The 144,179-nt window shown below is 43.1% G+C and overlaps 1 protein-coding gene and 1 long non-coding RNA gene across 4 annotated transcripts; one reads left to right on the top strand and one right to left on the bottom strand.

The window, feature by feature from the left end:
• Positions 1–25,595: 25,595 nt before the first annotated feature.
• Positions 25,596–123,935, top strand: LOC139413359 (leucine zipper putative tumor suppressor 2 homolog). Of its 3 annotated transcripts, XM_071160641.1 has the most exons (9): positions 25,596–26,026; positions 71,160–71,286; positions 110,693–110,923; positions 111,299–111,713; positions 114,798–115,544; positions 116,499–116,621; positions 117,521–117,667; positions 117,787–118,317; positions 118,660–123,935. In XM_071160641.1, the coding sequence occupies exons 3-9, from the start codon at positions 110,730–110,732 to the stop codon at positions 118,945–118,947; spliced, it is 2,445 nt and encodes an 814-aa protein (XP_071016742.1). In that variant the 5' UTR covers positions 25,596–26,026; positions 71,160–71,286; positions 110,693–110,729; the 3' UTR covers positions 118,948–123,935. The 3 variants fall into 3 exon arrangements, with proteins under 3 accessions (XP_071016742.1, XP_071016751.1, XP_071016732.1); XM_071160650.1 differs by lacking the exons at positions 25,596–26,026; positions 71,160–71,286 and adding an exon at positions 79,614–79,674; XM_071160631.1 differs by lacking the exons at positions 25,596–26,026; positions 71,160–71,286 and adding an exon at positions 86,968–87,299.
• A 2,884-nt stretch (positions 123,936–126,819) lies between these two features.
• LOC139413369 (uncharacterized) lies at positions 126,820–136,407 on the bottom strand. Its single transcript, XR_011634793.1, has 3 exons — positions 136,236–136,407; positions 132,462–132,636; positions 126,820–127,547 (listed from the first exon to the last, which is right to left on the bottom strand). It is a non-coding gene; the product is annotated as an uncharacterized lncRNA (long non-coding RNA).
• Positions 136,408–144,179: the final 7,772 nt, after the last annotated feature.

Genomic DNA, 144,179 nt, shown 5'->3' with positions numbered 1-144,179 from the left:
AGTCGTGATAAGCCCAGTCATTCTGGTAGGATTCTAACGACTGTTTAGTGTAAATTACACTAGCTAAAGTGTCCTGGAAATGCGACTTTGCCATCATAGCCTGGTGATAAGATACCAATGAGATTATCCCAGGGCCAACAATTCTCCTGTGGCCTCTCCCAGGGCACACAGCTTGGTCTCACGTCAATGGCGCATTAGAGGCTACCCTATCCAACTCCAGGGCCTTAGTGGATGGCCTGAACCTAGAAACATATGTGACACTTCCACCATACAGCAGGACCTCAACCAACTAGCCGTCTGGTCAGAACAAAACAACATCAACCTCAGCCCAACCAGGGTTGGGTAGGTTACTAAATCTAAGGAAGTCTCTAGATTTTGCTCGCCTGAAGTATATTGTGATAAATTGCCGGACACACTACTTGCCTAGAGAGTTTTCAGCTATACTTTTCGTGGCTGTTTATATTTACCACCACATACAGATGCTGGCACTAAGACCTCACTTAGTCAGCTGTATAAGGAAATAAGCAAACAGGAAACCACTCACACGGAGGTGGCGCTCCTACTGGCCAGTGTCTTTAATGCAGGAAAACTTAAATCAGTTCTACCAAATTTCTATCATCATGTTAAATGTGCAACCAGAGGGAAAAAAATTCTAGATCACCTGTACTCCACACACAGAGACGCGTACAAAGCTCTCCCTCACCCTTCATTTGGTAAATCCGAACACAACTTTATCCTCCTGATTCCTGCTTACAAGCAAAAATTAAAGCAGGAAGCACCAGTGACCCAGTGAGCTCCAGTGGTCTATAAAAAAAGTGGTCAGATGAAGCAGGTGCTAAACTACAAGACTGTTTTGCTATCACAGACTGGAACATGATTCTTCCAATAGCATTGAGGAGTACACCACATCAGTCACTGGCTTTATCAATAAGTGCATCTAGGACGTCGTCCCCACAGTACCTGTACGTACATACCCCAACCAGAAGCCACGTATTACAGGCAACATTCGCACTGAGCTAAAGGGTAGAGCTGCCACTTTCAAGGTGCGGGACTCTAACCTGGAAGCTTACAAGAAATCCTGCTATGCCCTGCGACGAACCATCAAACGGGCAAAGCGTCAATACAGGGCTAAGATGGAATCATACAACACCGGCTCCGACGCTCGTCTTATGTGGCAGGGCTTACAAACTATTACAGACTACAAAGGGAAGCACAGCCGCGAGCTGCCCAGTGACACGAGCCAACCCGACGAACTATATCACTTCTATGCTCGCTTCGAGGCAAGCAACACTGAGGCATACATGAGAGTACTAGCTGTTCCGGACGACTGTGTGATCATGCTCTCGGTAGCCGACGTGAGTAAGACCTTTAAACAGGTCAAGGCTGCGGGTCCAGACGGATTACGAGGACGTGTGCTCCGGGCATGTGCTGACCAACTGGCAGGTGTCTTCACTGATATTTTCAACATGTCCCTGATTGAGTCTGTAATACCAACATGTTTCAAGCAGACCACCATAGTACCTGTGCCCAAGAACACAAAGGAAACCTGCCTAAATGACTACAGACCCGTAGCACTCATGTCCGTAGCCATGAAGTGCTTTGAAAGGTTGGTAATGGCTCACATCAACACCATTATCCCAGAAACCCTAGACCTACTTCAATTTGCATATCGCCCAAACAGATCCACAGATGAGGCAATCTTTATAGCACTCCACACTGCCCTTTCACACTTGGACAAAAATAACACTTATGTGAGAATGCTATTCATTGGCTACAGCTCAGGGTTCAACAACATAGTACCCTCAAAGCTCATCACTAAACTAAGCATCCTGGGATTAAACACCTCCCTCTGCAACTGGATCCTAAACTTCCCGACGGGCCGCCCCCAGGTGGTGAGGGTAGGTAGCAACACATCTGCCACGCTGATCCTCAACACTGGAGCTCCCCAGGGGTGCGTGTGCAGTCCCCTCCTGTACTCCCTGTTCACCCATGACTGCATGGCCAGGCACGACTCCAACACCATCATTAAGTTTGCAGACGACACAACAGTGGTAGGCCTGATCACCGACAATGACGAGACAGCCTATAGAGAGGAGGTCAGAGACCTGCCCGGGTGGTGCCAGAATAACAACCTCTCCCTCAACGTAACCAAGACTACGGAGATGATTGTGGACTACAGGAAAAGGAGTACAGAGCACGCCCCATTCTCATCATCAGGGCTGTAGTGGAGCAGGTTGAGAGCTAGAATGGTCCAAACACACCAAGGCAGTCATGCAGAGGGCACGACAAAGCCTATTCCCCCTCAGGAAACTAAAAAGATTTGTCAATGGTCCTGAGATCCTCAAAAGGATACAGCTGCAACATCGAGAGCATCCTGACTGGTTGCATCACTGACTGGTACGGCAATTGCTCTGCCTCTGACCACAAGGCACTACAGAGGGTAGTGCGTATGGCCCAGTACATCACTGGGGCTAAGCTGCCTGCCATCCAGGACCTCTACACCAGGCGGTGTCAGAGAAAGGCCCTAAGAATTGTCAAAGACCCCAGCCACCCCGCAAGCGGTACCGGAGTGCCAAGTCTAGGACAAAAAGGCTTCTCAACAGTTTTTACCCCCAAGCCATAAGACTCCTGAACAGGTAATCAAATGGCTACCCGGACTATTTGCATTGTGTGCCCCCCCACAACCCCCACAACCTCTCTTTTATGCTGCTGCTACTCTCTGTTTATCATATATGCATAGTCACTTTAACTATACATTCATGTACATACTACCTCAATTGGCCTGACCAACCAGTGCTCCCGCACAGGGCTATCTCCATTGTGTCCCCCAACCCACCACCCGCCAACCCCTCTTTTACACTACTGCTTCTCTCTGTTCATCATATATGTATGGTCACTTTAACCATATCTACATGTACATACTACCTCAATCAGCATGACCTCGCTACGTTTAAAAGTAATCCTCAAAGTAAGGTTAACATTATACTGCATCTAAAGTCAATCTTGTGGTGTCTATATTTTAGCTAGCTAGCTGACGTTATACTGCATCTAAAGTCAATCTGGTGGTGTCTATATTTAAGCTAGCTAGCTGACGTTATACTGCATCTAAAGTCAATCTGGTGGTGTCTATATTTTAGCTAGCTAGCTGACTTTATACTGCATCTAAAGTCAATCTGGTGGTGTCTATATTTTAGCTAGCTAGCTGACTTTATACTCAATCAATCAATCAAATTTATTTTATATAGCCCTTCGTACATCAGCTGATATCTCAAAGTGCTGTACAGAAACCCAGCCTAAAACCCCAAACAGCAAGCAATGCAGGTGAAGAAGCACGGTGGCTAGGAAAAACTCCCTAGAAAGGCCAAAACCTAGGAAGAAACCTAGAGAGGAACCAGGCTATGTGGGGTGGCCAGTCCTCTTCTGGCTGTGCCGGGTGGAGATTATAACAAAACATGGTCAAGATGTTCAAATGTTCATAAATGACCAGCATGGTCGAATAATAATAAGGCAGAATAGTTGAAACTGGAGCAGCAGCACAGTCAGGTGGACTGGGGACAGCAAGGAGTCATCATGTCAGGTATTCCTGGGGCATGGTCCTAGGGCTCAGGTCCTCCGAGAGAGAGAAAGAAAGAGAGAATTAGAGAGAGCATATGTGGGATGGCCAGTCCTCTTCTGGCTGTGCCGGGTGGAGATTATAACAGAACATGGCCAAGATGTTCAAATGTTCATAAATGATCAGCATGGTCGAATAATAATAAGGCAGAACAGTTGAAACTGGAGCAGCAGCACAGCCAGGTGGACTGGGGACAGCAAGGAGTCATCATGTCAGGTAGTCCTGGGGCATGGTCCTAGGGCTCAGGTCCTCCGAGAGAGAGAAAGAGAGAAGGAGAGAATTAGAGAACGCACACTTAGATTCACACAGGACACCGAATAGGACAGGAGAAGTACTCCAGATATAACAAACTGACCCTAGCCCCCCGACACATAAACTACTGCAGCATAAATACTGGAGGCTGAGACAGGAGGGGTCAGGAGACACTATACTGCATCTAAAGTCAATCTGGTGGTGTCTATATCTTAGCTAGCTAGCTGACATTATACTGCATCTAAAGTCAATCTGGTGGTGTCTATATTTTAGCTAGCTAGCTGACGTTATACTGCATCTAAAGTCAAGCTGGTGGTGTCTATATTTTAGCTAGCTAGCTGACTTTATACTGCATCTAAAGTCAATCTGGTGATGTCTATATTTTAGCTAGCTCGCTGACTTTATACTGCATATAAAGTCAATCTGGTGGTGTCTATATTTTAGCTAGCTAGCTGACTTTATACTGCACCTAAAGTCAATCTGGTGGTGTCTATATTTTAGCTAGCTAGCTGACGTTATACTGTATCTAAAGTCAATCTGGTGGTGTCTATATTTTAGCTAGCTAGCTGACGTTATACTGCATCTAAAGTCAAGCTGGTGGTGTCTATATTTTAGCTAGCTAGCTGACTTTATACTGCATCTAAAGTCAATCTGGTGGTGTCTATATTTTAGCTAGCTAGCTGACATTATACTGCATCTAAAGTCAATCTGGTGGTGTCTATATTTTAGCTAGCTAGCTGACGTTATACTGCATCTAAAGTCAATCTGGTGGTGTCTATATTTAAGCTAGCTAGCTGACGGTATACTGCATCAAAAGTCAATCTGGTGGTGTCTATATTTTAGCTAGCTAGCTGACTTTATACTGCATCTAAAGTCAATCTGGTGGTGTCTATATTTTAGCTAGCTAGCTAACGTTATACTGCATCTAAAGTCAATCTGGTGGTGTCTATATTTTAGCTAGCTAGCTGACGTTATACTGCATCTAAATTCAAGCTGGTGGTGTCTATATTTTAGCTAGCTCGCTGACTTTATACTGCATCTAAAGTCAATCTGGTGGTGTCTATATTTTAGCTAGCTAGCTGACGTTATACTGCATCTAAAGTCAAGCTGGTGGTGTCTATATTTTAGCTAGCTAGCTGACTTTATACTGCATCTAAAGTCAATCTGGTGGTGTCTATATTTTAGCTAGCTAGCTGACGTTATAATGCATCTAAAGACATTCTGGCGAAAACAAAATAATGACAAAAAGGTTTTCCTACTAATTATTTGCCTCTCACTGTATTTCCAAGCCACTGTAATACACTTTTGATTAAATCTTCATCAGCGCTCATTGACAACGCATTGAGTAGAATGCTCATTCGGGCAATATTCTGACGAAACATGCAACCCATGGATAAACCCAGAGGGAGAGGGAGAAATGATCAGGAAAACAAATTGATTGACAAAAAGTGTACACACATAGGCACACACACACACGCCCTCACATACATAAGGACCACAGATTGAATCAGGTTGCTTGTTTCTCTGGGTGTGAAACACAACCAGCAGCGAGAAGGGAAGTCAATTTCAGACTCCAGTGGAGAGAACATTTGTCTGTTTTTAACTGTGTGTGTAGTATGCGTGGGTGCGTGCGTTCGCATGTGTGTTTTCACTGTGTTTTCTGTCCATTCAACCCTGAATCAGAGTCCCAGGCTGGAAACAGACAACATTGTGTATCATCACATAAAATACAATACAGAAACAAAGAGTGACAGATGACAGGCATATTTTTTGCATGTTTTTCTCTGAGTAGTGTGTCTGGGGGAGGTGTTTTGTGTGTGTGTTTTCGTGTTTGTGAGTGCCTGCATGTGTTTAACTGAGTAAGAGGATCCTGTTTCAATCCAGGATTAGAGACGATCTCTCTGAGTGTTTATATCCCACTGGACTCTGAGGCTCCACAGAGGTTTAACCCAGTTATACACACACACACACACACACACACACACACACACACACACATGTGTGTGCGTGTGTGTGTCCTGAGGGACAGAGTTTTTGTGTCCATTTGTTACCTTTGCTGTAGACTCAACGATGAGTGGCCCAGTGAGATATATGTACAGTGGGGCAAAAAAGTATTTAGTCAGCCACCAATTGTGCAAGTTCTCCCACTTAAAAAGATGAGAGGCCTGTAATTTTCATCATAGACAAACAAACATGACAGACAAAATGAGGAAAACAAATCCAGAAAATCACATTGTAAGATTTTTAATGAATTTATTTGCAAATTATGGTGTATCATAAGGCATACACCCCCGCCCTTCTTCTTACCAGAGATGTTTGTTTCTGTCGGAGCGATGTGTGAAGAAACCGGGTGGCTGTACTGACTCTGATAACGTATCCCGAGTGAGCCATGTTTCCATGAAACAGAGAATGTTACAATCTCTGATGTCTCTCTGGAAGGCAACCCTTGCTCGAATTTTGTCTACCTTGTTGTCAAGAAACTGGACATTGGCGAGTAGTATACCCAAGAGCAGTAAGCGATGTGCCCATCTACGGAACCTGACCAGAAGACCGCTCCATCTGCCCCTTCTGTGGCGTCGTTGTTTTGGGTCGCCTACTGGGATCCGATCCATTATCCTGGGTGATGGTCCAAACAGAGGATCCGCTTCGGGAAAGTCATAATCCTGGTCGTAATGTTGGTAAGTTGACGTTTCTCTTATATCCAATAGTTCTTCCCGGCTGTATGTAATAAGACTTCATATTTCCTGGGGTAACAATGTAAGAAATAATACATTTAAAAACATTAAATACTGCATAGTCTCTTAATCTTAAAAACTCAAAGCGAGCCGACCATCTCTGTTGGCGCCATCTCTTGTGGTGTAAATCAAATGATACAAACCCCCAAAAATCTATTTTAATTCCAGGTTGTAAGGCAACAAATAGGGAAAAATGCCACTGTATATTACAAAGTGAATTCTTTTGCAAGCCACTGTATATTACAAAGCAGCAAAGAGACGCAAAATAAAGAAATTGTGATCATAATTTTGGGGGCCCTAAGCGAGATTTGTTTGCCATGACTTATGCCATGTTAATCATTTCTGAGTGAGAATGACTAACAAAATCAATGGGGCCCCCAGGAGGTCAGGGCTCCTGGGAATGTGCCCTGTGTTCCTCTTTATTGCACTGAGGCTTGTATGAACTCGAACTCACTCGCATAGAAACATATCAAGCAGAGGTAAGGGTAAATCCAGATATTTACTAAAGTCTTGATAGACAACAAGGCATCAGCAACAGAGTGCACTAAACAAAACATAAGACCTAAGCACAGATGCAGGCCAACAGAGGAACCTAAATAGCCAGGCAACCAGGTGAACAGAGAGGGCAATCAAACACAGGTGAAACCAATGAGAACAATCAGGGTAACCTGGGAACTAGAAAACAAGGCAAGGGTGCCCTCCAGCAGCAACCCAAAGAAACACACTCAAAATAAAACAAGAACTGTGACACTCTTGCCCTGCGTGCCTGGTCGGTATTCGGCCATGATTACTACAAGTTCAGATAGCTTTTTTTGTGTGTGGGGGTTGGGGACCGCTTATGTCGCTTATGCCTGTAGCCGGCCTTGGTACTAGCACAAAGTAAGACTCCCCTTTAGCAAACATGCCACTCATACTGTGAACAGAAGAATTCTGGAGTGTGTCCAAATACATGACGCAACGCCAAATATGGGAAGGAGGGCGGGTCAGAGCGTTGGGCCAGTAACCGAAAAGTCGCTGATTTGAATCCCCGCCCCAACTAGGTGAAACATCTGTATATGTGCTCTTGAGCAAGGCAAGAGCCATTTGTGTGCTGTTGGACTATAGCAGGAGTGCTCAACTACTATTGGAGATGATCGGGTCACACACATTTCCTTGGTGGCAAAGGTCCGGATGCATATTGTCATTTATCGGCTTAAACTTCTTAGGGGTCAAATCCTGTTAGCGGGATCGATTTGACAACATCCTGTGAAATGGCAGAGCGCCAAATTCAAATTAAATTACTATAAATATTTAACTTTCATGAAATCACAAGTGTAATACATAAAAATAAAGCTTACCTTCTTGTTAATCCAGCCACCATGTCAGATTTCAAAAAGGCTTTACGGCGAAAGCTAACCATGCTATTATCTGAAGACAGCACCCCGCATACAAACGCATGACAAACATTTTTCAATCAGGGAGGTGCGACACGAACGTCAGAAATAACGATATAATTCATGCCTTACCTTTGAAGATCTTCTTCTGTTGGCACTCCAATATGTCCCAGAAACATCACAAATGTTCCTTTTGTTCAATAAACTGTGCATTTATTTGGCGCGTTTGATTCAGAAAAACATTTCAAACAACTTTCCTAATCCATCCTTAGGTATCCTAAAACGTAAATAATCGATACAATTTAAGACGGAATATACTGTGTTCAATGGCGGATTAAATCAAAGTGGAGCGAGCTCCAGGTCCCGCACCCCAAACAAAAGAGTACACTTGGTTTGACACTCATTCTGAATAGCAGTACTTCCCTCATTTCTCAAAGGAAAAACATCAATCAATTTCTAAAGACTGTTGACATCTAGTGGAAGCCGTAGGAAATGCAAGTATATTTCTATTAAAAGGGATTGCCATAGAAAACTAATGGAAAACAGATTGAGCTCAAAACATTTTTTTCATGGATGGATTGTGCTCGGGGTTTGCCCTGCCAAATCAGTTCTGTTATACGCACAGACATTATTCAAACAGTTTTAGAAACTTCAGAGTGTTTTCTATCCAAATCTAATATTATGCATATCCTAGCTTCTGGGCCTGAGTAGCAGGCAGTTCACTTTGGGCACGATTTTCATCCGGACGTCAAAATGCCGTCCCCTATCCCAAAGACGTTTTTAATAACAAATACCCACCTTGCAACCCATGTGATACCAAACTGTTCAAACTGTTCACATACTTCTTGTAGGCATAGAGAAATATTTGCCATTTTAAAGCTAATTTCTCCAATTCTATACATTATTCCATCGAGTGAAGAGAATTTTGCTCTTTTCATTCTAATTTCTTACAATTCTACACATTTTCCACATCTTACATGTGTTCATATTTGACCAGGACTTGAATCCTGACCGAATTCCAAAACTAAAATAATATCTGTGTCACCTTATCATGAAATTGCTTGTGGTGCTGTTCAGATGAACTGTGAGGTTGGTTGTGTTTTTCCCTTTTACCTCTCTGACCACTGCTAGTGTTGCTGCCGCCATTGTTCACGCCTATGGTTCACGCTCATGCTCTGTGCTCGCCCTAGAATGTCTTCCCTGTTAGCTGCTGATAGCTAGTCAGAGTGATGCACAAGCTAGGCCTATTTGAAAGTTTTCCTTCTAGTGGCAGCACTTACCGGCCAGATTCAGAAGCTTGAACACCTCATAGAAAGCAAGATTGAAAACGCCATTTGTTTCTTGCCCAAAGTTAAAATAAAAAATAAACATATTTATGATGAATTTGATGTGTTAGTTTTGCAGTTGTCACGTTCTGACCTTAGTTCCTTTGTTTTGTCTTTTGTTTTAGTATGGTCAGGGCGTGAGTTGGGTGGGTTGTCAATGTTAGTTTGTCTATGATTTTCTATTTCTGTGTTTGGCCTGGTATGGTTCTCAATCAGAGGCAGCTGTCAATCGCTGTCCCTGATTGAGAACCATATTTAGGTAGCCTGTTTTCCATTGTGTTTTGTGGGTGGTTGTTTGCTGTTTAGTGTTTTTGTTTCACCTTTCAGGACTGTTTGTTTGTAGTGTTTGTTGTTTTGTCTAGTGTTGCATATTTCATTAAATAATATGAACACTTACCACGCTGCACCTTGGTCCTCCTCTCCTTCCCCAGACGACAAGCGTTACAGCAGTCAAAGAACAGTTTCAGTTTTAGTCTTTCAAATATTTGTCTTATCATTTTATTTACGTTTACTACATAGTTTTTCCTGTTTTTGTTTTTACATTTTTTTCATTTACTATAATAACCTTGAAGTGCACATTTCTGATTGTGGGTAATTAGTCAACAACCCACTTTATTTGAGTTTGAGCTCTGCAAATCACCTTCAGATTTTCCTTTTATGATGATTGGACGAAGATCAGTACAAAGGAATGTACACTGTGCATGCATGCGTGCTTGCTTGTGTCCTCCCCCACTTTCCTCCTCTCGAGCCCCTCGTTTCCTCTCTCTCTCCTTCCTCCTTCCCTTCGCTACCCTTTACTGAGTTTCTAATGTAAGGAGCTGGATCTCAGTTTCAGGATCCCTGCCACAGGGACAACACACTCCCTCTTTTTACATGGAGGAGAGAGGAGGAGAGAGGAGGAGGAGAGGTGGAGGAGGAGAGAGGAGGAGGAGGAGAGAGGAGGAGGAGAGGTGGAGGAGGAGAGAGGAGGAGGAGGAGAGAGGAGGAGGCGGGAGGAGAAAGGAGGAGGAGAGAGGAGGAGGAGGAGAGAGGAGGAGGAGAGAGGAGGAGGAGAGGTGGAGGAGGAGAGAGGAGGAGGCGGGAGGAGAAAGGAGGAGGTGAGAGGAGGAGGAGGAGAGAGGAGGAGGAGAGGTGGAGCAGGAGAGAGGAGGAGGCGGGAGGAGAAAGGAGGAGGCAGGAGGGGGAGGAGGAGAGAGGAGGAGGAGAGGTGGAGGAGGAGAGAGGAGGAGGCGGGAGGAGAAAGGAGGAGGCGGGAGGGGGAGGAGGAGAGAGGAGGAGGAGAGGTGCAGAAGGAGAGAGGAGGAGGCGGGAGGAGAGAGGAGGAGGCGGGAGGGGGAGGAGGAGAGAGGAGGAGGAGGAGGAGAGAGGAAAGAGGAGGAGGAGGTGGAGGAGGAAAGAGGAGGAGGAGGAAGAGGAAAGAGGAGGAGGAGAGCAGGAGGAGGAGGAGGAAGAGGAGGAGGAGGAGAGAGGAAAGAGGAGGAGGAGAGCAGGAGGAGGAGGAGGAGGAGGAAGAGGAAAGAGGAGGAAAGAGGAGGAAAGAGGAGGAGGAGGAGGAGAGAGGAGGAGGAGGAGAGAGGAGGATGAGGAGGAGGACAGAGGAGGAGGGGGAGGAGAGAGGAGGAGGGGGAGAGAGGAGGAGGCGGGAGGATGGAGGAGGAAAGAATAGGAGGAGGAGAGAGGAGGAGGAGGGGGAAAGAGGAGGAAACTATCATCCAAACTATCAAGTTAGTTGCTTTAGTGGTGCCTGTGTGTGTGAGCACACGTAGGCATGTTAATGTGTACTTTCACATTGTATTATTCTATGTGTGTGTGTGTTCATACATCTGTTCAATGTCTTGAGGGTTTTCAGTGGTACCATCGTCTCAGCCAACCATAACATTTCCACAGCTGCTGTTTTAACTCAGACCACACGATTCAGTGTGTGGGGGTGTCTTTCCGTATGTAACATGTGGACTCTTAGTGGGCCAAAAAGTTGTGTTTATCACCGTTTCTTATATTGCATCATCTAATTACATGTGTCCACTCATGTAATTTATCTAAAGCCATGACTAGGATTCAATCAAATGTGGGTTGTCAACAAGCTCACTGCATTGTTGACAAGGCACCTTTTAACTAAAGTCCATATCCCAGATGTTTATAGTCAATGATGATGAATTGGAACGCAGACTGAGAGCCAATGCCTGACCTCACTAATGCTCTTATGGCTGAATGGAAGCAAGTCCACACAGCAATGTTCCAACGTCTATTGGAGGCTGTTAAAGCAACAAAGGGGGGATCAACTCCATGATTTTGCAAGGAGATATTTGGCCATTTAGTGTATGTTGGCTCAAGTGTAAATTACCTTTAACAGTGGAATGTGGTTGTTGACAGCACCTTGGATTGAACCTTGACCCATGTCTCAAACCAGTGACTTGTACTGTAACCTGAAACACCATGACATGAGTGCATTTTGGGATATATAAATACAATTTGATTGATTGATGTTGTGTTTGATGTTTGTATGTAGAGGACAGTGAGCTGATTTAGGAGAGTTGAGTGTACGGTACCTCATGGGCTCCTTGAGCTGTTCTGAAGTTAGCTACAGTACAGTAATACTACAAGCCTGTAAGACACATCGTTTAAATCACATGACCTCTCTCGCCCTCTAATACACACACTCATTACTGAACATGCCCACATACGCACGCACAGTAAGCACCATGCTAATGTAACAGTATAGACTTTACGTCCGTCCCCTCGTCCCGACCTGGGCGCGAACCAGGGACGCTCTACACATGTCAACAGTCACCCTCGAAGCATCGTTACCCATCGCTCCACAAAAGCCGCTACCCTTGCAGAGCAAGGGGAACCACTACTTCAAGGTCTCAGAGCAAGTGATGTCACCGATTGAAACACTATTTAGCGCGCACCGCTAACTAAGATAGCCGTTTCACATCCGTTACACTAATCTAGGTCATTACCCTCCCTTCTCAGTTTTTAAATGTGTGTGGATTAATCTAATGCAACATGGAGCGCTCTTCTTTCACACGAGAGCAAATAATGATTACATCCCAGTGTGTGGTGGGGGGGGGGGTGTCTGTCTTTCTGTCTGTGCACCATTGTGGCACTGCTCGCCATTTGTAACCCCCATAGGGATGTGATGTTGTTTACAGTATTTCTCTATCATGTCTGCCATCATACCGTCACATTTACTGTGGACACCTGGGAGGAACATACAGGCATACGCCCGGAATGGCACCGTACTCAGGACTCGCACACAGGTTGCATGTATATATGTAACGTGACCATGGGGTGTTTGTGTGGTGATTAGTGTCAACCTGAGTGGGATGTTGTTATTTTTGACCTTATCATCCATACTGATGTTCTCTGTTACATCATGTACTGTTGTTAAGATTAAAGTTGGTTGAATTATCAGCAAGGTCATATACTTTTTCATACTTTACATTTTCTGTCCTCTCATCTGGACCCATGTTGTGTGCGTGTGTGTGTGTGTGTGCGTGCGTGTGTGTGTGTGTGTGTGTGCGTGTGTGTGTGTGTGTGTGTGTGTGTGTGTGTGTGTGTGTGTGTGTGTGTGTGTGTGTGTGAATAAAGAGATCAAAAGAAGACTTAATGAGGCTCCAGTCTAACAACTCTCTTAATCCTGTGGATGAGATGACTTTTGTCACACACCCAGATGCAGACGCACACACACACACACACACACACACACACACACACACACACACACACACACACACACACACACACACACACACACACACACACAGGAACGCATAGATTAGATGCAAATACACACCCACTCACACCCACAGACCCAGGATGGTAGGACAGGTGCTTTGTGGTACAGTGAATGTTAAGCCCAGACCAGACTGAGGACAGTATTAAGCAGCCAAGTACCTAAATTATGCCCACAATGCCCCTCTCATTCCACAAAGAGCCCAACCAAGACTAATCTACTGGCTCAGTTGGTAGAGCATGGTACTTGCAATGCCAGGATTGTGGGTTCAAATCCCAGGGGCTGCCCACATGACTGTATGTCACTTTGGATAAAAGTGTCTGCTGAATGGCATACAGTATATTATATATGACTAAACACTCACTGTGGCCCCACTACTAGTTTTAAGTGTGTGTGTCCATGCATGTGCTCACGCATGTGGTGTGTTCAATACTGAGGCACTATCAATCTAAGCCTATTTAGCACACAGGATACTGTCACTAGAAGTGGTGGGAGCCATAAGATCCTCTTTATAGCCTAATGTTTTAAAAATGTTATTTAACTAACATAGCAAAAAAAAATGACTGTTAGTGTCGGTTTAGCATACAGAGTTTGTTAAATCCTTTGTGACGTTGCCATAGTCCCTTATCGCGCTCCTTTCTTACTAATTACTGCCACATTTACTCACCCAACTTTCCCGTATCAATAATAAAGGATTATAATGAGGAGCTTTTGAAGTTGTGGTTTCAGTAATCCTCTGTGCTTCGTTTTAAGCTCTGGGAGCGGAAAATGAAGGTGCGAAAGAAATTAAGATTCTACAAATTACAGGTTGAGAGTTATTTGGTGCTAATCACTTGTGACAGTTTAGTGAGTGCTTATTGGTTATGAAGTGATTCAGATTCTGAGAAATGTAAAGATACATACAGTAGAATGACTTCTGTTTTAATTGAACTTTACTTAGCAGAGAGAGAGAGAGAGAGAGAGAGAGAGAGAGAGAGAGAGACAGAGAGAGAGAGAGAGAGAGAGAGAGAGAGAGAGAGCGAGAGAGAGAGAGAGAGAGAGAGAGAGAGAGAGAGAGAGAGAGAGAGAGACAGAGACAGAGAGACAGAGAGAGAGAGAGAGAGAGAGAGAGAGAGATATCAACATTTATATCAATTAATTAGCAGACATGTTGGACCAATCTCCAGCCCCAGGACTCACACTATTTGACACAGAGGTGAAATACCTGCTATATGCTGATGACTTGGTACTTATATCACCAACCAAAGAAGGTCTTCAACAAAACATTAATATTCTGGAGCAATATTGCCATAATTGGGCCCTGGCAGTAAATTTCCAAAAAACTAAAATCATGATTTTCCAAAAAAAAAACAGATGTCAGAAACACAAATGTAAATTCACCCTGAACAACACCTTAATTGAACACACAAAAAATTACACCTACCTTGGTCTGACCATATCTGCATCGGGAAACTTTAATATGGCAGTGAAGGCACTCAAAGAAAAAGCCCGCAGAGCAATGTATGCAATAAAAATGAAATTATTCAAAATCAACATCCCAATTAGAATTTGGACTAAAATATTTGACAGTGTAATCCTACCAATAGCACTTGATGGAAGTGAGGTTTGGGGGCCACTCAATAAACTGGATTTTAAAATGTGGGACAAACATCCAATTGAAGCCCTACATGCAGAATTCTGTCGGAAAATTCTACAAGTCCAGAGAAATACACCAACTAATGCATGTAGGGCAGAATTGGGGCGTTTTCCAGTAATAATGAAAATACAGAAAAGATCATTAAAATGTTGGCTACATCTAAATTCAAGTCCAAATTCGAGTCTGCAATTTAAAGCACTTCAAGCCCAAGAGCTGAGCCCAGAAACGAGCCCTCTCAGTCAGCTGGTGTTGGACCTCACCAACAAAGCTGACACCAGCACTGCTTCAAAAGAAAGAATTCCAATAAACAAAATCATGAACCAATCAAAGGAATCATATTTACAATACTGGAAAAACGAAACAAAATCCCAAAGCCGACTAAATTGCTATCTGACCCTAAACAGAGAATATGAATTGGCTGATTATCTCTACTCTGTCAGAGATACGAAGCAGAGACAGATCCTTACCAAGTACAGGCTGAGTGACCACCGATTGGCAATAGAAACCGGCAGACATAAAAAGACATGGCTACCCAAAGAGGAGCGTGTATGTGGTCACTGCATGACAGGGGAGGTAGAGACAGAGATGCACTTTCTCCTTTACTGTGATAAATATTCCTCACAAAGAGATTCATTATTCACAGAAATGACTACATATATTCCACATTTTTACAAATTGAACCCAGAGGAAAAACTAAGAATACTCATGGACGAAGGAGCAATGGCTCCTCTTGCAGCCAAATATGTATTTTCCTGCCATAGCCTGAGGGACACTGAATAATAACATCTGCATAGTAAACAGTAACTTACTTATTATTACCATTATTGTTATTACTATAATTATTAATGTTTACTGTAGACTGTTACCATTTTATTGTTATTATTTTTGTATTTAATTTTGTATTATTATTTAGTACCATTTTATATTATTATTTGCTATCATTTACAATTTTGTTACAATGTATATTGTATACATTGTTGCTTTGGCAATATTGACACAATGTTTTTCATGCCAATAAAGCAGCTTGAATTTGAATTTGAATTTGAGAGAGAGAGAGAGAGAGAGACAGAGAGAGAGAGAGAGAGAGAGAGAGAGAGAGAGAGAGAGAGAGAGAGAGAGAGAGAGAGAGAGAGAGAGAGAGAGAGAGAGAGAGAGAGAGAGAGAGAGAGAGAGAGAGACAGAGAGAGAGAGAGAGAGAGAGAGAGAGAGAGAGAGAGAGAGAGAGAGAGAGAGAGAGAGAATTTGTGTGAAGAAAAGTGCAGCAAAGCTGATGGGGCACCTCCCTTTATGATTATAATTATAGTTTTGTGTTTTTGAAATTCACAACAAACCACATTGTTCACACATCAAATGCTGTTTAGGTCTTCATAAGAAAAACTTTTTTTTTTTAAGAGAAACCCCTAACCCCTAGCCTAGCTAACGTTAGCCACAACAAATTGGAATTTGTAGCATATCATATGTTTAGCAGATTCATAACATATTGTATGAATTGCAATTTGTAACATGTCGTACGAATTATAATTCGTAATATATCATACAAAATTAATACATACCATATGAAACATAACATATCATAGTAATTGGAGTGCCCGGACTTACATTCCCTGTGTTATGTCTACCCCTGAGTCCAGGTTGCAGCATCTTAAACTAAGAGTGAAGGCAGGTGATTGATGCACTCCATTTCTTAAATCAATGTACTGCAGGATGCTGTCTGCACATTGTAAAACACTTCTCTAGATCCAAAACTCCATCAAAATAGTATATTCATGATCAAGTGCAGTGGCGCATATTCAGTTGAAGTCAGAAGTGTACATACACTTAGGTTGGAGTCATTAAAACTAGTTATTCAACCACTCCACAAATTTCTTGTTAACAAACTATAGTTTTGGCAAGTCGCTTAGGACATCTACTTTGTGCATGACACAATAAGTTTTTCCAACAATTATTTACAGAAAGATTGTTTAACTTATAACTCACTGTATCACAATTCCAGTGGGTCAGAAGATTACATACACTAAGTTGACTGTGCATTTAAACAGCTTGGAAAATTTCTGATAGGCTAATTGACATCATTTGAGTCAATTGGAGGTGTACCTGTGGATGTATTTCAAGGCCTACCTTCAAACTCAGTGCCTCAAAAGAAGACCTAAAAAAATATATTGTAGACCTCCACAAGTCTGGTTCATCCTTGGGAGCAATTTCCAAACGCCTGAAGGTACCACGTTCACCTGTACAAAAAATAGTACGCAAATATAAACACCATGGGACCACGCAGCCAACATACCGCTCAGGAAGGAGACGCGTTCTGTCTCCAAGAGATGAACGTACTTTGGTGCGAAAAGTGCAAATCAATCCCAGAACAACAGAGGACATTGTGAAATGCTGGAGGAAACAGGTACAAAAGTATCGATATCCACAGTAAAACAAGTCCTATATCGACATAACCTGAAAGGCGCTCAGCAAGGAAAAAGCCACTGCTCCAAACCCGCCATTAAAAAGACAGACTACGGTTTGCAACTGCACATGGGGATAAAGATCGTACTTTTTGGAGAAATGTCCTCTGGTCTGATGAAACAAAAATATAACTGTTTAGCCATAATGACCATCGTTGTGTGTGGAGGAAAAAGGGGGAGGCTTGCAAGCAGCCGAAGAACACCATCCCAACCGTGAAGCACGGGGGTGGCAGCATCATGTTGTGGGGGTGCTTTATTGAAGCAACATCTCAAGACATCAGTCAGGAAGTTAAAACGGTAAAGGTAAAGCTTGGTCGCAAATGGGTCTTCCAAATGGACAATGACCCCAAGCATACTTCCAAAGTTGTGGCAAAATGGCTTAAGGACAACAAAGTCAAGGTATTGGAGTGGCCATCACAAAGCCACAAAGCCCCATCACAAAGCCCCTTTGTCCCATAGAAAACTGAAAAAGCGTGTGCAAGCAAGGAGGCCGACAAACCTGATTCAGTTACACCAGCTCTGCCAGGAAGAATGGGACAAAATTCACCCAACTTATTGTGGGAAGCTTGTGGAAGGCTACCTGAAACGTTTGACCCAAGTTAAACAATTTAAAGGCAATGCTACCGAATACTAATTGAGTGTATGTAAACTTCCGACTTCAACTGTAGTTCCCAAGCCATCCAGATCTCACTCATAGGTTGTTCATTTCTCTGGATCAGGGATGGGCAACTATGGTGAGGTTGGGTGCCACAAAATAATTAGGGGCCGCAGTGGCTTGCAGGTCTGTGTACCCACAACCATACCTGTAAGGGTCGGCGCTGGTAGAGACGAGAAGCAGGTACAGGGAGTGAACATTTAATGGCAACGGACATGGAACAGGACAGGACAGCGTCTGGACATGAACACATAACGACGTCAATGCTGACACAGGGAACAAACGGGGAAGCAGACATAAATTGGGAAGGAGTTCAGGTGAGTCCAATGAGCTCTGCTGCGCATAATGATGGTGACAGGTGTGCGTAAGAAGGGTAGCCTGGCACCCTTTAGCGCCAGAGAGGGAGAGCAATACCCACACATGCAGTCAGGCTTTTGAGGGCCCTAGGGGAAAAAAATTGTTAACAGTCAGTGACTGGCAAAACAAACTGCTGATGCACAATAAAACATTTAAATTAAGTTGAGACCCTGACTGATTTCCTAAAAAATATATATATATTTTTTTGCATTTTTGGAAATTGATCCGCGACCCGGCCGTCAGTTGCCCATCACTGCTCTGAATCCTTGATGATTCTCTTTCAGAGAACAATAACAGTATATTTCACAGGATTAGGACATACTGTACAGTATGATCCACACACACTGGCTCTTTACAAAACAGACGTCATTATCCAAATTAAAGAGTAGTGAACATCTATGAACAAACAGGACAACAGAACAGCAGTGTTCTAGAATAGAACTCCGGAATGGAGTTAAGAGTTTTCTGCCCCAGTTCTCTCCCTTCTATTCTATTCCCAGCCATGCAGAGAGTCTGCAGTGGACAAAAGATTCAATATTGTATGAGCCCAGTGCTGCATGAGGCTGAGAATGCTTGTTTCACGCTGTGATGCTCCCCAATTATCTGAAATATGCAAATAACTGCCCGACACACACATGGAAGGTTCTCCCATCTCCACAGTGGAACTCTGGAGCTCTGTCAGAGTGACCATTGGATTCTTGGTCACCTCCCTGACCAAGGCGCTCCTCCCACGATTTCTCCATTTGGCCGGGAGGCCAGCTCTAGGGAGAGTCTTGGTGGTTCCAATCTTCTTCCATTTAAAAACGATGGAGGCCACTGTGTTTTTGGGGACCTTCAATGCTGCAGTAATGTTTTGGTACCCTTCCCCAGATCTGTGCCTTGACACAATCCTGACTCTGAGCTCTAAGGACAATTCCTTCGACCTCATGTGTTGTTTTTTTCTCTGATATGAACTGCTCTCTGATGTGACCTTATATAGACAGGTGTGTGCCTTTCTGCATTTCAATCAATTGACTTTACCACAGGTGGACTCCAATCAAGTTGTAGAAACATCTCAAGAATGATCAATGGAATCAATTTTGGGTCTCATAGCAAAGGGTCTGAACACACACACTACGCATGCACACACACACAAACACACACACATATTTACACACATGTATGGACACACACACACACACACCACTCCGACCAGGAACTGTCAAGAGAAGAACTGACCGTCTAATTGGATACATGACGATGACGTCTGTCCGGGTTAATGAGCCTATAGGACGATAACATAGTTTATTTTTTCTTTGTTATGTTTTTGGGGTTGTTTTGATGTGTAGCGACCACATTCCAGTCATTGTTTAGGTTATGTAATAATGTCATTTTCCCATGGTGAATTAAACATACATTAAACAGCATGAAGTACTGTATACTCAAGTTATGTAACAGTGTAGCTTGTGACTTATACTTGAATAAAATAACACTTGACTTGGGAAGAAGGCATTTGGCACATCTACTACATGTTTTCAGTGGTTCATTTGAGTTAATCTTGTGAATGTTGGACTGAAAACTCTTGGGAATTTCAGAATCTCTCTGTAATTCAGGAACTTGTTTACCGTTGTGGACAGAAGAGCTACAGTAACAGGGTCAAAGGTCAGGTGACGAGCAGATCTAGACCCAGGTCAAATGGATGAAGAGCCGTATGCTAGGCATACACTACACGACTTATAAAATGTTAACAACATTTCCCGATTTCCTTGTCCATCCTCAACCTCAGAACATGGGTGCTCACATTACACTTGTTCTTCTCTAGTTTATCCTGCTCTGCGTTTCTCAGTTGTCGCATTAGTTATTATGTTCAGAAACCTCACAAAAGAGACTGAGTGTCACGTTCTGACCATAGTTCTGTTGTTTTAGTATGGTCAGGGCGTGAGTTGGGTGGGCAGTCTATGTTTGTTTTTCTATGTTGATTTTTGAGTTCGGCCTAGGATGGTTCTCAATCAGAGGCAGCTGTCAATTGTTGTCTCTGATTGAGAATCATACTTAGGTAGCCTGGGTTTCAGTTTTGGGTTGTGGGTGTTTGTCTTCCGTGTCAGTCGCCACACGGGACTGTTTCGTTCATTTCACGTTTATTGTTTTGTATTTCGTAGTGTTCAGTTTATGTTTTAAAATAAACATTATGGACACTTACCACACTGCGTTTTGGTCCTCCGATCCTTCTCTCTTCTCCTCCTCAGAAGAGGAGGACAGGTTCCCTTACACTGAGGCATAGAATGTGGATTATAGGAAATTATATTTTTGGTTTCTGTCATGGTAGGAGGCAGTGGAGTTCATTTTGCATGGCCAGGTGCCCCGGGTGGGTGGCGATGATGCTTAAGGATCAATGGAATGGTTTATAATGAGAAAACTCCGCCCATCGCGGCACCAGGCCATGTAAAATGAACTCCACCAATCAGCATTCCTTACCAAATCACTTCGTAGCACTGCTCATACTACAAGATGCACAACCAAAATGTCTGACATGTCAGAGAATTAAAGGGACATCCGACAAGGGGTCTGGACAACAGAACAGCCATCATCGGTGTGACCTTGAGCCGGTCAAACTACGCGAGTCCCGGCTTACTAATCCTAGCCCAAGTTCATAGGATTTCCCCCAGATCATGAAAATGCGTTTGGGATGGCAATAATGTGTAGTGTATGCCCTGCATTAAGGCAGAGAACGTGTGGATCATACGATATGAGAGGCCCATTTCATCTGGCTCGGTCCCTTGTTCCTTCCACTAGAGGATATATGACATGTGTGTTCACAGATCTGAAAGAAGTGGATAAATGAAGGTCCGGAACATACTGGAGGTTTAGCTACAGGTATCACCATATTATATGAAAATGGAACAATATTCTCACAACATTATCGTTCATTACCAGGATTTGTTTGGTCTTTAAATATGTCCAATCTCTCTCTCTTGTTTTAGTCACTATTAAAAGAGTCTCTCAGCTGTGACTTTTAGTTTGTCCCTCAGTGTACCCCCTATGCAGACCCCCACGCCTGTTCTCCATACACATCACATACTGTACACACACACACACACACACACACACACACACACACACACACACACACACACACACACACACACACACACACACACACACACACACACACACACAGACCCCCATGCCTGTTCACAAAACTGCCACAGGGGAATACACAGCACATACTGTAGATGTGCACACACACACACACACACACACAGCCAGTCCATACGGTACAGCAGCTACAGCCGCCGGCCAGGCAGTCATTGGGATAGAGTACGTCTCCAGTCACTGGAGAAAATATGCAAATTGTGCATACCACATTTATAATTCGTTCAACATAATCTATTCAGTGTATTGTCACAGTCCCATTACAACCACTGAACAACATACAGCCTCAGCAGCAGAGGATTGAGTATAGGTCAAAATGAGACACTGCCCCACTAAGTGCTGTATGGAACTGAGTCCCAAGCTATATGATCAAATATACGCACTCTTACACAAGTCCAAGTGACTGCCCAAGGTAATAACTTTTTTTAGTTGGTGCACATGCACAAACACACACACACACACACACACACACACACACACACACACACACACACACACACACACACACACACACACACTCTGTAACTGCAAATGCAGCAGAAAATATATGCTATGCGCATTGGCAGAATCACAGATGAATAAATGAACAGTTTTAAAACCATAACTGCTGAGGTTCAAAACGGAACGAGAGTCCTGCTCATAACCCTCATCGTCAGTCCTGTGAATATGCACTTAGACTGCTTCCCAAATGACAACCTAGTCCCTATTTAGTGCACTACTTTTGACCAAAGTCATATGGGCCCTGGTCAAATGTAGTGCACTACATAAGGAATAGGGTGTAATTTGGACTCAGGCAGGATCTCAGTCTGTCTGCCCTGGCCTCATCACCCTAGCCTAATGAAGTAGAATGCACGGAGACGCCATTGGGGAGAATGCAGCGGCTGCACTCCATCTGCTGTGAATTCTATGAGCAGTACTGTGATTAAAACCCTGGATGAAATGACCCATGGGAATGATGGGAGGGTGGAGGAGGAGAGAAACGAGACAGGTGGGAGATGAGAGGGTAAGAGAGGTGCATGGAGAGGAGAGGGGAAAGGGGGAGATAGAGAGAGGTGAGGATTATAATGAGGTGGTGGGTGAGGAAGGGGAGCAGAGGACAGGGGAGAAGAGGAGGAGGGGTGAGGAAGGAAAGAAGAGGAGGAGGGGTGAGGGTGATCAGAGAGGTGTATAAATGAGAGAGAGAAATATACTATGGAAAAAGAAGGAACAGCGTGTCAGAAATCAGCTCAATGTAATTGAAGAATCCATAGACTCTAACCACTTCTGGGAAAATTGGAAAACACTAAACAAGCAACAAAATTAAGAGTTACCTATCCGAAACAGAGATGTGTGGATAAACCACTTCTCCAATCTTTGTGGCTCTATAACAAAGAACAAACAGCAAAAACATGATCAAATACAAATCTTAGAATCAACTATTAAAGACTTCCAGAACCCACTGGATTCTCCAATTACATTGAATGAGTTACAGGACAAAATAAAAACCCTCCAACTTAAAAAGGCCTTTGGTGTTGATGGTATCCTCAATGAAATGATAAAATATACAGACAACAAATTCCAATTGGCTATACTAAAACTCTTTAACATCATCCTTAGCTCAGGCATCTTCCCCAATATTTGGAACAAATAACTGAATTCCCCAATCCACAAAAGAGGAGACAAATTTGACCCCAATAATTACTGTGGGATAAAGGTCGTATTCGTCAGAGATTGTTTGTTATTTAGTGTTGTGTTGTTTGTATTGGTGCACGACGGGTCCTCGTACCCACTTTGTTTTATTGTTACATTTAGTGTTGGAGTTATGTTTCGTTTATTGTTATTAAATAACTCCATTACATTCAGTTTGATTCTCATGCGCCTGACTTCCATGCCACCTATACACACGACCCTGACATTGACAAACAAACAAACCAAAACAAAGGTTCAGGCTTTGTTCATTTAAAAAAATCCTTTGACTCTATTTGGCATGAGGGTCTGCTATACAAATTGATGGAAAGTGGTGTCGGGGGACAAACATACAACATTATAAAAATCCATGTACACAAACAACAAGTGTGCGGTTGAAATAGGCAAAAAAACAGACACATTTCTTCCCACAGGGCCGTGGGGTGAGACAGGGATGCAGCTTAAGCCCCACCCTTTTCAACATATATATCAACAAATTGGCAAGGAAACTAGAAACGTCTGCAGCACCCAGCCTCACCCTACTAGAATCTGAAGTCAAATGTCTACTGTTTGCTGATGATCTGGTGCTTCGGTCACCTACCAAGGAGGGCCTACAGCAGCACCTAGATCTTCTGCTCAGATTCTGCCAGACCTGGGCCCTGACAGTAAATCTCAGTAAAACCAAAATAATGTTTTTCCAAAAGTTCCAGTCGCCAGGACCACAAATACATATTTTATCTAGACACCATTGCCCTAGAGCACACAAACTATACATACCTTGGCCTAAACATCAGCACCACAGGTAACTTCCACAAATATGTGAACTATCTGAGAGACAAGGGAAGAAGGGCCTTCTATGGCATCAAATGGAACATAAAATTTGACATACCAATTAGGATCTGGCTAAAAAATCTTGAATCAGCTAAAGAAACCATTGCCATTTATGGTTGTAAGGTCTGGGGTCCGCTCACCAACCAATAAATCACAAAATGGGACAAACACCAAATTGAGACTCTGCATGCAGAATTCAGCAAAAATATCCTCAGTGTACAATGTAAAACACCAAATAATGCATGCAGAGCAGAATTTGCCCAATACCTGCTAATTATCAAAATCCAGAAAAGAGCCGTTAAATTCTACAACCACCTAAAAGAAAGTGATTCCCAAACCTTCCATAGCAAAGCCATCACCAACAGAGAGAATAGTCCCCTAAGCAAGCTGGTCCTGGGGCTCTTTTCACAAACACAAACAGACCCCACAGAGCCCCAGGACAACAACACAATAAGACCCAACCAAATTATGAGAAAACAAAAAGAGAATTACTTGACACATTGGAAAGAATTACAAAAAACAGAGCAAACTAGAATGCTGTTTGGCCCTAAACAGAGAGTACACAGAGGCAGAATACCTGACCATTGTGATTGACCCAAAATTAAGAAACGCTTTGACTACGTTCAGACTCAGTGAGCATGGCCTTGCTATTGAGAGAGGCAGACTTGGCTCTCAAGACAAAACAGGCTATATGCACACTGCCCACAAAATGAGGTGGAAACTGAGCTGCACTTCCTAACCTCCTGCCCAATGTGTGACCATATTAGAGAGACATATTTCCCTCAGATTACACAGACCAACAAAGAATTAGAAAACATATCCAATTTTGATTAACTCCCATATCCATTGGGTGAAATACACAGTGTGCCATCACAGCAGCAAGATTTGTGACCTGTTGCCACAAGAAAAGGGCAACCAGTGAAGAACAAACACCATTGTAAATACAACCCATATTTATGTTTATTTATTTCCCCTTGTGTTCCCTTTTTGAACTATTTGCACATCAGTATAACACTGTACATAGCCATAATATTACATGTCTATTCCTTTGAAACTTGTGAGTGTAATGTTTACTGTTCATTTCTGATAGATTATGTCACTTTTGTTTATTATCTATTTCACTTGCTTTGGTAATGTAAACATATGTTTCCCATGCAAATAAAGCCCTTTGAATTGACATGAATTGAGAGAGAGTTATATTTATTTTTTATTTTGTATTTGAACTATTTCATTACACTCTGTATAGACATAATATGACATTTAAAATGCCAATGAAGCCCCTTAAATTGAATTGAAATTGAAGTGAGTCAGAGTTAGAGTTCAACAGTGACCAGGGTCTCAGGTATCAGTCATGTTATATTCTTGACACATCCCTGACAATGAACCCATTCAAACACAATAACATGTCCCGTTTCAAAGCTGTCAGACAGGTAGTGCTTAGAGGAATGAAAATTTGAGTTTCTACAGGTTAGTTCGTGAGGGGATAGGATGTCCCTTGGAATATCCTGTGTGACTCAAAGGGTTTCTCCCCCAGTTAGGATCCTCTGACTCAAGTGTCTGACTAAAGAGATCTCAGACAGTGAGAGACCAGCCAAGTGGGACATTTTACACACCACAATTTGATCTATGTTGCATTGTAGGTTAACACAAGCGCTAGATTAAACACTATTTATATGACAAAGGACACATGAACTTTGAAGCAAAGCGCTCGACAGTAAAATTATGTAAAAACGGGATACCGGCCGTCGGAATACCCCCTACGAACGCTCTCTAGTCCCCTCCTCCCCTCACTGGTCATAAACCTTGTCGCTTCAGATAAGCGGTCGAGCCCCGACAAGAGGAGAAAGTTCACCCGCGATGCTCCGTTCGTTTCCCTCTGTCTGCGGGTGGTGCTGAACGTTTGCACGCACGCGGACCGGGCGGTGGGGGCTGGGATACAGAGAGAACATAGAGAGAGAACAGGACTTGACGAGCCTGTTTATTTTCCAAGCGGAAATTTCCACGTGTTTGCGACAGACACAAGAGGAAGAGTGAGAAGGATGAGGGGGGAAGCCTGAGTTTCTTCTCGTGAAAGAAGGAAAAATGTATAGGAAATAGGCCTGTCAACGAACAGAGACTGGATTTGTACGGTTTTAAGCTATATCAAGGAAATAACTTACTTATTTCAACCAAGACACATCTGGAAATAGTCGTTCCTCGGACGTTCTCTGCCAGAATTAGATTGAGAGGTGAGTTTCTTGAATGGAACTAAACTGTCAACAAGGTTTTCAAATTGTGTTCATGGAATCGATTGATCCTGTTCTGCATAAAATGTTGTTTATCCATGAAGTTTCTAAATAGGCTTATAGAGTCCTACATATAAGTCCTCTATACAGTGGGCTCCAAAATTACTGGCACTGCACAAACAATATTTAAAAAATATAAACAATATAATTATAGAGATAAACTCAAAATACCAACATGTGAAAAATACTGTACTTTATTAATGTTTCAATGGATCCCAACAAAATCATTTATTGATTTAATTAAAAATCTATGTCCTCCAAATCAAGGCTTCACAATTAATTGAACCCTTAAATATTATTGTTAAAATCTACCAAAATTAAACCAGGAATTAAATTCCACTTATTTTAGTTTATCTAAGTGTTAAGGAACTATATTGAGCCATTACATCACTTCCTTTTTCACTAGGGTATAAAAATGAGGTAACACGCATGCAATATGCCTTTGTCATCCAACACCATGAAGAAAAGAAAAGAACTGGCAGTTTAAAAGAGACAGATGTTCGTAGACCTTCATAAATCTGGTAATGCTACAAGAAGATCCACAAACGATTGAATATACCGCTGAGCACTGCCAGGTCAATTATTAAAACATTTAAAAGATATGGAACAGTTGAAAACCTCACGGGTAGAGAACACAAATGCATTTTGCCCCCCAGGATCGGGAGGAGGATCGTGAGAGAAGCAACAAAATCCCCAAGAATCACTGTGATAGAATTGCAGGCCTTGGTGGCGTCTTGGGGTCACCAGGTTTCAAAAAGCACCATCAGACGCCACCTCCACAACCACAGGCTCTTTGGAAGGGTTGCCAGAAGAAAGCCCTTAATGACCCCAAGACACAGACGCAAGCGCTTGGAGTTTTCCAAACGTCATTTAAATTATGATTGGAAAAAGGTGCTTTGGTCAGATGAGACAAAAATGTAACGTTATAGTCACATACAGCATCGGCATGTTTGGCGTCGAAACAGAGATGCATACAAGGAGAAGCACCTCATACCCACGGTGAAATATGGAGGGGGGTCAGTGATGTTTTGGGGCTGTTTTAATTCCAGAGGTCCAGGGGCACTGGTTAAGATTGATGGCATAATGAATTCTACCAAGTATCAGGCAATTTTGGCTCACAGTCTGGTTGCCTCTGCCAGAAGGCTGGGCCGTATGTGGACTTTCCAACAAAACAATGACCCAAAACATACCTCAAGATCCACACAGAAATGGTTCTGTGACAACAAAATAAATGCTCTGCCTTGGCCATCTAGTCGCCGGACCTCAATCCAATGGAAAACCTGTGGGCTGAGTGGAAGAGGGCAGTTGTTAAGCGCAAACCCAAGAACGTGAAGGATCTTCAAAGCATCTGCATAGAGGAATGGTCCAAAATCCCTCCAAATGTGTTCCTTAACCTTGTCAAACATCACAGGAAAAGACCATGCTGTTATTCTTGCCAGAGGTGGTGGCACTAAGTACTAAATGAGGAGTGCCAATAATTATGAAACCTTGATTTTGGTAAAATGTATTTTGTATTAAATAATTGTATGATTTTGGTTGGTTCCATTGAAACATTAATAAAGTACAGTATTTCTCACATGTTGGTATTTTGAGTTTCTCTATAATTATATTGTTTATATTTTTTTTAATATTGTTTGTGCAGTGCCAGTAATTTAGGAGCCCACTGTATATATATTATAATTATTTTTATAAGTCTTTTTAGTTTGTAGTTTTTGTTGAAGAAACACCAGTATACATACAATAAGTATACAAACAGACAATGAGGGGATAGGGGGTGCAACAAATTATAGATTATACAAATTCCTTAAAAGACACAGGTATTGATTGTTTTAACAGCTTTCTTATTAGAAAAGTGTAGAATGGTCTTAATGTACTGCTCGAATTCCTTATAGAAAACATGTGTGTTTTTTTATTAGTGAATTTACATTCATGAGTATGACATTTTTCCATTAGCACAATTAGATTGATGAGGTCAAATTATTTTTCTTTGTCCTTATTATAGTTAAGGAAACCGAGCAGCACATTCTCCCATAATTTTTTTTTTTTTTTAAGTCATGAAGACTATTAACAATTATAAAACTATTAATATCTTGCCTTAATTTCTTTACATGTAGACAATGCCAAAATACATGCAAAACTGTTTCTGGATGCTCAACACAAAAAGCACAGTTAATGTTAATGTATTTTTTTGAGTTTCTTCAGGTAATGATTTGCAGGGTCATACTTATGGATCATTCTGAAAGAGTAGGTATTTGCGTAGTTATAACCAGACTTTTTTTAAACAGATATTCTTGACAAATGTATTCCAGTAAGTTGTGACATAAGGAATAGATACAATATCCTTTTGAAATAAAGCATGTATAGATCTCATGTTCTGAGGGAGCAAGGATGAACACATTTTCCTATTGGAGAGTCAAATCAAATCAAATGTTATTTGTCACATACATGTGTTTAGCCAATGTTATTGGTTTGTTGTTGTTTCTAACTCCAACAGTGCAGTAATATCTAACAAGTAATATCTAATAATTTCACAACAATACACACATCTAAAGTAAAGCAATGGAATGAAGAATATATCAATATTTGGGTGAGCAATGTCAGAGCGGCATAGACTAAGATACAGTGGAATAGGATAGAATACAGTATATACATATGGGGGGTGACCTAGAATACCTCACAATCAAATGCCGACGTGGCCGACATGAGTAAGACATTTAAACATGTTAACCCTTGCAAGGCTGCTGGCCCAGACAGCATCCATAGTGTCACGTTCTGACCTTAGTTCCTTTGTTTTTGTCTTTGTTTAGGATGGTCAGGGTGTGTGTTGGGGTGGGCAGTCTATGTTAGTTTTTCTATGATTTTCTATTTCTGTGTTTGGCCTGATGTGGTTCTCAATCAGAGGCAGCTGTCAATCGTTGTCCCTGATTGAGAACCATATTTAGGTAGCCTGTTTTCGAATGTGTTTTGTGGGTGGTTATTTTCAGTCTTTGTGTGTCTGCACCAGACAGAACTGTTTCGGTTGTTTCTTTGTTGTTTGTTATTCAGTGTTCAGTTTTTTTCCATTAAATACGATGAACACTTACCACGCCACGCTTTGGTCCTCTCCTTCTTCCACCGACGACAGCCGTTACACATAGGCAATTCCTCAGAGCATGCGCAGACCAGCTAGCTGGTGTGTTTATGGACATATTAAATCGCTCCCTATCCCAGTCCTCTGTCCCCGCATGCTTCAAGATGCCCACCATTGTTGCTGTACCCAAGAAGGAAAGATAACTGAGCTAAATTACTACTGCCCCATAGCACTCACTTCTGTCATCATGAAGTGCTTAGAGATACTAGTCAAGTATCATATAACCTCCACCTTACCTGCCACACTAGACCCACTTCAGTTTGCATACCGCCCCAACAGGTCCACAGACGATGCAATCGCCATCACACTGCCCACTGCCCTATCCCATCTGAACAAGAGGAATACCTATGTAAGAACCCTGTTCATTGACTACAGCTCAGCATTCAACACCATAGTACCCTCCAAGCTCATCATTAAGCTCAAGGCCCTGGGTCTCAACCCCACCGTGTGCAATTGGCTCCTGGACTTTCTGGCAGGCCGCCCCCAGATGGTGAAAGTAGGAAACAACATCTCCACTTCGCTGACCATCAACACTGGGGCCCCACAAGGGTGCGTGCTCAGCCCCCTACTGTACTCCCTGTTTACCCATGACTGCTTGGACATGCACACCTCCAACTCAATCATCAAGTTTGCAGACAACACAACAGTAGTAGGCTTGATTACCAACAACCACGAGACAGCCTACAGGGAAAATGTGAGGTCACTTGGAGTGTGGTGTCAGGAAAACAACCTCTCACTCAATGTCAACAAAACAAAGGACATGATCGTGGACTTCAGGAAACAACAGAAGGAGCACCCCCCTATCCACATCGAAGGGACAGTAGTGGAGAAGGTGGACATTTTTAAGTTCCTCGGCGTACACATCACAGACAAACTGAAAAGGTCCATCCACACGGACAGTGTGGTGAAGAAGGTGCAACTGCACCTCTTCAACCTCAGGAGGCTGAAGAAATTTGGCTTGTCACCTAAAACTCTGACAAACTTTTACAGATGCACAATTGAGAGCATCCTGTTGAGCTGTATCACCGCCTTGTACGGCCACTGCACCGCCCTCAACCACAAGGCTCTCTAGAGGGAGGGTCTGCACAAACCATCACCAGGGGCAAACTACCTGCCCTCCTGGACACCTACACCACCCGATGTTACAGGAAGGCCAAAAAGATCATAAAGGACAAGAACCACCCGAGCCACTGCCTGTTCACCCCGCTATCATCCAGAAGGCGAGGTCAGTACAGGTGCATCAAAGCAGGGACCGAGAGACTGAAAACAGCTTCTATCTCAAGGCCATCAGACTGCTAAACAGCCATCACTAACTCAGAGAGGCTGCTGCCTACATAGAGACTCGTATCACTGTCCACTTTAATAAATGGATCCCTAGTCACTTTAAACAATGGCACTATAATAATGTTAACATATCTTATATTACTCGTCTCATATGTATATACTTTACCTTATACCATTTATTGCACCTAGCCAATGCCACTCGGCCATCTCTCATCCATATATTTATATGTACATATTCTTATTCCATCCCTTTAGATTTGTGTTTATTAGGTAGTTGTTGGGGAATTGTTAGATTACTTGTTAGATATTTACTGCACTGTCAGAACTAGAAGCACAAGCATTTCGCTACACTCGCATGAACAGTTGAAGTCGGAAGTTTACGTACACCTTAGCCAAATACATTTAAACTCAGTTTTTCACAATTCCTGACATTTAATCCTAGTAAAAACTCCCTGTCTGAGGTCCGTTAGGATCACTGCTTTATTTTAAGAATGCAAAATGTCAGAATAATAGTAGAGAGAATGATTCATTTCAGATTTGATTTCTTTCATCACATTCCCAGTGGATCAGAAGTTTACATACACTGAATTAGTATTTGATAGCATTTAACTTGGGTCAAACATTTCGGGTAGCCTTCCACAAGCTTCCCACAATAAGTTGGGTGAATTTTGGCCCATTCCTCCTGACAAAGCTGGTGTAACTGAGTCAGGTTTGTAGGTTTCCTTGCTCGCACACGTTTTTTCAGTTCTGCCCACACATTTTCTATGGGATTGAGGTCAGGACTTTGTGATGGCCACTACAATACCTTGAATTTGTTGTCCTTAAGCCATTTTGCCACAACTTTGGAAGTATGCTTGGGGTCATTGTCCATTTGGAAGACCCATTTGCGACCAAGCTTTAACTTCCTGACTGATGTCTTGAGATGTTGCTTCAATATATCCACATCATTTTCTACCCTCATGATGACATCTATTTTGTGAAGTGAACCATTTCCTGCTGCTGCAAAGCACACCCACATCATGATGCTGCCTCCCCCGTGCTTCACGGTTGGGATGGTGTTCTTCGGCTTGCAAGATTCCCCTTTTTCCTCCAAACATAACAATGGTCATTATGGCCAAACAATAGTGTTTTTGTTTCATCAGACCAGAGTACATTTCTCAAAAAGTATGATCTTTGTCCCCATGTGCAGTGGCTTTTTTATGGCGGTTTTGAGCAGTGGGTTCTTCCTTGCTGAGAGGCCTTTCAGGTTATGTTGATATAGGACTCATTGTACTGTGGATATAGATAATTTTGTACATGTTTCCTCCAGCATCAGGTCCTTTGCTGTTGTTCTGGGATTGATTTGCACTTTTCGCACTAAAATACATTCATGTCTGGTAGACAGAATGCATCTCCTTCATAGAGCGGAATGACGGCTGCGTGGTCCCATGGTGTTTATACTTGCGTACTATTGTTTGTACAGATGAATGTGGTACCTTCAGGCGTCCAAGCTGTTTAAAGGCACAGTCAACTTAGTGTATGTAAATGTCTGACCCACTGGAATTGTGATACAGTGAATTATAAGTGAAATAATCTCTCTGTAAACAATTGTTGGAAAAATTACTTGTATCATGCACAAAGTAGATGTCCTAACCGACATGCCAAAACTATAGCTTGTTAACAAGACATTTGTGGAGTGGTTGAAAAATGAGTTTGAATGACTACAACCTAAGTGTATGTAAACTTCCCACTTCAACTGTGACCAATAAAATTTGATTTGATTTGATATGTCTATTCCTCATGAACATGAAGCCAGATTGGGTCTCTTCTATAGTTCAGTCCAATACTGCCTTCAATCTTTTTGCAAATATTGAGGCTAATATTTTGTAGTTATTATTGAGCAGATAGATTGGACGGCAATTATCGAGGAGAACAAGTCTTTCTTGAGACCTTGAGTCAAACTGGGAGGGAGAGCATTATTTGCAATGCTTCAGAAAAGACATCCAACAGACATGGGGTTAACTGTTGAGAAAGAGTTTTGTCAACCTCAGCAGATATACCATCAGTCCCAGGAGACACATTATGTTTAAGGTGTTGAATAGAATCAATTACATATTCAACTATAATAGGATCATCACACAGTTCCCTCTCAGCGTCCCCAACTGATTTCATATCCCCCAGAGTCAAAAAAAGTGTTGAGGACACCTTCAATTCCTGTTGAAGTTGCAACTAACGATAGAGATTCATTTGGGAGCATCTGTGATGAGACCATTCATATTTAATTGTTGAATTGTATTATTTTTAAAGTGGTATTTTTCTAACTTGAAAAAATAAGATACATTTTGTTCACCCCCCTCTAGCCACTTCTTCCTAGATCTGCCAAAGGCTTCCTCTGCTTTCAGTTTATACATATATACAACTTGTGTTGTAGCTCAAACAGAACAGATTTGTCCTCTTCTGAGAGACTTTCAACAGGCTTTTGAACAAGGGAGGTGATCTTTGTAATTACACTTTCTTCTTCAGCTCCGTTTTACCTCCTAAGAGAATAATAATCGTAATAATTGGCAAAAATACTCCCATATATTTAAAAATATTTTCCAACCTCATATTGCATGGACATAGATCCCGGTTATTACTGTATGAATTGTAATTTATAGCTTTGTTCCCAAAGCTATATTGTAACGTTGGGAGAGTGATGGGTGTGGAGTCAGACGCAGAGAGCAGAAGGTAGACGGGACAAACCCTTTAATGTCCTCAAGCACAGTAACAGGTACAAACATGGGTGAAGCCCAAAACACAGGCGCAACAACCCCAAAACCACTGTTACCAAAATACCGGACAGCGAAAACCCAAAAGTCCACAAACACCACTAACGTAAAATAACCACAAGCCCGCACAAACACCAGCGGGCAAAACAAACTTAAATAACACCCATCCCAAAACCCCAACAAGGAACAGGTGAAAACAATTAGACCAAAACAAACTTAAATAACACCCGTCCCAAAACCCCAACAAGGAACAGGTGAAAACAATTAGACCAAAACAAACTTAAATAACACCCGTCCCAAAACCCCAACAAGGAACAGGTGAAAACAATTAGACCAAAACAAACTAAAATAACACCCATCCCAAAACCCCAACAAGGAACAGGTGAAAACAATTAGACCAAAACAAACTAAAATAACACCCGTCCCAAAACCCCAACAAGGAACAGGTGAAAACAATTAGACCAAAACAAACTAAAATAACACCCATCCCAAAACCCCAACAAGGAACAGGTGAAAACAATTAGACCAAAACAAACTAAAATAACACCCGTCCCAAAACCCCAACAAGGAACAGGTGAAAACAATTAGACCAAAACAAACTAAAATAACACCCATCCCAAAACCCCAACAAGGAACAGGTGAAAACAATTAGACCAAAACAAACTAAAATAACACCCATCCCAAAACCCCAACAAGGAACAGGTGAAAACAATTAGACCAAAACAAACTAAAATAACACCCGTCCCAAAACCCCAACAAGGAACAGGTGAAAACAATTAGACCAAAACAAACTAAAATAACACCCATCCCAAAACCCCAACAAGGAACAGGTGGAAACAATTAGACCAAAACAAACGAAAAGGAAAAATGGATCGGTGGCAGCTAGTAGACCGGCGACGACGACCGCCGAGCGCCACCCGAACAGGAAGGGGAGCCACCTTCAGTGGTATTCATGACATAATCAAGTAAAGTTAGGAATGAAACCCATAAAGGTTGGTAATAATAATAAAGATGTTGATAACAAGACGAAGAAAGTGACCCAGTCGGAGTGCAAAATACTTCAGTTGAAATGATTCTTAGAGTGATATCTCCAGCAGAGCATTCAAAACCATGAGAGAGCCATGAATCATTTCCCCATTGAGATCTCCAGAAAGTACTACGAGCTAAACAAATTGAGTAAAAATGAAAAGACACCAGCCTTGCACACCATATCGATTTAAACGATTGAGTGAGAATAGTTTAAGCATAACAAAGATAACTTCCAGACCAAGAAACAACAAAGAGCTCACTGCCTGTACTGCCGGTAAAAATAGCAAAGGTGAGAGAGAAATATAATAATAAATATCCATTACTACAGTAGCCCGGTGCAGTTAGAATGAAAGTTAAATCACCTTAGAGCCGGGAGTGAGATCTGCTCACATCAGAGGCTGCTTATCTAAGTAGCCTTTGTGACCATCAGGCACAGTCTATGATAGTCCTCAAGGGGGAAGGCTGATTTCGGATGCGTTGATGAAAGCCCTCCGATGAAGTAAGCCGCTTTCCCCTCTTTTCCTGCTTTTTCCACAACTGGCCACAGTTTCTCTCTCCTTTCTCTGTCTGCTTTCGAGAGGTCTTCAGCAAACCACAGGTTGTTGTCGTGTAGGAAGGTAGATTTCTGTGCTGCTTTCCATGTGGCATGCCTGTAAATCCGTGATGTGAACTGGAGAATGACACCTCTGGGATTGGAGTCACCCTGCCTTCTCGTACCGAGGCAATATACAGTGTCGACAACATCTGCTATCTTAGCCTTCTCCTCAGGTAGGACAGCTTGGTAGACTTTGAGGGTCTCTTGCCGCACGTTCCCCCCATCTGCCTCGGGAACGACATACAGTCTCAGATTCCACCGTCTGGAGTAGTTTTCAAGTTTGGCAAATCTTCTTTGACACAAGTCCATGTTTCCCTCCTCTATTCCGACACAATTTTAATTGTGGGCAACCTTCTTAACATCGTTGATTTTCATTCATGCAAAGTCAACTGTTTTTTTAAGCCCTCAATTTTCATTGCGTTGTCGCCGACCATTTACTCTATGACATCAGACCTGGTATTGATGAAGCTGGAAAGAGTGGCGATAACATTGTTATTGGCAGTGGCATCAGGGCCCAGTTCAAACATGCGTTTCTTGGAAGCTGGAGGTTTGCTTGGGGTTACAGGCAAAGAAGGAAAATTCTTGTCTGACACCCTAAGTGTCATAGAGTCTGTCAGCCAGTATAGTATAAGGACATTGGATGACGCATGAGCATTTCTAGCTGAGGAGGTAGCGATAAGATTTCTCTGTCAGTGCGCTGTGACATTTTTGAAAAATATCATCTTAAATCATCCATTCATTTGGTAGTTCAAAATAATACACTTTTCACTATCTTTCAAAAGTTGGTATGCAGAGCTGGGATTAGCATGGGCTCAAGGTGCCATCTTGGAGCCTCCCTGTCACTCTGCTACAAACCAAAGCTAGTGGGAGAGAAAAATTGTCTCCAACTACAGTCCCACATCCGAAGCTCAGCTCACATGACTCATCAACCTGGTCTAAGAGCATTTCCTTTTCTGTATGTATATAAATCCGAGACACTTAATTTAGTATAATATGTTACGTTTCAGCCATATCTGAACCCTGTTGTTGACAAATCATCCATACTGGAAACATGCAGAACCTGAGGCTATTTTTACCCTGTTTCAAAGGCTTTCATCTCTTAGGAAATAATGTCAATTTCATGGCCTACTCAGTCAAGTCTGTTCTGTTTATATCAGTGGGAAAGTGTCTGTCTACCCACTGGGCACCCACTGGTTTAATCAACGTTGTTGAACCAACGTGGAATAGAGATTGAATTGACGTCTGTGCCCAGTGGGAATAAGATGATTTACTTGACATTCCTTCTTTTTGAGATTTGCTACAAAGTGTTTATTGTCTTTAATCATTGACAAAAAACTATGGACAAATCTCCCATATTTCTCATCATATTTCCAGGATTATGTCGCCATTTCAGCTGTCTTCCCTCAGACTGCTGTGAGCCTCTGGAGCGGGAATGCTGTCTTCCCTCAGACTGTTGTGAGTCTCTGGAGCGGGAATGCTGTCTTCCCTCAGACTGCTATGAGTCTCTGGAGCGGGAATGCTGTCTTCCCTCAGACTGCTGTGAGTCTCTGGAGCGGGAATGCTGGGTAATAGTGTGTTGAGCTGCTGTCTGCCTCTGACTGCACAGCTGTTTCAGTGTGGAGTTTCTGAATCCCCCAACCAACCCCACTGGCATCACCCTGTTTGGAAACACACACACACACACTCACTCACGCACACATGAATAGGAATGCACGAGCACACACACATACACACACACTCATTCTAGGGTGTCCACCCACTCTGCCCACAGTTGATGAAAACGTGCTTTGGGGATGACATTTCACTTTCTGTTATAGAATACATTTTACCAAGACAAATATCTGTTCTGAATCGTTCAGTGGGGTCGTTCTCTGACATCATTAATATTATATCCTAGAAGTCATATTTCATAACCTAATACATCTGATAAAAATAACTGAGCTCTGTTGACAGAGCGGTGTAGCTTCCTCGTCTAAACTTTTGGGGATTTTACATTTTGTGGTTGTCGTCTTCCAAGTTGTTTCCGTGGGTTGCAAATAGATAAGTTAGCATGACACGAGCTGAATTAAATGTAAAAGGCTTTGAAAAGAAAAAGCTCTGTTTACATTTCACAGAGATACGCCTGTTTTTGTGAGAAATCTTTGTGGGGGAAAAACAGGAACTTCGCATCAATTTGGACAGCATAGAATAAAATATGAAAATACTAAATGTCATGTCTCAAAATCGATATCTATCTTACCTCTATATTGTTTTATGTCCTCTGGATTTGAGAAGAAAGATGACGAGTTCAATGATAACCCACTGGGTACAGTTCAACTTCTAGTTTTGATTTGCATTTAGTTGAGTTGTCAACGAATGTAAATTCAACGTAAAATCACCACTTGTTTTTTCAGGCCTTCATTGATTTAGTCGCCCTAATTTTGATAATCCTACAAAGGTAAAAACTGCAATAAGTTTGGAACGGATGATGATAGAGACATGAGCTGTAGACCATGGGGTTTCTTAGAGGAGTGTCTACACAATTAACAGATTATTTTACACATTGGTCAAAAGATGCGTTTTGATTCGACACCCTACTCATTCCCGCTCATACCCAGAGTCTTGGCAGGAAACTCTCGGTCTGTTTCTCATGCCATCCCCAGTTGTTTTAGTGTCTCACCGTCCAAGGAAAAATCATGTCTAACACACACAGAGGGAGAGGAAGAGAGAGGGGGGGGAGAAGAGGCAGAGCAAAAGAGAGAGCGAATGAGGGAGAAGGGGCAGAGAGAAAGAGAGAGAGAAGGGCAGAGAGAAGAGGAGGCATGGAAAGTGACAGAGGATACAGTACATCAGTGAAAGCTGCTGGCAGAGAGAGCAAGTGAGAGAGATGACACAGGATGAGAGAAAGATTGAGAGTTAATGGGAGAGTGAGAGGGATGAGATAGGGTTAAGTTGTGACACTGTAAAAATATATTTGTTTTATGTTCTAAAGTCTCAAGGCCTGTTTTAATGTTTTAATCCAGTGTATGGATCAGAGTTGGTAACGCTGCTGGTCTGATTGAACCATAAATAATCCTCACACAGAGAGATAAAGAAATGGAATCTTTCTCTCTCTTCTCAGTTCAATTCAATTCAAGGGGCTTTATTGGCATGGGAAACATATGCTATCATTAACAAAGCAAGTGAAGTAGATAATAAAGTGAAACAAACAATAAAAATGAACTCTAAATTAAATTAGCTATATTGACATGACATAACAATGTACAAATTGCCAAAGCTTACTTTGGATATTTACAATATGAAAATAATAAGAATCAAAATTGTCAACGGGAACAACAATAACCTAGGGTCAAAATAACCATACATTGAACAATAACAATAAGCATACAGTAGAGGACATGTGCAGGTTGATTGGTCTGTCAGACACTGTGCCTCATCTCTCTCTCTCTCTGTCTCTTTCTGTCTCTCAGTCTCTGTCTCTCTGTCTCTCTCTCTCTCTGTCTCTCTCTTTCTCCCTCCATCTCTCTCTCTCTCTGGCTCTCTCTTCCTCTCTCTCACCCCCTCTGTCTTTCTCTCCATTCATCCCACTCTCCAAGGTATTTTTCACATTGTCTAAAGAAGTAATCTTGTTGATGTTTATTTGTATTTTTATATGGCAGGAGAGTAAAAATTCCAGCCGGAATAACCTACTGTTTTTTGGTGAACTCCAACGTCTGATAGCAATAGTCCCGTGCGAATCAACATACCTGTGTTTTGAGAGAAATGTCTGAGATTGGCAGGTGTTGCTCGCTGTTTGCGCAAGAAAACAATAACTGATTCGATAAATTGAGCATTATGTCACGACTCCTACCGAAGGTGGCTCCCCTTCCTGTTCGGGTGGTGCTCGGCGGTCGTCGTCACCGGCCTACTAGCTGCCACCGATCCCTTTTTCTCTCTTCTGTTGGTTTGGTTGTTCCACCTGTTTCTTGTTTAGACTTTAAGTTTGGCTATTTAAGTCGGTAGGCCGCCTGCTCTTCGTGCGGGCTTGTTTATTCCCACTTTGTATGTGTGGTAGTGCGATCTTGGTTCGGTTCCTGTTTTGGGCATTTGTTTTATGATGCTCAGTTTCGTTGTATAGACTGTTTTGTCCGGTGCTGAATAAAGAGCTATTCAGAACTTTCTGCCTCCTGCACCTGACTCCTCACCCACTACGCACAAGATTGTTACACATTAGCTATATATGAATGGCCTACATGTAGCCTATCAACTTTCACAGTGAATGCTTTTGTTTATGTGTTTTGTGCAAATTAATTGTATATTGCCAAATGCATCAGTAAAAAATATTGAGCCTATTTAATGCAACCCATGCTGCTAGTAGATGCATACACCTGACCTACACGTTTGGATATTACAAGCTCACATTCTCATCCATAGCCTTAAAAGGCATCTCAAGTGCAATTGCACTGTTTAGCTCACATCTGAAGGCTGGAGGGGTGGGGGCATTTAGGACGTGCTGCGGATCGCTAAAATATCCTACTGATTATGATCACACTTCCTCAATTGAATCACTTTGGCCACACTATTGGAAATATGGTTTGGTAGGGTTTAGAAACTTGATAACCAAGTTTGAGTTGTGGCCCTATCACCTGGACATGTTGAAATACTGTATCTTCACGCCTAGAATAAAAAACAACAACACCGAGTTACACATGGGATAAGCAAACGTACAGTCAGTAACACAATAGAAAAATCTATATACAGTGTGTACAAATTTAGTAAGATTAGGGAGGTAAGGCAATAAATAGGACATAGTGGCAAAATAATTACAATTTAGCATTAACACTGGAGTGATAGATGTGCAGATGATGATGTGCAAGTTGAGATACTGGGGTGCAAAAGAGCAACAAAAAAAAACAATATGGGGATGAGGTAGTTGGGTGGGCTATTTACAGATGGGCTGTGTACAGGTGCAGTGATCGTTAAACTGCTCTGACAGCTGATGCTTATAGTTAGTGAGGGAGATATAAAGTCTCCAGCTTCAGTGACTTTTGCAATTCGTTCCAGTCATTGGCAGCAGAGAACTGGAAGGAAAGGCAGCCAAAGCAGGTGTTGGCTTTGGGGATGACCAGTGAAATATACCTGCTGGAGCGCGTGCAACGGGTGGGTGTTGCTATGGTGACCAGTGAGCTGAGAAAAGGCTGGGCTTTACCTAGCATAGACTTATAGATGACCTGGAGGCAGTGGGTTTGGCGACGGATATGAAGCGAGGACCAGCCAACGAGAGCATACAGGTCACAGTGGTGGGTAGTATATGGGGCTTTAGTGACAAAATGGATGGCACTGTGTTAGACTACATCCAGTTTGCTGAGTAGAGTGTTGGAGGCTATTTTGTAAATGACATCGCCGAAGTCAAGGATCGGTAAGATAGTCCGTTTTACGAGGGTATGTTTGGCAGCATGTGTGAAGGAGGCTTTGTTGTGGATTAGGAAGCCAATTCTAGATTTCATTTTGGATTGGAGATGCTTAATGTGAGTCTGGAAGGAGAGTTTACAGTCTAACCAGACACCTAGGTATTTTTTAGTTGTCCACATATTCTAAGTCAGAACCGTCCAGAGTAGTGATGCTAGTCGGGCGGGCGGGTGCGAGCAGCGATCGGTTGAAGAGCATGCATTTCGTTTTACTAGCATTTAAGAGCAGTTGGAGGCCGCGGAAGGAGTATTGTATGGCATTGAAACTCGTCTGGAGGTTTGTTAACACAGTGTCCAAAGAGGGACCAGATGTATACAGAATGGTGTTGTCTTGGCCAGGTTGATGAAGACGGCTGCACAGTACTGTCTTTATGTCAGTTATGATATCGTTTAGGACCTTGAGCGTGGCTGAGGTGCACCCATGACCAGCTCGGAAACCAGATTGCATAGCGGAGAAGGTACGGTGGGATTCGAAATTGTCTGTGATTTGTTTGTTAACTTGGCTTTCGAAGACTTCAGAAAGGCAGGGCAGGATGGATATTGGTCTGTAACAGTTTGGGTCTAGAGTGTACCCCTTTGAAGAGGGGGATGACCGCGGCAGATTTCCAATCTTTAGGGATCTCAGATGATACGAAAGAGAGGTTGAACAGGCTAGTAATAGGGGTTGCAACAATTGTGGCGGATAATTTTAGAAAGAGAGGGTCCAGATTGTCTAGCCCAGCTGATTTGTAGGGGTCCAGATTTTGCAGCTCTTTCAGAACATCAGCTATCTGGATTTGGGTGAAGGAGAAGCGGTGGGGGGGCTTGTACATGTTGCTGCGGGGGGTGCATGGCCGGGTGGAAAGCATGGCCAGCCGTAGAAAAATGCTTATTCTCGGTGGTGACATTGTTTCCTAGGTGAGCAGCTGGCTGGAGGTGCTATTATTCTCCATGGACTTTACAGTGTCCCAAAACTTTTTGGAATTAGTGCTACAGGATGCAAATTTCTGTTTGAAAAAGCTAGCCTTTGCTTTCCTAACTGACTGGGAATATTGGTTCCTGACTTCCCTGAAAAGTTGCATGTCGCAGGGGCTATTCAATGCTAATGCAGTACGCCACAGGATGTTTTTGTGCTGGTCAAGGTCAGTCAAGTCAGGAGTGAACCAAGGCTATATCTGTTCTTAGTTCTACATTTTTTGAATGGGGCATGCTTATTTAAGATGGTGAGCAAAGCACTATTAAAGAACAACCAGGCATCCTCTACTGATGGGATGAGGTCAATATCTTTCCAGGATTCCCGGGCCAGGTCGATTAGAAAGGCCTGCTCGCTGAAGTATTTTAGACTGTGATGAGGTGTGGTCGTTTGACCGCGGACCCATTACGGACACAGGCAATGAGGCAGTGATCGCTGAGATCCTGGTTGAAGACAGCAGAGGTGTATTTGGAGGGCATGTTGGTCAGGATGATATCTATGAGGGTGCCCATGTTTACGGATTTAGGGTTGTACCTGGTAGGTTCCTAAATAATTTGTGTGAGATTGAGGGCATCTAGCTTAGATTGTAGGATGGCCGGGGTGTTAAGCATATCCCAGTTTAGGTCACCTAACAGTACGAACTCTGAAGATAGATGGAGGGCAATCAATTCACATATGGTGTCCAGGGCACAGCTGTTGGCTGAGGGGAGTCTATAACAAGCGGCAACAGTGAGGGACTTATTTCTGGAAAGGTGGATTTTTAAAAGTAGAAGGTTGAACTGTTTGGGCACAGACCTGGATAGTAAGACAGAACTCTGCAAGCTATCTCTGCAGTAGATTGCAACTCTGTCTCCTTTGGCAGTTCTATATTGACGGAAAATGTTGTAGTTGGGGATGGAAATTTCTGAATTTTTGGTGGCCTTACAAGGCTAGGACATCAGGGTTGGCGGGGTGTGCTGAAGCAGTGAATAAACAAACTTAGGGAGGAGGCTTCTGATGTTAACATGCATGAAACCAAGGCTCTTACGGTTACAGAAGTCAACAAATGAAAGCGCCTGGGGAATAGGTGTAGTACTGGGAGATACAGGGCCTGGGTTAACCTCTACATCACCAGAGGAGCAGAGGAGGAGTAGGATAAGGGTACACCTAAAGGCTATAAAAACTGGTTGTCTATTGCGTTGGGGACAGAGATTTAAAGGAGCAGATTTCTTGGCGTGGTAGAATAGATTCAGGGCATAATGTACAGACAAGGGTATGGTAGGATGTGAGTACAATGGAGGTAAACATAGGCATTGAGTGACAATGAGGGAGGTTGCATCTCTGGAGGTGAGGTCTCTGCATGCATGGGGGGTGGTACAAAAGAGCTATCTAACACATGTTGAGCGGTACTGGGGGCTCTACAGTGAAATAAAACAATAATAACTAAGTGAAACAGCAGTAGACTAGGCATATTGACATTAGAGAGAGGCATAAAGCAATCACAGGTGTTGGTCAGGAGAGCTAAGACAATAACGGGTAAATGGCGATGAATGGCCAGAGAGGGTCAGGACCTGAGTTTGAGGCTGGGGCCGACAGATAAACAAAGTTAGGTACAGTGTTAATGAACAGACCAGCAGGCATCAGCTGTGTAGTCGCTACTACGCTAGGCGAGCGGGAAACACAGAGTTCATAAAGCTAGCAGGCCGGGGCTAGCAGATGGGTCTTCGGCGACATGGCAACGGAAAAGCTTGTTGAAACCACATCGGCCGATTACGTCGGCAGACCAGTCGTGATGGATCGGCGTGGCTCCATGTCGACAATAAAGGGTCCAGGCCACTTGGCAAAAGAGGTATTCTAGCCCAAGAATTATCTGGTATACGCCGTCTGCTGGCCGGGAGATGGGCCTAGGTTGAGGCTAGCTCAAGGCTAACTGGTTCTCGCTTCGGGACAGAGACGTTAGCCAACAGTAGCCACTCGGTTGCAGCTAGCTAGCTGCGATGATCCAGTGTAATGGTCCAAAGCTTGTGGCAGGAATCCGGTGATGTGGTGGAGAAAAGAGGTCCTATATGCTCTGGGTTGATATCGCGCTGTGCAATCTGGCAGGTAATTGTCCGAGCTAAAGGTGAAGACTGCTAGCAGTGGCAAACAATGACGGGTAGCTAGTAGCTAGTATGCTGGCTAGCTGCTGATGGAGGTTCCAGTTATAAGGTATAAAAAAAATGCAGATCTGTACCTCATTGGGTGAGGCGGGTTGCAGGAAAGTATGTTTAGTTCCTAGATGGAAAGTGAGATTAAAATATATATGAAAAAAAAAACGAAAAACAGACTATTTAGAAACTAATTAACACGGGACAAGACAAGCACACGTCCGACTGCGACGCCATCTTGGATATGTGATGCATGTGTCACGTAAAGAGAGCAAGGTTTAAGGGAATAGGGAATGTTTACCTAAACAAATGAGGGATTTCTGTAACAGAACTTTTCAGTCAGAAATGGCTGTACATTTATTGCAGCTTCAACAAACATGGAAAGTGCGATTAAAACTTTGATGTTCTGTGGTGGTCGCTGCAGCAGGGAGGAGAGAGCGACATTGGGTGCTAGTCAGTCACTCGCTGTCTTTTTCTTTAACACAGTGCAGCAAGTCTGAGCCTGGCCCGGCACAATCAAATCAATTGCTGGTCGGACACCCTCTAGTCATTTGTGTGTCTTAATTATTTAATCAACCGTGTGCTTAAAGCATCAGACAAGTTCAGTGAATATAGTTGATTTGATTAAAACACATAGATTGTGTCAATATATGGGGAAAAAATGAGTGAGAGACTTGAGAACTCTCAGAACAATAAGAGTGAAGAGTTTGTAGGGCTGTCCCCGGCTAAAAAAAAACCTTGGTCGACCAAGAGTCGTCTGAGAGTTCTCAAGTCTCTCACTCAAGGTCAGCTTTATTGGATTTAGGATTTACAGTCAAACAGCCATCTCTCTTTGGCTTCGTTTACTATGGCTCAACTCCATGCACAAACCTTGTAAGATCATGTAAGAGTATTACAAAGTGCTCACAGATGTAAAAAAATTTTGTCCTCTGGCTCCCAGGATCTATAATTGGGGATTGGGAATTCTCACACATTCGCCATCCTACCCCTGGCCCGTCCTGTTGTGTGCTTCTGGTTGAGTAACCCTGGTAACCCTGGTGGCATCACTCCCAGACAGGGACCACAGTGAATTAGGTCAAAGGACACTGGAGCGTCCTGTCTGTGTCGGGCTGGGGACCTGGAGAGGGGGTTAGAGGGTGTTTGGAGGAGAAGAATTATGCTGTCTGGGAGTTTTGGCAACGGGTGTGGAGGCCTGTTTGGGGGATATAACGCAAGCTAATATTATCTTGTTTGTTAGCAAAAATGTACTTGACTGGAACTTGTTACATTTTTTGGCCTAGTTTGTTCCTCTTATATAAAGAGGCAATGGGAAATCACAACTAATTGTGGTAAGATCTTGATGATTCAGTTATTTGACTTGAGAAAAGAGACAAAGAGAGAGAGAGAGAGAATCACAAGAGACACCTGTCTTCTAGTCCTTTACCAGGGTAAAAAGAGAGCAAAGGAGAGAAAGAGGAAGAAAGAGAGGGGGAGATGGAAGTAGCATGTCATCTCTTATTTTCTCACTGCAGCGCTGTAAAGAGATTTGTTTCAATTACATAACCCCTTACCCCCCTCTCTCCTTCCCCCTCTCTTTCCCTCCTTCCTATTTCCCAACAAATTCTCTCCCTCTTCTAGAGAGAGGATAGATTGCTATTCAGACATATTTTATGCTGTATTTGTTTGTTTGTTGGGATGAGAGAGTGAGACAGAGAGAGAGAGAGAGAGAGAGAGAGAGTCTGAATGAAGGGAGAGGAAGACAGAGAGAGAGAGAGAGAGAGAGAGATAATCAGAATGAAGGGAGAGGAAGACAGAGAGAGAGAATCAGAATGAAGGGAGAGGAAGACAGAGAGAGAGAGAGAGAATCAGAATGAAGGGAGAGGAAGACAGAGAGAGAGAGATAATCAGAATGAAGGGAGAGGAAGACAGAGAGAGAGAGAGAATCAGAATGAAGGGAGAGGAAGACAGAGAGAGAGAGAGAGAATCAGAATGAAGGGAGAGGAAGACAGAGAGAGAGAGAATCAGAATGAAGGGAGAGGAAGACAGAGAGAGAGAATCAGAATGAAGGGAGAGGAAGACAGAGAGAGAGAGAGAGAGAGAGAGAGAGAGAGAGAATCAGAATGAAGGGAGAGGAAGACAGAGAGAGAGAGAATCAGAATGAAGGGAGAGGAAGACAGAGAGAGAGAGAATCAGAATGAAGGGAGAGGAAGACAGAGAGAGAGAGAATCAGAATGAAGGGAGAGGAAGACAGAGAGAGAGAGAGAGAGAGAGAGAGAGAGAGAGAGAGAGAAGGGTAGATGAAAGAGAGAGAATGATGGAATTGGAGGAGAGAAGAGAAGGAGAGGGGGACATATTTATAGTTCAGCCTGCTGTTGGTCTGGAGTGCATGGCCTAGCAACCATGTCAGTCCTCATCAGCTACACACACACACACACACTCCCTCCCTGGGGCAGTAAATACAGGTTGTCACGCAAACCTGGGAATGATGACATCCTGTCAGAGAGAGCCTTATCTGAGATTGTGTGTGTGTGTGTGTGTGTGTGTGTGTGTGTGTGTGTGTGTGTGTGTGTGTGTGTGTGTGTGTGTGTGTGTGTGTGTGTGTGTGTGTGTGTGTGTGTCTGTGTATAATACAGACTGTGCCTGTCTTCTGCCTTTTTGTCTCAAGCAAACAGCTAGCCATTCAGCTTAGGTCTTCAATCAACTCTTCTCTCTCTGTTTTTCTATCTGTGTCTCTGTGTCTCTCTGTCTCTCCATTCTGTAGGTGTAACTAAAAGGGCTCCCAGAGGGTTCGCTCTAATGACATCAATACCTTTGTTCATTGTCCCTGCTTTAGGCGGAGTGACTGCAACTGACCACACACACACACACACACACACACATTACTACATTGATCATCTCTCTTAGATCAGTGTGTACAGTAAGTACTGACCTGTCTGTCAGGCAGTAACCTGGCCAGCTGTAAGGACTGACCTGTCTGTCAGGCAGTAACCTGGCCAGCTGTAAGTACTGACCTGTCTGTCAGGCAGTAACCTGGCCAGCTGTAAGTACTGACCTGTCTGTCAGGCAGTAACCTGGCCAGCTGTAAGTACTGACCTGTCTGTCAGGCAGTAACCTGGCCAGCTGTAAGTACTGACCTGTCTGTCAGGCAGTAACCTGGCCAGCTGTAAGTACTGACCTGTCTGTCAGGCAGTAACCTGGCCAGCTGTAAGTACTGACCTGTCTGTCAGGCAGTAAACTGGCCAGCTGTAAGTACTGACCTGTCTGTCTGGCAGTAACCTGGCCAGCTGTAAGTACTGACCTGTCTGTCAGGCAGTAACCTGGCCAGCTGTACTGAGTACAGCTGAGGTGAGTAGATGACTCATGTTTCTATCTGTACCATCATCTGTGACAGCACGGGCCATTGAGGCCAACTCCATTTTGAAGAAGTCAATTGTCTTCTTCTTTTGTTTGCATAATGCATTCAGCTTATATTGGTGATTTACCGCCACCTGCAGTGCAGGAGTCCTGAAGCAAATCCCCTTATTGTTTGGGATACCTTTAAATGTACCTTCAGGGGCCATTCAATTCAATATTCATCAATAATAAAAAAGCAGTTTCTGGCTAAAGAAACAAGACTAACAAGGGAAATCCATGAACTAATAGTACAGGTAGATAGCAATAAAAACAACACTAAGACGCAAAATAAGTTAGAGGAAAAACATTAAGTACTTAAGGAACTTATTCAAGCACGATCTAATGTAATCTATTACAAAAATACAGCAAATATGGAGAAAAATGCACAAACTTCTTCCTGAATCCCCGCTAACAAAAATAATTTGCAGAAACTCGTTACTAAAGAATGAGTCATCTATGATTCTCAGAATGATATTTTAAAAGAGGAAGATAAATATTTTAGGCACATGTTCTCTTTTTTCGTCTCCCACTGAATGAAGATTATGTTAAGGAATTCGTTAAGGAACCTGTCTATTTATGGAAAAATTGCCCTGATTAACTCCTTAGTCATATCTCAGTTTACTCACGTACTTATGGCGCTGCCTACTCCTGCTGATTCGTTTTCAAATCATATGAGCAAAGAAAATGTTGCTTTATCTGGGACGCTAAACCAGACAAAATAAAACGTGCCTATCTATATAACAAATATGAATTGGGTGGGTTGAGATGATTAAATATAAAAGCACTAAACCTCTCTCTAAAAGCTTCACTCATTCAAAAGTTCATTTCAACCCTAAATGGTCCTCAAGTAGATTAATAAGAAAAGCTCATCCATTGTTTAGAAATGGCCTTTTTGCCTTTGTGCAGATTGTCATGTCTCATTTTTGATTAATTGAACATGATACTTTTTTCAAAGTATCTCTCTTTTTCAAACAAGCATTGCAGAGCTGGCTACAATTTCAAATTCATCCCCCTGAAAAGATACAACAAATATTACGGCTGAACTCAAAAGTACTGGTTGATAAAATACCTGTATTTATGGGAAAGATGTTTAAAAATTGTATTTTGTTCTTAACTGATATTGTAAATTGGAATGGGAGAGTTATGTCCTTCATGGAGTTATCAGAATTGAATGGGAAGTTCTGCTCAATCCAAGAGTACAACCAATTGATTACAGCATTACCCCAAAAATGGAGGAGACAGGTGGCAGCGGGAGGAGGTAGGGAACTGGTCTGTCTGCCCAATATAAAGGATCATAACTTATGGAGGAATAAAAATAGCATACATAGGAAAGTATACCAGTTTCATTTGAGGACCAGGATGTTGACAATTGTGCCATACAGATTGCAAAATAGTTGGGAAGAGATTTGATGGTACAGGGTGGTGTATGAGTTGATATATAAAACAACCCAAAATTCAAGACTTTGTGCATTTCAGCTAAAATTATTATATAGAATTCTTGCCACCAACAAAATGTTGAATATTTGGGGCATCAAATCATTTAAGCTCTGCAGAGTTTGTTGTGAGGATACAGAATCAATAGACCATTTATTTTGGTATTGCCCTCAGGTAGCCTGTTTCTTGTCTCAGGTTCAGGAATGGCTGAAAATGCATAGCATTGATCTAAAATATACCCTAGTACTGTTAGGAGATATTTTTATTTTTATTCTTTGGGGGACTGATCTCGAATGGTTGAGGGACAGCTTTTGGGGAACTGTGGGGGGATCTTGGAGGGTTGGGGTTCACGTTTTTTGGCCTGGTGGGAGATCTGTCAACGAGCCCTTGAGCAGGGCATTGACCCTGGATGCTTCTGTGTGTCGCTCTGAATGAGATCTGTTGGATGACTTGTATGATGTAGTTGTTGAGCGGCTTCACTGCAAGTATATTGCATGTTTCGGATATTCAATAAAAATATATATATATATTTTGTCACTAGATGGCGGTCATATAGCTTAATGCCATTTACAAACCACGTAAGCCAATTTGAAAAAGAAGAAGACAACGCTCTGATCATTGGTTGATCCCTACCAACCCATAGGAATACCCACCCAGTTGACTACTTTAAAATGGTGGAAGCCTTCAATGGCAATGTCTGTGCTAAAACACGTTATATCCAGCTAGAGGTCTGTAACTAGCTCAATTGTCTAGTAATGGAACAGGACCTGAAGTTCTACAGGACCCTGTTTGTTCCTGCGCCTGTCTCGCCATACTGAAATAACAAACTGTACTGTAGCCACAGCGCACACACACACACACACACCCTGGCCGCAGCACACAGGGTTGATGGAGAGGGCTGTAAACCCAGCAAAGAGCCTTAACACAACATGGAAATCATCCCTTGTTTATTTCTCTCTTTCCAAGGCCTCATTTCCCTGGCAAATATTAATGTCTCTCTCTCTCTCTCTCTCTCTCTCTCTCTCATATATATATAGTCTCTCTCTGTCAGTCTCACTCTCTCGCTTCTTGCTCTCTCTCTGTCTTTCTCTTCTCACTCTTTCCCCCTCTCTCTCTTTCTCTACTTTCTTCCACTTTCCTCCCCTCCCTTCTCTAGTTGTTTAGATAAGGATCTGGTTCAGTGTAAGTACTCCCAGGTTAAATTTTTCTCTTTGTCATCTCTCCTCTTGTGACCTTTAGTCTCGTCTCAGTCTTATTTCAGACTAAATTTGATCTGAGGTCAGGGCTTGGTATCCAAGAAACGTTACATTGTAGGAGTGCTGATCATGGATCAATTTAGCATTTTATATCATAATGAATAAAACTAATGGACAGGGGGAACTGATCAGAGGTCTTCTAGGGTTCTAATGACCTGACCTGAAACTAATGGACAAAACAGCACTCCTCCTCTGAGACGTATCACAGAGGTCTAGGGTTTTAATGACCTGACCTGAAACCAGGGCTGGGACGATACCAGTATCGCGATACTCGTTAGTATCGTGGCAAGGAAACAAAACAGAAAGTGGATTTAACTTCTTCAGGAAAACAGCCCTAATGTTGGAAACAGACATCATGATGTTGTCATCCAGTGTCACGTTCTGACCATAGTTCTGTTATTATATCTTTGTTTTAGTATGGTCAGGGCGTGAGCTGGGTGGGCAGTCTATGTTTGTTTTTCTATGTTTGTTTTTGAGTTCGGCCTGGTATGGTTCTCAATCAGAGGCAGCTGTCAATTGTTGTCCCTGATTGAGAATCATACCTAGGTATCCTGGGTTTCACTTTTGGGTTGTGAGTGTTTGGTCCACACGGCACTGTTTTCGGTTTTGCATATTCACGGCATCGTTTGTTGTTTTGTTCGAGTGTTCTTTTGTCTTTATTAAAAAACATTATGGACACTAACCACGCTGCACATTGGTCCTCCGAGCCTTCATACTACTCCTCTTCGTCAGAAACTATTTTTCTGTATATTTTACATTCAGCAGGTTTTTAAAGGACCAACGAGTTTGGTGTGCTTCGTGTTTTCATATTAGCAATTTTTGTCAATATCGTGATACTGTTACCATCCCGACACTACCTGAGACACTACTATAGAATAATAACTTTCCCTCCAAGACTGACTGCAACAAAACTGAGACATTATTTATTAATATCAAAAACACAGTTGATTCCTCCCTGAACTGGGCTTGAACCAAGGACCCGCTGCACAACAACACAAAGTGTATGTCCAAGAAGAGCACAATGTGAGGCTTATATCAGCGATATGATGCAATACTGAAGTCTTAGTTCAGCAGTTTTTAATTTTGACAAGCTGTATAATCTCTTTTCCTCACTATCACAGATCAAAGTCAAGTCAAAGCAGCGATGCAGTGGATGACAGATGACAGTTTTCTGTGTTCTTTAGTGATGCCTGCTCACTAGATCTGTGCTCTACGGTGATGCCTGTTCAGTCGTGTTCTACAGTAGATCTGTGCAGAATATGCTGACAGGTTTGCACCCATGGCAACACCAACAGGCAAGCTCTACTCTCTGTTTAGAGCAATAGAGATGGAGTAGAAAGTGTCCTATTATCTGTGAGAGAGAGGAATGTAGGGTTGAAGTGAATCAGTGAAGGCAGAGGAAGTCAGGGAGGTAGGGTTGAAGTGAATCAGAGTAAAGTCAGAGAGGTAGGGTTGTAGGGTTGAAGTGAATCAGAGTGAAGGCAGAGGAAGTCAGAGGGGTAGGGATGTAGGGTTGTAGGGTTGAATTGAGTCAGTGAAGGCAGAGGAAGTCAGAGAGGTAGGGTTCTAGGGTTGTAGGGTTGAATTGAGTCAGTGAAGGCAGAGGAAGTCAGAGAGGTAGGGTTGTAGGGTTGAATTGAGTCAGTGAAGGCAGAGGGAGTCAGAGAGGTAGGGTTGTAGGGTTGAATTGAGTCAGTGAAGGCAAAGAGAGAGCCAGACGCCACAGGAGTTCTCACTGATGACGAAATTATGAAAATTGGAGGCTAGTGTGATAAAGAGGAGAAAGCGAGACAGAAAAAAAAGAGAGTAACACACAGTATACCCTCAGGGAGAGAGAGAGAGAGAGAGACAGAGAGTTAGCTGGTCTCATAGCGTCTCAAACACTCCTACAGTATACCCTCAGGGAGAGAGACAGAGAGAGAGAGAGAGTTAGCTGGTCTCAGAGCGTCTCAAACACTCCTACAGTATACCCTCAGGGAGAGAGAGAGAGAGAGAGAGAGAGAGAGAGAGAGAGAGAGAGAGAGAGAGAGAGAGAGAGAGAGTTAGCTGGTCTCAGAGCGTCTCAAACACTCCTACAGTATACCCTCAGGGAGAGAGACAGAGAGAGAGGGAGAGAGAGAGAGTTAGCTGGTCTCATAGCGTCTCAAACACTCCTACAGTAAACACTCAGAGAGAGAGACAGAGAGAGAGACAGAGAGAGAGACACAGAGAGAGAGAGAGACATAGAGAGAGAGAGAGAGAGAGAGACAGAGAGAGAGAGAGAGAGAGGAGTTAGCTGGTCTCATAGCGTCTCAAACATTCCTACAGTATACCCTCAGGGAGAGAGAGAGAGAGTTAGCTGGTCTCATAGCGTCTCAAACACTCCTACAGTATACCCTCAGAGAGAGAGACAGAGAGAGAGACATAGAGAGAGAGAGAGAGAGAGAGACAGAGAGAGAGAGAGAGGAGTTAGCTGGTCTCATAGCGTCTCAAACATTCTTACAGTATACCCTCAGGGAGAGAGAGACAGAGAGAGAGAGAGATGGGGAGAGAGAGAGAGAGAGAGAGAGAGACAGAGCCAGAGAGAGAGAGAGAGTGGCCTGTGGTGTTGATGGTATCCTCAATGAAATGATCAAATATACAGACAACAAATTCCAATTGGCTATACTAAAACTCTTTAACATCATCCTTAACTCTGGCATCTTCCCCAATATTTTGAACCAAGGACTGATCACTCTAATCCTCAAAAGTGGAGACAAATTTGACCCCAATAACTACCGTGGAATATGCGTCAACAGTAACCTTGGGAAAATCCTCTGCATTATCATTAACAGCAGACTCGTACATTTCCTCAATGAAAACAATGTACTGAGCAAATGTCAAATTGGCTTTTTACCAAATTACCGTACAACAGACCATGTATTCACCCTGCACACCCTAATTGACAACCAAACAAACCAAAACAAAGGCAAAGTCTTCTCATGCTTTGTTGATTTCAAAAAAGCCTTCGACTCAATTTGGCATGAGGGTCTGCTATACAAACTGATGGAAAGTGGTGTTGGGGTTAAAACATACGACATTATAAAATCCATGTACACAAACAACAAGTGTGCGGTTAAAATTGGCAAAAAAACACACACAGGGGTCGTGGGGTTAGACAGGGATGCAGCTTAAGCCCCACCCTCTTCAACATATATATCAACAAATTGGCGCGGGCACTAGAAAAGTCTGCAGCACCCGGCCTCACCCTACTAGAATCCGAAGTCAAATGTCTGCTGTTTGCTGATGATCTGGTGCTTCTGTCACCAACCAAGGAGGGCCTACAGCAGCACCTAGATCTTATGCACAGATTCTGTCAGACCTGGGCCCTGACAGTAAATCTCAGTAAGACCAAAATAATGGTGTTCCAAAAAAGGTCCAGTCACCAGGACCACAAATACAAATTCCATCTAGACACTGTTGTCCTAGAGCACACAAAAAACTAAACATACCTTGGCCTAAACATCAGCACCACAGGTAACTTCCACAAAGCTGTGAACGATCTGAGAGACAAGGCAAGAAGGGCATTCTATGCCATCAAAAGGAACTTAAAAAATACTTGAATCAGTCATAGAGCCCATTGCCCTTTATGGTTGTGAGGTCTGGGGTCCGCTCACCAACCAAGACTTCACAAAATGGGACAAACACCAAATTGAGACTCTGCACACAGAATATCCTCAGTGTACAACGTAGAACACCAAATAATGCATACAGAGCAGAGTTAGGCCGATACCCACGAATTATCAAAATCCAGAAAAGAGACGTTAAATTCTATAACCACCTAAAAGGAAGCGATTCCCAAACCTTCCACAACAAAGCCATCACCTACAGAGAGATGAACCTGGAGAAGAGTCCCCTAAGCAAGCTGGTCCTGGGGCTCTGTTCACAAACACAAACACACCCTACAGAGCCCCAGGACAGCAGCACAATTAGACCCAACCAAATAATGAGAAAACAAAAAGATAATTACTTGACACATTGGAAAGAATTAACAAAAAAACAGAGCAAACTAGAATGCTATTTGGTCCTACACAGAGAGTACACAGCGGCAGAATACCTGACCACTGTGACTGACCCAAAATTAAGGAAAGCTTTGACTATGTACAGACTCAGTGAGCATAGCCTTGCTATTGAGAAAGGCCGCCGTAGGCAGACATGGCTCTCAAGAGAAGACAGGCTATGTGCTCACTGCCCACAAAATGAGGTGGAAACTGAGCTGCACTTCCTAACCTCCTGCCCAATGTATGACCATATTAGAGAGACATATTTCCCTCAGATTACACAGATCCACAAAGAATTCAAAAACAAATCCAATTTTGAAAAACTCCCATATCTACTGGGTGAAATTCCACAGTGTGCCATCACAGCAGCAAGATTTGTGACCTGTTGCCACGAGAAAAGGGCAACCAGTGAAGAACACACACCATTGTAAATACAACCCATATTTATGCTTATTTATTTTATCTTGTGTCCTTTACCATTTGTACATTGTTAAAACACTGTATATATATATAATATGACATTTGTAATGTCTTTATTGTTTTTAAACTTCTGTATGTGTAATGTTTACTCTTAATTTTTATTGTTTATTTCACTTTATATATTCACTTTATATATTATCTACCTCACTTGCTTTGGCAATGTTAACACATGTTTCCCCTGCCAATAAAGCCCTTGAATTGAATTGAAATTGAGTGTTAGCTGGTCTCATAGCATCTCAAACATTCCTACAGTATACCCTCAGAGAGAGAGAGAGAGAGAGAGAGAGAGAGAGAGAGAGAGAGAGAGAGAGAGAGAGAGAGAGAGAGAGAGAGAGAGAGAGAGAGAGAGAGAGAGAGAGAGAGAGAGAGAGAGAGAGAGAGAGAGAGAGAGAGAGAGAGAGAGAGAGAGAGAGAGAGAGAGAGAGAGAGAGAGAGAGAGAGAGAGAGAGAGAGAGAGAAGAGTCCCCTTAGCCAGCTGGTTCTGAGGCTCAGTTCACCAACCCAAACCAACCCCATAGAGCCTCAGGACAGCACTGGCCCAACCAAGTTCTCACTGATGACGAAATTATGAAAATAGGAGGCTAGTGTGATAAAGAAAATCTGGCCCAACCAAATCGTCACAAAACAAAAATAAAAATATATCACCTATTGGAAAGACACCACAAAAAATCTAAGTAAACTTCAGTGCTATTTGGCTCTAAACAGACAGTACATGGTGGCAGACTATCTGACCACTGTGACTGATAGAAAACTGAGGAAAACATTGACTAGGTACAGACTCAGTGAGCACAGCCTGGCTATAGAGACCGGTCGTCACAGACAAACCTGGCTGCCCAGAGAGGACAGGCTGTGCTCACTCTGCTCCAGGGGAGAGGTAGAGACAGAGCTGCATTTCCTATTACACTGTGACAAATACTCAGACATAAGAGAATATTCCTTTCCCAGAATTATAACTCCATACAAACAATTTGAAACTATAAAAGATGAAGAAAAAAATCTAATATTTATTGGGTGAAAAGCCCAAATGTGCAATTTTGGCAGCCAAATATGTGTCCTCCTGCCACAACCTGAGGGATAGCCAGTGAAAAGTGCAAAGTAATGTCGATAATATTTCCCATCTTGTTTTGTTTTATCTTTCATACCATGTCATGTGTCTTCTCAGTCATGAGAGAGAGACTGTCTTCTCAGTCATGTTGTCACTAGTCCACTACCATTGCTTTAATGTATTGTTGTTGTAGTTGTTGTTAATGGTAATCCCATGTCCACTACTACTATTATTATTGCTGTTGGTCCCACCATTTGGTTATATATAAATATATTTTATATATAACTATATATTTTCATTTTATTTATATTTTTCGATATGTATACTTTGACAATGTAAGTAATAATGAACTTGCCATGTCAATAAAGTCAATTGAATTGAATTGAGAGAGAGAGAGAGAGAGAGAGAGAGAGAGAGAGTTAGCTGGTCTCATAACGTCTCAAACATTCATACAGTATACCCTCAGAGAGAGAGAGAGAAAGAGAGAGAGAGAGATAGAGAGAGAGAGAGTTAGCTGGTCTCATAGCGTCTCAAACATTCCTACAGTATACCCACAGGGAGAGAGAGAGAGTTAGCTGGTCTCATAGCGTCTCAAACATTCCTACAGTATACCCACAGGGAGAGAAAGAGAGTTAGCTGGTCTCATAGCGTCTCAAACATTCCTACCGTATACCCTCAGGGAGAGAGAGAGAGAGAGAGAGAGAGAGAGAGAGAGCTAAAGAGAGAGAGAGAGAGTTTGCTGGTCTCATAGTGTCTCAAACATTCCTACAGTATACCCTCAGGGAGAGAGAGAGAGAAAGAGAGATAGAGAGCGAGACAGAGAGTTAGCTGGTCTCATAGCGTCTCAAACATTCCTACAGTATACCCTCAGGGAGAGAGAGAGAGTTAGCTGGTCTCATAGCGTCTCAAACATTCCTACAGTATACCCTCAGAGAGGGAGAGAGAGAGAGAGAGAAAGAGAGAGAGAGTTAGCTGGTCTCATAGCGTCTCAAACATTCCTACAGTATACCCTCAGGGAGAGAGAGAGAGAGTTAGCTGGTCTCATAGCATCTCAAACATTCCTACAGTATACCCTCAGAGAGAGAGAAAGAGATTAAGCTGGTCTCATAGCATCTCAAACATCCCTCCACACAGCACAGTATACCCTCAGAGAGAGAGAGAGTTAGCTGATCTCATAGCATCTCAAACATCCCTCCACACAGCACAGTATACCCTCAGAGAGAGAGAGAGAGAGTTAGCTGGTCTCATAGCATCTCAAACATCCCTCCACACAGCACAGTATACCCTCAGAGAGAGAGAGAGTTAGCTGGTCTCATAGCATCTCAAACATCCCTCCACACAGCACAGTATACCCTCAGAGAGAGAGAGAGAGAGTTAGCTGGTCTCATAGCATCTCAAACATCCCTCCACACAGCACAGTATACCCTCAGAGAGAGAGAGAGTTAGCTGGTCTCATAGCATCTCAAACATCCCTCCACACAGCACAGTATACCCTCAGAGAGAGAGAGAGAGAGTTAGCTGGTCTCATAGCATCTCAAACATCCCTCCACACAGCACAGTATACCCTCAGAGAGAGAGAAGAAGAAGAAAAGTATTTATAACAGAAAGGAAATGATTCCCACCCTCCAGACTGAATTCCCTGAGACATGGACTGTACCAGGAAGTTTGAGAAACTCTGAGAAAGGCCTTGGGGTACTGGACGTGGATGCAGTGTAGTTTTGAGAGGAGGAGGGGAAGGAGGAGGAGGAGATGAGAAGAAAAAGAGAAGAGAAGAAAATAAAAGAATAGAAAATAGAAAAGTTGTTAACAGCAGACCATTAGATCACTATGGGGATGATGTCCAGGTTACCGTGGAAATTAGATACTTTCTCAAGGGACCTCCGGGTTAAATAAAGGAGAGGTAAAACATTTGTGAATTGAATTAGTAAATCAACAGCTACCAGGCTGTGATGGTGTGTGGAAAGCCTAAGGCCTGGAAGCACAACTGAATTGGGGTTTCAAATGTTGTTGAAATGTCATTTTGGGATTTATTTATTATCCGGAGTAGACTTTTCTTTGGTCTATTTGAGTCGTTCATCACAATATCAGATGTCATTCCACTGTAGAACGATTCTAGATTATGAGGAACGTGTGTTTGAGTGTGTTGTTTCATTAGGCAGAGTCTGAGAGTCTTCCAGAAAGCTCTGAATGATCTGAGAGACAAGGCAAGAAGGGCCTTCTATGCCATCAAAAGGAACATAAAATTCGACATACCAATTAGGATTTGGCTAAAAACATTTGAATCAGTTATATAACTCATTGCCCTTTGTGGTGGTGAGGTCTGGGGTCCGCTCACTAACCAAGAATTCACAAAATAGGATGAACACCAAATTGAGACTCTCAAAAAAGAAATTGAGAATTCTGCAAAAATATCCTTAGTGTACAACGTAAAACACCAAATAATGCATGCAGAGCAGAATTAGGCCGATACCCGCTAATTATCCAAATCTAGAAAAGAGCCGTTGAATTATACACCCATATGAAAGGAGGCGATTCCCAAACCTTCCATAACAAAGCCATCACCCACAGAGAGATGAACCTAAGCAAACTGGTCCCGGGGCTCTGTTCACAAACACAAGCAGACCCCAGGACAGCAACACAATTAAACTCAACCAAATCATGAGAAAACAAAAAGATAATTACTTGACACATTGGAAAGTATTTACAAAAAAAAACAGAACAAACTAGAATGCTATTTGGCCCTAAACAGAGAGTACACAGTGGCAGAATACCTGACCACTGTGACTGACCCAAACTTAAAGAAAGCTTTGACTATGTAAAGACTCAGTGAGCATAGCCTTGCTATTGAGAAAGGCCGCCGTAGGAAGACATGGCTCTCAAGAGAAGACAGGCTATGTGCACACTGCCCACAAAATGAGGTGGAAACTGAGCTACACTTCCTAACCTCCTGCCCAATGTATGACCATATTAGAGACACATATTTCCCTCAGATTACACAGACCCACAAAGAATTTGAAAACAAATCCAATTTTGATAAATTCCCATATCTACTGGGTGAAATACCAGAGTGTGCAAACATAGCAGCAATAATTGTGACCTGTTGCCACAAGTTTAGGGCAACCAGTGAAGAACAAACACCATTGTAAATACAACCCATATTTATGTTTATTTATTTTCCCTTTTGTACTTTAACTATTTGCACATCGTTACAACACTGTATAAGGACATAATTGTCACGACTTCCGCTGAAGTTGGTGCCTCTCCTTGTTCGGGCGGCATTCGGCGGTGGACGTCACCGGTTTTCTAGCCGCCACCGATCTACGTCTCATTGTCCATTAGTTTTGTCTTTATTGTACACACCTGGTTTCCATGACATTATTATTCATTCCCTATTTAACCCTCTGGTTCCCACCTAGTTTCCATGACATTATTAGTTAGTCCCTATTTAAGCCTCTGGTTCCCACCTGGTTTGCATGACATTATTAGTTAGTCCCTATTTAAGCCTCTGGTTCCCACCTGGTTTGCATGACATTATTAGTTAGTCCCTATTTAACCCTCTGGTTCCCACCTGGTTTCCATTACATTATTAGTTAGTCCCTATTTAAGCCTCTGGTTCCCACCTGGTTTCCATTATTATTATTAATTATGGTTTACATAATATGACATTTGAAATATCACATATCATTATTGTTTTGAAACTTGTGTAAGTGTAATATTTACTGTTTATTGTTTATTTCACTTTTGTTTATTAATTTCACATGCTTTGTCAATGTAAACATAAACTCAGCAAAAAAAGAAACATCCTCTCACTGTTGACTGCGTTTATTTTCAGCAAACTTGACATGTCTAAATATTTGTATGAACATAACAAGATTCAACAACTGAGACATAAACTGAACAAGTTCCACAGACATGTGACTAACATAAATGGAATAACGTCCCTGAACAAAAGGGGGGGTGTCAAAATCAGAAGTAACAGTCAGTATCTGGTGTGGCCACCAGCTGCTTTGAGTACTGCAGTGCATCTCCTCCTTATGGACTGCACCAGATTTCCCAGTTCTTGCTGTGAGATGTTACCCCACTCTTCCACCAAGGCACATGCAAGTTCCCGGACATTTCTGTGGGGAATGGCCCTAGCCCTCACCCTCCGATCCAACAGTTCCCAGACGTGCTCAATGGGATTGAGATCTGGGCTCTTCACTGGCCATGGCAGAACACTGACATTCCTGTCTTGCAGGAAATCATGCACTGAATGAGCAGTATGGCTGGTGGCATTGTCATGCTGGAGGGTCATGTCAGGATGAGCCTGCAGGAAGGGTACCACATGAGGGAGGAGGATGTCTTCCCTGTAACGCACAGCGTTGAGATTGCCTGCAATGACAACATGCTCAGTCCGATGATGCTGTGACACACTGCCCCAGACCTTGATGGACCCTCCACCTCCAAATCGATCCCACTTCAGAGTACAGGCCTCAGAGTAACGCTCATTCCTTCGACCGGTCATAACTGTGACCTTAATTGCCTACAGTTTGAAGGCTGTTTTTGTCTTAACGACCGTTCCACAGGTGCATGTTCATGAATTGTTTATGCTTCATTGAACAAGCATGGGACACAGTGTTTAAACCCTTTACAATGAAGATCTGTGAAGTTATTTGAATTTTTACAAATTATCTTTGAAAGACAGGGTCCTGCTTCTTTTTTTTGCTGAGTTTATGTTCCCATGCCAATAAAGCCCCTTGAACTGAATTGAATTGAGTTGAGTTGAGTCTACCCTCTGCTGGTTGGTTGTAGTACAACACTGTCACTTCAGAGCCACTGATATCACAGCAAGCTTGATCCAGCCTGATGCCCTCTACAACTCTGTTATGATAATATATGACTGTAATGGTGAAAACAATGTAGTAGACAATAGATCTGAAACAAAGTCAAGGAAGGAAGGAAGGAAAATAAGTAAAGGAAAGGAAGGAAGTCTAGATTGTCAAAGTACTGCTCCACCAGGGTTAATGTAGAGTAGTGTCCACTGGCCTTAGGGGATCCATTCACTGAGTTTAATGAACAGTATAGATCTATCTTCAGGGCAGTACAGACAAACACAGTCTCTTTTTACTTCATCTTAACTGGACGATAAATGGTGTTCATTAATCATCACAGTTATTTGTCGTGTACATTATCTGGAGGTCATCACCTGTATTCTCTCTCTCTCTCTCTCTCTCTCTCCCTCTCTCTCTCCCTCTCTCTCTCTCTCTCTCTCTCTCTCTCTCTCTCTCTCTCTCTCTCTCTCAGATCAGAAGACGACTGTTTAGCTCTAGTGTAGTCTGCCACCAAATCCCCCTTTGAATAAAAGTCTGAAATTGAAGCGGGCAAATCATGTTTTATGTATGTGTGCTTACACAATGAAAGCAGAGGGAAAGTGGGGCAAGCTTGGCGTATTATAGCAACAAAGCTGCTTTCCCACGTTTCTTAGAAAACGACAGCAGCAGAGAGAGAGAGAGGGGACTTTAGCTAATGACTAGCAAAGCTGAAGGAACACTACATAAAAATAGCATTAGCTTGCTACTGTACGTGTTCTATCTGTGCCACTAACTCCTGGGTTTGATTGAGTTGTAGGCGACAGTGAGACTGGCTGGGTTCAGATGGAAACTAGTGTACTACTGCAGTGGGCTAAATCAGGGTCACACAGGGTGATTATTGGTAGTCTTAAACAAATCTACTTTGAAACAAAGGTATCCACCTCACACACAACGTTATGGGCTTAAAAAAAGATTTTGAGTTTGCATCCCAATATTACACTTTATAAAGTTGAAGTCGGAAGTTTATATACACTTAGGTTGCAGTCATTAAAACTCGTTTTTCAACCACTCCACAAATTTCTTGTTAAACCTCTTGGAACTACCCATCCCGGATCCGGGAGAATTGTCATCAAGTACACTAATTAGCATAGCGCAACGGTCAAAATATATTACTAGAAAATATTCATATTCATGAAATCACAAGTGAAATATAGTGAAACACAGCTTGGCCTTTTGTTAATCACCCTGTCATCTCAGATTTTGAAATTATGCTTTACAGCCAAAGCAAGACAAGCGTGTGTAAGTTTATCGATAGCCTAGCAGAGCATTATGTCCAGCTAGCAGCAGGAAGCTTGGTCACGAAAATCAGAAAAGCAATCAAATTAACCGTTTACCTTTGATGATCTTTGGATGTTTTCACTCACGAGACTCCCAGTTAGACAGCAAATGTTCCTTTTGTTCCATAAAGATTATTTTTATAGCCAAAATACCTCAGTTTGTTGGTCACGTTATGTTGAGAAATCCACCGGAAATAGCGGTCACGACAACGGCAAAAAAAAATCCAATAAAATGCAAATTAATTACTTAAAAATCATACAATGTGATTTTCTGGATTTTTGTTTTAGATTCCGTCTCTCACAGTTGAAGTGTACCTATGATAAAAATTACAGACCTCTACGTGCTTTGTAAGTAGGAAAACCTGCAAAATCGGCAGTGTATCAAATACTTGTTCTCCCCACTGTATATCCACAGTAAAACGAGTCCTATATCGACATAACCTGAAAGGCCGCTCAGCAAGGAAGAAGCCACTGCTCTAAAACCGCCATGAAAAAGCCAGACTATGGTTTGCAACTGCCCATGCGGACAAACATCGTACTTTTTGGGGAAATGTCCTCTGGTCTGAGGAAACAAAAATAGAACTGTTTGGTCGTAATGACCATTGTTATGTTTGGAGGAAAACGGGGGAGGCTTGCAAGCCGAAGAACACCATCTCAACCGTGAAGCACGGAGGTGGCATGTTGTGGGGGTGCTTTGCTGCAGGAGGGACTGGTGCACTTCACAAAATAGATGGCATCATGAGGATAGAAAATAGTGTGGATATATTGAAGCAACATCTGAAGACATCCGTCGGGACATTAAAGCTTGGTCGCAAATGGGTCTTCCAAATGGACAATGACCCCAAGCATACTTCCAAAGTTGTGGCAAAATGGCTTAAGGACAACAAAGTCAAGGTATTGGAGTGGCCATCACAAAGCCCTGACCTCAATCGTATAGAAAATGTGTGGGCACAACTGAAGAACCTGAAGAACCTGATTCAGTTACACCAGCTCTGTCAGGAGGAATGGGCCCAAAATTCACCCATCTTATTGTGGGAAGCTTGTGGAAGGCTACCTGAAATATTTGACCCAAGTTAAACAATTTAAATGCAATGCTACCAAATACTAATTGAGTGTATGTAAACTTCTGAGCCACTGGGAATGTGATGAAAGAATTAAAACCTGAAATAAATAATTCTCTCTACTATTATTCTGACATTTCACATTCTTAAAATAAAGTGGTGATCCTATCTGACCTAAGTCAGGGAATTTTTACTATGATTAAATGTCAAGAATTGTGAAAAACTAACTTGGCTAAGGTGTATGAAAACTTTCGACTTCAACTGCATGAAAACCAGGCCTGGTGTCCTCAATATTTCATAGTATTCTATTGTTTCCAGTACTTATCTTATATTATCTCCAATGTATCGTCCATGTATAAAACCTGTCTGATTAGGATTTATAATATCTGACAAAACCTTTTTAATTCTATGCGCCAAGCATTTAGCTAGAATTTTTGCATCACAACACTGAAGTGTAAGAGGCCTCCAATTTATTAATGGACTGGATCATTATATTTACCATTTGGATCCTGTTTCAGTAATAATGATATCAGACCTTCTTGTAGCGTGTCTGATAATCTACCGTTTATATAGGAGTGGTTAAAACAAGCCAATAATGGTCCTCTGAGTATATTAAAAAAAGTTTTGTATACTTCCACTGGTATGCCATCCAGCCCTGGAGTTTCCTTTGTATACTTCCACTGGTATGCCATCCAGCCCTGGAGTTTCCTTTGTATACTTCCACTGGTATGCCATCCAGCCCTGGAGTTCCCTTTGTATACTTCCACTGGTATGTCATCCAGCCCTGGAGTTTCCTTTGTATACTTCCACTGGTATGTCATCTAGCCCTGGAGTTTCCTTTGTATACTTCCACTGGTATGTCATCTAGCCCTGGAGTTTCCTTTGTATACTTCCACTGGTATGCCATCCAGCCCTGGAGTTTCCTTTGTATACTTCCACTGGTATGCCATCCAGCCCTGGAGTTTCCTTTGTATACTTCCACTGGTATGCCATCCAGCCCTGGAGTTTTCTTTGTATACTTCCACTGGTATGTCATCCAGCCCTGGAGTTTCCTTTGTATACTTCCACTGGTATGTCATCTAGCCCTGGAGTTTCCTTTGTATACTTCCACTGGTATGTCATCTAGCCCTGGAGTTTCCTTTGTATACTTCCACTGGTATGCCATCCAGCCCTGGAGTTTCCTTTGTATACTTCCACTGGTATGTCATCCAGCCCTGGAGTTTCCTTTGTATACTTCCACTGGTATGTCATCCAGCCCTGGAGTTTCCTTTGTATACTTCCACTGGTATGCCATCCAGCCCTGGAGTTTCCTTTGTATACTTCCACTGGTATGCCATCCAGCCCTGGAGTTTCCTTTGTATACTTCCACTGGTATGTCATCCAGCCCTGGAGTTTCCTTTGTCAGTAGGTGAATCATGCGTGACTCCATCATTTGTAACAAGTTTCAATAAAATACATTGGTAGCATTCTGTTTAAGATTTTAAAAGTATTTGGTGTGTTTTCCCCACATTACGTCCAGTTTGCTTTATTTGTTATAATATATTACACTGGATCTTTCTTGAATAAGTTCCTCCATGTCTTTTTGTTTTTCCTCTAACTTACTCTGAGCCCATATGGTACAGTTTGTATTGCCATCTATCTGTTCTGTTAGAACTTATTTCCTTTGTTAATATGGACTCTTTTGATCTAAATGTCTTTTGTTTTAGAGATGATAACTGAATTGCATTCTAGTGCCCTCACCATTTCGTTGATATATATGTTGAAGAGGGTGGGGCTTAAGCTGCATCCCTGTCTCAACCCCCGGCCCTGTGGAAATAAATGTGTGTATTTTTTGGCAATTTTAACGGGACGCTTGTTGTTTGTGTACATGGATTTTATATTATTGTGTTTTTCCCCATACACCACTTTCCATCCATTTGTATAGCAGACACTCGTGCCAAATTGAGTGGAAATCTTTTTTTAAATCAACAAAGCATAAGAAGACTTTGCCTTTGTTTTGGTTTGTTTGTCAATTAGGGTGAATACGTGGTCTGTCGTATGGTCATTTGATAAAAAGCCAATTTGACATTTGCTCAGTACATTGTTTTCACTGAGGAAATGTATGAATCTATTGAGTTTAAGTACAGCCAATTGGAATTTGTGGTCTGTATATTTTATCATTTAATTTAGGATACCACCAACCCCACAGGCCTTTTTGGGTTGGAGGGTTTGTATTTCTCCTGTAGTTCATGCAATGTAATTGGAGAATCCAGTGGGTTCTGGAAGTCTTTAACAGTTGATTCTAAGATTTGTATTTGATCATGTATATGTTTTTGCTGTTTGTTCTTTGTTATAGAACCAAAAAGATTGGAGAAGTGGTTTACCCATACATCCTGTTTGTTTAGTGTTTTCCAATTTTCCCAGAAGTGGTTAAAGTCTATGGATTCTTCAATGACATTGAGCTGATTTTTGACACGCTGTTCCTTCTTTTCCCTCAGTGTATTGCTGTATTGTTTTAGTGATTCACCATAGTGAAGGCGTTGGTTTTCGGGGTCTCTATGTTTTTGGTTGGACAGGTTTCTAAATTTCTTTCTTAGGTTTTTGCATTCTTCATCGAGCCATTTGTCATTGTTGTTAATTTTCTTAGGTTGTCTGCTTGACATTTTTATATTTGATAGGGAAGCTGAGAGGACAAATTTACTGTTTAGGTTTTCTACTGCCAAGTTTACACCTTCACTATTACAGTAAAACATTTTGTACAGGACCTTTTCTAGAAGGGATTGAATTTGTTGTTGACTAATTGTTTTTTGGTAGGTTTCCACACTATTTTCCTTCTATCTATAGTATTTCTTAATATTATTTAGTTACTTTGGCTTTGATGCATCATGATTTGAGCATAGCTCTGTTCATGCGGAGTGTGATTTTGCTGTGGTCTGATAGGGGTCTCAGTGGACTGACTGCGAACGCTCTAAGAGACTCTGGGTTGAGGTCAGTGGTCTACGGTACCACTGCCAAGAGATGACCTATAGATGTACCTACCTTAGGAGTCTCCTCGAAGCCTACCACTACCATGTACATACCCAGCGTCTGACAGGCCTGCAGGAGTTGTGACCCATTTTTGTTGGTTATGTTGTCATAGTTGTGTCTAGGGAGGCATATGGGGGAGGGAACATGGTCACCTCCAGGTAGGTGTTTGTCCCCCTGTGTTCTGAGGGTGTCAGGTTCTTGTCGAGTTCTGGCATTTAGTCCGCTTCAGACTAGTACACATCCCTGAGATTGGAAATTGTTGATCTCCCCCTCTAGGATGGAGAAGCTGTCATCGTTAAAGCATGGGGATTCTATTGGGGGGATATAGGTAGCACACATGAGGACATGCTTCTCTGTTGAGATCATTTCATTATTAGTTTCTAGCCAGATTTAAAATGTTAATGTTTTGACTAATTTAATTGAGTGGGTTAGGTTTGCTCTATACCAAATTAGCATACAGGGGGTATGGGGGAGTCTCTTCCCTGTTTCACACCTGGTAGTTTAGTGGATGGGACTACCAGCTCTCTGTAATCTAGAGGCCAACCAGTTTTTCCGTCTCCCTTCTGCCTCTGCTCCCCTCCTCTCCTCTCCTCTCTCTTCCCTACCTCTCCTAATATCTCTATCCCCTCTTCCCTCCTCTCCTAATATCTCTATCCCCTCTTCCCTCCTCTCTCTTCCCTACCTCTCCTAATATCTCTATCCCCTCTTCCCTACCTCTCCTAATATCTCTATCCCCTCTTCCCTCCTCTTTCTTCCCTACCTCTCCTAATATCTCTATCCCCTCTTCCCTCCTCTCCTAATATCTCTATCCCCTCTTCCCTACCTCTCCTAATATCTCTATCCCCTCTTCCCTCTCCTAATATCTCTATCCCCTCTTCCATCCTCTCCTAATATCTCTATCCCCTCTTCCCTCCTCTCTATCTTCTCTTCTCTCTTCTGTACCTCCTTCTCTCACCTCCATCACAAGGTGGGTAGTGGTAATTACCTAGCTGGTCACCAACGTGGGGGATGGACAAAAACAGGGTGACAAATGGACATGCCCCTCCCCCTCAGTGTCCCTCAGGACAGGGCTTGACCATCTGTCCATCAGTAGACTGACTTCCTGCTGGGACAAGACAGGAGGACAAGCCCTGGTGTCTCCTCCTCCCTCCCCCTCAGTGTCCCTCAGGACAGGGCTTGACCATCTGTCCATCAGTAGACTGACTTCCTGCTGGGACAAGACAGGAGGACAAGCCCTGGTGTCTCCTCCTCCCTCCCCCTCAGTGTCCCTCAGGACAAGGCTTGACCATCTGTCCATCAGTAGACTGACTTCCTGCTGGGATAAGACAGGAGGACAAGCCCTGGTGTCTCCTCCTTCCTCCAGGAGGATGATACTGTTCTGCTCTATACTTGTGTTCAGCTGATTATGGGTCAAGGGGGGGTAGTATTAAATAAATCATATTATATATGTTGAGTACATAGACTGAAAGGGGGTAGTATTAAATAAATCATATTATATATGTTGAGTACATAGACTGAAAGGGGGTAGTATTAAATAAATCATATTATATATGTTGAGTACATAGACTGAAAGGGGGTAGTATTAAATAAATCATATTATATATGTTGAGTACATAGACTGAAAGGGGGTAGTATTAAATCAATCATATGATATATGTTGAGTACACAGACTGAAAGGGGGGTAGTATTAAATAAATCATATGATATATGTTGAGTACACAGACTGAAAGGGGGGTAGTATTAAATAAATCATATTATATATGTTGAGTACATAGACTGAAAGGGGGGTAGTATTAAATAAATCATATTATATATGTTGAGTACACAGACTGGAAGGGGGGGGGGGGGCTGCCGGAGTCTCCCGTCTGTCCGGTGCTGCCGGAATCTCCCGTCCATTCGGGACCCGTGGCTTGGGTCCCCAGTCCGAGGTCGGCGGCGAGGGTCGCCGCGTTAAAGAGGCCACGGAGGCGGGTAGAGAGGCGGAGAAGGACTATGGTGGAGTGGGGTCCACGTCCCGCGCCAGAGCCGCCACCACGGACAGACACCCACCCAGACCCTCCCCTATAGGTTTAGGTTTTGCGGCCGGAGTCCGCACATTTGGGGGGAGGGGGGACTGTCACGTTCTGACCATAGTTCTGTTATTTTATCTTAGTTTTAGTATGGTCAGGGCGTGAGTTGGGTGGGCAGTCTATGTTTGTTTTTCTATGATTTGGGATTGCTGTGTTCGGCCTGGTATGGTTCTCAATCAGAGGCAGCTGTCAATCGTTGTCCCTGATTGAGAATCATACTTAGGGAGCCTGGTTTCCCTTTTGGGTTGTGGGTGTTTGTTTTCCGTGTCAGTGTTTGGTCCACACGGGACTGTTTCAGTTTAGTTATTTCACGTTGTCGTTTATTGTTTTTGTTTCGGTGTTCACGTTTCTTATTAAATATCAAGATGAAAACACCTTCATACGACGACCGTTACAATTATATATACAGTGCCTTGCGAAAGTATTCGGCCCCCTTGAACTTTGCGACCTTTTGCCACATTTCAGGCTTCAAACATAAAGATATAACACTGTATTTTTTTGTGAAGAATCAACAACAAGTGGGACACAATCATGAAGTGGAATGACATTTATTGGATATTTCAAACTTTTTGAACAATTCAAAAACTGAAAAATTGGGCGTGCAAAATTATTCAGCCCCCTTAAGTTAATACTTTGTAGCGCCACCTTTTGCTGCGATTACAGCTGTAAGTCGCTTGGGGTATGTCTCTATCAGTTTTGCACATCGAGAGACTGAAATTTTTTCCCATTCCTCCTTGCCAAACAGCTCGAGCTCAGTGAGGTTGGATGGAGAGCACTTGTGAACAGCAGTTTTCAGTTCTTTCCACAGATTCTCGATTGGATTCAGGTCTGGACTTTGACTTGGCCATTCTAACACCTTGTAGATTGTAGATTTTGCTTTATGTTTTGGGTCATTGTCTTGTTGGAAGACAAATCTCCGTCCCAGTCTCAGGTCTTTTGCAGACTCCATCAGGTTTTCTTCCAGAATGGTCCTGTATTTGGCTACATCCATCTTCCCATCAATTTTAACCATCTTCCCTCTCCCTGCTGAAGAAAAGCAGGCCCAAACCATGATGCTGCCACCACCATGTTTGACAGTGGGGATGGTGTGTTCAGGGTGATGAGCTGTGTTGCTTTTACGCCAAACATAACGTTTTGCATTGTTGCCAAAAAGTTCAATTTTGGTTTCATCTGACCAGAGCACCTTCTTCCACATGTTTGGTGTGTCTCCCAGGTGGCTTGTGGCAAACTTTAAACAACACTTTTTATGGATATCTTTAAGAAATGGCTTTCTTCTTGCCACTCTTCCATAAAGGCCAGATTTGTGCAATATACGACTGATTGTTGTCCTATGGACAGAGTCTCCCACCTCAGCTGTAGATCTCTGCAGTTCATCCAGAGTGATCACGGGCCTCTTGGCTGCATCTGTGATCAGTCTTCTCCTTGTATGAGCTGAAAGTTTAGAGGGACGGTCAGGTCTTGGTAGATTTGCAGTGGTCTGATACTCCTTCCATTTCAATATTATCGCTTGCACAGTGCTCCTTGGGATGTTTAAAGCTTGGGAAATCTTTTTGTATCCAAATCCGGCTTTAAACTTCTTCACAACAGTATCTCGGACCTGCCTGGTGTGTTCCTTGTTCTTCATGATGCTCTCTGCGCTTTTAACGGACCTCTGAGGCTATCACAGTGCAGGTGCATTTATACGGAGACTTGATTACACACAGGTGGATTGTATTTATCATCATTAGTCATTTAGGTCAACATTGGATCATTCAGAGATCCTCACTGAACTTCTGGAGAGAGTTTGCTGCACTGAAAGTAAAGGGGCTGAATAATTTTGCACGCCCAATTTTTCAGTTTTTGATTTGTTAAAAAAGTTTGAAAAATCCAATAAATGTCGTTCCACTTCATGATTGTGTCCCACTTGTTGTTGATTCTTCACAAAAAATACAGTTTTATATCTTTATGTTTGAAGCCTGAAATGTGGCAAAAGGTCGCAAAGTTCAAGGGGGCCGAATACTTTCGCAAGGCACTGTATGTTGAGTACACAGACTGAAAGGGGGTAGGGAGTGGGGCATCATTTTTTGTTATTCTTGATCTCATCTGTTCATCGTTATAATAGCTGAGTATAGAACAGTTTTCATTTATCTTGCTCATCCCAATGAAATCAGGGGGACCCCCATTAGCCTAAAAATATTAACTTGACAGACACACCCCCGATACAGCGTTTCACACTGTTACGCTATATCAGAAACACACTGACAGAACAAAATAATCATCATCCTGAGAATACTTCCAGAACCACCTGAATGTCACTTTACGGCAACTACAGGAAGAGAGGTTAAAGATACAGCATGACACTGTAAGTAGGCCGAAATTAATCAGCTGAATTCTATCATTCATTAGAGAGGGGAGAGAGAGAGAGAGATAGGGATAGAGTTAAATGTTGTCCTCCACTCTCCTCCTCTCATACCTCTCTTCCCTCTTCCCACTCTTCCCTCTCTCCTCCTCTCTTCCTTCTCTTCCCTATCTTCCCTCTCTTCCCTCTCATCTCCTCCCTCTCTTCCCACTCTTCCCACTCTTCCCGCTCTCCTCCTCTCTTCCCGCTCTCCTCCTCTCTTCCCGCTCTCCTCCTCTCTTCCCGCTCTCCTCCTCTCTTCGCGCTCTCCTCCTCTCTTCCCGCTCTCCTCCTCTCTTCCCGCTCTCCTCCTCTCTTCCCTCTCTTCCCTCTCTCCTCCTCTCTTCCCGCTCTCCTCCTCTCTTCCCTCTCTTCCCTCTCTCCTCCTCTCTTCCCTCTCTCCTCCTCTCTTCCCTCCTCTCTTCCCTCTCTCCTCCTCTCATCCCTCTCTCCTCCCTCTCTCCTCCTCTCATCCCACTCTCCTCCTATCATCCCTTTCTCCTCCTATCATCCCTCTCTCATCCCTCTCTCATTCCTCTCTCATCCCTCTCTCCTCCTATCATCCCTCTCTCCTCCTATCATCCCTCTCTCCTCATATCATCCCTCTCTCCTCCTCTCATCCCTCACTCCTCCCTCTCTCCTCCTCTCATCCCCTTCTCCTCCTCTCATCCCACTCTCCTCCTATCATCCCTTTAATCCTCTTATCATCCCTCTCTCCTCCTCTCATCCCTCTCATCATCCCTCTCTCCTCCTCTCATCCCTCTCTTCTCCTCTCATCCCTCTCTCCTTCTCTCATCCCTCTCTCCTCATATCATCCCTCTCTCCTCATATCATCCCTCTCTCCACCTATCATCCCTCTCTCCTCCTCTCTTCATCTCTCCTCCTCTCTCCTCATATCATCCCTCTCTCCTCCTCTCATCCCTCTCTCCTCATACCATCCCTCTCTCCTCATACCATCCCTCTCTCCTATTGGATGTGGATCAGAGAATGTTGTTGTTTCTTGTTGAAGTGACCTATTTCAGAATGTGTGAGAGAGCACGCACACACACACACACACACACACACGCACGATGAGACTGCAGTCAAAGCTAGAGATGGTAGAGATAAACAAACAAAGAGTGTGATATCACTCTGCTCTCCCCTCAGATGTGTGTGTTTGTGTGCGCGTGTGTATCGGTGTGTGTTTGTGTGCGCGTGTGTATCGGTGTGTGTGTGTGTGCGCGTGTGTATCGGTGTGTGTGTGTGTGTGTGTGTGTGTGTGTGTGTGTGTGTGTACTTTGTTTGTTGGGGTATTGTACTGGGAATATCAAGGTGGCAGTTTTCCTGAGTAACCAGAAGGGGGCAGTGGACTCCTCTTCTCTCATTTCACAGAAGACAACATTTTGGGTAGTGCATTTAACTGAATGACCAGTGTATTGTACTAAAAACTGTTACCTTTAAGATATACTATAGAGTTACAGTTTCACATGAAGAAAAGTCATAGAAATGGCTACTAACATGTATTTGCTGTTTTGTTTCTGTATCTGTATTAAGTATTAAGTTCCTCTCTGTCTCTCTTTGCTCTCTGTGTTTCCAGGCTCCAGGTCAGTGGGTGTAGTGGAGTAGAGGCATCCCAGGGAGGAGTGAGATTCTGGGGATGAGAGGTACCTCCTCCCTCCCTGTATCCCGCAGAGAATCAGGAGAACACTGAGACTCACTAACAGGTATGACCAGGGCTTAAAATTCTATTCTCTTTCAATATCCCTATGGATCTAGCGAGCATGAGTATATGGTGTTGGTCTACCATCTTCTCACACAAATGAAAACACCATGTGTTATATTATCAGCTATGTACATGTTTTAGCAATGTAGGCCTACCTTTTGCTTCCCTTGCGCAAATAGCCTACAGCTGTGTCTGTCCGGAGATCACTGGCTTGGGAAACTCTGAGGGCCCAGAATATTTTTTCAATGTTGCAAGTTTGCTAGAGCAACTTCAGGACCAACTAGGTTGATAGTTCATACGATGTTTCAAGTTCCTTGCAGACAGACCATGGGTAGCCAATGTGATTGATAGGATATGTATTTTTATCAGGATATTTACTACCTTCAGGGTGCAATGTTTTTATTGGTTGGCTTCATGTAGGCTATTTTTACATAGTTGGCAATGGCAATAGAAGTTACTTTTAGATTTGTATAATTTTCATTTAGATTTAGATAGACAGTGATTTTGAGATATGAAGACATTATAAATGAAAATGAAACTGTTCCACGAAAATGTGCATATGAAAACCATAACTGGCACGCAGATTGTTAGAAATGGTAAGATAAATTGGCACTTGACATGAAAAGGTCGCCGACCCCTGGTGTAGCCAGTTACTGGCAAGAGAGGATGGTCAGGTCGGGCACAGGTTTTTTCTTCTGGTTATGTTGACCTCCGTCTTGAGTAATTTGTGCGTCTTAATTATTTAATCACAGTGCCCTTAAAGCATCAGACAAGCTCAGTACATGTAGTTGATTTTATTAAAACGCATAGGGTGTGTCTATAGATGAAGAAATACACCCTGAAACATTTTTGACCAATCGAAACAGACAACTTTCTGTCGACCAAGATGTTTTGGGTTCGGGGACAGCCCTAAAATAGTTGTAGTAAGAATAGTAGGGAAAGATAGATAAAAAGGTAAATATGGGTGGTATGTACGATGTTGTTTGCGCTCCAGTGGTTGCTATTTTGTCATGGCAACGGGCCACAAATCTTACTGCTGTGATTGCACATTGTGGTATTTCGCCTAACAAATGGGAGTTTATCATTGGCGAAAAAGTACCCAATTGTAATACTTGAGTAAAATATAGATACCTTAATAGAAAATGATTCAAGTAAAAGTGAAAGTCACCCAGTAAAATACTACTTGAGTAAAAGTCTAAAAGTATTTAGTTTAAAACATACTTAATTATCGAAAGTAAATGGAATCGCTAAAATATACTTAAGTATCAAAAGTAAAAGTATAAATCATTTCAAACCAGATAGCCCGTCTTCTCTTGAGAGCCATGTCTGCCCACGGCAGCCTCTCTCAATAGCAAGGCTATGCTCACTGAGTCTGTACATAGTCAAGGATTTTCTTAATTTAAGGTCAGTCACAGTGGTCAGGTATTCTGCCACTGTGTACTCTCTGTTAGGGCCAAATAGCATACCAGTTTGCTCAGTTTTGTAGTTGTTTCTTTCCATTGTGCCTTTTTGTTTTCTCATGACTTAGTTGGGTCTAATTGTGTTGCTGTCCTGGGGCTCTGTGCGGTCTGTTTGCATTTTTGAACATAACCCAAGTCCGACAAAATCTGCGCAGAAGATCTCTCTCTCCATCTCTCTCTCTCTCTCTCTCTCTGTCTCTGGGAGGCCCGGGACATTGATGAATGTTCTGAGTGTGTGTCTCGGCCACTGGGCTGAAACTGACAGCGGAAGGACCCAGGGATGAAGGATAAGGGTTTACATTCATGTCACGACTTCCACCGAAGTTGTTCCCTCTCCTTGTTCGTGCGGCGTTCGGCGGTCGACGTCACCGGCTTTCTAGCCGCCACCCATCCATGTTTCATTGTTCCTTTTGTTTTGTCTGTTTACACACCTGGTTCCCATCTCATAATTATGTTCCTTATTTAACCCTCTGGTTTCCCTTTCTGTTTTGTGCGTGATTGTCTTTCGTGTATTCCGGTGTGTTGTATTTTGAGTCCTGTTTTGTCCTTGTTTGGAACGGGATTTTGTTACGTTTTGGATTGAGTAAATCAGTGATTGTTACTTTTATCTGTGTCCTGCACCTGACTCCTTCGCTATCTTTTAGATCGACTCTGACAATTCAAGTTAGTGCACATCGATGAATGTGTACTCAGCATTTTAAAAAGAGAACACAAAACCTGTGTCTTATTGCCAGCTCCCATGTTGCACTTTCTGCTTGTTGCACTTTCAACTCTGCTGCTCCAAATTGTATGGTGATAGTGGTGTGTGGTCTACACAGCTGCTGTCCTTTCCTCTTCCCTCTGTCTACATTACCAGGTTTAGCCTCTCTCTCCCCTCCGTACCTCCCTTCCATCGCCTCTCCCCAGCCCAGCTGTTCCCTTCCCCCACTTTGCCCAGGCATTGTAGAGCTGGTCATATCTCTCTCTCTCTCTCTCTCTCTCTCATATATATACAGTGGGGAGAACAAGTATTTGATAACCTGCAAAATCGGCAGTGTTTCCTACTTAAAAAGCATGTAGAGGTCTGTAATTTTTATCATAGGTATCTAAAACAAAAATCCAGAAAATCACATTGTATCAATTTTAAGTAATTAATTTGCATTTTATTGCATGACATAAGTATTTGATACATCAGAAAAGCAGAACTTAATATTTGGTACAGAAACCTTTGTTTGCAATTACAGAGATCATACGTTTCCTGTAGTTTTAGACCAGGTTTGCACACACTGCAGCAGGGATTTTGGCCCACTCCTCCATACAGACCTTCTCCAGATCCTTCAGGTTTCGAGGCTGTCGCTGGGCAATACGGACTTTCAGCTCCTTCCAAAGATTTTGTATTGCGTTCAGGTCTGGAGACTGGCTAGGCCACTCCAGGACCTTGAGATGCTTCTTACGGAGCCACTCCTTAGTTGCGCTGGCTGTGTGTTTCGGGTCGTTGTCATGCTGGAAGACCCAGCCACGACCCATCTTCAATGCTCTTACTGAGGGAGGTTGTTAGCCAAGATCTCGCGATACATGGCCCCATCCATCCTCCCCTCAATACGGTGCAGTCGTCCTGTCCCCTTTGCAGAAAAGCATCCCCAAAGAATGATGTTTCCACCTCCATGCTTCACGGTTGAGATGGTGTTCTTGGGGTTGTACTCATCCTTTAGACCAAAAAGCTCTATTTTTGTCTCATCAGACCACATGCCCTTCTCCTATTTCTCCTCTGGATCATCCAGATGGTCATTGTCAAACTTCAGACGGGCCTGGACATGCGCTGGCTTGAGCAGGGGGACCTTGCGTGCGCTGCAGGATTTTAATCCATGACGGCGTAGTGTGTTACTAATGGTTTTCTTTGAGACTGTGGTCCCAGCTCTCTTCAGGTCATTGACCAGGTCCTGCCGGGTAGTTCTGGGCTGATCCCTCATCTTCCTTATGATCATTGATGCCCACGGGGTGAGATCTTGCATGGAGCCCCAGACCGAGGGTGATTGACCGTCACTTAAAAAGATGAGAGGTCTGTAATTTTCATCATAGGTACACTTCAACTACTAAAAAAAAAAATCCAGAAAATCACATTGTAGGATTTTTAATGAATTTGTTTGCAAATTATGGTGGAAAATAAGTATTTGGTCAATAACAAAAGTTTATCTCAATACTTTGTTATATACCCTTTGTTGGCAATGACAGAGGTCAAACGTTTTTCTGTAAGTCTTCACAAGGTTTTCATAAATTCATTAAATAAATTCATTGTCACGTTCTGACCTTTTATTTCCTTGGTTTTGTATTTATTTAGTATGGTCAGGGCATGAGTTGGGTGGGCAGTCTATGTTTGATTTTCTATGATTTGGGATTTCTATGTTTCGGCCTAGTATGGTTCTCAATCAGAGGCAGGTGTCATTGGTTGTCTCTGATTGAGAATCATACTTAGGTAGCCTGGGTTGCACTGTTTGTTTGTGGGTGATTGTCTATGTTAGTGGCTTGTGTCAGCACAGGTCTCATTTGTAGCGTCACGGTCGTTATTTGTTTATTGTTTTGTATGCCGTGTTCAGTACTTTCTTTATTAAATATTCACTATGAACACATACCACGCCGCGCTTTGGTCCTCTGATCCTTCTCGCCTCTCCTCTTCAGATGAAGAGGAGGACAACCGTGACATTCATCTCTATATGACTTTATATATCTCTCTATATATCTCTCTCTATATATCTCCCTATATCGCTCTATATATCTATATATCTCTTTATATCTCTCTCAATGTCTCTATATATCTCTCTCTATATATCTCCCTATATCGCTCTATATATCTATATATCTCTTTATATCTCTCTCAATGTCTCTATATATCTCTCTCTATATATCTCCCTATATCGCTCTATATATCTATATATCTCTTTATATATCTCTCTCAATGTATATCTCTCTCTCTCTATATATATATATATAGAGAGAGAGAGAAATATATTTCTCTCTATATCCATCTCGCTCTAAATCTCTCTATATATATCTATCTATCTTTATATATCTCTCTATATTCCTCTCTCTCTATATATATATATATATCTCTAAATCTCTCTTTATATCTCTCAATATATATCTCTCTCTCTATATCTATCGCTGTATATCTATTGCTCTCTCTCTCTCTCTCTCTCATATATATATATATGCTATCTATATATCTCTATCTCTCTATGTCTCTCTCTATACATCTCTATATCTCTATCTCTATATCTCTCTCTATATAGCTCCCTCTATATATCGCTCTCTCTTTCCCCCTCTCTCTTTCCCCCTCTCTCTACATCCCTCTCTCTCTACATCTCTCTCTAACTCTCTCTCTAACTCTCTCTCAATAGATATCTCTATCTCTCTCTGTATCTATCTCCCTCTCAATCTCTTTTTTTTTTGCAGAATTCTGCATGCAGAGTCTCAATTTGGTGTTTGTCCCATTTTGTGAATTCTTGGTTGGTGAGCGGACCCCAGACCTCACAACCATAAAGGGCAATGGGTTCTATAACTGATTCAAGTATTTTTAGCCAGATCCTAATTGATATGTCAAATTTTATGTTCCTTTTGATGGCATAGAAGGCCCTTCTTGCCTTGTCTCTCAGATCGTTCACAGCTTTGTGGAAGTTACCTGTGGCTCTGATGTTTAGGCCGAGGTATGTATAGTTTGTGTGCTCTAGTGCAACAGTGTCTAGATTGAATTTGTATTTGTGGTCCTGGCGACTGGACCTTTTTTGGAACACCATTATTTTTGTCTTACTGAGATTTAACCGATTTAACACTTGTTCAAATCAAATCACCAAATCAAATCAAGTTTTATTTGTCACATGCGCTGAATACAACAGGTGTAGTAGACCTTACTGTGGAATGCTGAATACAACAGGTGTAGTAGACCTTACTGTGGAATGCTGAATACAACAGGTGTAGTAGACCTTACTGTGGAATGCTGAATACAACAGGTGTAGTAGACCTTACTGTGGAATGCTGAATACAACAGGTGTAGTAGACCTTACTGTGGAATGCTTACTTACAAGCCCTTAACAAATAATGCAGTTTTAAGAAAATAGAGTTAATCTTATATTTACTAAATAAACTCAAGTAACACAATAAAATAACAATAATGAGGCTATACGGGGGACCGGTACCGAGTCAGTGTGCGGGGGTACAGGTTAGTCGAGGTAATTTGTACATGTAGGTAGGGGTGAAGTGACTATGCATAGATAATCAACAGTGAGTAGCAGCAGTGTAAAAACAAAGGGGGGGTGGTGTCAATGCAAATTGTCCGGGTTGCCAGTTGATTAGTTATTCAGCAGTCTAATGGCTTGGAGGTAGAAGCTGTGTCACGCCCTGACCTTAGTTATCTTTGTTTTCTCTATGATTTTGGTTAGGTCAGGGTGTGACGAGGGTGGTATGTGTGTTTTTGTATTGTCTAGGTGTTTTAACCTGTTTAGGGTTTTTTGTATATCTATGGGGTTTTTCGTTTGTCTAGGTAAATGTAGGTCTATGGTGGCCTGAATTGGTTCCCAATCAGAGGCAGCTGTTTATCGTTGTCTCTGATTGGCCATCTTCCATTTTGGTTTTGTTGGTTATTGTATATGTGTAGTTGCATGTCAGCACTAGTTGTTTATATTGTCACGTTAGTTTAAGTGTCCTTCGTTAAATAAAAGGAAGAATGTATTCTGTATGTGTGACAAGCTGTTAAGAATCCTTTTTGACGTAGACTTGGTGCTCCGGTACAGCTTGTCGTGCGGTAGCAAAGATAACAGTCTATGACTTGGGTGACTGCCTAGTGTTGTTTGTGTACATTGATTTTATAATGTTGTATGTTTTTCCCCCAACACCATTTCCCACCAATTTGTATAGCAGACCCTCATGCCAAATTGAGTCAAGCAAAGTATGAGAAGACTTTGCATTTGTTTTGGTTTGTTTGTCAATTAGGGTGTCCAGGGTGAATATGTGGTCTGCCATACAGTAATTTGGTAAAAGGCCAATTTGATATTTGCTCAGTACATTGTTTTCACTGTGGAAATATACGATTCCGCTGTTAATGATAATGCAGAGGATTTTCCCAAGGTTTCTGACGCATATCCCACAGTAGTTATTGGGGTCAAATTTGTCTCTCTATATCTCCCTCTCTACTGTATATCTCCCTCTCTACTGTATATCTCTCTCTATATATATATATATATCTCGCTATATATAAATATCTCTATATCTCTGTCTATCTCTAGCTCTCTCTATATATCCATCACACTATATATCCATCTCTCTATATCTTTCTCTATTTCTCTCTCTCTATATATCTCTACCCATCCCTCCTTTCTGTCTATCTTGTCTCTCTTCTCTTTCACCATCTATTTCCTCATCTCTCTGATCCATCTTTTTCTCTCTTTCTCTTGTGGAAAAAGACAAAAGAAGAAGAGGGAGATACACAGAGAGGGAAAAGGAGAATGAGTGATGGAGAGGGGAGTGCCCTGCTGGGACTTAATGGAGTTCATTGGTAGAGTAAGAACACCATTCACCAAAAGAGATTTACTGGACAGATTGATTTGTGTGCATGTGTGTGTGCGTGTATGGACACGTGTTAGGTCTTAGCTCTGTCTCTTACATCCAGTTATAATGTAGAGTTGTGTGTCTGAGTGATTTGCAACCTGCTTCCTTCTATTGTTCTGGCCAACACTGGGCCTCTTTTTCCCTCTTTTCTCTTTCTCTCCCTCTCTCTTTCACACCTTTTTCTCTCCCTCTCGCTTTCTCTCTCACACCCTCTTTCTCTCTCCAGCTCTCTCTTTCTCACTTTCTACATCTCTCTCTTTCTCTCTCCATGTCTCTCTTTCTCTCTCCATGTCTCACCCTGTCTCTCTCACACCTTTTTCTCTCCATCTCTCTTTCTCTCTTGCTACATCTCTCTCTTTCTCTCTTGCTACATCTCTCTCCTTCCCTCTTGCTACATCTCTCTCCTTCTCTCTTGCTACCTCTCTCCTCTCTTGCTACATCTCTCTCCTTCTCTCTTGCTACATCTCTCTCTTTCTCTCTCACACTTTTTTCTCTCCATCTCTCTCTCTTGCTACATCTCTCTCTTTCTCTTGCTACATCTCTCTCTTTCTCTTGCTACATCTCTCTTGCTACATCTCTCCCCTTCTCTCTTACTACATCTCTCTCTTTCTCTCTCACACCTTTTTCTCTCCATCTCTCTTGCTACATTACATCTCTCTTTCTCTCTTGCTACATCTCTCTTTCTCTCTTGCTACATCGCTCTCTTTCTCTCTTGCTACATCTCTCTCTTGCTACATCTCTCTCTCTTTCTCTCTTGCTACATCTCTCTTTCTCTCTTGCTACATCTCTCTCTTGCTACATCTCTCTTTCTCTCTTGCTACATCTCTCTTTCTCTCTTGCTACATCTCTCTCTTGCTACATCTCTCTTTCTCTCTTGCTACATCTCTCTCTTTCTCACCCCTTCACCTCCATCCTCTCATCCCTCTTTGCTCCCCTCTCTTCTCTCTTCCTTTCTTTTCTTATTGATGTGATTATTACCTGCTAAGATGGAAACTCCCTGTGACACATATACACACACATATACACATACACGCCAGATACATTGACCACAACTTTCCATCTTGTGTCCTATTTTTAGCGCTGAGAGGTTGCTTATGCTAGCAGTAGGAATGTGCCAAGTCACAGCGTTGAGGTTAGTTCAGCACTCACACCCACCTCACTCCCTCCCTGTTACCAATACCTCATCCGCTTCCTGTTACCAATACCTTTACCAGGTAGAAAGGGAAAGGAACGGTTGCTGGCCGGAAGGAGAAGGTCAGAGCAGGAGAGAGAAAATGGGATGAAGAGACAAAGGGATACAACAAGATAAGTAATGGTGGGATGGAGGAACTTCATTAGACAGGCACATTCTAGTCAGTATACGTCTCTCTCCCACTCTTTTCCTCTCTGTGTCCATCACTCTCTCTACAGCGTTCACTCAATTCTCGTATTTCTTTTCCATGGCAGCTCACAAAGCAATAACACTAGACTGGTTTGGTTCATAGAGGCCAGTGCTGAACACACAGACGCACACTATACTAAAATGTCCACTCATGTAGTCAGTGTGCTCTAATTCTGTGCAGATGGACAATTATACACAGCTGTGTGTGTGTGTGTGTGTGTGTGTGTGTGTGTGTGTGTGTGTGTGTGTGTGTGTGTGTGTGTGTGTGTGTGTGTGTGTGTGTGTGTGTGTGTGTGTGTGTGATGTAACTCTGCTCCCCTCCCTCAGAGTTAATCAAGGTCACATCTCTCTATCTCTCTCTCCTCCTTTTCCCTCCCTCTCTCTCCTCCTTTTCCCTCCCTCTCTCTCCTCCTTTTCCCTCCCTCTCTCTCCTCCTTTTCTCTCCCCCTCTCCCTGTCCTTTCCCCTCCCTTTCTCTCTCCTCCTTTTCCCTCCCTCTCTCTCTGTCCTTTCCCCTCCTCTCTCTCCTCCTTTTCCCTCACTCTCTCTCTGTCATTTCCCCTCCTCTCTCTCCTCCTTTTCTCTCTGTCCTTTCCACTCCTCTCTCTCTGTCCTTTTCCCTCCCTCTCTCTCTGTCCTTTTCCCTCCCTCTCTCTCCTCCTTTTCCCTCCCTCTCTCTCCTCCTTTTTTCTCCCTCTCTCTCCTCCCTTTCTCTCCCTCTCTCTCTGTCCTTTTCCCTCCCTCTCTCTCCTCCTTTTCCCTCCCTCTCTCCTCCTTTTCTCTCCCTCTCTCTCCTCCTTTTCCCTCCCTCTCTCTCCTCCTTTTCCCTCCCTCTCTCTCCTCCTTTTCTCTCCCTCTCTCTCTGTCCTTTTCCCTCCCTCTCTCTCCTCCTTTTCCCTCCCTCTCTCTCCTCCTTTTCCCTCCCTCTCTCTCTGTCCTTTTCCCTCCCTCTCTCTCCTCCTTTTCCCTCCCTATCTCTCCTCCTTTTCCCTCCCTCTCTCTCCTCCTTTTCCCTCCCTCTCTCTCTGTCCTTTTCCCTCCCTCTCTCTCCTCCTTTTCCCTCCCTCTCTCTCCTCCTTTTCTCTCCCTCTCTCCTCCTTTTCCCTCCCTCTCGCTCCTCCTTTTCCCTCCCTCTCTCTCCTCCTTTCCTCTCCCTCTCTCTCTGTCCTTTTCCCTCCCTCTCTCTCCTCCTTTTCCCTCCCTCTCTCTCCTCCTTTTCCCTCCCTCTCTCTCCTCCTTTTCTCTCCCTCTTTCTCTCTGTCCTTTTCCCTCTCTCTCTCTCTGTCCTTTTCCCTCCCTCTCTCCTCCTTTTCCCTCCCTCTCTCTCCTCCTTTTCCCTCCCTCTCTCTCCTCATTTCCCCTCCCTCTCTCTCCTCCTTTCCCCTCCCTCTCGCTCTGTCCTTTCCCCTCCTCTCTCTCCTCCTTTTCCCTCCCTTTCTCTCTGTCCTTTCCCCTTGTCTCTCTCCTCCTTTTCCCTCCCTCTCTCTCTGTCCTTTTCCCTCCCTCTCTCTCTGTCGTTTTCCCTCCCTCTCTCTCCGTCGTTTTCCCTCCCTCTCTCTCTGTCCTTTTCCCTCCCTCTCTCTCTGTCCTTTTCCCTCCCTCTCTCTCTGTCCTTTTCCCTCCCTCTCTCTCTGTCCTTTTCCCTCCCTCTCTCTGTCCTTTTCCCTCCCTCTCTGTCCTTTTCCCTCCCTCTCTCTCCTCCTTTTCCCTCCCTCTCTCTCCTCCTTTTCCCTCCCTCTCTCTCTGTCCTTTTCCCTCCCTCTCTCTCTGTCCTTTTCCCTCCCTCTCTCTCTGTCCTTTTCCCTCCCTCTCTCTCTGTCCTTTTCCCTCCCTCTCTCTCCTCCTTTTCCTTCCCTCTCTCTCCTCCTTTTCCCTCCCTCTCTCTCTGTCCTTTCCCCTCCTCTCTCTCCTCCTTTTCCCTCCCTCTCTCTCCTCCTTTTCCGTCCCTCTCTCTCTGTCCTTTCCCCTCCTCTCTCTCCTCCTTTTCCCTCACTCTCTCTCTGTCATTTCCCCTCCTCTCTCTCCTCCTTTTCCCTCCCTTTCTCTCTGTCCTTTCCACTCCTCTCTCTCCTCCTTTTCCCTCCCTCTCTCTCCTCCTTTTTTCTCCCTCTCTCTCCTCCCTTTCTCTCCCTCTCTCTCTGTCCTTTTCCCTCCCTCTCTCTCCTCCTTTTCCCTCCCTCTCTCTCCTCCTTTTCTCTCCCTCTCTCTCCTCCTTTTCCCTCCCTCTCTCTCCTCCTTTTCCCTCCCTCTCTATCCTCCTTTTCTCTCCCTCTCTCTGTCCTTTTCCCTCCCTCTCTCTCCTCATTTTCCCTCCCTCTCTCTCCTCCTTTTCCATCCCTCTCTCTCCTCCTTTTCCCTCCCTCTCTCTCTGTCCTTTTCCCTCCCTCTCTCTCCTCCTTTTCCCTCCCTCTCTCTCCTCCTTTCCCTCCCTCTCTCTCCTCCTTTTCCCTACCTCTCTCTCTGTCCTTTTCCCTCCCTCTCTCTCCTCCTTTTCCCTCCCTCTCTCTCCTCCTTTTCTCTCCCTCTCTCTCCTCCTTTTCCCTCCCTCTCTCTCCTCCTTTTCCCTCCCTCTCTCTCCTCCTTTTCCCTCCCTCTCTCTCCTCCTTTTCTCTCCCTCTTTCTCTCTGTCCTTTTCCCTCTCTCTCTCTCTGTCCTTTTCCCTCCCTCTCTCCTCCTTTTCCCTCCCTCTCTCTCCTCCTTTTCCCTCCCTCTCTCTCCTCATTTCCCCTCCCTCTCTCTCCTCCTTTCCCCTCCCTCTCGCTCTGTCCTTTCCCCTCCTCTCTCTCCTCCTTTTCCCTCCCTCTCTCTCTGTCCTTTTCCCTCCCTCTCTCTCTGTCGTTTTCCCTCCCTCTCTCTCTGTCCTTTTCCCTCCCTCTCTCTCTGTCCTTTTCCCTCCCTCTCTCTCTGTCCTTTTCCCTCCCTCTCTCTCTGTCCTTTTCCCTCCCTCTCTCTGTCCTTTTCCCTCCCTCTCTCTCCTCCTTTTCCCTCCCTCTCTCTCCTCCTTTTCCCTCCCTCTCTCTCTGTCCTTTTCCCTCCCTCTCTCTCTGTCCTTTTCCCTCCCTCTCTCTCTGTCCTTTTCCCTCCCTCTCTCTCTGTCCTTTTCCCTCCCTCTCTCTCCTCCTTTTCCCTCCCTCTCTCTCTTCCTTTTCCCTCCCTCTCTCTCTGTCCTTTTCCCTCCCTCTCTCTCCTCCTTTTCCCTCCCTCTCTCTCCTCCTTTTCCCTCCCTCTCTCTCTCTGTCCTTTTCCCTCCCTCTCTCTCCTCCTTTCCCTCCCCTCTCTCTCTCTGTCCTTTTCCCTCCTCCTCTCTCCTCCTTTTCCCTCCCTCTCTCTCTGTCCTTTTCCCTCCCTCTCTCTCTGTCCTTTTCCCTCCCTCTCTCTCCTCCTTTTCCCTCCCTCTCTCTCCTCCTTTTCCCTCCCTTTCTCTCCTCCTTTTCCCTCCCTCTCTCTGTCCTTTTCCCGCCCTCTCTCTCCTCCTTTTCCCTCCCTCTCTCTGTCCTTTTCTCTCCCTCTCTCTCTGTCCTTTTCCCCCTCTCTCGCTGTCCTTTTCCCTCCCTCTCTCTCTGTCCTTTTCCCTCTCTCTCTCTGTCCTTTTCCCTCCCTCTCTCTCCTCCTTTCCCCTCTCTCTCTGTCCTTTTCCCCCTCTCTCGCTGTCCTTTTCCCTCCCTCTCTCTCTGTCCTTTTCCCTCTCTCTCTCTGTCCTTTTCCCTCCCTCTCTCTCTGTCCTTTTCCCTCCCTCTTTCTCTGTCCTTTTCCCTCCCTCTCTCTCTGTCCTTTTCCCTCCCTCTCTCTCCTCCTTTTCCCTCCCTCTCTCTCTGTCCTTTTCCCTCCCTCTCTCTCTGTCCTTTTCCCTCCCTCTCTCTCCTCCTTTTCCCTCCCTCTCTCTCTGTCCTTTTCCCTCCCTCTCTCTCTGTCCTTTTCCCTCCCTCACTCTCTGTCCTTTTCCCTCCCTCTCTCTCTGTCCTTTTCCCTCCCTCTCTCTGTCCTTTTCCCTCCCTCTCTCTGTCATTTTCCCTCCCTCTCTCTCTGTCCTTTTCCCTCCCTCTCTCTCCTCCTTTTCCCTCTCTCTCCTCCTTTTCCCTCCCTCTCTCTCGGTCCTTTTCCCTCCCTCTCTCTCGGTCCTTTTCCCTCCCTCTCTCTCGGTCCTTTTCCCTCCCTCTCTCTCGGTCCTTTTCCCTCCCTCTCTCTCTGTCCTTTTCCCTCCCTCTCTCTCTGTCCTTTTCCCTCCCTCTCTCTCCTCCTTTTCCCTCCCTCTCTCTCCTCCTTTTCCCTCCCTCTCTCTCTCTGTCCTTTTCCCTCCCTCTCTCTCTCTGTCCTTTTCCCTCCCTCTCTCTCCTCCTTTTCCCTCCCTCTCTCTCTCTGTCCTTTTCCCTCCCTCTCTCTCCTCCTTTCCCCTCCCTCTCTATCTCTCTCTCTATCCTTTTCCCTCCCTCTCTCTCTCCATCTCTTTCTCTCTGTTTCTCCATTGTTCCCCTGTTGCCACTGTAATTCCTAAATGTAGAGCCTGTTTGATAATGAAAACAGTCCGTGTTATTATTTACTGTGCAGGGCAGCTGCTGGAGAGGTAGTCCCATAGGTAGTCCCACACACATACACACATCTCACAAACACATGCACATGCTGCACATGCACACAGAGAGAGAGGATCAAATGGAAAATGACATGAGAAGGGAGAAGTGATTTTGATATCTGAATGAAGGTTTATGATTTATTTCAGTAGGCCGATGGTACATTCATGAATATTAACATCAATTCAATCTAGTCCCCCAGATCTGCAGGACCATCATATGAGGATGAGTGGATAGAGAGTTTACTGTGATAATCCAGTTACCAACACAGCCTTTGACTGGGACAGGATTTCTCATCAGTGACTGAAGGGGTTATTAAAGCTGGTTAAACGGATAGGGTAGTTCACCCCCAAAATAAAGGTTTGAGACAGTCAGAGGTAGAACAAGAGACATAGAAAGAGAGAGAAAAAAATGAACAACAATGACAAATGGTTTGATGAAGAATGCAAAAACCTAAGAAAGAAATTGAGAAACCTATCCAACCAAAAACATAGAGACCTAGAAACCCTGAGTCTATTCACTATGGTGAATCACAAAAACAATACACTACGGAAAAAGAAGGAACATCACATCAGAAATCAGCTCAATGTAATGAAAGAATTGGAAAACACTAAACAAGCAACAAAATTAAGAGTTACCTATCCGAAACAGAGATGTGTGGATAAACCACTTCTCCAATCTTTGTGGCTCTATAACAAAGAACAAACAGCAAAAACATGATCAAATACAAATCTTAGAATCAACTATTAAATACTTCCAGAACCCACTGGATTCTCCAATTACATTGAATGAACTACATAGACAAAATAAAAACCCTCCAACTTAAAAAGGCCTTTGGTGTTGATGGTATCCTCAATGAAATGATAAAATGTACAGACAACAAATTCCAATTGGCTATACTAAAACTCTTTAACATCATTCTCAGCTCTGGCATCTTCCCCAATATTTAGAACCAAGGACTGATAACCCCAATCCACCAAAAATGTGACAAATTTGACCCCAATAACTACCGTGGGATATGCGCCAACAGCCACCTTGGGAAAGTCTTCTGCATTATCATTAACAGCAGACTCTTGCATTTCCTCAGGAAAAACAATGTACTGAGCAAATGTCGAATAGTCTTTTTAACAAATTACCGTACAACATACCATGTATTCACCCTGCACACCCTAATTGACAAACAAACCAAAACAAAGGTAAAGCTTTTGACTCCATATGACATGAGTGTCTGCTATACAAATTTATGGAAATTGGCAAAAAACACACTTCTTTCCACATGGCCGTTTGGTAAATCTCAGTAAGACAAAAATAATGGTGTTCTGAAAAGGTCCAGCTGCCACGACCACAAATACGAATTTCATCTAGACATCTTTGACCAAGAGCACACAAAAAAGTATACATACCTCGGCCTAAACATCAACACCACAGTAACTTCCTCAAAGCTGTGAACGATCTTAGAGACAAGGGCCTTCTTTGCCATTAAAAGGAACACAAAATGTGACATACCAGTTAGGATCTAGCTAAAAATACTTGAATCAGTTATAGAACCCATTGCCCTTTATAGTTGTGAGGTTTGGGGTCCGCTCACCAACCAAGAATCCACAAAATGGGACAATCACCAAATTGAGACTCTGCATGCAGAATTCTGCTAAAATACCCTCCGGGTACAACGTAAAACATCAAATAATGCAGAGCAGAATTAGGCCGATACCCACTAATTATCAAAATCCTGAAAATAGCAGTTAAATTCTACAACCACCTAAAAGGAAGCAATTTCAAAACCTTCCATAACAAAGCCATCACCTATAGAGAGATGAACCTGGGGAAGATTCCTCTAAGCAAGCTGGTCCTGGGGCTCTGTTCACAAACACAAACAGACCCCACAGAGCCCCAGGACAGCAACACAATTAGACCCCACACAGCCCCAGGACAGCAACACAATTAGACCCAATCAAATCATGAGAAAACAAAAATGTATTTACTTGACACAAAAAATTACATAAAACAGAGCAGACTAGAATGTAATTTGGCCCTAAACAGAGAGCACACAGTGGCAGAATACCTGACTACTGTGACTGACCCAAAATTAAGGAACACTTTGACTCAGTGAGCATAGCCTTGCTATTGAGAAAGGTTGCCGTAGGCAGACCTGGCTCTCAAGAGAAGACAGGCTATGTGCACACTGCCCACAAAATGAGGTGGAAACTGAGCTGCACTTCCTAACCTCCTGCCCAATGTGTGACCGTGTTAGAGACACAAAGAATTCCAAAACAAATCCAACTTGATAAACTCCCATATCTACTGGGTGAAATACCACATTGTGCAATCACAGCAGCAAGATTTGTGACCTGTTGCCACAAGAAAAGGGCAACCAGTGAAGAACAAATACCATTTATTTATTTTCGCTTTTGTACTTTACCTATTTGCACATCGTTACGACACTGTATAAATACATAATATGACATTTGAAATGTCTTTATTCTTTTGGAACTTTTGTGAGTTTGTTTACTGTACATTTTTTTTATTGTTTAAATCACTTTAGTTTATTATCTATTTCACTTGCTTTGGCAACGTAAACATATGTTTCCCATGCCAATAAAGCATGGAAAACATTACATTGAAAATGTAATTGAGAGAAAGAAGAGCGAAGAAAGAAACAGGGGAAAGCTGAGTGTGAGAGAGAAAGGCAGGGGGGCCAACAAACAAAGTGAGAGAGCAGAGAGAGGAGGGGAGTGGAGGAGGGGAATGGAGGAGGGGTGGAGGGGAAGGAGGCGGTGCTAAGAAAGACAGCAGGGAAGGAAGGAGAGCAGAGCAGAGGAAAAGAGAAGACTGAAGAGGAGAAGGAAAGAGGGCTTCCCTTCAAGACTCCTCACAGTGGTCTGTGAAAGAAAGGAACGTTAGAGGAGAGGAGAACAAGGGAGGAGAAAGAGAGAGGAGCAGAGGAGGATTTGAATCAGCGAACTGGGACTGTAGTGATTTTCTTAAGGAGAGACGGAGACAAGCGGAGGCAGCGATGCAGCGATTTCACGGGGGTGAGTGTGTGTGTTTGTGTGTGCAAGCCAAAGCATGGCACATGATCAAAGTTACTCTGATGTGTGTGTGTGTGTGTGTGTGTGTGTGTGTGTGTGTGTGTGTGTGTGTGTGTGTGTGTGTGTGTGTGTGTGTGTGTGTGTGTGTGTGTGTGTTCACGTGCATTTCATTTTGTGCGTGCTTAGAAAATATTTTATATTTTCTCTGTTTAGAGAATCTAAGTTCCTCATGGAAACTTTAGGCACTCAAGGTGGTGTGGAAAAGCTGCTGTTGAAGTTCTATCAATGGAAGGTGTGTGTGTGTGTGTGTTTGTGTGTAACCTGCTCAAACAGAAACACAGGAAACTACTGTGGAAATGGCACAGTAAGCCAGGCTGTTTCAGCCAAATGCAGCAATTGCAGCCTGGCTGGCAGTACGGGCTGAGTCTAGATCACTTGATACTGGAGTTTGTATGGGGACAGATCCACAATTACTACAACTCTGAACAGACCTCCAGTCAGTTGTTGGGTGTTATTCTGGGGTCCAGTTCTATAGTAACTCTGATGTGTGTGTGGGTGGGTCTTAAGTGAAGGGTGGGTGTTTGGGGATGGTTTAAGGGCTAAACTGGGGGGTTTGGGGTAAAGTTTAGGTGGGGCGAAGGGGGATTTTGGGGAGATGGGGCTCAGGATTTTGGGGTAACGGTTTAGAGTAGGGGGAGGTGAGGTGGGTTTTTGGGAGAGAAGACAGATTTCGGGAGACTGGGGATTATATTGGATTATTGATATTCAGCAATCTGTTTATTGGCTGTAGGTTATTCATCTGTGGTCTGTGTTACTGAGGTTTTAACTGGATAACATCTATCACCCCTCTGTCTGACAGCTGGCTGGGAGAAATTCAGTCTGTCCACACACACACAAACACACACACTGTGTCTGGGTGAGAGAGTAGATCACAGAACTAGTCCTTGTTGTTTAGTCTTCTCTATAATTAGCAGTTTCTTCATCATAGGAACATTGTCATTTCTCCTTTGTGTTGTTATGAATGATGTGTCACTGTGTCACTGTCAGCACATTTGGCAGAGTTTTCACTGCAGCTATCTTGTGTAGCCTGGTTAAACCAATGTAAATACTGAGCTCACCATTGATTCATTTCAACAACAGAGAATCTGTTTCAGATTCTAGGCTATATAAGTACATCTCAACCTCATATTCTAGCTTTTTGTTTGGCCACATAGAGGTTGATGATCTGAGGCATTCTACACAATTATAGAGTGAGTGAATGTAATATACTGTAATTGTATAGACCGGTTCAACTGTGATTAGGGTGATGGCATATTTCTGTGAGACAAGATGTCAGGATGGAAAGAAACAAGGGATTAAAGAGAGACAGGCAGAGATAAGGTGAGAGTGTCAGAGAGAGGAAGGAGATAGAGCATGGCCTTGCTATTGAGAAAGGTCGCCGTAGGCAGACCTGGCTCTCAAGAGAAGACAGGCTATGTGCACACTGGCCACAAAATGAGGTGGAGACTGAACTTCCTCAGCTCCTACCAAATGTACTGTGTGACTGACCATATTAGAGACACAAAAAATTAGAAAACAAATCCAATTTTGATTAACTCCCATATCTACTGGGTGAAATACCACAGTGTGCCATCACAGCAGCAAGATTTGTGACCTGTTGCCACAAGGGCAACCAGTGAAGAACAAACACCATTGTAAATACAACCGATATTTATTTATTTTCCCTTTTGTACTTTAACCATTTGCACATCGTTACAACACTGTATAAATACATATGACATTTGAAATGTCTTTATTCTTTTGGAACTTGTGTGAGTTTAATATTTACTGTTATTGTTTATTTCAATTTTGTTCATTATCCATTTCACTTGCTTTGGCAATGTAAACATGTTTCCCATGCCAATAAAGCCCCTTAAATTGAAAGGAATTGATAGACAAAGCGAGAGACCGGGTTGGGGAGACAGGACAGAGAAAGAGATGGACAGGATGGTTACCTCATAGACTTTGGATCAAAACAGATGAGGTAAATGTGTGTCACATGTTGCAGGTCTCAAAACCCTTTCCATATTGACCCAATGTTGACTCATGCGCTCAGAGTGTGTGTGTGTGTGTGTGTGTGTGTGTGTGTGTGTGTGTGTGTGAGAGCGGCTTGTTGGATGACAGGGGCCAGGGTCGGTTAAAGTTTGTTCACACGTCATCACACTTGTTTGACTCTAACCACGGGGAGATGTGAGATCAGCTCCATTTAGTTTTTTCTTCCCTCCCGAAACCTCCAAATCCCTCATGACCTATTCCCCATTGTCCCTCCTCTCCCTTCTGACTCTCTCATTTTCTCTGTTATTTTCCATTTGTTCTGTTGACCCCTGTGCCAGGCCTTCACAGTGCATTCAGAAAGGTTTGAATACGCATTCCACATGTTGTGATACAGCCGGAATTCAACATGGATTGAAACGATTTGATTTCACAACCATCTACACGCTGTGTTTTCCATACCACTCTGTTCACCCCTCACTCTATCCACCCTCATCCCTCCTGCCCCCAATCATTCCACCCTGCCCTCCATCCACCCTACCCACCATCCTCCTCTCAGGCAATTAGAGTTAGTGACAGTACTGTCTGTCTTTTCGTGTGTGTATTTAATCACTTTTCTGCACCTTGTGGTTTCCCCCTACTCTCAGACTCTCTATGATGGGATAGCCTGAATTATACACTACCTGACACAGTTTGAGGCAGCACAGCTTGTAAACGCTAGTATGAAATACATTTTCCTGTTTGTGGGTGTGCACGTGTGTGTGTGTCTGATCTTACCAACTATGCATTCTGCTTGAAGTCAGCAGCGAGGAAACTGCTAATGATTAATTGAATGATTGTTTTACTGTCTCGGTGTCTCGTTCCCTCTTCAGAGGCGTGCGTCACAACTCACTCTCCGTGAAGTGAAAGGTATGGACTGTAGATGCGAGTAAGGATGACAAAAGGCAGAGAATTGTAACGTTTACAAGGAATTTATTCCATCACACGGTAAATTTGGGGAAAAGGGGCAGGACGGAACCAAAGTAAATCTCAAAGCCCCCTCTCCTACCTTACCTGCCTAACCACTACTTACCTAATTTAGCACCACCCGGTGCCCTAACCAAAACACAGGGGGTGGTCCGCCCAGGTCTTACCTAGTGTGCCTAGACAGGGAATATACTACAGGTATACTGTATGTATGCCCGCGGGCCTCTTGCCTAAGCACTCCCTAGGTGCCTTCCCCTTACCCCCTGGGAAAAAATGAAACGGAATATTATAAACAATTTCACAAACACACTGAGAAACACAGGACATCAAATAGGCTCTGACTGAGCAACAAACTCACACAGAACATACCAAAGCTGCTCCAATCTACAACAAACATAGTACATACGAACTGCCTGAGAAACAACCAACATATGCTATAACCCCCGGCCATCAGCCTCCTCTCCCGGCCATCAGCCTCCTCTCCTGGCCATCAGCCTCCTCTCCCAGCAAATTAACTTCCTTCTGAACAGAACACTGGCTTTTATATAGCTTCAGAAGGAATGGGTAATTGGAGACAGCTGCGTCCTGACGAGGGGGCGGGGTCAGCTCTCCAATTAGCCAATTAGCTGCTTGGGGGGGATTTCAGGAAGCCATCCTGAAACACACACCTAACAAACCACAACACAGAAACTGGGGAACGTAACACTCGGTAACATAACTTAAGTCCTTTATTGAAAACCTTGACTTTGCTGTGCAGAAACAGGAGACATTTTGAATCTCTGTGAGTGTGGCCTAGTTTCTCCTGCTGAAGCCTGGATATGGTAGTTATCCTCTTTCCAGATGCAGGGCTCTGTTACTGGGCTTCCCTATTATTTTTCTCCCCCCTCCTCTTATTCATGAAAAAGTGAGATTGGATTTAGAGTGAGATAACAAACAAAAAAACACCATTGTCTTTGTCATCTTTAACTCTTAAACAATAGCTGTCCACTTACTATAGAAACAACTCCTCAGGAAGGAAGGAGAGTTTTGGAGGGAAGTTTTGTTTATCCCCTCACTTTTTGTTCCTTTTGTCTCTCGTTCTTTGAGCTCCTCGTCAATCGCTGTCAGACTAATCAGGGTTGGCTGTAAAAGTGAACAAACCAAACAATAGGGGATCACCTCAACTAGTATACAACAGTGTGAGCTACTTTTCCCATTGGCTTACAGCAACAGAACAACACAGTCAATGTAGCTGAGGCTTTTGTTCCAGACCAGTACCAACACACTGGATTCAACTAATCCAGATGTTGATGAGGAGGTACCAACACACTGGATTCAACTAATCCAGATGTTGATGAGGAGGTACCAACACACTGGATTCAACTAATCCAGATGTTGATGATGAGTTGAATCAGATGTTCTGGACTGTGATATCATTAGTTAGCTGGACCTGTCATATCCATCTCATTCTCTCCGTTGTACAGGGGGGCAACGAGGAGTGATAGGCATCTAGGGGCAGTGTCAAGGGGTTGATTAGGGAGTGGCGTCTGATGGACAGTAGCAGGCTGGCAGAGTCTCTCCACACACACACACCACTAACAGTATTCATATTATCCCTGATGTCCCTGATAAATAACGATTAGTGGTTGGAAATTCACACTGGAATTCCGAAATTTACGAAAAGACAACTGGCAAGAGGAAACTCAGCAATTTCCCCTCACAATGCCTTCCCTCCTCATTCCCAGACCAGACAGACAGACAGACCAGACAGACAGAAATGATAGACAGACCAGATAGACAGACCAGACCAGACAGAAATGATAGACAGACCAGACAGACCAGACAGGCCAGACCAGGCAGACCAGACAGACAGGCCAGACCAGACAGAAATGATAGACAGACCAGATAGACAGACCAGACCAGACAGACCAGACCAGACAGACCAGACTAAATCAGATCAGACAAGACCAGACAGGCCAGCCAGACAGAAATGATAGACAGACCAGACAGACAAGACCAGACCAGAGACAGAAATGATAGACAGACCAGATCAGACAGACTAACAGATCAGACCAGACAGACCAGACAGACCAGGCCAGAAATGATACAGACCAGATAGACAGACCATACAGACAAGACCAAACCAGAGACAAAAATGATAGACAGACCAGACAGACCAGATCAGACAAACCAAACAGACCAGACAGACAGACCAGATCAGACAACCCAAACAGACCAGACAGACAAGACCAGACATACAAGACCAGACAGGCCAGACAGACCAGACAGGCCAGACCAGACCAGACAGACCAGACAGAAATGATAGACAGACCAGAGAGACAGACCAGACACACCAGACAGGACAGACCAGACCAGACAAAAATGATAGACAGACCAGATAGACAGACCAGATCAGACAAACCAGACCAGACAGACAGACAACCCAAACAGACCAGACAGACATACAGACAAAACCAGACCAGACAGACCAGACAGACAAGACAGAAATGATAGACAGACCAGACAGACCATACAGACAAGACCAGACCAGAGACATAAATGATAGACAGACCAGACAGACAGACCAGATCAGACAAACCAAACAAACCAGACCAGACAGACAGACAACCCAAACAGACCAGACAGACATACAGACAAAACCAGACCAGACAGACCAGACAGACAAGACAGAAATGATAGACAGACCAGACAGACCAGACAGACCAGACGGGCCAGACCAGACACACCAGACATAACAGACCAGACAGACCATACAGACAAGACCAGACCAGACAGACAGACAGACCAGACCAGATAGACAGATCAGACAGACCATACAGACCAGACCAGACAGACAGACAGACCAGACAAGACCAGACCAGATAGACAGACCAGACAGAAATTATACAGACCAGACAAGACACACCAGACAGAACAGACCAGACAAGACCAGACCAGATAGATAGACCAGACTAGACCAGACTAAATAAACAGAAATTATAGACCAGATCAGACAGACAGACCAGACAGGCCAGAACAGACAGACTAGACCAGACAGACAGACCAGACAATACATGCCAGACAGACTAGACCAGATCAGACAGACCAGATCAGACAGAACATACCAGATAGACAGACCAAATCAGACCAAATCAGACAGACCAAACAGACCAGATCAGACAAGACCAGACCAGACAGGCTAGACCAGACAAGACCAGACAGAAATGATAGACAGACCAGACCAAACAGACAGACAAGACCAGATAGACAGAAAGGATAGACAGACCAGACCAGACAGACCAGACCAGCTGACTAAGGACCAACTGTAAACCTCATCTGCCCCAGAGCTGTCTCCTACTGTATTCCTTATGGCCACACCCACAGACTAAATAACATGGAACATAATAGAATAAAGTGTAATAGATTAATATACACACACATGGCCAAAGGTATGTGGACACCTGCTCGTCGAGCATCTCATTCCTAAATCATGGGCATTAATATGGAGTTGGTCCCTCCTTTGCTGCTAAAACAGCCTCCACTCTTCTGCGAAGGCTTTCCACTAGATGTTGGAGTATTGCTGCTGGGACTTGCTTCCATTCAGCCACAAGAGCATTAGAGAGCCGGGCAATGATGTTTGTGGATTAGGCCTGGCTCACAGTCGGCGTTCCAATTCATCCCAAAGGTGTTCGATGGGGTTGAGGTCAGGGCCCTGTGCAGGATAGTCAAGTTCTTCCACGACAAACCATTTCTGTATGGACCTCGCTTTGTGCACGGGGGCATTCTCATGCTGAAACAGGAAAGGGCTAGACCCAAACATTTGCCACAAAGTTGGAAGCACATAATTGTCTAGAATGTCATTGTATGCTGTAGTGTTAAGATTTCCCTTCACTGGAATGAAGGGGCCTTGCCCTAACCATGGAAAACAGCCCCAGACCATTATTCCTCCTCCACCAAATTTTACAGTTTGCACTATGCATTCTCCTGGCATCTGCCAAACCCAGATTTGTCTGTCGGCTGCCAGATGGTGAAGCGTGATTCATCATTCCAGAGAACGCATTTCCACTGCTCCAAAGTCAAATGGCGGCGAGCTTTACACCACTCCAGCCAACGCTTGGCATTGCACATGGTGATCTTAGGCTTGTGAGTGGCTGCTCAGCCATGGAAAACCATTTCATGAAGCTCCCGACGAACAGTTCTTGTGCTGACGTTGCTTCCAGAAGCAGTTTGGAACTCGGTAGAGGGTGTTGCAACGGAGGACAGACAATTTTTACACGCTTCAGCAGTCGGTGGTCCCGTTCTGTGAGCTTGTGTGGCCTACCACTTCGCGGCTGAGCCATTGTTGCTCCTAGACGTTTCCACTTCACAATAACAGCACTTACAGTCGACCGGGGCAGCTCTAGCAGGGCAGAAATTTGACAAACTGACTTGTTGGAAAGCTGGCCACTTTTAAAGTCACTGATCTGATTATTCAATCCCTGTAACAACTATGATGACCAGTCAAGGCCTGATTAATCAATTCCTGTAACAACTATGATGACCAGTCAAGGCCTGATTAATCAATCCCTGTAACGACTATGATGACCAGTCAAGGCCTGATTAATCAATCCCTGTAACAACTATGATGACCAGTCAAGGCCTGATTAATCAATTCCTGTAACGACTATGATGACCAGTCAAGGCCTGATTAATCAATCCCTGTAACGACTATGATGACCAGTCAAGGCCTGATTAATCAATCCCTGTAACGACTATGATGACCAGTCAAGGCCTGATTAATCAATCCCTGTAACGACTATGATGACCAGTCAAGGCCTGATTAATCAATCCCTGTAACGACTATGATAACCAACCAAGACCTGATTAATCAATCCCTGTAACGACTATGATGACCAGCCAAGGCCTGATTAATCAATCCCTGTAACGACTATGATGACCAACCAAGGCCTGATTAATCAATCCCTGTTGCAATTATAATGATTAATGCTGCAGACCAATACCACTGTCACACTTTGGCAACATCACAGCACTCCTCCTATGCCCATACAGTGAACCCCACCTGCTATGCCTGCCTGCGTGCATTTGTTTGTGTGTTTGTGTACACTCTACCAGTATATTCCCGGGTGGTGCCACTGGAGACGCTCCTCGTGTGATTGACAGCTACTGTACCCCAGATGTCCCCGTGTTTGTGTTTCTCCTTATGTCTTCTTGAGGTCTCTGACTACATCCACTTACAATGGATTACTGCCTGCTCCTCTCGCTCTCTCAACCCCCATAGGGACTCACTGTGTGTGTGTGTGTGTGTTTCTATACTCTATAGTCAGGCCATAATGGAGCCCAGATGCTTTGAGATGCTAAGGAGCCAACCTGCCCCCTGTCAGACTGACACACACACACACACACACACACATACACACACTCATTCACTCTTTCTTTCTCTCTTTTTTTTCTTTCACCTATTCCCAGTGTCCTATTTCATTCTTTCTTTTGTTCTTTCATTCTGTCTTTCTTTTCCCCTCTTTTCCTTTCTTTCTTTCTCTCATTCCAGCCCTCCCTCCCACCCTCCCTACCTCTCTCCCTCCCACCCTCTATTGCATTTCACCCTGGGCATAAACATGTGGGCCTCTCTAGTGCCATGGCAACTGATCCAAACAGAGAGAGTAGCAGAAGTTTGCAATAGCAACAAGTTGACCTTAAAAAAGGCTTTTGTTGCTGGTGTACTACAGGCAGCGTTCACTAGCTGGTTTCATCTGACTACAGGCAGCGTTCACTAGCTGGTTTCATCTGACTACAGGCAGCGTTCACTAGCTGGTTTCATCTGACTACAGGCAGCGTTCACTAGCTGGTTTCATCTGACTACAGGCAGCGTTCACTAGCTGGTTTCATCTGACTACAGGCAGCGTTCACTAGCTGGTTTCATCTGACTACAGGCAGCGTTCACTAGCTGGTTTCATCTGACCACAGGCAGAGTTCACTAGCTGGTTTCATCTAACCACAGGCAGCGTTCACTAGCTGGTTTCATCTGACCACAGGCAGCGTTCACTAGCTGGTTTCATCTGACCACAGGCAGCGTTCACTAGCTGGTTTCATCTGACCACAGGCAGCGTTCACTAGCTGGTTTCATCTGACCACAGGCGGCGTTCACTAGCTGGTTTAATTTGTGTGTGTATTCTATGTTTCAGCATAGACATCCTGCTTTAATGTAGTGGGTTAGTAACCTGGTAGCAGACTTTAATGTAGTGGGTTAGTAACCTGGTGGCAGACTTTAATGTAGTGGGTTAGTAACCTGGTGGCAGACTTTAATGTAGTGGGTTAGTAACCTGGTGGCAGACTTTAATGTAGTGGGTTAGTATCCTGGTGGCAGAATTTAACCATTTATGGCTGCAATCCCACTACCGGGATCGATATGACAACTACCAGTGAAAATAGAGGGTGCCAAATTCAAACCACAGAAATCTCATAATTACAATTCCTAAAACATACGTGTCTTATATCATTTTTAAGCTTTTCTCGTTGTTAATCCCACCAAAGTGTTCCGATTTCAAATAGGCTTTTCAGCGAAAGCACTACAAACGATTCTGTTAGGTCTCCACCAAACCACAATAAGCACAGCCATTTTCCAGCAAAATATAGCATTCACAAAAAGCTGAAATAAAGATCAAATTAATCACTAACCTTGAATTATCTTCATCAGATGACACTCATAGGACTTCATGTTACACAATACATGCATGTTTTGTTTGACAAAGTTCATATTTATATTTTTTTTAATATGAGTTTTCATTGGCGCGTTACATTCACTAGTTCCAAAAACATCCAGTGATTTTGCATAGCCACATCGTTTCAACAGAAATACTCATCATAAATGTAGATGATAATATAGTTATACACATGGAATTATAGATATACCTCTCCTTAATGCAACCGCTGTGTCAGATTTGAAAAAACTTTACAGAAAAAGAAATGCATGCAATAATCTGAGACGGCGCTCAAAAGTAAAAACACCACAGCCGCAAAGATGGCGTCAATATAAACAAGAAATTACATTATAAATATTCCCTTTGATGATCTACATCAGAAAGCACTCCAGGAATCCCAGGTCCACGATAAATGTTTGTTTTGTTCGAAAATGTCCGTCATTTATGTCCAAATACCTTCTTTTGTTAGTGCGTTTGGTATACATATCCAAACGCAAATTCTGGTCAGCGTTATATCGGCAAAAACTTCAAAAAGTGATATTACCGGTCGAAGAAACATTTCAAACTAAGTACAGAATCAATCATTAGGATGTTTTTAACATATAGCTTCAAAAAAGTTCCAACCGGAGTATTCTTTCCATGAGGAAAAAGTGGGATCACAAAATGGCTGCTTGATGGACAGCTGATATATTCTGCTCTCATTCACTCCCACAACAACATAGAAGCCTCATTATAATTTCTATTGATGGGTGACATCTAGTGGAACCCCTAGGCAGTGCAACATCATTCATATCTCAAGGGGATTTCATTGGGGACTCTGGTGAATACATTCAAGCTCAGATTTCCGACTTCCTGTTTTGATTTCAACTCAGGATTTTTCCTGCCAATATGAGTTCTGTTATACTCACAGACATCATTCAAACAGTTTTAGAAACTTCATAGTGTTTTCTATCCAATACTAATAATAATATGCAAATATTAGCAACTATGACTGAGGAGCAGGCTGTTTGATATGGGCACCTTTCATCCAAGCTACTCAATACTGCCCCTGCAGCCATAAGAAGTTTTAATGTAGTGGGTTAGAAACCTGGTGGCAGACTTTAATGTAGTGGGTTAGTAACCTGGTAGCAGACTTTAATGTAGTGGGTTAGTAACCTGGTAGCAGACTTTAATGTAGTGGGTTAGTAACCTGGTAGCAGACTTTAATGTAGTGGGTTAGTAACCTGGTGGCAGACTTTAATGTAGTGGGTTAGTAACCTGGTAGCAGACTTTAATGTAGTGGGTTAGAAACCTGGTGGCAGACTTTAATGTAGTGGGTTAGAAACCTGGTGGCAGACTTTAATGTAGTGGGTTAGAAACCTGGTGGCAGACTTTAATGTAGTGGGTTAGAAACCTGGTGGCAGACTTTAATGTAGTGGGTTAGTAACCTGGTAGCAGACTTTAATGTAGTGGGTTAGTAACCTGGTGGCAGACTTTAATGTAGTGGGTTAGTAACCTGGTGGCAGACTTTAATGTAGTGGGTTAGTAACCTGGTAGCAGACTTTAATGTAGTGGGTTAGTAACCTGGTAGCAGACTTTAATGTAGTGGGTTAGTAACCTGGTGGCAGACTTTAATGTAGTGGGTTAGAAACCTGGTGGCAGACTTTAATGTAGTGGGTTAGTAACCTGGTAGCAGACTTTAATGTAGTTTGTTAGTAACCTGGTAGCAGACTTTAATGTAGTGGGTTAGTAACCTGGTGGCAGACTTTAATGTAGTGGGTTAGTAACCTGGTGGCAGACTTTAATGTAGTGGGTTAGAAACCTGGTAGCAGACTTTAATGTAGTGGGTTAGTAACCTGGTGGCAGACTTTAATGTAGTGGGTCAGTAACCTGGTAGCAGACTTTAATGTAGTGGGTTAGTAACCTGGTGGCAGACTTTAATGTAGTGAGTCAGTAACCTGGTAGCAGACTTTAATGTAGTTTGTTAGTAACCTGGTAGCAGACTTTAATGTAGTGGGTCAGTAACCTGGTAGCAGACTTTAATGTAGTGGGTTAGTAACCTGGTGGCAGACTTTAATGTAGTGGGTTAGTAACCTGGTAGCAGACTTTAATGTAGTGGGTTAGTAACCTGGTGGCAGACTTTAATGTAGTGGGTTAGTAACCTGGTAGCAGACTTTAATGTAGTGGGTTAGTAACCTGGTAGCAGACTTTAATGTAGTGGGTTAGTAACCTGGTGGCAGACTTTAATGTAGTAGGTTAGTAACCTGGTAGCAGACTTTAATGTAGTGGGTTAGAAACCTGGTGGCAGACTTTAATGTAGTGGGTTAGTAACCTGGTAGCAGACTTTAATGTAGTTTGTTAGTAACCTGGTAGCAGACTTTAATGTAGTGGGTTAGTAACCTGGTGGCAGACTTTAATGTAGTGGGTTAGTAACCTGGTGGCAGACTTTAATGTAGTGGGTTAGAAACCTGGTAGCAGACTTTAATGTAGTTTGTTAGTAACCTGGTAGCAGACTTTAATGTAGTGGGTTAGTAACCTGGTGGCAGACTTTAATGTAGTGGGTTAGTAACCTGGTGGCAGACTTTAATGTAGTGGGTTAGTAACCTGGTAGCAGACTTTAATGTAGTGGGTTAGTAACCTGGTAGCAGACTTTAATGTAGTGGGTCAGTAACCTGGTGGCAGACTTTAATGTAGTGGGTTAGAAACCTGGTGGCATACTTTAATGTAGTGGGTTAGTAACCTGGTAGCAGACTTTAATGTAGTGGGTTAGTAACCTGGTAGCAGACTTTAATGTAGTGGGTTAGTAACCTGGTAGCAGACTTTAATGTAGTGGGTTAGTAACCTGGTAGCAGACTTTAATGTAGTGGGTTAGAAACCTGGTGGCAGACTTTAATGTAGTGGGTTAGAAACCTGGTGGCAGACTTTAATGAGTCTGCCACCAGGTTTACCAGACTTTTTTTATTTCATTTTTCTATTTAACTAGGCAAGTCAGTTAAGAACATATTTTAATTTACAATGACGGCTTACTCCAGCCAAACCCTCCCCTAACCCGGACGACGCAGGCCCAATTTTGCACCGCCCTATGGGACTCCCGATCACGGCCGGTTGTGATACAGCCCTGGATCGAACCAGAGTGCCTTGGACCACTGTGCCGCTCAGGAGCCATAAGCTAGTAAGGAGTGGACACACACACGCGCTACAGGTCTAAAAGCCATGTGAGGGAAGGTGACAGAGACATCAGACAGACAGTCTCTGTGGAGGAATGTAAGGGCAATAACCTCCAAGCTTTTGGACAGGCATGAAAGGAGATCTCTCTTTGTTAAAGAGTTAAAGTAACAGTATCTGTTTCAAGCCGTCTGAGATTTGAATGTAAAGTTTCAGCGGATGCGTGACCAATGGACATGGCTCCTTATTAGGTATGGTTTAAACTTTAACATGACTCACCCATTCTTTCCCTATACCTCTGTTTCTCTTAGCCAGTCAGGGAGTCAGCTAGTCACTCAGTCAGTCAGTGAGTTACTCACTATCTCGCTTCTCTCGCTCTCTTTCTCTCTTTTCTCTATCTCTCTTATCTCTTCTCTGTGTTCCACCTCTCTGCTCATGTATCTGTCTGTCTGATATCGTTAACTGTGACAGTGTATTATTGCGATCTCTATAGTCCGTTTAGAATTGATCTATTTTAAAGGTGCAATATGCAGTAATCGCTCCGCCATTTCCTGGTTAAAATTCTAATAGTTCGCCTAATTTCAGTTTATGTGACAAAACCAGCAACTATAGTGTAGATAATCAACCGCTGTGAAATATATTTTCAATATCCAAAAATATTGTATTTTCTGCTGTTTGACGCTGGTGTACAAAACCAAAAGTAGAAGACGCAAAACCAAAACTAAAGACAAGGAACCATAGAAATAGCGCACATAGAACAGATCTACCGCTTCTAGCGCTTCTTACCGCTTCAATGAGAATGACAGATCTATAACTTACATCCCAAAATGTTACATATTGCAGCTTTAAGTGTTCAAGTGTGTGTGTGTCTTTGCGTTAATCAACAGAGAGACCCATAATTAAGCTGTATTCATGAAACGTAAATCCCTCCTTACATTAATTATACATCCAGGTCGTAACACTTGTGTGCGTGTGTGCATTTCTGCCTCCAGATAACACAATCTTATCTGATAAACGGAGACAATGCTTCTGCAGCTGTGTGTGTTACTGCATACTTGGAGCTAGGAACACAAGCATTTCGCTATACCCTCAATAACATTGTTAAATATGTGTATGTGTCCAATAAAATTGGATTTGAAGTGCATGTGTGGCCATTTTGCTGTTGTTGTGACCTAGATCCAACTGTCATCACTTTAGCCATGCTAGAGAGGAGGGAAGTATGACAGTCACCATATGGGCAAGCATTTTTTGTAGATTTTACTCATTTATCAGACACTCTTTTCCATAGAGTTTTACAGGAGCAATTGGCAATTGGGGTTAAGTGCTTTGTTTGAGGGCACATCGACAGATTTTGCACCTTGTCAGCTCAGGGATTCGAACCAGGAACTTTTCAGTTACTGGCCCAACGCTCTTAACCGCTAGGCTACCTGCCGTTCCACAGCTGTGATTTTCACCACAAACCCTAACTGTTACCCTAACCCTCAGCTGCTGTAAGGACAAAAAGCATATGAACTTGCTCAATGCCCTTTGTAGCCCTACTGGATTCCTACTGTAAATCAGATTGATATCCTACACCTGTTGCTCACGGTTGCTTTGCCATGGTTCCGTCACGCTATGGTGGCTTAGTAAGGGAAAGGATACATCGAAATGGAGCGGTGTGGAAATGGGGTTGGAGAGGAAAGGGACAGGAGGAAAGACAGGAGTGCGGTGGAGTGATAATCCAGAACAGGAAAAAAAGGAAGGGAGGAAGGGAGGAAGAGGATGTGGCAGAAAATAAGCATGGACAGGAAAGTGGGATGAGTGGAGGGAGGAGAAGAGGTAAAACACGGAAGCATTGCTCCATGCTGAAGTAAGTTACTTGACATTTACTGCTCTCTGCAACTCTATCTATCCTTGTTGCTAGACAGAAGATCAGGTAGGGAAGGAGAGCATTCTTCAGCCAAATGGCCAGACACCCTACAGCAACTAGTGAGAACTTGGTTCTTGAGGAGACTTTTGATATGACATGTCATGAATCATGATTACTAAGGCAGTACAGAGCACATGAGGTTGGTGGTACCATAATTGGGGAGGACAGGCTGGTTGTAATGGCTGGAGCAGAATCAGTGGAATGGTATCGAATACATCAAACAGATGGTTTGATGTCATTCCATTCGCTCCGTTCCGGCCATTATTATGAGCCGTCCTCCCCTCAGCAGGTACAGAAATAATATACAGTATTATATGTGTACACACTTTTCTTTCATTGTTAAAGATCTTTATTAGCATGATTGATCAAACTTACAAATAACTGCCAAAATAACCTTTGAACTGGTTATGGTAGTAGGTGCCAGGCGCACTGGTTTGAGTGTGTCAAGAACTGCAACGCTGCTGTTTTTTTTACTCTGAACAGTTTCCTGTGTGTATCAAGAATGGTCCACCAATCAAAGGACATCCAGCCAACTTGACACAACTGTGGGAAGGATTAAAGTCAACATGGGCCAGCGTCCCTGTAGAATACTTTTGACATTTTGTAGCGTACATGCCCCAACAAATTGAGGCTGTTCTGAGGGAAAAGGGGGTGCAACTCAATATTATGAAGGTGTTCAGAATGTTTTGTACACTCAGTGTATGTGCGTACAGAGACAGGAGATGGCCATTCCTTGAAAACCCCTCTTACCCATGAGGCTCAGTATCTATATGCACACCAAACACTAACCAAACAGGATTAAGTCTCAAGTGTCCTCATTCCCAAGAGATTTGGGATCTTTGCTGTGCCTCTTGATTGGAATACCTGGCTTTTCCATCCTTTCTTTCTCTCTGGAGCACCATAGACATTCCGGAAGTCTGTAGAGATTCTGTAAAATCCCAGAGATGACTCAGATATCCGTAATAATCCTTTCCTCCCTGTGGCAACCCTGAAGTTATTATCAGATTTATCATATACTTCCCAGTGACGGATCCTATCTGGGTAGAGGTAGAGGTAAAGATCCTCGGTCACACCACTACCCTTCAGTTTCATCTACTAGATATCAGAAAGAGAGAGGTATCTGGAGCCTCATTCCTCTTTTACATCTCTTCAGTCATTCGTCAGATGCTATTCAAAGATGGGGAATAGAGTTGCATCACCAGACAAGCTCGTTAGGCACTTTGTTACAGTTTAAAGCATTTTCTGTTAAGGCATTGTCATACTTTAAAGTTTTTCAAAACGTATTTACATAAGCTTCCAAAGAACAAGATACTTCTGCAGTGTTTTTGTGGCATTCTTCCAAATCATCCTCTGCTAATTACCCTCACTGCATCTGAGGCAAAGTAGAGCTCAGACAACAAACACACTTTCTCAGCAAGTTTTGGAGAGGAGAAGGTGAAGTGTATTTTAGCTCGGTCTAACTAATGAAGGAGAATGGAGCGGGGAATGTGTGTGTGAGGGAGGAGGAGTAGTTACTTCAATAACTTTAGAAATAATCGGTGAACAACATCAGAGAGAAATTGGCTCTGGGGATTTGTATCCCAGAGTAGCAGGAACAAAACCGGGCCCCTGGAGGTCAAGGGGGAGAGGAGGGAGTCTGCCCAGTTACGGCCCACTCCTGCTGGGGTCACAGGATTAGGGTGGGGGGGGGCACCTACCGTCCTGGAGGGTCCTCTAATGCCATTATTCCAGGCAGAGTAGACCTTGGCTGGACTGGGGGTGAGGAGAGGGGTGGGGGGCTGAAGGTGAAAGGAGGATGTGATCCATGATGATTCTGGCCTGGGAAGTGGTCAAATTCTCGCATACCACACACACACACACACACACACACACACACTCACTCAGCACACAGTCACCCTCATACGTGCACAACGCATCACCGGGGCCAAACTACCTGCCCTCCAGAACACCTACAGCTCCTGATGTCACAGGAAGAACAAAAACATCATCAAGGACAACAACCTGAGTGTTAGGTGTAAGATGGCGCCGAAGAGGATCGCTGACGTTTGACATGCCTGTAACCAATTGTGCTATTTTGTTAGTTTTTTTGTGTTGTTTGTAACTTATTTTTTTACTTATTTTGTACATAATGTTGCTGGTACCGTCTCTTATGACCGAAAATAACTTCTGGACATCAGAACTGGGATTACTCACCACGAATTGGAAGAAGCTTTTTCCTTCATCGAGTCTGACGAGAAAGATACACTGCTCTCCCGGGAACAGGCCCAGATCCATGTCATTTGCATGAAGAAAAGACAGAGGAAAAGAGGATGCAGATCGGGTCGCCTTCTGAGAATCCGTAGGCGATCAGAGTAAACTCCCACTGCCATCAATTCTACTTGCTAACATGCAATCATTGGAAAATCAAATTGATGATCTACGATTACGATTATCCTACCAACAGGACATTTAAGAACTGTAATATCTTATGTTTCACCGAGCTGAACGACGACACGGATAATATAGGGCTGGAGGGATTTTCAATGCACCGGCAGAACAGAGAAGCTACGTCTGGTAAGACGAGGAGTGGGGTTGTGTGTCTTTTTGTCAATAACAGCTGGTGCACGATGTCTAGTATTAAAGAAGTCTTGAGGTATTGCCTGCCTGAGGTAGAGTACCTTATGATAAGCTGTAGACCAAGAGAGTTCTCATCTATATTATTCGTAGCTGTCTATTTACCACCACAGACCGATGCTGGCACTAAGATCACACTCAACCAACTCTATAAGGTCGAAGCAAACAAGACAAATGCCACATTTTTACCAGCACGTTACATGTGCAACCAGAGGGGAAAAAACTCTAGAGTACCTTTACTCCACACAAAGAGATGCATACAAAGCTCTCCCTCGCCCTGCATTTGGCAAATCTGACAATAATTATATCCTCCTGAATCCTGCTTACAAGCAAAAACTCAAGCAGGAAGTACAAGTGACTCACTCAATACAGTAGTGGTCAGATGACGTGGATGCTACGCTACAGGACTGTTTTGCTAGTACAGACTGGAATATGTTCTGGGATTCAACCAATGGCATTGAGGAGTATACCACCTCAGTCATCAGCTTCGTCAATAAGTGCATCGACAACGTCATCCCCACAGTGACCGTTCGTACATATCCCAACTAGAAGCCAAAGCTGCCGCTTTCAAAGAGCAGGACACTAATTTGGATGCCTACAAGAAATCCCGCTTTGCCCTCAGACGAACCATCAAACAAGCAAAGTGTCAATACAGGATTAAGATTGAATCCTACTACACCTGCTCTGACACGCGTCGGATGTGGCAGAGCTTGAAAACTATTACGGACTACGAAGGGAAACCCAGACGCAAGCTGCCCAGTGACTCGAGACCTTTAAACAGGTCAACATTCACAAAGCCGCAGGGCCAGATGGATTACCAGGATGTGTACTCAAAGCATGCGCTGACCAACTGGCTAGTGTCTTCACTGACATTTTCAACCTCTCCCTGACTGAATCTGTAATACCTACATGTTTCAAGCAGACCACCATAGTCCCTATGCCCAAGGAAGCGAAGGTAACCTGCCTAAATGATTACCGCCCCATAGCACTCACGTCAGTAGCCATGAAGTGCCTTGAAAGACTGGTCATGGCTCACATCAACAGCATCATCCCGGACACCCTAGACCCACTCCAATTCGCATACCACAACCAACAGATCCACAGATGACACAATCTCAATTGCACTCCACACTGACCTTTCCCACCTGGACAAAAGGAACACCTATGTGAGAATGCTGTTCATTGACTACAGCTCAGCGTTCAAAACCATAGTACCCACGAAGCTCATCACTAAGCTAAGGACCCTAGGTCTAAACACCTCCCTCTGCAACGATATCCTGGCCTTCCTGACGGGCCACCCCCAGCTGGTAAGGGTAGGCAACAACACGTCTGCCACGCAGATCCTCAACACTGGGGCCCCTTAAGGGTGTGTACTTAGTCCCCTCCTGTACTCCCTGTTCACCTACGACTGCGTGGCCAAACACGACTCCAACACCATCATTAAGTTTGCTGACGACACAACAACGATGAGACAGACTATAGGGAGGAGGTCAGAGAACTGGCAGTGTGGTGCCAGGACAACAACCTCTCCCTCGATGTGAGCAAGACAAAAGAGTTGATCGTGGACTACAGGAAATGGCGGTCTGAGCTCCACTCCTTGGTGTCCACATCCCCAACGATCTTTCATGGTCCAAACACACCAAGAGGGCACGACAAAACCTTTTCCCCCTCAGGAGACTGAAAAGATTTGGCATGGGTCCCCAGATCCTCAAAAATTTCTACAGCTGCACCCTCAAGAGCATCCTGACCACTTGCATCACCTCTTGGTATGGCAACTACTCGGCATTAGACCGTATGGCGCTGCAGAGGGTAGTGCATACGGCCCAGTACATCACTGGGGCCAAGCTTCCTGCAGTCCAGGACCTATATAATTGCCAGTGTCAGAAGAAAGCCCATAAAATTGTCAGGCTCCAGTCACCCAAGTCATAGACAGTTTTCTCTGCTTCCGCATGGTACCGGAGCGCCAAGTCTAGGACCAAAAGGCTCCTTAACCTCTCTGGAACCAGTGGGACGGTAGCGTCACACCTTGACAACAGCAAGTGAAATTGCAGGGCGTCAAATTCAAAACAACAGAAATCCCATAATTAAAATTCCTCAAACATACAAGTATTATACACCATTTTAAGATAAACTTCTTGTAAATCCAACCACAGTGTCCGATTTCAAAAAGGCTTTACTGCGAAAGCACACCATGTGATTATGTTAGTTCAGCGCCTAGTCACAAAAAACCATACAGCCATTTTCCAGCCAAGGAGAGGGCTCACAATAGTCAGAATAGCGATTAAATGAATCTCTAACCTTTGATGATCTTCATCAGATGGCACTCACAGGACTTCATGTTACACAATAAATGTGTGTTTTGTTCGATAAAGTTAATCTTTATCAAAAACCTCAGTTGAAATTGGCGCATTATGTACAGTAATCATTGTCTCAAACAAACATCCGGTGAAATTTCAGAGAGCCAGGTCAAATTACAGAAATACTCATCATAAACATTGATGAAAAATACAAGTTTTATACATAGGATTAAAGATAAACATTTTGTTAATCCAGCCGCTGTGTCAGATTTCAAAAAGGCTTTACCGTGAAAGCACACCACACGATTATGTTAGGTCAGTGCCTAGCAACAGAAAACCATACAGCCATTTTTCAACCAAGGAGAGGTGTCACAAAAGTCAGAAATAGCGTTAAAATTAATCACTTACCTTTGATGATCTTCATCTGGTGGCACTCCCAGGTCTCCATGTTAGACAATAAATGTTTGTTTTGTTCGATAATGTCCCTTATGTCCAAAAACCTCCGTTCTATTGGTTAGTTTAGTTCAGTATTCCAAAGGCACAATGCGCGCTCTCAACATCCAGACGAAAAGTCAAAAAAGTACAAAAAAAGTTTGTAGAAACAATGTTTAAAATCAATCCTCAGGTTGTTTTTGTCATAAATAATCAATAATATTTAAACCGGACAAAAGCTTCATCAATAGAAAAGGAGAAACAAGAAAGGCACACTCCCGATTACACGCTGGACTCATGTCTGGAAATTTCCACTGTCCACTCATTGAAAGTGCTGTATCTCCCTCATTTTTCAGAGTAAAAGCCTGAAACAATGCCTAAAGACTGGCCACGTGTAGAAGAAGCCATAGAGATCGTGAACTGGGTCCTAAGTCTTTGTATGGGGGATAGGCTTTCAATGGGAAAACAGCCTTTCAAAATAATAGTACTTCCTGGATGGATTTTCCTCAGGTTTTCGCCTGCCATATCAGTTCTGTTATACTCACATACATTATTTTAACAGTTTTGGAAACTTTAGAGTGGTTTCTATCCAAATCTACTAATTATATGCATATCCTATCTTCTGGGCCTGAGTAGCAGGCAGTTTAATTTGGGCACGCTTTTCATCCAAAATTCCGAATGCTGCCCCCTACCCTAGTGAAGTTAACAGTTTCTACCCCCAAGCCATAAGACTGCTGAACAACTAATCAGATGACCACCGGACTACTTACATTGATCCCCCCCCTACATTTGTTTTTACACTGCTGCTACTCACTGTTTATTATGATTGCATAGTCCCTTCACCCCTACCTACATGTACAAATGACCTCTAACCTGTACCACCGCACACTGACTCGGTACCGGTACCCCCTGTATATAGCCTTGTTATTGTTAGGTTATTATGTTAGTTTTTATAATTTTTTACTTTAGTTTATTTGGTAAGTATTTTCTTAACTCTTCTTGAACTGCATTATTGGTTAAGGGCGTGTAAGAAGGCATTTCACGGTAAGGTCTACACTTGTATTCGGCGCATGTGACAAATACAGTTTGATTTGATTTTAACCACCCATGCCAACGACCTGTTCAGCCCGCTATCATCCAGAAGGAGAGGTCAGTACAGGTGCATCAAAGCTGGGACCGAGAGACTGAAAAACAGCTTCTATCTCAAACCTTCTATCATCAGATTGTTAAACAGCCATCACTAGCACTGTCACGACTTCTGCCGAAGTCGTTGCCTCTCCTTGTTCGGGCGGTGCTCGGCGGTTGACGTCACCGGCCTTCTAGCCATCATTGATCCATTTTTCATTTTCCATTGGTTTTGTCTTGTCTTCCCACACACCTGTTTTCAATCCCATTCATTACATGTTGTGTATTTAACCCTCGGTTTCCCCTCATGTCTTTGTCAGAGATTGTTTTATGTCAAGTGTTGTTTTATGTTGTATAGGTGCGCGACGGGTCCTCGTACCCATGTTCGTTTATGTATGTACATATTTAGTGTTTGAAGCATGTTAAGTGGACATATATTAAAAGACTCCATTTACACTCCGTTTGACTCTCCTGCGCCTGACTTCTCTGCACCTATACACACGGCTCTGACAAGCACAGAAAGGCTGCAGCCTACATATACAGACTTGAAATCATTGGCCACTTTAATAAATGGAACACTAGTCACTTTTAATAATGTGACTTTAATAATGTTTACATATCTTGCATTACTCATCTCATATGTATATACTGTATTCTATCCTACTGTATCTTAGTCTATGCCGCTCTGACATTACTCGTCCATATATTTATATATTCTTAATTCTATTCCTTTACTTTGATTTATGTGTAATAGGTATTTGTTGTGAAATTGTTAGATATTACTTGTTAGATATTACTTCTTAGATATTGCTGCACTGTCAGAACTAGAAGCACAAGCATTTCGCTACACTCGCAATAACATCTGCTAAACACGTGTGTGTGTGTGTGTGTTTGTGATTGATGGCTCTGACATGCAGTGTGCCATCATAGTTGGGTTGTATTATTCCTCTTGGCCAGACAGCTTTGAGCGATGCACAACAGGCTAAATATAAAATGTCCCCTCCCTGTCCCCGAGGCAACTCACACTAGCATAATATTGGCTGGAAATTAAACACTTAAACACCAAGCACGCACGCACGCACGCACGCACGCACACACACACACACACACAAACACACACACACACACACACACACACACACACACACACACACACACACAAGATATTGAACTCTCTCTACCCTCTGCACACACTCTCTATCTCTGTTTCCTATACTGATGGTTTGAGTGTGACATTTTAACTGTATCAGTGAAGAAGCCAACAGTAGCCGTCATGATGACCTGACAAAATTCCATTGAAATTAAACTTTTCTCTCTATCTCTCTTTCTAACTCAATTAAATTCAAATGGCTTCATTTGCATGGGAAACATGTTTACATTGCGGAAGCAAGTGAAATAGATTATAAACAAAAGTGAAATAAACAATATAAAATGAACAGTAAACAGTAAATATTACACCCACAAAGGTTCCAAAGGAATAGAGACATTTCACATGTTGTTTTATGTCTATTTACAGTGTTGTAACGATGTGCAAAAAGTACAAAAGAGATAATAAATAAACGTAAATATGGATTGTATTTACAATGGTGTTTGTTCTTGTGGCAACAGGTCACAATTCTTCATGTCGTGATGACACACCGTGGTATTTCACCCAGTCGATATGGGAGTTTATCTGAATTCTTTGTGGGTCTGTGTAATCTGAGGGAAATACATGTCTCTAAAATGGTCATACATTAGGCAGGAGGTTAGGAAGTGCAGCTCAGTTTCCACCTCATTTTGTGGGCAGTGTGCACAAAGCCTGTCTTCTCTTGAGAGCCAGGTCTGTCTACAGCGGCCTTTCTCAATAGCAAGGCTATGCTTACTGAGTCTGTACATAGTCAAAGCTTTCCTTAATAATTTGTCAGTCACAGTGGTCAGGTATTCTGCCACTTTGCACTCTCTGGATAGGGCCAAATAGCATTCTGGTTTGCTCAGTTTTTGTGTTCATTCTTTGCAATGTGTAAATATATTCTTCTTTTCTCTTAATTGGGTTGGGTCTAATTGTGTTACTGCGTCTCTCTCTCTCTCTCTCTCTCTCTCTCTCTCTCTCTCTCTCTCTCTCTCTCTCTCTCTCTCTCTCTCTCTCTCTCTCTCTCTCTCTCTCTCTCTCTCTCTCTCTCTCTCTCTCTCTCTCTCTCTCTCTCTCTCTCTCTCTCTCTGCAGAGTGTGTTGGGTGTATGTCTGGTGTTGTCCAGGTAACATGGCTCTGGTTCAGACCCTGCCTGTGTCTGTGACTGACCACCCCAAGCCTCCCACAAGCCTCCATATCGTCACCCTCTCCCCTGTCGTCGGAGGGCCCTTTGTCCCCGGAGCCACCATGGGCTCCGTCAGCAGCCTCATCTCTGGCCGGACCCATCAGGAGCAGCGACACTGCCGGGCTGCCAGAGAGTTCAGGTAGGGTGCTACTCATCGGTCGTAGCCCGGGTGCCAGTCTGTTCATGCCCTTGCCCACTCTATTGCTGTCCTGGTCAAGACAAACACGGCTTGAGAATAAGTGACAAGTAGTTGGCATGGTAGCACAAACAGATCTGGCACTCAGACTATATTGGTTGTGGACAAGGTGATTTTCTAGCCTGGATGCCAGTCTTTTGCCTTGTTTCTGCTCTATTGACAACTCCTTATGGGATTATCATACCAAATAAGAGCACAAACAGACCTGGGGCCAGGCTAGTGATTCTTCCCTTACTATGGAAAAGAGCTACTGGAAAAGTGCTGTATACTGTAATTCTTATCAATGATTATTCTAAATGATAATTATTTTTATTTCAGCACTAAGCCACGCCGTAACAACCCAACTACCAATTGTTTCAAGCTCCAGGGTGATAGCAACACCCTGCCCAGCGGGAGCTCCCTGGAACAACTACTGATCATCAACAACCAGACCCAGCTCCAGCCCACCAAGCTCCAGCCGCCGCCACTGCCCACAAAGAAGCAGCCTCGGGCGGGTAACTCTGCTGGGGGGGCTGGGTGTGTGGCTGGAGGTGGTGGTGGTAGTGGAGGGAATGGGAACTATGGGTTTGTGAGGGAGGAGGTAGTGACTGTAGGAGACCAGAATGATAACCATGTGGTGACGGTGGGGAGTCCGTGTAGCGACTCGGAGGAGCAGAGGAATAACCGAGGTCTCAACGGGAATATCAGCGGGCCGCCGCCCAAACTCATCCCTGTGTCGGGAAAACTGGAGAAGGTGAGTTTCGGAGGGGGATTCCCAAAATGTCAAGTGGTTTCCGAGCTTGTGGTATCTGGGTACCCCTAATAAGTCCTATATTAACTATATAGTGAAGAAAAGACCATCCCAGCTTCCTGTTGGTAATGCCCATGCATTGTCATTGTGTTTATTAAGCCTATCATTAGTATACTTTTCTTTCTTTCTTTTTTCTCAATTGTAAGTTTCACTTGTAAAATCCTCACTAAGCTCATATACAGAACATAGAGTCTAGCTAACTAATAATACTTCTATATAATGGTGAAGTGAACATTTCATCACCTCACTATTAACCAACTACTCCCAGCTAATTAACAGCACCGGTGTTGAGGTGCTACTATGCGACATGTTTTACCTTAGATCCTCTCTGCTCTCTGATTGGCTACTCATTTCTATTTATAGAGCGGGAACCATGATCACAGCTCAGACAATGCTAGCTATAGATCTTTTAACAGTCAGTCACCTCGCGTCTATATAATCAATGTCAGCGCTATCTCATATTCTCTGATGCACTTAATGAGGGCTGAGGGAAACCATTAAGAAAACCGCTTACCGAACCAGTGTAGAGAGCTGTCTTTCTCTGTCTCTCTCTCTCTCCTCCTTCTCTTGATCCGTCCCTATCTCTCTCTCTCCATCCCTACAACTTTCTCTTCCTCTCTCCACCCTCTCCTCCCCCCTGTCTCTCTCTCTCTCTCCCCCTCTCTCTTATGTCGTGACATACTCAAAATCATTAGAAAAGCTGCTTACTGGAAACCTATGAATATTAATGAAGCCAATCAGAGCATTCAGAATGACCTTCCGTCCTATCAGTGTGCCTGTCTTCAACGGGAGGAGACCAGGCATTTCTAATTAACACTGCTGGTATAAATCACCAATGTCAGTTTCTTTTATATTTCTTTCCCTTTATTTAACAAGGAAATGCCAGTAAAGTGTTGGTCGGAGCTATGATACTATAGGATCGAGAGGGCCTTGTCTAGATTCAATTGATTTTGATATCAGGGAATAAGGAAAATAATGAACATGATAATAATTCATTATTTATCGTTAAAAACAACAATGTTAAGATGCAGTAAAGTGAGTTGTCTGGAAATGCACTTGATACAGTGGGGCAAAAAAGTATTTAGTCAGCCACCAATTGTGCAAGTTCTCCCACTTAAAAAGATGAGAGTAATTTTCATCATAGGTACACTTCAACTATGACAGACAAAATGAGAAAAAAAAAATCCAGAAAATCACATTGTAGGATTTTTAATGAATTTATTTGCAAATTATGGTGGAAAATAAGTATTTGGTCAATAACAAAAAAAAAAACATTAGCAAGGGCATTGAAGATGAAACGTGGCTGGGTCTTTCAGCATGACAATGATCCCAAACACACCGCCCAGGCAACGAAGGAGTGGCTTCGTAAGAAGAAGCAGTCCTGGAGTGGCCTAGCCAGTCTCCAGATCTCAACCCCATAGAAAATCTTTGGAGGGAGTTGAAAGTCCGTGTTGCCCAGCAACAGCCCTAAAACATCACTGCTCTAGAGGAGATCTGCATGGAGGAATGGGCCAAAATACCAGCAACAGTGTGTGAAAACCTTGTGAAGACTTACAGAAAACGTTTGACCTCTGTCATTGCCAACAAAGGGTATATAACAAAGTATTGAGATAAACTTTTGTTATTGACCAAATACTTATTTTCCACCATAATTCGCAAATAAATTCATTAAAAATCCTGGATGTTTTATTCTCATTTTGTCTGTCATAGTTGAAGTGTACCTATGATGAAAATTACAGGCCTCTCTCATCTTTTTAAGTGGGAGAACTTGCACAATTGGTGGCTGACTAAAAACTTTGGTGGCTGACTAAATGGCTGACTAAATACTTTTTTGCCCCACTGTATGAACAACAGGAACAATTAACAAATATTATCTTCCGTTAACAAATACTGTCTTCATTAACTTCACCAGGGTAGGGGGCACTATTTTCACCTCCGGATGAATAGCGTGCCCAAAGTAAACTGCCTGCTACTCAGGCCCAGAAGCTAGGATATGCATATAATTGGTAGATTTGGATAGAAAACACTCTAACGTTTCCAAAACTGGTAAAATATGTATGTGAGTATAACAGAACTGATATGGCAGGCAAAAACCTGAGAAAAATCCATCCAGGAAATGGGATTTTTTTATGTTTGTAATTTTCTATTGAATGCCGTTACAGTATCCATTGACTTAGGACTCAAATTGCACTTCCTATGGCTTCCATTAGATGTCAACAGTCTTTAGAAATTGTTTCAGGCTTGTATTCTGAAAAATTAGGGAGTAAGACCACTCTGAATGAGTGGACACTGTAGTGTCCCAGAGGTTTTTTATTGACGAAGCTTTTGTCCGGTTGAAATATTATTGATTATTATGACTAAAAACAACCTAAGGATTGATTATAAACATCGTTTGATATGTTTCTACGAACTTTACTGATACTTTTCAGATTTTTTGTCTGCCTGTTGTGACTGCAGATTACTGAACAAAACACGCAAACAAAACTGAGGTTTTTGGATATAAAGAGGGACTTTATCGAACAAAACAAACATTTATTGAGTAAATGGGAGTCTTGTTAGTGCAACCATATGAAGATCATCAAAGGTAAGTGATTCATTTTATTGCTATTTCTGACTTTGTAACTTCTCTACTTGTCTGGTAACTGTTTAATGATTTCTCTGCTGGGTGCTGTTCTCAGATAATTGCATGGTATGCTTTCGCGGTAAAGTATTTTTGAAATCTGACACTGTGGTTGGATTAACAAGAAGTTTATCTTTAAACCGATGTATAACACTTGTATGTTTTATGAATTTTTATAATGAGTATTTCTGTTTTTGAATTTGGCGCTCTGCAATTTCACTGGATGTTGGCCAGGTGGATGTTGGCCAGGTGTGGGACGCTACCATCCCACACCTGCTAGAGAGGTTAACAAATAATGTCTTCATTAACACATACTGTCTTCCATTAACAAATACTGTCTTCATTAACAAATACTGTCTTCATTAACAAATACTGTCTTCATTAACAAATACTGTCTTCCATTGCAGAACATGGAGAAGATTCTGATCCGTCCCACCGCGTTCAAACCGGTGGTCCCGAAGAACCGCCACTCAGTGCAATACCTCTCCCCGAGACCAGGGGGCAACCTCTCTGAGAGCCAAGGCAGCCTCAACCTCCTCTTGCCCCTGTCGATCAATGGGAATAATGGAAATACAGTGGTCAATAACGTGAATACCGTGTTCAATAACGTGGTCAATGGCACTGGGAGCTACGGGAACGTTGTACCTCTGGTCGGCTCGTCTTCTTCCTCAGATAGCAAGAGGAACTCATACAGCGGAGGACGCAATGCTCGCAACAGCCATTCCTGCTCCATGTCAGACTCTGGCCGTAACTCCCTGTCCAGCCTGCCCACCCACAGCAGCAATGGCTACAGCCTGGCCAATAGCGAGGCCTCCGGGTCGGGTTCAGGGTCTGGGGGGTCCAGGGTGGGCCCGGATCCTGGTAGAACCACAACCACAAACGGAGGGTCGGGGATCAACGGAGGTCACGCCCACTCTACCTCCCACGGTCACTCAAACTCGGACAGCGGGCGGTCGTCGTCCAGTAAGAGCACAGGGTCGCTGAGTGGGCGAGGCCAGCCCCTGTCGGACAGCGGGTCATGTGGGCGCTCGCCCCCGACCCTGGAGGGTTACGAGGGGGTGGTGAGGGAGCTGGAGGAGAAGTTGAGGGAGAGAGACCTGGAGCTGCAGCAACTCAGAGAGAACCTGGACGAGAACGAGGCCGCCATCTGTCAGGTGAAAGGGGATTTAAGCAGAACTGAAGTGTTGCCTCGAGGAGCAATATGATTAAAATGTTTGTTTCTGTCATTTCTGCTGGTTCTATTACTAAGCTCAATTATTCCATATATACTGAACAAAAATATAAATTAAACAATTTCAATGATAAAGTTGATATTTAAATTAATTAATTAATCTATGGATTTCACATGACTGGGCAGGGGCACAGCCATGGATGGGCCTGGGAGGGCCTAGGCCCACCCACCTGGGAGCCAGGCCCAGCCAATCATAATTTGTTTTTCCCACAAAAGGGCTTTATTACAGACAGAAATACTCCTCAGTTTCATTAGCTGTCTGGGTGGCTGGTTTCAGATGATCCCGCAGGTGAAGAAGTTGTATGTGGAGGTCCTGGGCTGGCGTGGTTACACATGGTCTGCGGTTGGGAGGCATGTTGGACGTACTGCCAAATTCTCTAAAACGACGTGAGAGGTGGCTTATGAACATTCAATTCTTTGGCAACAGCTCTGGTGGACATTTCTGCAATCAGCATGCCGATTACACGCTCCCTCAAAACTTGAGACATCTGTGGCATTGTGTTGTGTGACAAAACTTCAGAGTGGCTTTTTATTGTCCCCAGCACAAGGAACACCTGTGTAATGATCATGTTATTTATTCAGCTTCTTGATATGCCACACCTGTCAGATGGATGGATTAACTTGGCAAAGGAGAAATGCTCAATCACAGGGATGTAAACAAATTTGTGCACAGAATTTGCGAAAAATAAGCTTTTTGTGCAGATGGACATTTTTATTCCAGCTCATGAAACATGGCACCAACATGTTACATTTATATTTTTGTTCAGTGTAAACTTTTGTGCCGTACTAGTGCTGGTTCACAGTTTGACCTCTGGATGTGGTATCTGTATGTAACCTCTAAACTGTGACGTCTAACCCCTGACCTCCTGTCCTGTAGGTATACGAGGAGAAGCAGCTTCGCTGTGAGAGAGAGCTGGAAGAGCTGAGACAGAGCTGTTCCTCTGAGATGAAACAGGCTTCACAGAAGGCCCAGAGAGTACAACAGGCCTTACAGCTACAGGTAACAGACAGAGATACTTCAGTCAACTTAGTTTGGGAAGCAGGGCCCTTGTTTGTGTGACAGGTATTGTTGCAAGTTACATAAAAAGCTATTATTATTATTGTTTATTACTGTATTATATGTTGCTTCTGTTTTGGTAGCGTTTCTTCATTTCTTAATTTTATGTCAAAATGTCACCCTAACACAGTACCCAAACCGTCCGTGCAAGTGCGCATATTGATTTTGTCCCCCCACACCAAACACGATTCTGACACGCAGGTTAAAATATCAAAACAAACTCTGAACCAATTATATTAATTTGGGGACAGGTTGAAAAGCATTAAACATTTATGGCAATTTAGCTAGCTAGCTTGCAGTTGCTAGTTAATTTGTCCTATTTAGCTAGCTTGCTGTTGCTAGCTAATTTGTCCTGGGATATAAACGTTGAGTTGTTATTTTACCTGAAATGCACAAGGTCCTCTACTCTGACAATTAATCCACACTTAAAATGGTCAACCGAATCGTTTCTAGTCATCTCTCCTCCTTCCAGGCTTTTTCTTCTTTGGACTTTATATGGCGATTGGCATCTAACTTCCATAGTTACCACGGTGACAGACCGAACTCAGTTCTTTTTTCAATCACCCATGTGGGCATAACCAATGAGGAGATGGCACGTGGGTATCTGCTTCTATACACCAATGAGAAGATGGGAGAGGCAGGACTTGCACTCCGTTCAGCGTCACAAATAGAACTGACTTCTTTCTATATTAGTGCTTGGCAACACAGACGCTCAATGGCGCACGCGAGCAGTGGGGGGTGCAATAATTGAATAACATGTATGTTACAATTTATTTTGCAATGCTCACACATGTGACACGAGCGGTGTGGTCAGCATGTAACTGTCTGTGTCTTTATGTCAGGTGTTCCAACTGCAGCAGGAGAAGAAGAAGCTTCAGGAGGACTTCTCCTCTCTGCTGCAGGACAGGGAAGAGTTGGAGAGGAGGTGTGCCTCTATACAGAGAGAGCAGACCCAGCTGGGACCACGCCTAGAAGAGACCAAGTGGGAGGTGGGTGGGTCAGGCATTAAGGTTGATTCATGTACACCATTTCAAGGTAAGTGATCTCAATATTCACAAAATATTTATTCTCCCTCATTTCCTCCTTCCTTCCCTCCCTCCCTCCCCAGGTGTGTCAGAAATCAGGTGAGATCTCCCTTTTGAAACAGCAACTGAAGGAGAGCCAGTCAGAGCTGAGCCAGAAGGGCGGGGAGCTGGTGGTCCTGAAGTCCCAGTTGAGAGAGGTCAGGTCCGATCTCCAGAACTGCCAGGCTACGACCCAGGAGGCTGGGTCGGCCCTACGAACACGCTCCCTGGAGCTGGAGGTCTGCGAGAATGAGCTCCAGCGCAGGAAGAGCGAAGCCGAGCTGCTCCGCGAGAAAGTTGGACGCTTGGAGGAAGAGTTGGCGCACCTCCGAGATGCCCTGGCCAATCAGGGAGGAGGTTATATTCCTGGAGGCCAGGCTCCAGTCACTAAGGGCCAATGTATGAGCCTGCCCCTCCCCCAGGGGCGTGGGGGTGTGAGGGGTGGAAGGGGGGGCCTCTGCCCCTCTGTGGGGTACCGAGAGGCGGAGGAGGGGAGGCTGGGTTGGGGAGGGGAGAGTGATGAGACCAAGGCTCAGAGGCAGAGTGCTGAAGCTGTGCTGGGACTCAGGCAACAGGTGAGCTCCAACAACGATGTTTATACTTTCTTTCAGTTTCATATGAACCCCCATCCCTCATACCATTGCACTAGTTTCTGTGGTTTCTCTATTGGTGTTCAGACAGTAAAACCTGCACTGTAATGCATGTTAAAACCACACACTTGGAAAAACAATGACCGACCAATCCATTTTTAACCATTTTCATTGGAGAATAGTGCTTGAATAATACTTATTTTTTATACTGCTCTGTTGTGTATTGTTTTAACATTGTGATAGAACAACTTCATATGGATTTTGAAATGATCAAATAAATTCCACTAATCAGTTAATCAACCAATCAATCCATGTGTTGTGTGTCAGGTGGAGAGGCTGAGGGCAGAGCTGATGTACGAGAGGAGGAGCAGTGAGGAGCAGCTGGGAGGATTTGAGGAGGAGAGGAAGGTCTGGCAGGAGGAAAAGGAAAAGGTGATCCGCTACCAGAAGCAGCTGCAGCAGAACTACATCCAGATGTACAGGAGGAACAGAGATCTAGAGAGGGTGATGAGAGAGCTCAGTCTAGAGCTGGAGAACAGAGATGTAGAGGACTACGACGTCCACAGCGGCAGCAACGACATCCACTTCGAGGAGATCGCCGCTACTGAGATCTAAAGGGACCATACAAGGGTGTCCTCTCGCCCCAGTGAGATTTCGAGACCAGACAGGGGCGTTGTCTAACCCCAGTGAGATTTAGAGACCAGACAGGGGCGTTGCCTAACTCCAGTGAGATTTAGAGACCAGACAGGGATTTGTCATACCCCAGTGAAATTTAGAGACCAGATAGGGAGTTGTATAACCCCAGTGTCCACTCGCTCCCATGACAATTAGTACCAGCACCCTGATTTGATCTGATTTCCCCATCACTGCTACTGAGAGGTCTGCATCCAAATGGAACCCTATTCGCTATGTAGTGCACTTATTTTGGCTAGAGAACATGTTACCGTTTTAAATTTGCATCCAGACTACAGAGGGTGTACCTGGACTTACTCCCCTAACGACAGTACCAGCACTCTTTACTTCTCTACACTCTTAGGAAAATATGTGCTATCTAGAACCTAAAAGGGTTCTCATCTGTTCCCATAGGATAACCCTTTGAATAACTAGTTTTGGTTCCAGATAGAACCCTTTAGGTTCCATGCAGAACCTCAAACCAAAAAGGGTTCCCCCATGGGGACAGCCGAAGTATAGTTTTGGAACCCTTTTCTCTAAGTGTGTATGCTGTCATGGACAGGGAGCATCTCTGTCTCAGGGTTGATTTACTCCACTAGACACTGGGATGCACCCTCCTCTAGGGCCTCACAGGAACAGCTGACTACCTGCAGTCAGAAAGGACATCACTTCGCCATTCGGACTTGAAAGAAGTTTAGGGTGTATCTCAACAGTTTAAAGTGGTTTCCTTTCCAGTTTGAGATTCACCCTCAGACCAACACATCCTCCTTGCCTTCTCACATGGGTTTGATTGCCCAGCTATAGTACCAGCACTCTATGGGACGTATACTATGACTTTTGACTTGAGAAACAAGCAGGCATCACTCAAACCTTGCTCAAATCAGGGCATTGAAAGCAATGGGAGTCTCAGATAAAGGGCACAAATCTCAGATCAAGTCAAGTGAAATCATCTTTGTATATAGCACACAGGGGTGACTACCTGACGACCAGCACATAATTATGACATCACAATAAAGATGGCATCACCCCTCGACTGTGTTTACATTTGTCCACAGGACTCAGAGCAAATGTTCCACTTTTACAATGTGTTCTCATGTTATATATACAGTATTCAATGGATCATCAACTCATCTAGAAGTAGCAATTTTAAGCGACAGCCTGGTCTTTTTTGAGTTACAGAAACACTGGAGTATTTTAATGGAGTGTATAACGATTCTTGGCACATAGCAAGTGCAACCATTCAGTTATCAACACCGGCTAAGACACAAACTAGGCTACACCAAGAGAATACATGGGATAATTTTGCACAAAACTCATAATGCTCTTTTCAGTTCTGGACGTGACTGTTCTGTCTTTCTCATGTAGTTGACCCCTTTGTATGGACACAGAAGAGATAGAAGCATGTAGCAATAAGAGTGCAGCTTGGGAGATCTCACTCTCATATGAAAGGAAGAAACAAATCTCTGTCTCTTTCCTGTTAACTAGCACAGACTTTCATATCAAAAGAAGAAACAAACATTTATTGGTTAAACCTAAAGCTGCCCGTCAAAGATATTGATGCTGCATCGGCTGCTGGGACTGTTATGGAGCCTTCTTGGATCCATGAGGTCAGGGGTCGTGGATCAGGAAGCCTTTGGTGGCACTTTCCCTGATGGTATCACAGTGAAAGCAACAAAACATCATTGTCAAACTGTACTGTAGGCCTCCCTCCCTTGTCCTCTCTCACACACTCTGGACTGTGAATACTCTTCCGAGTATTACTAGACCCACCCCCCTCTCCCTCCGTCACTCAAAAAAGCCAAATAACACTTCCTAGTCTTCCTGTCCCTGACTGTGAGACTCCCTCACTGACATGTAGATAATGTGGATGGCATGATTGCATGTCTTTCCCTGTCTGTCAGAGTCGGTCCAGATAATGTAGGGATTTGTGCTGGACATTGCATGATAGATTAGCCTAAAGCATGACACCCCGGTCATTATGGAACTGTTACACTGGTTATATTATTGCCTTGGGAGATCCAAGGGGGATTGGACTGAAATCTCTGGTCAACATATTGGCAGCCACTAGGAACCATAGAAATATAATTACTATGCTGGTTCCTGAATAAATAAGGCAGTCTTCAGCTGTGCTTTCTCATAAGAATGGATTCAACTAGAGGTGTGATCTTTTGTATTACAGAGTAAAACAAAGTATATAAAAAAGATTCTTAAACAGATAAATAAAAATCAATATGATCTATGATGATGATGTGTATATTTTTTATATAGCGCCTGAAGATATTTTGTGGTAACACCGGTACCATTGTGGGTTTAATATACAAAGTATAATAAAGATTTATATATATCTTTGCAGCACCACACATATCCCAATGAGATGATCAATCAGAATTGGAAAAGGTCTAGAAAGAGTGGAGTGATCTATTGCATGCATTAAAATAATTTTTTACATCATATTTTACATACTCCATAATTTTTTGTTGAACAAGCTGCATTTTGATTAAACATACTGTAATATAAACGCAACATGCAAACAGACAAAAATATTAACGCAACATGCAATAATTTCAAAGATTTTACTGAGTTACTGTTCATACAAGGAAATCAGTCAATTGAAATAAATTCATTAGGCTTAATCTATGGACTTCACATGATTGGGCACAGGTGCAGCCATGGGTGGGCCTTGGAGGGCATAGGCCCACCCACTGGGGAGCCAGGCCCAGACAATGTTTTCCCCGCAAAAGAGCTTTCTTAATGACATAAATACCCCCCCAGACAATTTCAGGTGAAGAAGCCGGCTGTGGAGGTCCTGGGCTGGCGTGGTTACACGTGGTCTGCGGTTCTGAGACCAGTTGGACGTACTGCCAAATTCTCTAAAACGATGTGGGAGGTGGCTTATGGTAGACGAATGAACATTTAATTTTCTGGCAACAGCTCTGGTGGATATTCCTGCAGTCAGCTGCCAATTGCACTCTCCCTCAAAACCTGACACATCTGTGGCATTGTGTTGTGTGACAAAACTTCACATTTTAAAGTAGCCTTTTATTGTCCCCCGCACAAGGTGCACCTGTGTAATAATCATGTTTAATCAGCTTCTTTTTATGCCATACCTGTAAAGTGGTTGGATTATTTTAGCAAAGGAGAAATGCTCACTAACAGGGATGTAAACAAATTTGAGAAATAAGCTTTTTGTGCATATGGAAAATTTGTGATTTTGGGGGGGGGGGGGGGGGGGGGGACCAACACTTTACATGTTCCATTTATATTTTTGTTCAGTGTATATACTAACATTTGGGAAATATCCAGCTTTTAGCCAAGGTTTACATTGGTCAGCACGAACCTCTACTGACTCCCCATCCCGCATGCGGGAGCGTAATCATCGCCTGACACTAATTAGCATAACGCAACGGACATAAATATCCCTAGAAAATATTCCTATTCTTGAAAATCACAAATGAAATATATTGAGACACAGCTTAGCCTTTTGTTAATCACCCTGTCATCTCAGATTTTCAAAATATGCTTTACAGCCAAAGCTAGACAAGCATTTGTGTAAGTTTATCGATAGCCTAGAATAGCATTATGCCTTCTAGCAACAGGCAACATTTTCACAAATCAGAAAAGCAATCAAATTAAATCCTTTACCTTTGATGAACTTCAGATGCTTTCACTCATGAGACTCCCAGTTAGCTAGCCAAAGTTCATTTTTCCCCAAAATATTATTTTTGTAGGCGAAATTTGTTCTTCAAGTTTGGCTGAGAAATCGCCCGGAAATTGCAGTCACGAAAACGGCGAAAATTTTTCCAAATTAGCTCAATAATATCGACAGAAACATGGCAAAAGTTGTTTATAATCAATCCTCAAGGTGTTTTTCAAATAGCTATTCGATAATATATCCCTCGGGACAATTCGTTTTTCAGTAGGACCGATTGGAGTAATGGCTACCTCTGTATTTTACGCGAGAGTCACCCTGGGAGCCATCAGGTGACCACTTACGCAATGTAGCCGCCTACGGCTATTCTTCAACATAAATGCGTAAAACTACGTCCCAATGCTGTAGACACCTTGGGGTATACGTAGAAAGCGTAAGTTGGTTGATAGCACATTCACAGCTCAATAGGGACTCATTGGAACCCAGCGCTTTCAAAATATGGGGCACTTCTGGATTGGATTTTTCTCAGGCTTTCGCCTGCAACATCAGTTCTGTTATACTCACAGACAATATCTTTACAGTTTTGGAAACGTTGAGTGTTTTCTATCCAAAGCTGTCAATTATATGCATATTCTAGCATCTTGTCCTGACAAAATATCCCGTTTAAAACGGGAACGTTTTTTTTTTTTCAAAAAATTAAAACACTGCCCCTAGAGTCGCAACAGGTTTAATGGTCATCATTGTTCAATGCGATTGATCTTTCATTTGGCTGTCATCATCATCATTCATGTCACATATCATTTGTTGTGTTTGGCAACTTCAGACTACATGTATTAACACAAAGCATTTAATCAAAATAATATTTCATATGTGTTCATCACATAGAAACAGATACCTCCATCATATCCTCTGTAGCGTGATTTTGAACACATTAAAGTGGAATAAGTAGCACAGGTGTAGTGAATCCCCTTTTCACATCTCACTGTTTTTCAGAATCCCATAATAACCATTTTCTGTGTAAATGTCTAACAACGAACGACATTCTAGTCCTTGACGCAGACAAAATATATATTTCAAATGTAGCCACTGCGTCTAGACCAAAGCAACGCGTTTGTTTATTAGTCTTGTTTGTTTTCTTCCATAGTGTGCATAAATATACAATTATATATTTGTGTATTTATAGTGTTGTGTTTATTAATCTGTGGTGTTAGTCATTCATGTATATTTTCATGCTGTAAATTTCTTCGTCAAAATTACTTTTTATTAAAAGATACACAATGTCCCCATGGTTGTTGGAATTCCCTCTGTGGTACATTGGTACATATATACATATATACACACACATACAGTGGGGCAAAAAAGTATTTAGTCAGCCACCAATTGTGCAAGTTCTTCCACTTAAAAAGACGAGATAGGCCTGTAATTTTCATCATAGGCACACTTCAACTATGACAGACAAAATTGTCACATTGTAGGATTTTAAATGAATTTATATGCAAACTATGGTGGAAAATAAGTATTTGGTCACCTACAAACAAGCAAGATTTCTGGCTCTCACAGACTTCTTCTTTAAGAGGCTCCTCTGTCCTCCACTTGTTACCTGTATTAATGGCACATGTTTGAACTTGTTATCAGGATAAAAGACACCTGTCCACAACCTCAAACAGTCACACTCCAAACTCCACTATGGCCAAGACAAAAGAGCTGTCAAAGGACACCAGAAACAAAATTGTAGACCTGCACCAGGCTGGGAAGACTGAATCTGCAATAGGTAAGCAGCTTGGTTTGAAGAAATCAACTGTGAGCGCAATTATTAGGATATGGAAGACATACAAGACCACTGATAATCTCCCTCGATCTGGGGCTCCACGCAAGATCTCACCCTGTGGGGTCAAAATGATCACAAGAACGGTGAGCAAAAATCCCAGAACCACACGGGGGGACCTAGTGAATGACCTGCAGAGAGCTGGGACCAAAGTAACAAAGCCTACCATCAGCAAGGGCATTGGAGATGAAACGTGGCTGGGTCTTTCAGCATGACAATGATCCCAAACACACCGCCCGGGCAACGAAGGAGTGGCTTCGTAAAAAGCATTTCAAGGTCCTGGAGTGGCCTAGCCAGTCTCCAGATCTCAACCCCATAGAAAATCTTTGGAGGGAGTTGAGAGTCCGTGTTGCCCAGCAACAGCCCCAAAACATCACTGCTCTAGAGGATATCTGCATGGAGGAATGGGCCAAAATAGCAGCAACAGTGTGTGAAAACCTTGTGAAGACTTACAGAAAACGCTTGACCTCTGTCATTGCCAACAAAGGGTATATAACAAAGTATTGAGATAAACTTTTGTTATTGACCAAATACTTATTTTCCACCATAATTTGCAAATAAATTCATTAAAAATCCTACAATGTGATTTTCTGGATTTTTCTTCTTCTCATTTTGTTTGTCTCATTTTTTTAAGTTGGAGAACTTGCACAATTGGTGGCTGACTAAATACTTTTTTGGCCAACTGTATATACACACACACACAGTCATCTTGAACTTCTTCCATTTTCTAATAATTGCGCCAACAGTTGTTGCCTTCTCACCAAGCTGCTTGCCTATTGTCCTGTAGCCCATCCCAGCCTTGTGCAGGTCTACAATTTTATCCCTGATTTCCTTACACAGCTCTCTGGTCTTGGCCGTTGTAGAGAGGTTGGAGTCTGTTTGATTGAGTGTGTGGACAGGTGTCTTTTATACAGGTGACGAGTTCAAACAAGTGCAGTTAATACAGGTAATGAGTGGAGCTCATGAACAGGAGAGCTTCTTAAAGAAAGAACTTTGAAGAAGATGCTTTGTAAGTAGGAAAACCTGCAAAATCAGTAGTGTATCAAATACTTGTTCTCCCCACTGTATATTTTTGTTGCAACTGGCTGAAGTGAAGAAGGCTTTTCGGGGGGAATCCGAACACATTTTCACTCTCTGCCATTGATATTAATGCACGACTAGAGCTGGGATTTATATAAAAGGCGAGATGGAGCGCTGTGCAGTGCACAATGCGCCTTTGAACGAATCCTGGCCTTAGTAAAAATGTGACTTAAGTGGAAGTTAGGATTCACATTTATCAGTCGATAACTGAACTACTTCCATTAACGACATTACACAATCCAGAGACAGGAAGACTGTGTGAAGTGGAAATAAAATGAACATTTGTGATCAATTTGTATGATGATCAAAGGGCATTATGGATGCAACGTATTAAAAGCAAGTTACGTGCGTATTATGCATCAACTAAATGTATATAATATAAGCTTATCTGACCATACTGCCATTGATTATACAGCAGCATTTGTCACCAGCCAGACACTCCAGCAAGTCGTATGTAAGCATCACTCAGGCCCTTTGTCTCATAAATGTAAAAGGCACTATGCATAATGTACTACACTGGTGATTCTTTGGAGTTAGGAACCTAAACTTAGCCTTTGACCTGGCATCAACCCTTCCCATACCGTCTCGGTCTCCCACCCTATATCCCAGCTCTAGCCAATCTTTCCCAGCCTTAGCCCCTCTCTCACCAGTCCTTGCCCCTTTCTCCTATCTTCTCTCTACCGCCAACTTCTCTCACCCCAGCCCTAGTTTAAGCCATGCCACTGGTCCTCATATCCTGCATTTAACATGTAGGAGTTGGAGAACCTACGTCTTCACAGGCTCAGTCCACAAAGCTGTCATCACGCCTGACCCAGAAACATGGACTATGTAGTCCAGAAACAGTTTTAAAACAGGCCAGAAACACTACTTTAAACAGATGCCCTAGACATCTATTAAACTACAACGATGACCTTTGACATAAAACAGAGGCTTAATCTGGACTACACCTCTCATAAGGCTCTCTCTGGCAGGACGTCCATGGACTGAGATGCTTCCTGGAACGGTGTGTGTGTGTGGTTAAGTGTGTGTGTTTTTTGTTCTCTGCTTTCACAAAGTTCCCGTCCCTTGATGATACATATGCTAATATGGATAGCTAGCTGCTGACTCCTGACAATGCTAGATAACCTTTTTATTCTTAGGGGTGTTTTCTCCAAAATGTTAAGTTCATATAAGAAAAAGGATACATATAATCAAGTTCATCTTTGATAAATAGTATTTATCACATTATTGTTATACACAAAGCAAGCACAGTAGTCCCACATGTGTAAAAAAACATTTTAATTTTGCAGTAGTTCCTGTTTGCTATGCAAACAACCATTATCCTTTTTGCCCTAGAGGAGAAGCAAGCTTATTGGTCCCAGGTAAGGTACCCATGCTTATTGGTCCCGAGGTACCCATGCTCCTCCTCTCCTCTGAGAATAGACCATTCCCTTCCATTGCAGCCTAGCTGGAGCGAACCATCTGCGTCAGGGGAATCCTCCTCCTCTTTAAGTCGACATGCGTTCTGGTTTGAACACCACCATTTCCAGTGGATGGGTGAACTGCACCTCAGAGCATTCTTGTAGACAGGCCAGCAGTACTGAGCTCTCGATTGGCTCAGCAGTCTAAGGCACTACATCTCAGTGCAAGAGGCGTCACTACAGTCTCTGGTTCGAATCCAGAATGCATCACATATGGTTGTGATATTGAGTCCCCATAGGACGGCGCACAATTGGCCCAGCGTCGTCCGGGTTTGGCCGGTGTAGGCCGTCATTGTAAATAAGAATTTGTTCTTAAAATGGACTTGCCTAGTTCAATAAAGATTCAATAAAAATACTGTGTGTAGTACTTGTGTAAGCCTGACAGTGGACTCCTCTGATGCAAGTCAGCTGGTCCCTTGAGGATCTTGACAAACACCACGGGGTCTTTGGCCTTGTTGCTGAACACTGCATGCTGATGGGTCACACGCTGCAGAGACTCACCGTCCACTGAAACCAGCTCATACCACGCCTGGAGACACACACAAAGACAGGTTAAAGGTGATGCAGACGCCAACACTGTGCAGTGACCTGGGCTCCCACTCAGCATCTACTGCTCTCCTTCATCCCAGTACATTCATTACCATATTCTCTCACTCGCTCACACACACACACACACTCAGCCTCAGCAGAAGGTTATGTTGAAAACACAAAACACACGCACACAATGCATTGTTTAATGCAGGAAGAGTTCTAGAACCCTGAGGAGAGGAACTTCCTGTGATGTCATCAGGGCTCACTGAGGATGCACCTGGCTGACAGCCCCAATGAAGGGTCACACACAAAATCACAAGGCCAGAGGTATGTGACATTACAAGGTCTCTTCTCGATTTTCCCCAAACCAGGGCCCTGTTTGAACTGAAAATACATCTCCATCTCCCCTAGCATTGGTTAACCCAAAACATTGCTGCCTTCCCTTCCGTGACTCCTTGCTGTCCACAGTCCACCTGGCCGTGCTGCTGCTCCAGTTTCAACTGTTCTGCCTTATTATTATTCGACCATGCTGGTCATTTATGAACATTTGAACATCTTGGCCATGTTTTGTTATAATCTCCACCCGGCACAGCCAGAAGAAGACCTGCCACCCCTCAGAGCCTGGTTCCTCTCTAGGTTTCTTCCTAGGTTTTGGCCTTTCTAGGGAGTTTTTCCTAGCCACCGTGCTTCTACACCTGCATTGCCTGCTGTTTGGGGTTTTAGGCTGGGTTTCTGTACAGCACTTTGAGATATCAGCTGATGTACGAAGGGCTATATAAATACATTTGATTTGATTTGATACCAGCACCAAAATACTTCAATCCATTTAACTAAAAAGCAGATTAAAGTGCAAAGTCATTTTGAATATTAGACAATCTCATTCATCCTCTTAGGTAAACATTTATGGATGCTCTTTTTGGGCCTCTCTCTCTCACCCTGTCCATGTCTAGCCAATAGGCATCATCCACATGTAAGTGTGTTTAACATTAGTTAGATGGGCATTGCTCCTAGTAGGTAGTGGATCACTGTCCAGACTCCAGGTCATATGTCTGGAGACAGCAACACCAAAACTCTAGGACAGGGTAAATAGTATAATCCTGGTGCTGTTGACTACACAGTGACCTTACTCAGCTAACAGCACAGATGAAAAGGAGAGAGAGAGACACAAGAGAGAAACACACACACACACAGAAAGAAAGAGACAGACACACACACCTGGTGGCTAGCTAAAAGATATGGTGTTTTCAGACAGGAACAGGGGGACAGGAAAGCCTGCTGTAGTTGTCTATTTGGTCTCAGTGTGTGGGAGACAGCCAGCAGAGAGACACCAGACAGGGACTATTTGGTCTCAGTGTGTGGGAGACAGCCAGCAGACACACCAGATAAGGACCAGCTATCAGGCCATGCCAGAGAGGTGTGAGGCTGAGTTAAGAAACAGGAGATGGGGGGGGTCAGAGTAAAGCAACCAACCATGTCTCTCTGTTTCCCTCTCTCTCCCAACCATGTCTCTCTGTTTCCCTCTCTCTTCCAACCATGTCTCTCTGTTTCCCTCTCTCTTCCAACCATGTCTCTCTGTTTCCCTCTCTCTTCCAACCATGTCTCTCTGTTTCCCTCTCTCCCAACCATTTCTCGCCCTCCGTGTCCTTTCCCTCCTTCTCAAAGGTCTCCGACGCATGCGTATGAATACCACTGCTGGCTTGCTTCTGAAGCTAAGCAGGGTTGGTCCAGGTCAGTTCCTGGATGGGAGACCAGATGCTGCTGGAAGTGGTGTTGGAGGGCCAGTAGGAGGCACTCTTTCCACTGGTCTAAAAAAAATATCCCAATGCCCCAGGGCAGTTATTGGGGGCACTGCCCTGTGTAGGGTGCCGTCGTTCGGATGGGAAGTTAAACGGGTGTCCTGACTCTCTGAGGTCATTAAAGATCCCATGGCACTCATAAGAGTAAGGGTGTTAACCCCGGTATCCTGGCTAAATTCTCAATCTGGCCCTCAAACCATCACAGTCACCTAATAATCCCCAGTTTACAATTGGCTCATTCATCCTCCCTCCTCTCCCCTGTAACTATTCCCCAGGTCGTTGCTGCAAATGAGAACGTGTTCTCAGTTAACTTACCTGGTAAAATAACTGATTTAAAAAAAAATTATAATAATGTAATGTGTGTGTGTGTGAAAAGGTGGAAGGGGAAGTTCTTAGAAACTGAATGGCTTAGCCGACACCGGATCCCCAGAGTGTATGACACTAATCGGACCTGGGAAGTGATGTCACCAGGTTCACGGCAGCAACACACACACACGATATTACTGCACTACTGGAGCTAGAAACATAAGCATTTCGCTGCACCTGCGATAACATCTGCAAAACTCTACGTGACCAATAAATGAAGCTGTGACCTAGTATCTCTTCACCCCTCTCTCACCTCACTGTAACCTCTGACCTGATCCCCCTGCGTCATCCAGGATCTTTATTTCTGGTAATACACTCTGGCTAAGATATTATAGGGTGTCCAATCAAAAACATTTTGACCAATGTGTAAAATAATATGTTAATTGTGTAGATACTCCTGTAAGAAACCCCATGGTCTCCATCATAATCCGTTGAAAGGTAATTGGAGTTTTTACCCTTGTAGGATGGTCAAAATTAGATATCAAATGTTGAGACATTACTTTTTGTATTTTCATATTTAATTCTATGCTGTTCATTTTAATATGAACAAAAACAGGCGTATCTCTGTGAAATGTTAACGGACCACTGAGCGTACCACAAGCTTTTTATTTTCAAAGCCTTTTACATTTCATTCAGCTCGTGTCATGCTAATTTAGCTATTTGCGACCCACGGAAACAACTTTGAACACGTGAAATCCGATGAGTCTGCACCGCTCTGTCAACAGAGCTCAGTGCTTTTTATCAGATGTATTAGGTTATGAAATATGACTTCTAGGATATAATATTAATGATGTCAGAGAACGACCCCACTGAACGATTCAGAACATTAAGAATCATATTTGTCTTGGTCAAATGTATTTTATAACATAAGAAAGTGAAACGTCATCACCAAAGCATGTTTTCCCCCACTCTGGGTAGAGGTGTGGGAAAACTCTGGGTAGAGTGTGGGAAAACTCTGGGTAGAGTGTGGGAAAACTCTGGGTAGAGTGTGGGAAAACTCTGGGTAGAGTGTGGGAAAACTCTGGGTAGAGTGGGTGGACACCCTACATATCATACAGGAGACGCACACTCACACTCAGCTATTGTTAACTATTCTCCTCACAGAGCTGTGAGCAAGGTGACTTCCGCATTTTTAGGTCAGCTGGTGCCCATCCGAACTCGGCTAGGCGAACCGAACGATTGTACTCACATACTCCCTTGAAAATAGTACTGTTTGTCTATCTTCAGACACCGTTGTCAATATACACTTCCTCAAAATAGTCAAAATTTATATAAAGTAACTCAAGAAACCTGTAATTAATTTAGCTGTTTTTGCCAAGGATATCTTCGTCCCTCAACTTTATATCTAACTAAGATGCTTGGTGCAGTATTTTTCAAGTGAAAAAATGTGCATGAAAACGAGTCGGCTATCATTGAATGAGACAATGAATCTAGACAATTCTGTGCTTCCAACTTTGTGGCAACAATTTGGGGAAGGCCCTTTCCTGTTTCATGCATGACAATGCCCCTGTGCACAAAGCGAGGTCCATACAGAAATGGTTTTTCGAGATTGGTGTGGAAGAACTTGACTGGCCTGCACAGGGCCCTGACCTCAACCCCATCGAACACCTTTGGGATGAATTGGAACGCCGACTGCAATCATTAGCGCCCAACCTCACGAATGCTCGTGGCTGAATGGAAGCAAGTTATTGAACAATCCCGAGCGGAGCAGCGGTCTAAGGCACTACATATCAGTGCCTGAGGCGTCACTACAGACCCTGGTTCGATTCCAGGCTGTATCACAACCGGCCGTGATTGGGAGTCCCATAGGGCGGTTAGGGTTTGGCCAGGGTAGGCCGTCATTGTCAATAAGAATGTGTTCTTAACGGACTTGCCTAGTTAAATAAAAGGTTAAAAAATATTTAAATAAAGTACCCGCAGCAGTGTTCCAACACCAAGTGGAAATTCTTCCCAGAAGAACAGAGGCTGTTATAGTAGCAATAGGGGGATAGAGATGTTTGACAAGCTGGTGTCCACATACTTTTGGTAATGTAGCGCATACGCAAACTGTTCTGGATGGGAAGCATACAGGCGTCTTAAAATAGTTTCCTCTCTCCACCCCTTCGCTCTCATTCTACCACTCATAAGACTGTCAGTCAGACAAAAGACACACCAACACAGGCACACACACCAGCAAAGTCTTTTCATTCAGGTATTGTAGACTCAGAGTTCTGAGCCCAGGCCAAAGTTGAGTGTTGTTTACAAACGTCACAGAACAATACATTCCGCTAAACACATCACCTTGTATTATATGGCTCAGCTTGGATTAAAGCATGAGCTGCCGGAATATTAGTGAGCTCCTAAAGAAGCTAACCATCAGAACGTCACTGGTAGAGGCAGCTCCTCCTGGAAACATCATCTCATTCTCCATCCCACCTGAGATACTGATACCTGTAGAGACAGGGAATTTCTCCACAGAGTGCCAGTGTAGGTGTTGGCTTTTGCCAATCAACTAAAAACCATAGTATTTAGTACAAGACTTAGTTGAATCAGTTGTGATACTGATCTTTGGCAAGATTGAAATCCTGCATCTACATGGGAAGATGAACAACTGTTGCTGTAGACTAAAGAGACACGGAAAATAGCCTTACTAAGGGTCTTTTTCAGACTGGGCCATTAATAACAATAAGCAGGTGATGCACTGACCTCTACTGGTGGGGCGGGGTACTAGGCTACTGATTAGTGGGCGGCTGACTGATGGGCATACTCACCCAGAGACTGTTTCGTCTTAAAGATGGTCAACGTGGCAATCTCATGTCCTGAACTGGTACAGGTGGTATGTTTCCATGGTGACCATTCTGCGATTGTCCTAGCGAATATCTGTTCACTTGTTTCCCCTTCCCAGTCTGTCCCAGTCTGGCTGAAGCTGGAAACCACCATGGTAGTCTGGAGAGAAGATATACATGACATCATACATATTAGCAGACACACGCAAAGACAGACACAGACTCAGTCCTTTAACCCCAGTAGACCAACAGTATTGTACTATAGTTTTACACCCTCCCAGCCCTGTGTTTGACAGTGACAATGCGTGAGAGTTCACTTGCGTCAGTAAACACAAAATGGAGTCCATTCACCCCAGGAACCATCAGCATGTCTATCAGAATTCATCACACCCACCTGCTCAGTAACACAAGTATTATTTTGATTTGAATCATTCTGACAATAGAAAAATAAACATGAATATATATATATATATATATATATAAAGTGGGGAGAACAAGTATTTGATACACTGCTGATTTTGCAGGTTTTCCTACTTACAAAGCATGTAGAGGTTTGTAATTTTTATCATAGGTACACTTCAACTATGAGAGACGGAATCTAAAACAAAAAAAATCATACAATGTGATTTTCTGGATTTAAGTAATTAATTTGCATTTTATTGCATGACATACGTATTTGATCACCTACCAACCAGTAAGAATTTCAGCTCTCACAGACCTGTTAGTTTTTATTTAAGAAGCCCTCCTGTTCTCCACTCGTTACCTGTATAAAAGACACCTGTCCACACACAATCAAACAGACTCCAACCTCTCTACAACGGCCAAGACCAGAGAGCTGTGTAAGGACATCAGGGATAAAATTGTAGACCTGCACAAGGCTGGGATGGGCTACAGGACAATAGCCAAGCAGCCTGGTGAGAAGGCAACAACTGTTGGCGCAATTATTAGAAAATGGAAGAAGTTCAAGATGACGGACAATCACCCTCGGTCTGGGGCTCCATGCAAGATCTCACCTCATGGGGCATCAATGATCATGAGGAAGGTGAGGGATCAGCCCAGAACTACACGGCAGGACCTGGTCAATGACCTGAAGAGAGCTGGGACCACAGTCTCAAAGAAAACCATTAGTAACCCACTAAGCCGTCATGGATTAAAATCCTGTAGAGCACGCAAGGTCCCCCTGCTCAAGCCAGCGCATGTCCAGGCCCGTCTGAAGTTTGCAAATGACCATCTGGATGATCCAGAGGAGGAATGGGAGAAGGTCATGTGGTCTGATGAGACAAAAATATAGCTTTTTGGTTTAAACTGCACTCGCCGTGTTTGGAGGAAGAAGAAGGATGTGAAGCATGGAGATGGAAACATCATTCTTTGGGGATGCTTTTCTGCAAAGGGGACAGGACAACTGCACCGAATTGAGGGAAGGTTGGATGGGGCCATGTATCGCAAGATCTTGGCCAACAACCTCCTTCCCTCAGTAAGAGCATTGAAGATGGGTCGTGGCTGGGTCTTCCAGCATGACAACTAAGGAGTGGCTCCGTAAGAAGCATCTCAAGGTCCTGGAGTGGCCTAGCCAGTCTCCAGACCTGAACCCAATAGAAAATCTTGCGAGGGAGCTGAAAGTCCATATTGCCCAGCGACAGCCTCGAAACCTGAAGGATCTGGAGAAGGTCTGTATGGAGGAGTGGGCCAAAATCCCTGCTGCAGTGTGTGCAAACCTGGTCAAGAACTACATGAAACGTATGATCTCTGTAATTGCAAAAAAAGGTTTCTGTACCAAATATTAAGTTAAACTTTTCTGATGTATCAAATACTTATGTCATGCAATAAAATGCAAATTAATTACTCAATTAAATTAAATCATACAATGTGATTTTCTGGATTTTTGTTTTAGATATTTCTCACAGCTGAAGTGTACCGATGATAAAACATTATAGACCTCTACATGCTTTGTAAGTAGGAAAACATGCAAAATCAGCAGTGAATCAAATACTGTATATATATATATATATATATATATATATATATATATATATATATACACATATACACACACACAGTGGGGCAAAAAAGTATTTAGTCAGCCACCAATTGTGCAAGCTCTCCCACGTAAAAAGATGAGGCCTGTAATTTTCATCATAGGTACACTTCAACTATGACAGACAAAATGAGAAAAAAAATCCAGAAAATCACATTGTAGAATTGTTAATGAATTTATTTGCAAATTATGGTGGAAAATAAGTATTTGGTCAATAACAAAAGTTTCTCAATACTTTGTTATATACCCTTTGTTGGCAATGACAGAGGTCAAGCGTTTTCTGTAAGTCTTCACAAGGTTTTCACACACTGTTGCTGGTATTTTGGCCCATTCCTCCATGCAGATCTCATCTAGAGCAGTGATGTTTTGGGGCTGTTGCTGGGCAACACGGACTTTCAACTCCCTCCAAAGATTTTCTATGGGGTTGAGATCTGGAGACTGGCTAGGCCACTCCAGGACCTTGAAATGCTTCTTACGAAGCCACTCCTTCGTTGCCCGGGTGGTGTGTTTGGGATCATTGTCATGCTGAAAGACCCAGCCACGTTTCATCTTCAATGCCCTTGCTGATGGAAGGAGGTTTTCACTCAAAATCTCACGATACATGGCCCCATTCATTCTTTCCTTTACACGGATCAGTCGTCCTGGTCCCTTTGCAGAAAAACAGCCCCAAAGCATGATGTTTCCACCCCCATGCTTCACAGTAGGTATGGAGTTGAGTTTTTACCAAAAAGTTATATTTTGGTTTCATCTGACCATATGACATTCTCCCAATCTTCTTCTGGATCATCCAAATGCTCCCTAGCAAACTTCAGACGGGCCTGGACATGTACTGGCTTAAGCAGGGGGACACGTCTGGCACTGCAGGATTTGAGTCCCTGGTGGCGTAGTGTGTTACTGATGGTAGGCTTTGTTACTTTGGTCCCAGCTCTCTGCAGGTCATTCACTAGGTCCCCCCGTGTGATTCTGGGATTTTTGCTCACCGTTCTTGTGATCATTTTGATTTCTGGTGTCCTTTGACAGCTCTTTGGTCTTGGCCATAGTGGAGTTTGGAGTGTGACTGTTTGAGGTTGTGGACAGGTGTATTTTATACTGATAACAAGTTCAAACAGGTGCCATTAATACAGGTAACGAGTGGAGGACAGAGGAGACTCTTAAAGAAGAAGTTACAGGTCTGTGAGAGCCAGAAATCTTGCTTGTTTGTAGGTGACCAAATACTTATTTTCCACCATAATTTGCAAATAAATTCATAAAAAATCCTACAATGTGAAACCTATCAAAGTGTACCTATGATGAAAATTACAGGCCTCCGTCATCTTTTAAGTGGGAGAACTTGCACAATTGGTGTCTGACTAAATACTTTTTTGCCCCACTGTATATAGTTGAAGTCGGAAGTTTACATACACTTAGGTTGGAGTCACTAAAACTCGCTTTTCAACCACTCCACAAATTTCTTGTTATCAAACTATAGTTTTGGCAAGTCGGTTAGGACATCTTTGTGCATGACACAAGTCATTTTTCCAACAATTGTTTACAGAGAGATTATTTCACTTATCTGTATCACAATTCCAGTGGGTCAGAAGTTTACATACACTAAGTTCACTGTGCCTTTAAACAGCTTGGAAAAATCCAGAAAATGATGTCATGGCTTTAGAAGCTTCTGATAGGTTAACTGACATAATTTTAGTCAATTGGAGGTGTACCTGTGGATGTATTTCAAGGTCTACCTTCAAACTCAGTGCCTCTTTGCTTGACATCATGGGAAAATCAAATGAAATCAGCCAAGAAAAAAAGTGTAGACCTCCACAGGTCTGGTTCATCCTTGGGAGAAATTTCCAAACGCCTGCAGGTACCACATTCATCTGTACAAACAATAGTACACAAGTATAAACACCATGGGACCACTTAGCCATCATACCACTCAGGAAGGAGACGCGTTCTGTCTCCTAGAGATGAACATACAAATGGTGCGAAAAGTGCAAATCAATCCCAGAACAACAGGAAAGGACCTTTTTATTCTTTATTTAACCAGGTAGGCAAGTTGAGAACAAGTTCTCATTTACAATTGCGACCTGGCCAAGATAAAGCAAAGCAGTTCGACACATACAACAACACAGAGTTACACATGGAGTAAAACATGGAGTAAAACAAACAATACAGTCAATAATACAGTAGAAAAAAAGTCTATATACGATGTGAGCAAATGAGGTGAGATAAGGGAGGTAAAGGCAAAAAAAGGCCATGGTGGCAAAGTAAATATAATATAGCAAGTACAACACTGGAATGGTAGATTTGCAGTGGAAGAATGTGCAAAGTAGAAATAAAAATAATGGGGTGCAAAGGAGCAAAATAAATAAATACATAAAATAAATACAGTAGGGAAAGAGGTAGTTGTTTGGACAAAATTATAGGCGGGCTATGTACAGGTGCAGTGATCTGTGAGCTGCTCTGACAGTTGGTGCTTAAAGCTAGTGAGGGAGATAAGTGTTTCCAGCAGCAGAGAACTGGAAGGAGAGGCGGCCAAAGAAAGAATTGGTTTTGGGGGTGACCAGAGAGATATACATGCTGGAGCGCGTGCTACAGGTGGGTGATGCTATGGTGACCAGCGAGCTGAGATAAGGGGGGACTTTACCTAGCAGTGTCTTGTAGATGACATGGAGCCAGTGGGTTTGGCGACGAGTATGAAGTGAAGGCCAGCCAACGAGAGCGTACAGGTCGCAATGGTGGGTAGTATATGGGGCTTAGGTGACAAAACGGATTGCACTGTGATAGACTGCATCCAATTTGTTGAGTAGAGTATTGGAGGCTATTTTGTAAATGACATCGCCGAAGTCGAGGATTGGTAGGATGGTCAGTCTTACAAGGGTATGTTTGGCAGCATGAGTGAAGGATGCTTTGTTGCAAAATAGGAAGCCAATTCTAGATTTAACTTTGTGACCTTGTGAAGATGCTGGAGGAAACAGGTACAAAAGTATCTATATCCACAGTAAAACGAGTCCTACATCAACATAACCTAAAAGGCTGCTCAGCAAGGAAGAAGCCACTGCTCCAAAACCGCCATAAAAAAGCCAGACTACGGTTTGTAACTGCCCATGGGGACAAACATCGTACTTTTTGGAGAAATGTCCTCTGGTCTGATGAAACAAAAATAGAACTGTTTGGCCATAATGACCATCATTAAGTTTGGAGGAAAAGGGGGGAGGCCTGCAAGCCTAAGAACGCCATCCCAACCCATGAAGCATGGGGAAGGAAGCATGTTGTGAGGGTGCATTGCTGCAGGGGGGACTGGTGCACTTCACAAAATAGATGGCATCATGAGGTTGGAAAATTATGTGGATATATTGAAGCAACATCTCAAGACATCAGTCAGGAAGTTAAAGCTTGGTCACAAATGGGTCTTCCAAATGGACAATGACCCCAAGCATACTTCCTAAGTTGTGGCAAAATGGCTTAAGGACAACAAAGTCAAGCTATTGGAGTGGCCATCACAAAACCCTGACCTCAACCCTATAGAACATTTGTGGGCAGAACTGAAAAAGCGTGGGCGAGCAAGGAGTATAAACCTGACTCAGTTACACCAGCTCTGTCAGGAGGAATGGGCCAAAATTCACCCAACTTATTGTGGGAAGCTAGTGGAAGGCTACCCAAAACTTTTGACCCAAGTTAAACAATTTAAAGACAATGCTACCAAATACTAATTGGGTGTATGTAAACTTCTAACCAACTGGGAATGTGATGAAAGACATAAAAGCTGAAATAAATCACTACTATTATTCTGACATTTTACATTCTTAAAACAACTCTGTGTTGTTGTCTGTTCACACTGCTTTGCTTTATCTTGGCCAGGTCGCAGTTGTAAATGAGAACTTGTTCTCAACTGGCCTCCCTGGTTAAATAAAGGGGAAATAAAATACTTTAAAAAAATAAAAAATAAAGCTGCCAGTTGAATCTCTGACTAACACCCCTTCAGGGCTTTGAGGTAGGCTACTCACTTCTGTAGAGTTTCGTCAAACATGGCAGAAAGGACAGAAAGACCATTCTGCTTTTGGGGCGCATGCTCAGCCGGTTGGACACAGAGACGCAGCACCTGGGAAGAAATGTGTATGCAGTTACCAGAACAGGGCAGGATCCAGCAAACACTACTAACCCTTACACTTATATATGAAAATAATATGGCTAAAATGCTGAAAGTCCATCAGAAGGCATGCTGGAGCTATTACCACATGTCAAATACTTTCTAATTCTAGGGGTTGGGGGCTAGTGGTCTCTTCAAGGGAGGGCCCAAGTGATTACAAAATACATTGAAGAGTGGAGATTAAGAAATATATATTTACAACACTACATGATAACACAAGATGAAACCTGAAATAGCAAAGTCTTGGTTAGGCTAATTAACAGTTAACATTAACAGAAAGGAAGCATAAAAGCTACATACCCTTTGTTCCAAAGACACTCCAAAGTATGCCAGAAAGAAACTCCTTTGAGGCAGTCCACAAATGGGAGAAGTATGAAGACTTCTTCAAAAAAATGTGTTAATCCTCAGAAAAATATCACAAAAACATCCACGAAACTGTAAACACTTGGATAAGAGTCAAAATGACAAAAAAAAAACATTAAAATATAAACAAAGACAATTAAATCGTTTGTCTAAAAAAGGTGACAAAAAGTCCAACAAAGAAAATGCCAGGTAGACAAAAAAAAAGTTGCTTTACATTCTCAGTGTTTACATGGTGTTTCAAAACTATGAGGTAGCGATGTCTCTCCGGATAGCAAGGACCATTCACTGAAGCAACACTTAGGGGCGAGAGGCAGCACAGTGCCAGCGTAAAATGTTGTGAATTATATTGTATCTTGCAAGTGACAACTACCAGTGGCTACAGCCCTACAAATGGAATGCTAGCCTCATTCTGGCACGGGGCCGCTCAGTCTTCAGAGGCTCATGTTGTTTCCTGGAATCGGGGTGGTATATCTTCCTTTCACTACAGTACATTTTTTATTTACTTTTTTTCCTGCATCTTTCTGGTGCTCCTAAATGTTCTGTGGTGCTTACATTAAACGTTCTTTGAGTATCTTTTTAATCACAATCCATACAGAAAATATACATACAAAAATCCCATATCCGTCGGGCTCTAGAGTAACTGGTATCAAAACACTGTATACAAGCACACCATTCCAGACCGGTTTGCATGTTTTAAAGTTTGAATGGCAAGCAGTAGAAAAAGTTGCAATGCGCATCTGTCACACATTTACTTGCATACCTTGTGATGCAACAGGTGTCAGAGGTACACCTAAGAATGTCAATGAAAGTGTCCTTAAAAATACTTTCACTTCATAGTTGACCTTAAGAGAAAAGTATGGGTAACTGCAAAGCAAGTCTTGAAGCAGTGTTTTCTTAATCTCTGCTCCTCAAAAAAAGAAAGAACTAGCCCACAGATAAGTCACTCCAAAAATGGCTGAAAAACAAACTTACAAAAAGAAAAACATGATCCATAGGTTTTTTACCAATGCCTAGGCCAACTCTTAAATTAGAAAAAATATCATTGTTCACCTTATTTACATCAAAAAAGAAAGATCAGAAGGTTAATCAACACGGGCTTTCTAAGGTAGAAAAGTTAGGCTCGTCAATGAACATGTCGTTGAAAGAAAAAAGAAGTCTAGAAATAAACCACAGCAAGAACAAAAGTGAACCAACAGGAGGCCAAGGGAATCTGTAAAATCCACTATTCAAAGACTTAACCGTTAACACAAAAGTATTTGGACACCTTCAAATAAGTGGGTTTGGCTATTTCAGTCACACCCGTTGCTAACAGGTGTATAAAATCTCCATAGACAATCATTGGCAGTAGAATGGCTTTACTGTAGAGCTCAGTGACTTTCAACATGGCACCGTCATAGGATGACACCTTTCCAATAAGTCAGTTTGTCAAATTTCTGCTCCGGTCAACTGTAAGTGGTATTTTGAAGTGGAAACGTCTAGGAGCAACAACGGCTCAGCCGCGAAGTGGTAGGCCACACAAAATCACTGGTAAACTAAAAAACTGTCTAAGATCAGATTGAGTTGAACAGTCAATAAAAATAATTTCAAAAACTGGGTCTGTCCTCTGACAATATTCTTATAGAATTTTCACAAATGCCTAACTATACTTCATTCTCAAACATTCAATGAATTTATAAAAATTACCATATCTAAAAGTGATCACGTGTCAGAAAACGTTAAAAAAATATATATATATATATATAATCTTCCTGGGATGTATATGAACAGATCTAAGATTGCATATTGCTAAAACGCTATCAGTTCCACTTTAAGATCAAAAAATGTATTCTAGACTATCATAGAGAAAAGACGCATATCCTTTAGCCTTTTTACATTCTATTATTAAATATTTACACCATTACCAGTAACTGAAATTTGCGTTTTGTTTTTTTCAGGTTTGGATGCAACGTCGAGGTCCAGGCCTATTTCCTTGCAGCGTGGGTAGCACTTTTGCACGCCGATTGCTAAGGACATTGTTTAATTTAATCAATTTGACAAAAAGGCTGTAACATAACAAAATGTGGAAAAAGTCAAGGGGTCTGAAAACTTTCCAAAGGCACTGTATGCAAATAGCTTTTTGCCCATGTAAGAGAGTATTGTCCTGCTTTCATTGTCTTTGGATCAGGAAGTTCAAACAATTATGTTAACCACCCAGGTTCTTCTCTTGTAATGCATCTTGCTTCTGTCCATTTTTAAAGTAATATCGTTACGCATTTTGCAAAAGAAGATCAAAGTTGTACTCTACAATATCTCAGACATGTTGGCAAGCTCTACTAATCCACTTACTTAAATCCGAAACCTCAACCATTACGGCATTAGTCAGTAAAAATGCAAATCAAGATTATATTTTGCTCCAGTTCCGACATTCAATTAATTCTAAGCCTATTTCTTGGCACTTTCAAATATCTTCCAGCCCATTTTGGGAAAGGTTGAGCAACTGACAACACTGACAAATAAACTCAGAAAAGAAAGAAAATGTCCCCTTTTCAGGACCCCGTCTTTCAAAGATAAATCGTAAAAATCCAAATAACTTCACAGATCTTCATTGTAAAGGGTTTAAACACAGTTTCCCATGCTTGCACAATGAACCATAAACAATTAATGAACATGCAGCTGTGGAACGGTAATTAAGACACTAACAGCGTAAAGACTGTAGGCAATTAAGGTCACAGTTATAAAAACTTAGGACACTAAAGACACCGTTCTACTGACTCTGAAAATCACCAAAAGAAAATGCCCATGGTCCCTGCTCATCTGCGTGGACGTACCTTAGGCATGCTGCAAGGAGGCATGAGGACTGGAGATGTGGCCAGGGCAATAAATTGTAATGTCCGTACTGTGAGATGCCTAAGACAGCGCTACAGGGAGACAGGACGGACAGCTGATCGTCCTCACAGTGGCAGACCACGTGTAACAACACCTGCACAGGATCGGTACATCCGAACATTACACCTGCGGGACAGGTACAGGATGGCAACAACAACTGCCCGAGTTACACCAGGAACGCACAATCCCTCCATCAGAGCTCAAACTATCCGCAATAGACAGAGAGACTGGACTGAGGACTTTGCCTGTTGTAAGGCAGGTCCTAAACAGACATCACCAGCAACAATGTTGGGCACAAACCCAGTTGTTGGGTTTGGGGTTTGTGCAACAATGTTGGGCACAAACCCCAGATTTGCATTTATCGTCGAAGGAATGAGCATTACACCGAGGCCTGTACCCTAGTGCGGGATCGATTTGGAGGTGGAGGGTCCGTCATGGTCTGGGGCGGTGTGTCACAGCATCATCGGACTGAGTTTGTTGTCATTGCAGGCAATCTCAAAGTTGTGCGTTACATGGAAGACATCCTCCTCCCTCATGTGGTACCCTTCCTGCAGGCTCATCCTAACATGACCCTCCAGCATGACAATGCCACCAGCCATACTGCTCGTTCTGTGCGTGATTTCCTGCAACACATGGATGTAAGTGTTTTGCCATGGCCAGCAAAGAGCCCGGATCTCAATCCCATTGAGCATGTCTGGGACCTGAAGGATCAGAGGATAAGGGTTAGGGCCAATCCCCTCAGAAATGTCTGTAAACTTGCAGGTGCCTTGGTGGAAGAGTGGGGTATCTTACAGCAAGAACTGGCAAATCTGGTGCAGTCCATGATGAGATTTACTGCAGTACTTAATGCAGCTGGTGGCCACACCAGATACTGACTTACTTTTGACCCCCTTGTTCAGGGACACATTATTCCATTACGGTTAGTCAGATGTCTGTGGAACTTGTTCAGTTTATGTCTCAGTTGTTGAATCTTGTTATGTTCATACAAATATTTACACATGTTAAGTTTGCTGAAAATAAATGCAGTCGACATTGAGAGGACGTTTCTTTTTCTGCTGAGTTCATACTCATCCTCTGAATTTTTGACATTGTAGACTTCAGAGGGAAAGTTCAAATGATTTACAATTGGCTGGAAGAGGAGGACTAGTAGGTAGTTCTACATTACAGCCGATTGCTGTAGCAGATGAGGATAGCACAAAAGGTATGGCAGTACCATGTTATGGGAGATTGTTGGCCTGATGTTGTCGTTCAGTTGGTGTTTGGCTAAATATCTGAAGTTGGGTTGACTTGACTTTCAAAATAACCCTTTTCTGCAATGCGTAGTGACAATTCTGGGAGGCTGAATACATTTCCTGTCAGAATATCAATGGGCGTTGAGCCATTCCATGAACAATCTTTGATTAAATGCTCTTCGTGGCGATAGTGTTGGCCATGATTGGGATATACCAGTCTTGCATCTTGTTCCATTTTATTTCCCCTGAGATTTCTTTGACATTCTTTTAGGAAAATGATCTGAAAGCACTGGGTTTGTTTTTTGTTGCACTGCTTTGAAATCACACTTGGTATTATGAACACTTCTTTCGACATTTCACCCTTTCCCAAGAGCTCAGGTTTGTGTTTCCGAACCGTCACTTTACTCGAAATCCATAATAGAAATTGATAATGTTTTGCAAACTATGATCAAAATTGTATTCTAGAATATCAGAGAGCAAACAAAATACCCACCCATCTTTTCCAATCCAATCTTACCTCAACGATTCTTACGCAAGTATGTATGAACCTCGATAACAACACTGTTAGTCAGTAAATTCAATTCCAGTTTCGTTTGTGCAGGTTTGGATGCAACATCAATGTCCAGACCTACTTCATGAGAGATCGGGTAGCACTCTTACACCCATTTGTGTGTTAAACGTCACATATGATTGGTCTAAGTTGGTAACATTTTGCTTCGTTTCATCAGCACAAAGTGCAAGGTCAATCTTAATCAGAGATGCGCTCTAGCTTGACTTCCAGCAAATTGCCTCCCTTCGACGCCCTGGCTATTAACAGGTCCATTTCTTTTTTTTTCTTCATTAAAGCCAACCTCCTCCTTTTTGTTACTTCTTTCAGCCTTTGGTATTTCGGCTCAAGTGTTGCTGTAGTGGCCTTCTGGTTATTGGAAATCTCTGCAGAATTCCTTTGTTTGCGACGTTTTTTCATGAAAGTATCCTTGTAAAATTCACATCTCCTTTGACCTTGTAACTGTGTCCTTCTCCTCAAAACTGATCCTAACACATCCATAATCTCATGAGCCAGCTCAGTTCTCCCA

The sequence above is a fragment of the Oncorhynchus clarkii genome, chromosome 1 (assembly GCF_045791955.1).
Source record: "Oncorhynchus clarkii lewisi isolate Uvic-CL-2024 chromosome 1, UVic_Ocla_1.0, whole genome shotgun sequence".
NCBI lineage: Eukaryota > Metazoa > Chordata > Actinopteri > Salmoniformes > Salmonidae > Oncorhynchus > Oncorhynchus clarkii.
Note: the sequence above shows the minus strand (reverse complement) of the source record. Positions and strands in the feature narration are given on the sequence as shown.

What these genes read in the sequence shown, in the direction of transcription:
- LOC139413359 (XM_071160641.1), top strand. Translation starts at nt 110,730, where the DNA reads ATGGCTCTGGTTCAGACCCTGCCTGTGTCTGTGACTGACCACCCCAAG. An exon ending in ACGAGGCCGCCATCTGTCAG is followed by an intron (nt 115,545 to 116,498) that starts GTGAAAGGGGAT and finishes CCTGTCCTGTAG; the next exon opens with GTATACGAGGAGAAGCAGCT. An exon ending in AACAGGCCTTACAGCTACAG is followed by an intron (nt 116,622 to 117,520) that starts GTAACAGACAGA and finishes TCTTTATGTCAG; the next exon opens with GTGTTCCAACTGCAGCAGGA.